Raw genomic sequence first — 121896 nt, forward strand, 5'->3', positions numbered from 1 at the left:
AAATGCCTGATTGTACTCTTGAAGGGTTAATCTCTAATTCAATAAAGTCTTCATTGGTACAGTTTTTATAGCTATAACATGGAGAAATCTATTAAAAATAACAGATTCACAAGGTAATCATAGCTAGCAATAACAAGCTCAAAGATAGTGTTTCTAAATACCATCTCCCACCAAAAGGAACCAGGTTTCCTTGGAGAAATGACTGATTCCAGAAACGGTTGGGATAGGGAAAACACAAAGTAGACTAGAACATCTTGTTCAAGAAAGGAAAGAAGTGCTTAAACAATGATACAGTCATATCGAAAGAATACTGGAGCTGGTTTGAAGGAGCTCCTGCTGCCACATCTTGGACAATTTGACCATCAACATGAATAGTGACAGAAATAGGTCATAGTACATTCAATGAAAAATAAATCCATGAGTCCATAGTAAAACTCAGAAGAAGGAGAAAAGGTGGCAGGGGTGGAGAAGAAAGAAGAGGAAAGAAAGCGGGGAAAGAAGAAGAAAGCTCAACTTTACAGAAGAACACCAGCTGTTATGAATTGAATTGTGTCCCACCTAAAGTCCATATGTTGAAGTCCTAATCCCAAAGTGACTGAATTTGGAGATGGGACCTAGAGGGAGGTAATTAAGGTTAAATGAGGTCATAAGGTTAGAGCTTTAATCCTATAAGACTAGTGTCCTTATAAGAAGAGGAAAAGACACCAAAGGGTTCTCTCCCTCTCCAAGCCACAGAGAAGAGGCCAGGGAGGACACATGAGAAGGCAGCTGCCTACAAGCCAGGAAGAGAGAATTCACCAGAAACAAACCCTGACAACACTTTGGTCTTGGGCTTCTAGCCTCCAGAACTGTGCAAAAATACATTTCTGTTGTCTAAGCCACCCGGTCTGCGGTGTTTTGTTATGGCAGCCTGAGGCAACTAACACACCAACTAATGAATGTCAAGAAAATGATAGAATTCGAAAATCACTATTTTCCACCCACAATGTAAAAATCATCAATGGATGCTAAAACCAATGGGTAAAAAACTATTAGTTTTAAAATATCGCCACACAGGTTAACTTTACAATGGGAAATTTAGGCATGACATCATCACCTTAACCAGGTGATCAAACTTAACATCACCAATAGTGGGACAACCTGATATGCACCTCTTGATGGCTCCAATAAGAAATATACATCCGCTATCCAGTATCCTTGCTAAGAATATTTAACCTGAATCTAATCATGAGAAAACAATCAAATAAAACCCAGAAAGGGAAACATTGGCAAGGCAATTACCTACATCTTCAAAATAAAGTCAGTATCATGAAAAGAAGAGACCACTTCTAGAGTAAAAGCCTCTAAATATTACCACCAAATAAAATTAATAAACCTTGATTAGATCTTGGGTCAACAAAACAGCTAAATAGACCTATTGGGTGTAATTGAGGAAATTTTAAAATGGGACTGTATATTAGATGACAAAATGGAATTAGTGTTAATTTTCTTAGGTGTGACTAGTATAGTTGTTATATAGGAGACTGTCCTTATTCTTTGACAATTCTTACTGAGGTATTCATGGGCGAACTGTTGTGATGTCTGCATTTCAAATGGTTCAGCGACAACGATACATATATACGTATGTAAATAGCAAAATAAAGAATGTATATTAGTAAAATGTTAACAGTTGATTAATGTAGATAAAGGGTATACAGCATTCAGTGTACTATTCTTTCAACTTTTCTGTGGTTTGGAATTTTTCAAAATATGCAGTTTACAAAATAAGAAATGTAAATGTATAAAATGTTAAACATTTTATGGCACGCAGCTCACCCTAACTGCTACTGACCACGTTCCTACCAAGACCAAACAGCACAACTTAATGATTAGAGAGCATGGACACTGGTTCCCAACAGACCTATGTTCAAAGCCTATTTCTCAGAACTTCCACAAGTAACAGTATCACCAAGCTTTAGCTTTCCGCGGTAAAATAAGAATAATATCTGACTGATAAGCAGTCAAGAAGATTAAATGAGGTAGATAAACTATCTGGCACACAGGAGGCAGCGACTATTATTGCTAGGCAGGATGAGGATAGGAATTGGAAGTTCTTTAGTCACCATTACATGCTTCCCGCTCTCTGGTAAGCTCTCTCCACTGAAACTATGACATCACTTACTAACAACAAGCGACTGCATTACATTATTAGTAACCATTTTTGTGGCAAGAATGTTGTGAACCAAATTAAAAGGCAAGGAGCATGTCTTAACTCTAATTTCCCTATCTCCCAAAGGACCTTGTACAATGTTATACGTGGTTAATATTTCATCCGTATGCTGTGATAGACCAGTCCTTCTCAACCCTGGTCGCACATTGGAATCACCCAGGGAGCTTTTTAAAAATTCTGATGCCTGGACTCCATCCCAAAATATTTTTATTTAGTTGGTCTGGGTAGGACCTTAGCCTGCAGATTTTTTTAAATTCCCAAGGTGACTGTAAAAGTGTCTGTTCTGTGTTTCTCCTTAGCGATATGGCACCAGCCATTGCTGCCAACTTTCTACCCCCTTTGGAGTAAGCTGGAGTGTCAGGTGTAGGTGGGTTTGTATTTTGACTTGTCAGCCTACTATGAGCAGTGCTTGTCCTTCTATCTCTTGAGAGAGGGTAGAAGCCTATTTCAGACAATTCGTAAGACTTTCATGTAGGCTGTATAGGGGAGGAAAACCATCTTTCCCCTCTACCCTTCTAAGTTCTTGACTGGACCCTTGTAACCAAAGACAGATTAACAAGAGAAAAGCATACAAGTTTATTTAATATACTTTTCACATGTCATGGGAACCTTCATAAGGAAGACCCAAAGAAATGGTTAAACCTGAGCATTTTTACATTAGGTTTCATTTAGAGTAGAAAGTCATGAGAAAATATGAGAGGACAAAGGGCATGAAGTAAGTGGAGTAAACAGGGAAACTTAGCAATGCCTGTTCATTCAGAATTTTCTCTGTGTCCCTGTGTCTTCAGACATAAGGAGGCTCCTTTCCTCCGGGTATAGTGAGGGCATCTCTCACATGAGGGTTTTATATCTGGTTCAGGGGAAGGTCAGAAAGTCCTTCTTGCACATGCTGTTTATCAAATTCCTTCAGCTTAAAATATTCTACATGCCAAAATACCATATTTGGGGGTAGTGTGTCCTGACCCGCATCTGTTGTTAACATGAAATGTGACATATTTGTGCTTCACTTTATCAAAATTTATAATTACACCTAATGCTGCTCTTTTTTCCGTTGATGAAAACTGTAAAGGTGACTTTTCCTAAACCAGAAGTTTGGGTGAAGTTTCACAGCAGAATAGTCATCCAAACAGCAGAAATGTAACCGTAACAGTACATTATTTGATAATTTGGACTTTCACAATTCAGAAAATATTTTCATTTGTTTCCTAGAGAAACTGAATCAGAAAGCAGACCACTTGAATGATAAAAGGAATGGAGAGGTGTGGGACCAGAAATCAGAATCAGCAAGTATCAGAATACGAGAATAAGAGCATGTTAGCACATTCATCTAGCCAGCTGCCCATGTTGAAGAACAAAGTCAAATAAAACTGTACCCAGGCATTGGTTGGAATGCTGAGTACGCCCCTTCCCACAATCCTCCAGCCACGATGGCCCCTGTGGCTATGGGTCTTAGCTACAACCCTGGTAATCTGACTCATCCAAGTACCATTTCCCTGCCCTTGGCTGTGCTCTTACAGACCTTGAACTGTTGGGAAAACACCTTGTGTCATTAATAAAGTATAAAAGGAAAGGACACTCACAGTGCATAGTAAGATACAATTACTAATGATGCTCTTGTTTCTTCAAAGGAACCAGGTCTAGACCACTTCCAAAAACTATCCAGTGCCCCACTGAATAGCCAGGTAACCATGGGCAAGTCACTTACCCTCTCAAAGCTCAAGTTTCCTTGTCTGTCAAACAGGGATAATAAAGTGCTTACTTTATAGGATTGTTATGAGGATTCAATGCATTCAAGAATTCATGTCAAATGCTTAACACTGTTCTTCATACACAGTATCATTGGTTAAATGGAAATTATTATTATACTATTCATATTGTAATAAATCCAAACCCAGCAGTTTCTTGTGTGAAAAAATAAAGATATGGAAACCCAAATTAACCCCTATTCCCATTAATTTATATACGAGAAAGCTTTGATATTTCCACAGACAGTAATCAACTGATTTATGCTTTGACAGTATCTTCAAACAAAATTTAGATATTTAAAATCATCATCCTTTAAAATAGAACCCAAAGACTTAATTACTTGTAGAAAAGATAGCTTCAAATTTTACAAACAAATTCCCATTTCTTTTAACCCTAAGACATGCCCTCCAAAAATAATAATAACGGCGATGTGATAATGGGACCATTTCCATTCATTGCCAGGACATTTCTAACTAACAGAAAGGCATTTGAGACTTTAAATTTTTAACTGAAAAGAATGATGCAAATGAGAGAAAAACCATGTTAGGAAAGACAACATGGAAGAACAATGCACTAAAGAGTGGGATACTGGAGGAGAAAAAGCAATATGACAGGCTTGATTGGAGAAGGAGAGAAAATTTAGTGATTACCTAGTGTACGGGAAGAAACAGCTTTTCCTGCATCCTTTCAGATTCTGAACATGGGGGCCTGTGAATTAAACAGAAAAAAAATACAGGTAACAGGAGAAAAGGTATACAAACTTTATTGATGTTAATATTTTACATGCATGGGGGCTTCACAGAAAAGTGAAAACTGAAAGAAGTATCCTCAGGGGAGGGGTCCTTATCTATCATTTTAACAAAGAATGATAAATTGTGGAGGAGTGACTAGACACAGAAAAGGGGGTTGGGGCTGCTAAGAGTGGTAAGTTGTGGGAAGGTGGCTGTTTAATCAGGTTTATTGTGAAGACCCATCTCAGTGCTGTTTCCCAGGTCTTCCTGGCATAGGAGAGGGGACACCTCTTCAAACGGAAATTTTTGTCACCCTTACAAAGGGAAATTTATGCCCTGTTTTTAGGCAGAAAGGGGGATGGTAGAGAACTTTTTCTGTGACTTTCTCAATTGCCTCAAAATAATCTTTATGCCAAAGATTATTTATGCATATTTATGCATAAATATGCATATTTATGCATAAATATGCATATTTATGCATAAATATGCATATTTGGGGGCGGTATATTCTGGACCCCTCTCTACAAAGCAACTAAGGACTCAAATTGAAGAGTTTCCAGAGGCAAGTTGTTCTGAATAACACAGATAGATAACATTATTTTACCACACATTTTGAAGTAGCCTAAAGGAGAAACAGTAGAAGTAGACTAGACAGGATATACTTAAAAAAGAAGTTAAAGACTTCTTAAGAGGAAGGTGGAAAGAAAAGGAATTGATTTTAGAAATGCTAAAAAAAAAAAAAGGCAAAACTAGACTGTTTCTAAAGTTTTTGGGGGGGGGAGTCAGGTTTTTATATTGTTCCTGTTATCTTTTTCTAGAGCTTTAAAAAGTTTGGGAAACATGTAATGGAATATCATAACCAACATAGATATAGATAGATAGACAGACAGATAGATAGATGGCATGTAAATGAATTTTACCTTTAGTAAACTCAACATGAGGTAAAACATCTCCTAAATTTAAGGATTCTAGTCCTTAACAAAGAAAGATTTATTACTGTCCTAAGGAACAATTCCCATAATGAGATAAAGTGCTGCTTTTAAGTCCAGGTACTACATGGGTCTTTGGCAAACTACTAAACCTCTGTAGGTCTCAATCATACTATGGATACAATAGACTAAATGGACCCCAAAGTCCCCTCCCTCATAAAATTCTGTTTCAGTATAAATGGATATGACTCTTCTCAAGATGTGACTCTTCCTTTTCCTTCAGTCACACTTTTTAATATTGAATACTTTCCCCATAAAAATAGTTGCGTTACTTATGATAGGATTAAACAAAACAAAACAAAAACACTTTCTTCTCAGTTCCTTTTATGGAACAAGATTACAGGTATTTTTGGGTTCCCCAAATCTCATAAAACCAAAATTCTGAATATTTTAAAATATATTGCTGTCTCAAAAAGTTGTAAAATTTTTAATCAAGTTTTAATAAATAAAGTTGGTTTGGAATTAAGTGTTCATATAGTTATTAAAATGGCATTTTGAAAAATTACAGAACACTTTTCAAATTTCATGTGCATCTGAGTATTAGCTCTCTAGACATTTACATAGATCACATATCTAAGAGTAAGGGACCAATGTCTCTCCCACAGAAACTTATCACAGAGAGAAGCTACAGTGCAGGGTTAATCAGAATTAAGCATGCTATTATTATAATTAACAATGTTGATAGATCCAAAATGATTCTTTAACCTTTATCTTTTTGCAAAGTTTCGAAAACCTGTATTTTTTTATCCTATATCTTGGAGTAAAAAGGTCTTGAAATTATACTCATGTATTAAAATTATAATCCTAAACATGCACAAGTTCTGGTTCCCAAAGCACATTTTCTGGTCCCTTCAGAGCCTGAAAATAACTCAGAGCACCAGCGACGTGGGCAACGCTGCCCACGATCACCTTTCATTTTTAAGCATGTTTTTTCCAGTTCAATTTCGCGACCCTTTCTTTTCATTCTAGTTATTGGGGGCCTTTTCTAAGTACCGCCAAATAGGAAATTACCACAAAGACAAGTGGAAGGAAAAAACATTTTTAAAATAACTTCACACACCGCCTGTAATCTTGGTAAATGCCTTCCTCTCAGAGTGTGCGGGCATTTCTGAGATTTCTGTCAAATCAGTCGTGCGGGCCCCCCACAGGGATCCGTGTTCCCTTTTCAGCTCAGTAATCAAACAGCTGTGACTGGTCCATGCCTGCCTTTGTCCACTTCTGACCTACATGTTCCTGTGAGGGACATCTTTGTCTCACTTTTCTTTGGTCACCGAGTTCATGTACCTCAATAGGCTAAGTCTCACAGTCCATTAACGAGAATTCTCAGCTCAGCCCTAGGCCACCCAGAATCCCTGGTTGTATGTTCTCGCTGAATGGCTTCACTGGTGGCCCATTCAAATGTGCTAATGTCAGAAAAAAGGGTTGAATGGGGCACCAATGTACACCATTGCCGAGGCAAAGTGACTGGGCTTCCAATAAAGCCTCCCCCGGGGTGATGTTAAGCAGAGTTATCAATGGTGCTGAGGCTGAGCCAGGAATAATGCTCCAATCATGCCATCAACAGGTGGCACAGATGCAGCCACTTCACTATGAAATCACAGCGCAAAGTTCACTGGCAATTCAATCCTCTCTCCAGCTTCCAACCTCCAGATAAAAGTGTAGTTAGGCCTCCTTCCCTTTCTGGTTCTGGGGCAAGCTCACAGAAGACATTCTGGGTGGGAGAGGAAATGGGTACTGTTTGTTTCCAATTGTTCTGAGGTTTACACCTTCGTTTGAGAAGCTTTCTTAAAGGCCTTTTATTTTCTCATAGATGTACAGAAGCAGATAAAGCATTGCTCAGGGATCACCCCCAAAGCACTAAAAGGGCATTTCAGCTCAGCAAAGGAATCTTTTGATTATGCAAAAAGATGCTACATTATGGTCTCATGGTGCTAATTCTCAGAACATCTTGAATTGCAACTAAATTTTGAAGGTATGATGACCAAACCAATTCTGCAGCCCTTCCTCCCCTAATCAGGGCAAATTGATAAGAGGGGAAAAAAAGTTGGAGTAGCTCCCAATTTTTCCTTGTAACTAGATATGTCTGAGAAGAAACATAAAGGGAACCAACAAGTCAGGATTTTCATAATTTTTTAAAATTCACTTGAAAACTCCCGGATTTCTGAATTATTCACAAATATACAGTATCCCCACACATTAACCAGAAGAATAGTCCAAAATTATAGTCCCACTATCACTCAAACTTGACACCAAGATGAACCAGTACCACTGTAACGGTGCCCAATAGAGTTAACAGAAACTGATAGCTATAGAAATTCTTGAGCTTGTCTTACAGAACAGCCGATATGGGAACAGCTTGTTAAAACCTCTTTGCTTATAAACTGCCTTCATGGATTAAGCTCGCTTTAGTTAGGTTGCTTTTCTTTCTTTTTTTTCTCTTTAATTGCATACCTTCTTATCTTCACACAGCTCAGTTGGTATACAGAAACTTGGAGTCAGCTCTTGTCCAGTGCAGGCCGGCTGGGGCAGGTTGGAACCACCGACGCTAAAACTGGGCCTGTGCAGGCGTCCTCCGACTGGCCTCGTGACGTCAGAGGACCAGGAAACTCCACCCTCCAATCACGCTCAGCGCCTCCGTTTTGACTACGCAGAAACACGTAACCCGGATGCACCTGTGCAGAACGCCAATTACCTCACCTTTTACCACGCCTAAGACCACCCTGCTCATCCCATAAATATCCCAGCCCCGCCTCCACCTTCCAGCAGTCAGATCTCAGCCTTGTTTTCCAGTCTCCTCGCTTGGCTGCCTTGTCAATAAACTCCTTCTCAGCTGTAAACCTCAGCATCTCAGCTTTTAATCTGGTGCCCGTGGGCCAGGTGGACCTAATAATGGTAACACCACTGCCTCCCAGATTCCTAATCCTTAAATACTTATGACAGTCTGCTGAGCCAGGTCATGATCAAGTCAACCTCAATCCTCCAGGAAGGCCCAACATTCTGTTTGGCCCCTCACTAGGAGTCAAACATATATAAAAACTACTTCAGTTCTTCAGCTCCCTCAAAACCATTTTTCCACTCCTAAAAAATGAATAGGATATCTCACCATCACATCTTTTCCCTAATTTTTTATAATGGACATGGATTATTTTTATACTTGGAAAAAGCTATTTTTTGAATAGTAAAGTTACTTAATCCTCAATCTTCTCTTCCTCAGAAGTGGAATTTTGTCCTCAATTCCCTAAGAAAACAAAATATTTGCATGACATGTTAGTAAGAGAAGCAACTGGCTGAGTTTTAGGAATGAAATACGAATTAGTCCATTAAGAAAAAATTTCCTGCCTTCTCTCTTCAAAATTTCCCTCCTTCTTAATCACACTTAACCCAAAGCTATTTAAGGTGTAAACTTAAATATTTTTAAAAATCTATGGCTTCTTGTCAGAACGGATGTCCATAGAGCCCACACTCCTTCAATTGGGATAGCCTTTGAGAGTACCTATTTAGATCTTGGTCCAGGACCACAACCATGTGATGCCATAGCTTTCCCATTTTGGTTCCTCTAGTATATTACCTAATAGAGGATGTAATGGTCCCTTTACAAAATAACAAATGTAAGTGAAAATTGGGTTGGGTTCATACCTGGCCAGCTGGCTGGCATTATTTCTCTCATCTTTATTCCTTACGTAGATCAGCTTAAGAAGTCAGAACCTTTACAGCATTTTTAAAAAGATGCCTCTGGATTTTACTTTCTTCACTGCCTCTAAAGAGGCTCCACAGAGTTGGGGCGACGGGCTTTCCGTCCTAGAACCATGGCCCAGTTTGTCCATAACCTCGCAGAGAAGGCCCCAGCGCTGGTCAGAACTGCTGTGACTTACTCGAAGCCTCGATTGGCCACATTTTGGCACTATGCCAAGGTTGAGCTTGTTCCTCCAACCCCTGCTGAGATCCCTACAGCTATTCAGAGCTTGAAAAAAATTATCAATAGTGCTCAAACTGGTAGCTTCAAACAGCTCACAGTTAAGGAAGCTCTACTGAATGGTTTGGTGGCCACTGAGGTGTGGATGTGGTTTTATGTTGGCGAGATCATAGGCAATCGTGGCATCATTGGCTATAATGTTTGAAGACCAATCATTGCTTTGTTATTTGGGTGTTCTTGGACCATGTGTGAGCAGACTGCTATTTGAATAAAATAAGACAATGTGTCAAAATCAGTATTTCACTGTCAAGCACTACATGGAAGGTCACAATTTCTCTTGATATTAAGTTGGGTTGTCTTTTGCTTTAATACATTAATACAGCTCTAAATGCATGTCTTTGCTTAGCCTGCAATTGGAAAGGATAGATATGAATATACCAACCTGGTGCATGTATATATGAGGATAGCATTTTACTTCGAAGGCTTGAAATAAATGATATTTAAGCTTAATTTTAGAAAAGTTGGGGAAAGGCTTTGAGAAAACAAGAACTTGTTCCAGTAGGAGAAAAATACCATGTGCCAAACATGGTATATACTAGTTAAATCACCTAGTATAAAGAATACAATTTGGACTGTTTTTATTTGCTAAAATCAGAGAAAGACCCCTTTGACAACAGCTGTGTCTGTAAATGTAGGGGTACTTTTTGTCAACTTGAATATAGCTTCCCCGAAAGAGACCAGCCGGGTGATTGTCTGTGTGTCTTTGTAACATCTTTAACACTAGGACAGAGAATGAAAGCAATGACCTATGTTTTTAATCTAATTTTGATATGTTATTAATCTCTTTTTTTTTTTTAAGGACCTATCTTTACAAAAATAAAATATCCTATAGATACTTAACAGGATTATAGTTTAGTATCATCCATGGGTCAAAATAGTATATTATGTCCTGAAATAAATACAAGTGATTGGTATCAGTCTGTCATCTTGAGCCACTTTATTGAGGATTTGGGAGCGACTTAATCATTCATTGGCTTTTCCTGGGGTTCTTACCATCTATGAATGTCTCGTTGGTATGTTTCTAAATCTGTTGTAACTCTCTTTGCAGCCACTGCACAACATGGAATACCAGCTGATGATAAGCAAAAGATGACTGCATATTGGAAAAGCATCATGGCTCACAATATAGTATTAATCCTTTAATAGTATTGAACCTTTATCCAGTCAATCCCAAATTTACCAACTGGTTTTGAACACTGCTGCTTTAGCCAATAAAGGGCACAGCTTTTCTTTGTGATAGGCAAGAACTCTCCAAGGAGAGACTGCTACTCTCTGAACTGTGAAGTAATGCCTAACTTACTACAGGTGGTCAAAACTGAAACTACCTCTTTTCAAAAAGCATTCAGTAACTTAAAATATGCATAGCGACAGACAGAAAAGACAGTACTACAATAATGGTGATTTTCATGAATTTTTCTATTGCATACGTGAGTGAGCAATGCAGTTAATTTTTTAAAAATTTAAAGGTATGAGATCAGCTAGCACTAGTAAGAACCTACAGAGGCCAAGTTGATTCATGATATGTAATGTGGTTTTATTTTAACTACATGGTCACACCAGAAAGTCCTCAAAATAAATGTTTACTACTCAAAAAAAAAAGAGGCTCCTCAGAATGCCTGGGAAGAATGGGCCAATCCCCAGCTGTCCCTTTGCTTACAATTCCTTCCCTCCTCCCCGTTGTCCCCTCCTCTGCTTCCCCTCCCCCAACTGTCCAAACTTTGCTTTTGAAGGCATCCTTGACTTCAGAGAAGTTAGACCATGTCTCGGATGTCTTTTCTTTCTCTAAGGCAGGCTAATAGAGATAATGGGCCCTGTGGGAGAGAGGAAGCCAAAGAGAGGGATTCCTTTGGACACTTAAGGGAATTATTGACAAGGCTCACCAGACTCGGGTTAACAAATGGAAAGCAGCTGAGTTCGTTCCACTAGACCCTTTACGCTCTCAAGGAAAGGCTGCAGGGTGGGGGAGGGGGGGTGGGGAGAGGGGCAAGTTGTTGTTTTGGGGGAGAGCAATTTTTTAAATTATCCTTAGGCCACTTATTGAAGACTCTAAATAAATGTTTCACATAATTGAGACTATTAATTAAGGCTACACCCAGGAACAACGGTTAGTGTTTTGCTCACTGGACAGAAATGGAACAGTGAAGGAATTCTGGTTAAGTGAGGAAAAGTCAATATCATTCATTTCATAAGTTAGAAAACCAAGTATTTAAATGTTGCTGCAGGACAAGTCAGAAAAAATTTAGCATAAATCCTTTCTTTATTTCCACGAGTCTACATTTTTCACTGGAGACAGACAAAGGACGTAGTTACTCTCCCAATCTCCCTAACTTCAGTAAAGAACTCTTTACAACATTCTTTTGATGTTAAAGCCTGGCCTTTTCTTGCATGTACTAGATATCATATGCAGGGACTTTAACATGGGAATGTATCTACCAAACCACCTCCTCAGAGCAAAATCTGCTTCCATTATTAACCTTTAGGCTGGAGCTCAGTGACGATTGTTCTTATTGGACCTTAACTCTAAAAATTCACTCAAACCTGCCACCTCCTTTCCAAAGAATGACTGAATTGAGGTTGCAATACAGAAACATTCCAAATAGGAATTAGACTTCACATTGGCTCTAATTCTTCCTCTATGGCTACATGGTAGCCAGATTGTTGTTGATACTGGTGAAGGCTGCATGCATTACCATCCTTCACATAAACAGCCCAATTCAGAAGTCAGAGGGATTAGATATTCATCCCAAAGTACAAAAATAGCCTAGATCAGATTTAAGGTGTTAATACAGTTACATAATGAACATTCTTCTGAGTGTTTTGTTATTGTTATTGTTGTTGTTACAAACAAGTGGTCTTTATATGGGAAAAAATTGTATTTCTTTTTTTACCTTTTTTTCCTTGTGACCCTAGAGCAGAATTAGCTTGGCCTTGTGTTGACTCTACTCCTAAGAGGCAAATCCCTTCATTGAAAGAAAATCTTCCTCCAAGAATCCCACGCTCAGCTGCTAAATTAAGAGAACTAGCCTAGAAAGATGCAAAGTAGGTATTTTAGTTCAATACAGCAAATTCCAAATATGCAAGTGGGTGGGTCTACATCACAGACCAGCAACATTCCATAGAAGATCTATTCCTCTATAAAATAACCTTTTTCCTTCCCGTTGACGAAGTTTCCAAACAAACATCCAGCTTTGTCTTCTACTCCTACTAATGCCATTTATGTTGTAAAATCACTTTTTTGCAAGATACAAAGTGTGTGATTTCTAAAAGCAAGTGTCAGATAAAGCAATTTATTGTATGTAGATTTTAATTGTCTCTCTAAATAAAGAAGAGTCAATTATGCCAACATCCCTAGCAAAACTACCACCTAGTGACATGCTGTATATTTGTCTACACTTCCAGAGCTGGCCATAAGCTGCAGATGCCATCTTTCTGGACTGCCTTTGAAGTTCTAATGTTTCTGTACTTCAAAGAGGTACCAAGACAATATTAGGAATGACGAGAGCGGGTCCTATTCCCCAATTCAGAAAATGTTAGACATATTTTATGAGCCTAAATGACTTTCTGTTTCATTGCCAAAATCTTCCTTCACCAAAGGATTAAAACTATCCAAAACACAGTAGATTGTACTAATTATGTAGTCTATTAAAGACTTTGAACATAAAATAATTAGCAAGGAAGTCTCTATCCCAACTGGTTAGTGAACACCTTTATTATTGATGTGGCAAAATAAATGGGAGGGTCTTTAACAAAATTATTTCAAATCTACTGTCACCTCCCTTTCTTGTAGCATTCTTAAAAGACTTCACCATCATCTAATGAGCCTTCTGTTCCCTTTAATTCCATTGGCAAGAGTTGCAAGCTCCTGGGTTAATTCTGTGTAATAAATCAACATTTCTAAATAAGATTTATATACTTATAAAATCAATATTTGTGATTTCACTGCTCAGTACAATTTTCTATATAAAAAGGCCAAATAAAGTTTTTAATCTTTTAATGGCTTAAAAAATAAGCGGAGACTGGCATCCAAACCTAAAAGAAAGCCAGCAACAGGTCTCATGAAAATCGTGCAGAGAGCCCATCAGACATTAAGTAAATACTTTGCTTCTGTTTTCCAGTCCCTTTTTGTCTGGTTACCACGGCAACCTGTTTTGTGGGGGTCACTTGGAATGTATAAGAATTTGCTGCAATTAGATGCATGCATCCTATTGGCCAGTATGAGTAGTAGTAAAACTAAAAAGAAATAAAAGAGAGGGAAAGGCCCTGATGAATGTGGACAAAGCCAACATGCACTTTGGGAACCAAAGAAAAAATTTGTAAGCCTAATTATCTTTCAGAGCTATTTTCAAAATTGCTCTTAATAAAAATGTCCATATCCTCTAGCCTGTGATTTCTCACCTTGTTGACCTTCCAAACTACTCTTTAGCTGTAACACATGTATTGTACTTGATTTTACTTTTGTTATTCTCTAATTGTTTTATGAATATGTCTTATGCCTTTATGAGATTACAAAAATCCTTCATGGTAGGACCACGTCTTAAACTTTTAAGGCAGTGTAGTAAAATGGAGAAACCATGGAAGTGGAATTAGATGTGATGGGTTGTGGTCTAGGTTCTGAAACCAATACATGTACAACATTTAGCCATGTCCCTTTAACTTCACTGAGTCTTGGTTTCTTTTATTTTTTTTTAAATTTATTTTATTGAAGTATAGTTGATTTCCAGTGTTGTGTTACTTTCTACTGTACAGCACAGTGATTCAGTTATATATATATATGCATTCTTTTTCACATTCTTTTCCATTATGGTTTATCACAGGATATTGAATATAGTTCCCTGTGCTATACAGTAGGACCTTGTTGTTTATCCATCCTATATATAATAGTTTACATCTGCTAATCCCTCAGTCTCTATATTATAAGATTCATGCCATTTAAAGGTGTTATAGATTATTTTCTACTGTCTACAGTGTTATGCCTATGATATACTATTTATTTCCTGAATTAAGTTTAACTGACTCAATATTTTATTTTAAAATTCTGCCCCAGGTAGCTCTAAATATATAGATAAAATAACTGCCTCTTCTCCAGTACTCAAGAGACACTATCTCTTTGTTATGGACTCTTAGACTGTAAATTTTAAATCCATGTTAGGATGGAGTGAAGGTGCCCTACTTCTAAGATGAAAAGAGGAAGGAGATTAGATGTCTCATTATATTCACAAAGAAAAATAACAGCATCAGTACATGCTCAGAACCTTGCTTAGCCTGACTCAAGAGAGGCAAAGCTGCATTACTGTTGTATCATCTAGATCCAGACATTCTGAATAACAGAGAAATTGTTTACTTAAAATAGCCTTGATGTGCGTTTTTTTTTGAAGCAGTATCTACTAAAGTTTAGACCTACCACTAGACATATCAAATGATTTCAAATCTCAGCTTGACTGTTTACAATCCAAAGATTATCTAAATTCTCCTCCACTCACTATGATCACTCCAGATGCTTTAAGCCCTTGTTCAGCCTGCTCAAGGAGGCTATCCATTCAGGCTTTATTTCAACACCTCCAATAGCAAGAAACTCACCGTGTCCCAAAGCCATTCATCCTATGTTCAAGCAGCTCAAATTGTTAGATAATTCTTCCTTATGTTAAAACCAAATCCCTCTTCCCTGTTATTCTATACATTGGTCCCAGGCTAGAATTGTTCTCATGACATTGTTTGAAATTCTTTTCCTCTGAGTACATATCAGTTTTCCAAAGCCTTCTTCCAGAGGCACCCAGAGCTACACACAATCCTCTAGGCTGACTGACGAATACAGTGTATATAATAGGAACATCACCTTCAGAGGTTAATTCAACAAGCATAATTTTGTGCCTGTTTGGGGCTATGTGCTAGAGATACAAACATAAATTAGACATCTCTGATTTCAGGGAGACAATTGTCTATAGGAAAAGCCAAGAATGTTAGCAAATATGTTCACCAGAAGGGATGAGGGCTAAGGTTGAGAATACAGTAGTGTTCCAAAAAAGTATGTTTTCAGTGCTCCCTGGAGAGTGGGAAAGGGCCAGGAAAAGTTTCATAGAAGAGATGTTACCAGGGAATCCAAAGAGAAAGAGCATTCTGGGAAGAAGCAATAGTATAAGCAAAAGCTCTGACATAAGACTCAACATGATAAAGTCAGGGAACTCCAAAAAGTTCATTATAATTGAAATGCTGGGTATGAAGCATGACAAGGCAAGAGCTCAGGTTGGAGTAGTAGGCGAGGGTCAAATGGTAGAGGACTGTGTATGCCATGCTAAGGCATCTGAACATTGTCCTCTGGTCTAGTGATCTCCAAACTGGGGTGCAGATACCAAAAAGGATGCACCAGATGATCCTCTGGGATAAAATATGAAACTTCCATTTTATTTGATTTTTACTTCAAGAACTAGTCAAATATTAAGCTTTACTAATATTTCATTCGTATTGATACCGGCACCCTCAATAGGTTTAAACGTCAAACTGTCACCTGTCACATACAGTGACGTGTAAGCAAAGCATCTTGAAGGAAAGATGGGAATCCCACAATGTGGAGACCTGGACAGTTGGCCATGACCATCTTTTTATTAAAAATGCTGCATATATTAGCTACTTTAAAGTAAATAACCCTCATAAAATAGAAAGGTGACTTTTAAAAGATCTCATCAAAGAAACCCCAAACTAAAAACTCTAATAGGATAAGCAAAATAAGAGCTAAGAAAGAGGGAGAAATGATCCTTCTACTCCTTGTATAATCTCTTTGTCAGGTAAAAATACTAATAATACATTCAGATCTGTTAAGTCATTGACTATATATATATATATATATATATATATATATATGAAAAAACTGTTTAAGATATGGATTTACATGTAGAATATGAAGACTTTACAAATTTTACTAAACTCGATAAAGTTTATAAGCCTCTTTTGCAGAGTTTTTACTCAATAGTAATAACTTTGGTTAAAAATACTTCTTTTCTTTCTGCCTTAGGAAACATGGTCAAAAGCATTCTGAAGGCCTATGGAGACAGCAGCAGATGATGCAGTGACCCCACCCACACACCTTAGGCACACGTTGTCCCTACTCCTGTGGACTACATTTTACAGTAACACCTGTATCCCTGTACCTGAGGGCTCTCTCTAGATCTGCAAATAGGTAGGCCAGAAGTACTGGATGATTAATGTCTAGCCGAAGACAGACAAGAGTCAGAGAGTATTTACTGTGCTTCAAGTGGAACAACTCAGAAAAATTCTGTACTGGCTCCTGAGCTCTCCATGGGAGTGAACCCGTTTCCCACAGCAGGAACTTGCTTGATAACACCTCCTTTATTGGATCATTCCCTCCTTTCTTTTCTCACTTCTGTCATTCCTTATTCATGCTTCCTGGGATCTCCTCCTCCCAAATAAGTTGCTAACACTCAAATTCTTGCCTCAAGATCAACTTCTTTGAGAACCCAACCTAAGACAGTGACTAATTAAAATGCATTAGATAGATAGATAGATAGACAAACAGAGCTAAATGTTTGAAGAAATAAGTACTAGAAAATTTGCTAAACAGTTGGATAAACTATAGATATTTCTAATATGTTTCTGCTCTTAATATTTATTAGAAGAACTTTTTTGCAAGCCAATAAAGTGAAATATAATGGAGAGCATATATTCTCATTAGTATTGACATCCTTTAAAAACACTATGTTGCTCTGTGAGCCCCAGCCTTTCCGAGGGAGCGGTGGTGTGTTCGCCATCTTAGGGAGAAGATGTTCTCGTCCGTGGCGCACTTGGCACGGGCGAACCCCTTCAACGCGCCCCACCTGCAGCTGGTGCAAGAGGGTCTCGCAGGTCCCCGCAGCAACCCCGCTGGGACCCCGGGCCCACCCCGCCGCTCCCGCAAGCTGGCAGCCGCCCCTGTGGAAGAATACAGTTGTGAATATGGCTCCGCGAAGTTTTACGCACTGTGTGGCTTTGGTGGGGTCTTAAGTTGTGGTCTGACACACACGGCTGTTGTTCCTCTGGATTTAGTGAAATGCCGTATGCAGGTGGACCCACAAAAGTACAAGGGCATATTTAATGGATTCTCAATTACACTCAAAGAAGATGGTGTTCGTGGTTTGGCCAAAGGATGGGCTCCGACTTTCATTGGCTACTCTATGCAAGGGCTCTGCAAATTTGGCTTTTATGAAGTCTTCAAAGTTTTGTATAGCAACATGCTTGGAGAGGAGAATGCCTATCTCTGGCGCACATCATTATATTTGGCTGCCTCTGCCAGCGCTGAATTCTTTGCTGACATCGCTCTGGCTCCTATGGAAGCTGCTAAGGTTCGAATTCAAACCAAACCAGGATATGCTAACACTTTGAGGGATGCAGCTCCCAAAATGTATAAGGAAGCGGGCTTAAAGGCATTCTACAAAGGGGTTGCTCCTCTCTGGATGAGACAGATACCATACACCATGATGAAGTTCGCCTGCTTTGAACGTACTGTTGAAGCATTGTACAAGTTTGTGATTCCCAAGCGCCGAAGTGAATGTTCAAAGCCAGAGCAGCTGGTTCACACATTTGTGGCAGGTTACATAGCTGGAGTCTTCTGTGCCATTGTTTCTCACCCTGCTGATTCTGTGGTGTCTGTGTTGAATAAAGAGAAGGGTAGCAGTGCGTCTCTGGTCCTCCAGAGACTTGGATTTAGAGGTGTATGGAAGGGACTCTTTGCCCGTATCATCATGATCGGCACTCTGACTGCATTGCAGTGGTTCATCTATGACTCCGTGAAGGTCTACTTCAGGCTCCCTCGCCCCCCTCCACCTGAGATGCCAGAATCTCTGAAGAAGAAGCTTGGGTACACTCAGTAGATGAAAGCAAATGTGGACTGAATCTGCTTGTTGATCAGTGTTGAGGAAAATGCAGAAGGAACTTTTATATATTTGACAGTATAGGTAATTGTCTATTCCTAATATAATTACTGTAGTACTCTTGCCAGAAGCAAGAGTTTCAAACTTACTGTTGAAATAAACCCAAATGTTCATTAAAAAAAAAAAAAAAAAAAAAAAAACACGATATTAAGGAAATACTGAGTATAAATACAAACTTGACTAAAAGAAAAAAAAAGATATCCTAAGATAAAGGGAAAAGGTTAGCACCATAGTAAAATTCATTACCTGCATCATTAAAGGCAAATTTGGGTGCAAAAATGGTGACTCCAGATGAACATTTTGCTGATGGCATTAATTTTACAAAAACAAAGCCTTTCAAATGTAGTCCATATCTTTATAATATTTTAAAATCACCTTTTAATGAGGTGAAAAAATATCATGCAAATCTGCGGTATTGCAGAAATTTGTTATCTCACAGCAAAGAACTTAAAAAGAACATTCATATATAAAATGAGTTGCATATTTTTCTTTTACAAATAGGCAAATGTCCAAAATTTTCTTACCTTTTCTATGATGAGAATAGATTGTCATTAGCATACTACCTAGAAGATTTTTTTAAGTAAATAAACACCAATCAAAATCCCAGCAAGTTATTTCATGGATATTGACAAACTAATTCTAAAGTTTTTATGGAGAGGCAAAAGACACAGAATAGCCAACACAATATTGAAGGAGAAGAACAGAGTTGAAGGACTGATGATACTCGCCTTCAAGACTTGCTATAAAACTACAGTAATCAAGACAGTGTGGTACAGGCAAAAGAATAAACAAATAGATCAGTGAACAATAGAGAACCCAGAAATAGACTCACATAAATATAGGCAACTGATCTTTGACAAAGGAGCAAAGGCAACACAATGGAGTAAAGACAATCTTTTAAACCAATTGTGCTGTAACAACTGGATATCTGAATGCAAAAAGAGTAACCTAGACACAGATCTATACCTTTCACAAAAATTAACTCAAAATAGATCATAGACCTAAATGTAAAACACAAAACTATAAAATTCCTAGAAGATAACAGGAGAAAACCTAGATGACTTTGGGTATGGTGATGCCTTTTCAGATACAACACCAGAGACATGATCCATGAAAGAAATAACTGATAAGGTGGACTTCTTTAAAATTTGAAACTTCTGCTCTGCAAAAAAAAAACAACATCAGAGAATGAGAACACAAGCCACAGACTGGGAGAAAATACTTACCAAAGACACCATCTGATAAAGGACTGTTATCCAAAATATACAAAGAACTTTTAAAACTCACCAAGAAGAAAACAAACAACTCGATTGAAAAATGGGCAAAAGATCTGAACACACACCTCACCAAAGAAGATATATAGATGGAAAATGAGCATATGAAAAGATGTTCCCCATCATATGTCATCACAAAATGCAAATTAAAACAACAATAAGATAACACTATACACCTATTAGAATGGCCAAAATTTGAAACACTGACAACACCAAATGCTGGCGAGAATGTGGGGGTAATAGGAACTCTCATTCATTGCTGGTGGGAAGGCAAAATGGTACAGCCACTTTGGAAGACAGTTTAGTGGTTTCTTATAAAACTAAACATCCTCTTACCATACAACCCAGCAATCATGCTCCTTGGTATTTACCCAAAGGAGTTGAAAAATTATGTCCACACAAAAATCTGCACAGGGATATTTACATCAGCTTTATTCATAATTGTCAAAACTTGGAACAACCAGAATGTCATTCAGTAGGTGAATATCCATTCACCAATACACGGTGGTACATCCAGACAATGGAATATTATTCATTGCTAAAAAGAAATGAGCTATCAAGTCATGAAAAGATACGGAGGAAACTTAAATGCATATTACAAAGTGAAAGAAGCCAAACTGAAAAAGCTACATACTGTATGATTCCAACTATATGACATTCTGGAAAAGATAAAACTATGGAGACAATAAAAAGATCAGTGGTTGCCCCGGGTGGAAGATGGGAGAGAGATTAATAGGCAGAACAAAGAGGATTTTTAGAGCAGTGAAAATACTCTGTATGATATTAGAATGATGGATATATATTATTATACATTTGTCAAAACCCATAGACTGTACAGCATCAAGAGGGAACCCTAAAGTAAACTATGGACTTTGGGGGATGATGATGTATCAGTGTAGGTTCGTTTTTGGTAAAAAGTGTACCATCTGGAGAATGATGTTGATAATGAAGGCGGCACGTGTAGAGGGTATATGGGGACTCTCTATACCTTCCTCTCAATTTTGTTATAAACCTAAAACTGCTGCAGAAAAATTCTTTAATAAATAGACTTAATCTGTCCTTTCAGAATAAAGATGAGAGTTTAACCATGAGTGAGAAAGCAACTGTTTTTCAAAAGAAACAGGCATGGACAGAGCATATTTGAAATGGCACTGTTTCCATTATTATGCAATTTCATCACCAAAAAACAATGTGAAAGTGTCGTTCTCACACCTGCACACTTAAAAGCACAAAGATGATTTTCTAACATTATCAAATTTTGTAAATAAAGGGTTTCAGTGGGGCTCTTTCTGTTAAAAAAAAATATTAAAATGTAATGCCTTTTAGTTAGTTCACAAGAACAACTGATTGAAATTATGGAAGATGGAAATGTATTACCTGAATTTCAGAAAAAAAGATTGGATAATTGTTGGATGAGATTGAAAAATAAAAACTGTGTTTTAATTATAGCCAATGATGCACTTCTATTTGTTTTTGAAGTATCCTGTGTATAGCCACTGCAGCAATCAAAAGCAAGTATCAAAATAAACTGAACTACGAATCACTATATCAAAACAATGTTAAGTCAAGTTTTTAAAAAGTAATGAAGCCTATTTAAATACATCACAAAAATAGATTAGATGTTCTATTAATGATTGATATTTTGAATGAGTTAAATTCTTATTGTACCTCATTGCTTTTAAATTTGTTTTGTGTATGTTTTATCTGTACAAAATAAATAAATATTTATATGTATATACATTTACATTTATATTGGATATGCATGCTCTAAATATTCTTTTTTTTAAAAAATTTTATAGAGTAACTCACAATCCACGTTTATAAAAGGTGAAAATAAAATCTATACTGACTAGCAAGAATGTATCATATTCTTTTTTTTTTTTTCACACACACACACACACACACACACACTGTATTTTATTTTTACAAGAGATAAATAGACTGACATCAAGCATTGTACATGGATGACCACATGGATAGGGCACATAGATAACAGGAAGACTGAATGAAAACCTATTGAAGGGTTTAGAGTTGGGAAATAACAAAATCAGATTTGAGTTTTAGAATGCATACTCTAGAAATGTGTAGATAGCTATGCAAGTTTGGAGACAGACAAGCTAGGAAACTATTTGACAGTTGAGTAGAGTAGTTAGGCAACGGAGAGGGATGAACAATGGCTAACATGAAAAAAAAAAAAACATGGAAAACCAAATGTATGTAAGGATCAGGGAAAGACCTGAAATAAGGACAACTGGACTCCTTAGTTTAGGGCATAAATAACTCCATTGGTAGTAAAGTACTTACCAAGACAGGACCTTCCAGACAGGAAATACCAGGAGAACAGCAGATTTAAGAGAGAAAGCTAATATACCTGCTGAATCTGAAATGCTATGAGAGATAAGTATTGATCTCAGAAGGCTGGGTTTACAGAGTTAAGAGTCAGCTTATAAGATTACACTTTATTACTTGATTAATACAGCCTAAAAATGATTGTTTTTCTTTATTTGGGGGAGGAGAAGGGTCAGTTACATCATACTGAGCTTAAAATTAACTGAACTCTTAAATCTTTTACATGTGGTACTGTTAAGTCATTTCTCTTATACTGTGTTTTTGCCATTGAGTCTTTGGATAAGAACAAGACTTTCTCCTGTGCTTAGCTCTCCTTGGATGGTGATCACTATCAAGCCCATCTGCCAGAGTCTCCAACTTTATTTCATCACTTGCTACCTTCAGTTAACTGAAAATTTTGTCATTTCATTTTGCCTCTCCTGGCTCTCAGGCACCCATTACTGAGTTGATTGGTTCATGGTATCCTAACATCATCGGTATCTGCAAGGCTACTAGTTTATTTTATTTTGTTGTTGTTGTGGGTTCTTCCCAGAACAGGGCTCGAACCGGTGTGCCCTGCATTGGCAGGCGGATTCTTAACCACTGCACCACCAGGTAAGTCCCTCCCCAATAGCTTTTTTAAAAATCTCAGTCCATATTGTACTGCATATGTGAAAGTTGCTAAGAGAGTATGTCTTAAAAATTCTCATCACAAGAAAAAAAATTCTGTAATTATATATGGTGACAGATGTTAAATAGACATATTGTGTTGATCATTTCACAATATATACAAATATCGAATCATTATGTTGTACATCTGAAACTAATACAATGTTGTGTACCAATCATACCTCAACAAAAAAAAATCTCAGTCCAGATTTTCATAATTTTCTAAATGAGATTGTGTATACGTTCCATGAGGCCATTTTACCTGCTAAATGCCATGTTTCAACTTGTCTTATAAGAGAGATTCAGGTAAGGTCCTACAAGATTCTCGGGAAAGATAACTAATGAGGTATTATTTGAACCTCAAGACTTTATCTAATAGCAGCTGTAAATGTAGGTTAAATATATTTAATTCATTTCTAACAAAGATGTATTCCTATCACACCATCATCTTCAGAGTTGGTCCCTCCAAAAATGATGAGTGAAAAAGAATGGAATGTATCATAAGGGCTGTAGAGGTAACCACAAATTATAATAAGACACCAAATAATATTATAAAAGGATGAAGAGCTCTGAAGCTGAAGTTAATTTAGTATGTCATCGTTAGTATTTAGTGCCTGATTTGTACCTGTTGAGATATCTTAACTATATGGTCATTTTGTTACTTTTCAAAAGCACTAAATTCCTGTTCAGTTGAAAACATTTCCAGAATAAACCTATTTGGTCATTTCATGGACATTATGCATTTGTTTATGAATCAATTATTGTAAATGACTGCATGTGCTTCTTTTCATTATGCAAATTCTGTGTATCATTACACTTTTTGCTTTTCTTGGCTGTATTTTAGTGTCTAGTAAGCTAGTGATATTGACAGTAAAACAAATATTTGGCACATATTTGGAGTGGATTATAACTCAGAATCAAATGTAAATGGTTTGTTGTGAAGACAGGAAAATACATGTTATTATCCATTGCTTGGGTAAAGAAATTTACTAAGAAAAATATATATAAAAAAAAAATTGAGCAGAGTTCAAGGTAACAGTTACAGAAAAACTGCCATATTAATAGGAATCAATAAACTCACCAGCTTTTTTCTCTCTCTACTTTCTGCCAGAGAGAGCATTGATAGGCAAAATGACAGAAATGGAGAAGGGGAGAAATGCATACGCTACACTTAAAGTGTATTCTACAAGATCATAGTTCATTTTTTAAGTGATGGTACTGTACTCTTTTCTCCTTCACAAGTTTTATTCACCACCTCCTGTGATAAAGTTTATTTATTATCCTCAACTACCACTTCCATACTCAGTCAAAAATAATAATAATTACATCAAGAAAATAGCAAGTGATACTACTGATTTTAGTGTTTTCATCCAGAAAGGTGTAAACTATTCATTAAACTTTTTCTGCCATAATCAATTTAATTAATAATTTGGATCATTTAATATTTCCATGAAGAACCACAATGTGACCATAAGGATAAAAAGAACTCATGTTAAAAGGAGAGGAGAGCAGCAGACATACAGCGATAAGAACAGAGCTGGTTAAAAGCACTAAAAGCAGAAATATTTACAGATCACTCTTCTTCAGCTTTTCCTAGAGCAACAAATCCAAACAGTGCTATGCCTTCTGTTGCTTTCTTTCACTTTACAGATGCTGAAAACTTTCAAGTTTCTATCTCCTAGAAGTGGGGTGGGAAAAAAAGCTGGTTATTATTCCTAAACCCATTGAAATTGCATTTGTGGCATCAAAATGGATTTTTTTTTTAAGCAGGATGTTGGATTGACAGTAAAGCAGCTGCTCTGCAGCAAACGAAAGCAAAAATTAATAAGAGACCTTAGCAAAAGAAAGACTATTGGTTTTGCACACCCAGAGCAAATTGGCTGGATTTAGAAGAGCACACTTTGATCTTTTCCAGACTAATTACTGCTCTGTGGTTTGACTGTTTTGTGCATTAGTTGCCCTTCATACAAAACCGAAACTGCTGTGGTACACAGCTGTAATACAAATGAAAATTTGACATTCAGTAAACAAAGCATGGTAAGGGTCATTCTTTTAGCACAATAACTGCGTAATACAATTTTAGAATGCCTTTTGTATACAAAAAATTACACATTTAAGGCAGTTTTGAACTCAGAGTAGGCAGTCAAGGCTGTTTGTAAAGGATAGAGAAATTGCTCCCAACTCTGATCTATAAATACAGATTGAAAACAGTTTATTTCAACATTGTACAAATGCTGAGGAATTTACATATTTACAGAAATAAATGTGTCCGTTTTTAGAAGGCGGTTTTTCATTTGTCTATAAGGTTAATTGGGAGCAGATTTCTTAAGTAGCTGTTTGCAGTGGCAATAATGGTGTTTATTCACGAGTACGATTCTAGATTTGCTTCTGGGAAAGATTTCAGGTTATTTTATAGAAATATATTTAGCTTATAAATGAGTTATCCTTCTAAAGGGCACGACTTTATGTCATTTGTATTTTTAATGTGTTTTTGACAGTCACTCTAACAAGCTGTATAATAAATTATCATCAAATGACTAAAACATAGATCAGATACATTGAAAGGCTTTTATATTATAATATGACTCAGTTTGTATTTAAACCAAGTTAACCTCCGGAGCTATACAAACGTTACCTAGTTCCTTCCAACACACACATTTGTGCAACTTCAAGTATACCTACGCTTAGTCAGAGAACTTACAATAATTCCACTATCTAATGCTGAAATCTTTCAAATATAGAGAAATATTTGATTAAAGAATTGATCTATCAAAAACATTTCTAGCTAGACAGAACCAAAAACGCCAACACTTTATGCTTTATTTCTACCTCAAACATTTGAAAAGAGGTGATTTAGAGAAGATTATGATATAGCTCATTCAATTAACTGTTCATTAGAAACTGAAAAAAATATTTATCCAGGATTGATTAATAACCAACAACCATAACCAAGACAGTATATCATGGGTGTGAAAGATTGGAAATACTGAATTCTTCCATTCAGCCATTTAAGAATACCACACATTAGATGTTGAGCAAGTTTTCTTTCAGTCATTATTTCTTTAATTGCTAGATGACTTATATAAATTTTATGACCTTCAGTGCCTCCCCTTTTTGTTTTCAAAATTTAGCTGGATACACCCTTCATATACACACAATGCTGTTTTCTAAGTGCCTGTTTCTGTCTGGTTCATTTACCTTTACCTCACAGAACAGCTCTCTTGGGGGTGGGGCTGTGTAGGTGGGGGTGGGTAGTTACCTATTCACAGCAAGAGACTTGAGAGTTCAGCACAATACATTTTCACAATATGTTTAGGCCAGGCCCAGAGCGCCCGCGCTAAGCACCACGTGGAAAGGTAGATAAATACATAGAGATAGAGCCATAGACCTCAGCCAAGTGGCTTGAAGAATAACAGAGAATCTATAATGCTTTCTGCTTCAGCAGCAATCAAACTCAACCTCTGCAAATTAATCAGCCTGCAAAACACCAAGAATGGAGAAAAGAGGATATTGATTCCTGGAGGAGTCACCTATATTTTATTTTCCCATTAAAAGTAATCACAGAATGCTATTCTAAAGTGTGAACATTTTCCCCCCAAAGTATAAAACAGACCAGTTCCTTTTTGCTATTTCAAAGATTATCTCAGAATGACTCCATGAAACACTGGTTTTAATTTTTATCTGGGGAGAAAACTGTCACGTATACCCATAAAGCATTATTTGCCATGCACTTTTTTTTCTTCAAGGGTGTTAAAAAAAATGGGGGGAAGGAGGTCCAAGAGGGAGGGGATATATGTATACGTATAGCTGATTCACTTTGTTGTACAGCAGAAACTAACACAACATTGTAAAGCAACTATACCCCAATTTAAAAAAAAAAAAGGATATTCATTTTTAACTTTTATCTAAAATAAAACAAATGACGACATTTTCAAAAAAAACGGGGGTGTTAGAGTCTTGGGGTTATAGTAATTTCTCTTTCCTATGACCATTAATTACTTAATGTCCCTTTCCATTTACTTTTTTTTTTTTAATATATCTTTATTGGAGTATAACTGCTTCACAATACTGCGCTAGCCTCTGTTGCACAACAAAGTGAATCAGCTATACATATACATATATCCCCATATCCCCTCCCTCTTGAGCCTCCCTCCCACCCTCCCTATCCCACCCCGCTAGGTGGTCACAAAGCACCAAGCTGACCTCCCTGTGCTATGCGGCTGCTCCCCGCTATCTATTTTACATTTGGTACTGTATATATGTCAATGCTACTCTTTTGTCCTAAGTCATGCCTTCAGGTTTGGAAACTATCTGCAAAGGAACAAGAAATTTAAAACTACTTTTATTTTTGCCTTTTCAAAATAAGTTCTCTGGTTAAACCACCAAATGAAAGACCCCCTTCTAACTTACCTTACTCATAACTTTAAAAGAAATATGTTCATTGAGTTAAAAATCTTTACAACAAAAATTGTAATTCTGAAAAATGAAAGTTAGGTTTTACTTAGCAGTGAAAGCTGTTTTCATGTTTTCATAATTATTCTGTAAAATAATAAAGAATTCTTTTATGTCCTATACAATCAATTACAGCCTTGTTATTGAAAGACTTTTTGAATTCTACCCCCCCCTGCAAACGGTTAATGTTCCAAGTTTGCGCTTCGGGGGTTGAGTCACAAGTTCTGTTTTAAATTAAACACCTAATTGAAAGAAAACCATTCATAAATAACAATGTGCATAAATTGGAATGAAATAATAGTAGCTCCACGTCTGTCCCCTTTTCCCACAAGGCTCTTAGAACATTTTTTTTGTCCCCAGGAAAAAACTGAAATTTGTCAATTAGCACAGTTGCAACCCAGACATCTTTGCTGAATATTCAAATTGGCCTCCACTGTCACTCACATGTTTGGGTGTAAAAGAATGGCAGCAACTGTGATCTGCCCCTAGAAACATTCCTTAAAGGAGGGTGTCCTCCTAGGCCATTCCGAGACTACTATCAATACCACCCTGCTTCCTTCTGGCAAGAACCTAACTCCATCCAGATCAAGAGAGGAAAAAAAACAAAAAACCTCTCAACCTTTGGGTGAAATGTGTGCTTTCAGCAACTCTCGTAAAAAAAAAAAAAAAATTCTCAACATATAATGGGGCTTTTAACTGCTCCCCAAACCATTCCTCATCTTCTTAAGGTTGGAGGTTACAGGGTACTTTTAAAAATGGATTTAACACTTGCTGATCACTGAGAAGATTAAAGGCAGAAACGGCCAAGACTGGATGGCAGGGCCCCTACCAAAGGCTTGACACCATCACTCTCTTAGCCTGCTTTTCACTTCTGTGCATTCAAACGCTTCTCAACTAGATTTGAAAATTTCAGAATTCATCAAGAGCCAGACCAGAAGATAGCATATTCCAAGCATTTCATCATCAAGTGAAGTTCGGTTATAGAGCTGATTGCCCTCTGACCTTAGGGAAGCTAGTTCGCATTTCTCTTCCCCATCCATAAAGGTGATAAAAGGTAGTTTTGTGGGATAAAGCTTGACAAGGGTGAATGAACGAAATTATGCCTTTAAATGGTTTGAAGTCAGGTACAATTTAAGTAAAAAACTAGTACTTTTCACACATTGTGATCTTACATCAAAGCAAGGGGAATGTAATCTGCTGCTTTTTCATCTGAACAAATCCAGTAGCAATCATGCTTATTAAATACTTGTACATAGTTCTGTGATAAAAGCTGTGCTGTCATCCAGGAGCTAGTTATCTCAAATGAGAGACTGTATGTGAAAATACTTTGTAAAGTGTTTAAAGTATAAAGTGTAAAAAATGTAAAGTACTACACTTGTAATAGTAATAATAGTAATAGTTATTCAGTGCTTACCCGGTACCAAGCAGTATGTTCTACAAGGGTTTATTTAACCCTCACAGCAACCTTGGGAGATAAATGCTTTTTATCACCATTTTAAAAATGATACACCCAAGACTGAGGGACACTGAGTCACTTGCCTATTCCACATAGCAAGAGGGAAAAACCAGGGAAAAAGCCATGATCTGTCCTATGTCCAAACCCCAGCACATCATACACCCCATACTATGTATGGGAGTTCTATGGCAATGATGTTTACCTTTTCCCCATATTAGAATTCAGTGGTTTCATCATGACTGACAATTTATACCTCTGAAAATGCAAATGTTGTTATGAGTTACAAAGTTGAAACATTGCATGTTTTGTTCATAAAAGACTTTTTCTAAATTAATAATGTACCCCAGAAGAAATTGCTTTTGTTCTCATTTTGTTTTTCATATGAGTACAATAAGTGCTAGAAACACAAACCAATCACATCATTACTTGTTAACAGTTAGATTTTTAAATATTTGGTGGTAACTATTATGGTACCAGAAAATATTGCTGACAGCAGCACTATAATCAAATGTCACTATGTAGTCAAATAAATATATAATTGCCAATTCTACACATGAATTTTCTAATCTGAAAATTTCCTGGCATGAAATAATGCCTCCAACAGTATTTTCCTAAGTCATTTTAGTTAAGAGTTTATAAGAATCATATTTTTCAAATATCCTTCCTATCGCTTCTGATTATGATAGCAACAAACTGTATTCCCACTTAACAACAGGAGAAACTGTGACAAAGAAAAGTTATAATAGATTGTGAAACAAAGTATTTTAGTTTCTTCTAAAAGTCAAGTACATCTAAAACTGGCCCAACCATTTAAGACTACTTCTAACTTTTAAAATATTTTACAAGAAAAAATCAATTCCAAGTACTCATTCACCACAATTTATATTTCAGAGTACTGCAATTAATTTTGGTACATGGTATATGAAAGAAAAGAGGACTAAAAGTTCATCTACAGTAATATAAATCTTGCTAAAATAGTGAATTGTGATAATTGGGAGTTTCATTACAATGCAGAGGAAATACCTTCTAATATCAAAATATTTTCCTTATTTTACCATTAGAGATCTATGAAAAGTTTGGGGAAACATTAGGAGATATGTTTTCAAGTAATTTGGTGTCAACTTTGCTAACAATGATCCAAATAAGTTTTTAGATTACTCTTTCAAGAAATTGCAGTATTTCATGCAAAATGGTATCCACTTTACTACTAAGGTAATTTTTTACTCACCATGAAATCAAAATCTATATTCCGCTCTTCCTTGCATGTCTCTTTAAAACCTCAAACCAGAGGAATGAGTCACATTTTACACCATTTTCTTTCTTAATCTTCTTCACTCTTCTATTCTGTTTCTAAAGGGATACTTAGTTTTAACTAGATTGCAATTTCATTTGAAAAGAATTGAACAGGGTTTCTAGAATGAATTAAAGATTACCCATTGAGAGTATTTTTGGCAGCTGCCTTTAAACATGCAAGGATCTGTAAACAATGGTACATCTAGATTTAATACAGATAATATTTGGTTCTTTGAGATAGAAACAGTATAATTATGATATTGGCAGGAAAAATATATAAGATGTACTTTTCACTTCTAACATCTCTTTGGATGAGCACAGTGTTCTTTGTAGAATTTTATTATACTGAGAATGATAAATACATTAGTGAATTTCTCATACAATGACAACAGAAACATCTGGTATTGTTTTTAATTCAAATAGTTAGATATACACAATATGATTTCATGTTACTTACAATGAGAGTATGAAACTCAAAGCATGTGGTAAAAATTATTTTTTTGACTTTTATTTATTTATTGTTTTATACAGCAGGTTCTTATTAGTCATCCATTTTATACACATCAGTGTATACATGTCAATCCCAATCTCCCAATTCATCACACCACCACCACCCCCTGCCTCCCATGGGAAAAAAAATGGAGCTGGAGGAATCAGACTCCCTAACTTCAGACTATACTACAAAGCTACAGTAATCAAGACAGTATGGTAATGGCACAAAAACAGAAATATAGATGAATGGAACAGGATAGAAAGCCCAGAGATAAACCCACACACCTATGGTCAACTAATCTATGACAAAGGAGGCAAGGATATACAACGGAGAAAAGACAGTCTCTTCAATAAGTGGTGCTGGGAAAACTGGACAGCTACATGTAAAAGAATGAAATTAGAACACTCCCTAATACCATAAACAAAAATAAACTCAAAATGGATTAGAGACCTAAATATAAGACTGGACACTATAAAACTCTTAGAGGAAAACATAGAAAGAACACTCTGACATAAATCACAGCAAGATCTTTTTTGATCCACCTCATAGAGTAATGGAAATAAAAACAAAAATAAACAAATGGGACCTAATGAAACTTCAAAGCTTTTGCAAAGCAAAGCAAACTACGAACAAGACGAAAAGAATGGGAGAAAATATTTGCAGACAAATCAACGGACAAAGGATTAATCTCCAAAATATATAAACAGCTCATGAAGCTCAATATTAAAAAAACAAACAAGCCAATCAAAACGTGGGCAGAAGACCTAAATAGACATTTCTCCAAAGAAGACATACAGATGGCCAAGAAGCACATGAAAAGCTGCTCAACATCACTAATTATTAAAGAAATGCAAATCAAAACTACAATACCTCACACCAGTTAGTATGGGCATCATCAGAAAATCTACAAACAACAAATGCTGGAGGGGTTGTGGAGGAAAGGGAACCCTCTTGCACTGTTGGTGGGAATGTCAATTGATAGAGCAACTATGGATAACAGTATGGAGGTTCCTTAAAAAACTAAAAATAGAATTACCATATGACCCAGCAATCCCACTACTGGGCATATACCCAGAGAAAACCATAATTCAAAAAGATACATGTACCCCAGTGTTCATTGCAACACTATTTACCATAGCCAGGTCATGGAAGCAACCTAAATGCCCATCGACAGATGAATGGATAAAGAAGATGTGGTACATATATACAATGGAATATTACTCCGCCACAAAAAGGAACGAAATTGGGTCATTTGTTGAGACGTGGATGGATCTAGAGACTGTTATACAGAGTGAAGTAAGTCAGAAAGAGAAAAACAAATATTGTATATTACCGCATATATGTGGAACCTAGAAAAACGGTACAGATGAACCGGTTTGCAGGGCAGAAATAGAGACACAGATGTAGAGAACAAATGTATGGACACCAAGGGGGGAAAGTGGCAGGGGTGGTGGTGGTGGTGGTGGTGGGATGAATTGGGAGATTGGGATTGGCATGTATACACTACTATGTATAAAATGGATATCTAATAAGAACCTGGTGTATAATAAAATAAATAAAATTCAAAAAAAGAAAATTTTCAATCAGAAAAACCACGCTAGCTCAAGGGTGAAAGAAAAATTAGAAGAGATTAGCAATAAGGAGACTGTATGAGGTTTCTATTGCTGTGTTACCACAAGTTACCACAGACTTAGCAGCTAAATGCAACACCCCTCACAGCAGCTAAATACAACACCCCTCACAGTTTCTGTAGGACCAAAGCTGAGCTGAGCTGAGTTCTCTGCTTTCATTCCTCATCAATTTGCAATCCAAGTGTCAGCTGGGTCATCAGAGGCTCAACTGGGGAAATCTCCACTTCCAAGCTCCCTCATATTGTCAGCAGAATTCACTTCCTTGCAGTATAGAACTGAGGGTTTTAGTTTCTTCCTGAAGGCCACCCTCAGCTCCTTAGGAGTCACTCAAAATTCTTTGCCACGTGGGCTTCTCCATGTGACCACTTATTTTGTGACAGCTTTATTTATTCAAAGACAGCAAGAGAGTTTCTCACCTCAGGGAGGGCCCAGACCAGCTTTTAAAGGTTTCACCTGATTAAGCCAGGCCCACTCAGGATAATCTTGATGATCTATTGATTTTTGAAGTCAACTGATTTGAGACCTTGAAAGGATATTTCAAGACTCCAGGTGAAAAGTATAAGATCCCAGACTAAGAGTCAAAAATATTTAAAAGATATACATACACCTTAAATATAATTTAACTTTTTATTAAACTTTAGTTTATTATCAGTTTGATCCTTTTTCTCTTATCTGTAGAACTGAACTCTAATAATTCCTAAAGTAAATTTTTTTTTAATATTTTGACCTTTAAAAGAAAAAGCCACAAATATTTCAATTATCTGGATCATTCTAGCCAAGAGCAAAAGTAAAACACAATATATAAATATCAGATTACCAAGCATTGAGTCCTATACCACAACTCACACATGAAAACTGTTAATTAGCTCATATTAACACCAATAGGGCATTTACTGGGTTGGCCAAAAAGTTCGTTCGGGAAAAACCCAAACGAACTTTTTGGCCAACCCAATATATTATATATATGTCATTTTATGACTTGAAAAATATGGTACAGAATATAATTGATAAAATTTATCTAGCATTTCTGTAGCCTTCTATCAAAACAATTGTTTAAATATATATATGTATGTGTGTATATATATATATATATATATATATAGGCTAGCTTGTTACTCATATTTGTATTGTTTTTAAAGGATAAAATAATTTAATGAGTATTGTGCAAAATGTTAACTTATATAACCTGAATTACAATTTTGGAAAAAAATGAAAACCAAACAAATTAAAAGGTGTCAGCTGAGCCAAAGGCATTGCAGTCAGGGCTGAAATACAGACATTTAAAAGCTACCTTAGAAAGTGACAAACCGCCTACTTTAACTGGCTCTAACTAGAAACATCAGCCATGTCTGCTCATTTTGAGCCATAAATATACATAATTGACTAAAGGGAAAGAAAAAGACTGGTAATGTCCATTGACGTCTATGTATCCACTACCCTGTTTCACCTTTAGAGACCTCCTTAATACTTGCATTTTTGAAATGCAACTAAAATGATCAATACAATTATTTTAGAGTCTATGTCGAGTACCATATAGTTTAGCTGAAATTAGATACAACCAGCAATTGAGGGAGACCAGTTGAGAATGGATGTAAAACACATTATAAAGATGTAGATTTCACTCATTTAGGACTGAAAAGCACTATTTAAGAAAGTTGTGGAATAATCTTTAAGTGAAGACTCTATCTCTGGACTAGTCTTTAATCCAAGAGGAGAACCAGGGGGGAAAAAACTCCCAAATTTTCAATCTTCTTCAAAGAGAAATTTCACGAGGAATCTCTGCTATCCAGAATTTCCAGAAATCCCAAGCACTTACTGTTCAGAAACGTGTTTCGCATCCTGAGCTTTGAAAAATGTCATGTTATTTGCTCCAAAGAAAACAAATTATTTCACAGAAAACAAATATGCAGTTTCCTCTCTCTGAGAGCCCCCTTTGTGTTTGAATGAAAATTTCATGGGATTGCCAGGAACCTAACCAGCTCAGATACCATGTCGATGTGCTTGCTTTTTAGATTTCTGGGACATGCCTGCTGCCTGCCGAGGACGTGAAAGGAGACAATTCAGAAGATAACGAGCCAATTTCAGATGTCTTCACATTCTGTCAAAGTGAACACTGGAAAGTGTTTATCACTATTATTTATATAACATTGAAAGAAAAAAGATTTTGAAATTTGTTGTTGGTCTAGAACACTTGACTAACACTCGACTAACACTCCATGGATAATAATCAGAAGGTAATTGCATAGTAACACTGCAGTATGTACATAGTATGCAGTAACACTGATTCCTAAAAGGAATCATTGAAAAAGAATGGCTTCATGAACTTTTGTGTCTCCCAAAGTAACATTTTACATATAAAATTTAGCTCAAAAATATATTCTAAGAATTTAGCCAAACCAAATACTAAAGAGAGGAGAGAGAGAGAGAGAGAGAGAGAGACAAGGGTGGGGGAAAGGAGAGAAAAATATCTAGAAGAGAGCAAGCTTCAGATAACCAGAAGAACCTGAAGACATCAGCGTAAGGATTTAGTCATGCATAGTAAATATGTATTTTTCTGGTAGACTAAGACAAGATAAAGGTTATAAAAATGTATATTTTTATATATAGAATTTTTCAGCACAATCACAACCCATTACTAGCTAAACAATGAAGAATGAATATAGCATTTTTAAAAATTTTTATTGAGGTAGAATTGACATACAATAAACAGATTATACATAAGTGTACAATTTGGCACGTTTTAACATATGTTTATAGCTATGCAATCACCACCACAATCTTTCATCATTCCTGTTTGTATTCCTGTCTCCTGTCCCTCCCCAGCACTCTCTCCCCCTCCTCTAGGCAACCATGGACCTGCATTGCATCACTTTAATTAATTTGCATTTCCTAGAATTTTACGTTAAGTGCTGCTATTGGTGTCTTGCTTCTTTCACTCAGCATAATTATTTTGAGGTTCACCTGTGTTGTTGTATGTATCATTCCTTTTTATTTCTGAGTAGTATTCCACTGCATAGATATAACACAATTTCTTTATTCACCTGTTGAGGGATATCTAGGTTATTTTCAGTTTTTGGCTGTTATAGATAAAGCTGCTAAGAACATCCCTGTGATGTACAAGTTTCTGTATAGAGATAAGCCTTCCTTTCTCTAGGAGCAAAATGACCAGGTCATATGGTAAGAGTATGTTTAACATTTTCAGAAACTAACAACTGCCAGTTGTTCTGATTTACATTCCCGTTTTGTGTGTAAGAAATCCTCCACATCATTATCAATTTTTGATATGGTCAGACTTTTTCGTTTTACCATTCTAAATTGTTTGGTGGTATTCATTAAGGTTTTAAATTTTCATTTCTTTAATGAATAATGATGTTGAGTATCTTTTAATGTCTGTGTTTCCGGATTTGTATTTCATTGACTTCATTGTTCCTGTTTTTTAATTTCATTGATTTCTACACTTCTCTTTATTATTTCTTTTCTCCTGTTTACAGTAGGTATCATCTGCTCTTCTTTTTCTAGTTTCCTAAGATGGAAGCTGAAATAATTTATTTGAAACTTTTCTTCTTTTCTAATATATGCACTTTAGTGTGATAAATGTCCCACTAAGTACTGCTTTAGTAGCAATATCCTATAAGTTTTGATGTGTTGTGTTTTCTTTTTAATTCAGTTCAAAATACTTTGTAATTTTTCTTTTGATTTTTTCTTTGTCCCATGGGCTATTTAGAATTTAGAAGTGTGTTCTTTAGTTTCCAAATATTTGGGAATTTTCAGCAATCTTTTTTTTATTGATTTCTAATTTAATTCCATAGTGACCAGAGAAAATGTGTTTTGATGATGTGAATACCTTTAAACTTACTGAGACATGTTCTGTGCCCCAAGATATGATCAATCTTGTTAAATGTTCTCTGTGCATGTGAAAAGAATGTGCATTCTGTGGTTGTTGGATAGTTTTCTTAAAATGTCAATTAGTTCTAGTTTGTTAATGGTATTTATTGTTCAAGTCTTTTATATCCTTGCTTATTTTCTGTCTAGTAGTCTATCAATTATTGAGAGAAAGATTTTAAAATTTCTGACTGTAATTGTGGATTTCTGTACTCTTTGATGTTTGTGTATTTTGAATTTTTGTTAGGTGCAAAAATGTTTTGGATTGTTGTGTCCTCCTGATGAATTGACTCATCATTACAAAATCGCATTCTTCATCCCTGTTGATAGTGATTGTTCTGAAAACTTTGTTTGCTATTAATAACCACTCCAGCTTTTATATGGTTAGTATTAGCATGGAATACCTTTTCCCATTTGGCACTTTTTAACCTATTTGTGTCTTTATATTTAAATTGTGTTTCTTATAAGCAACATATAATTGAGTTTTGCTTTTTTATTCCAATCTGGTAATCTGTGCCTTCTAATTAGGGTGTTCAAACCATTTACATTTCATGCCATCATTGGTATAGTTAGTTTAAAGTCTATCATATTAATATGTTTTCTGTATATCCCATCTGCTCTTTTTTCTTCTCTTTTTCTGCCTTCTTTTAGATTGAGTAAAATACATATATTTTTTGATGGGTATAGAATTCTAGATTAACAGATTTTTCCCTCAGTACTTGAAAGAGGTTGCTTGACTGTTTTCTCACTTGTGTTGTTTCAGATGAGAAATCTACTGTCATTTATTTATATTAATCTACTTATCTTTATGCCTCTGTATGTAACAGGTATGTGGTAGGCAGAAAAATCACTGATTTAGATGATGGATGAGATTGGGATTTTTGGGCTAATGAGATTTAGATGAATTTTTTAATTTTGTGTTGATGACATAATTGGAGCTCTTGGGATGAGGTGAATGTATTTTACATGTGGGACATATATAGTCATGGGACCCATGTATACTTAAGGTCCAGGAGATAGACTATGCTAGGCCTAATAATGACTCCCAGACATGTTCATGTTCTAATTCCTGGAACCTATGAATACGTTATATTACATCAAAGGGTAATTAAGGTTGCAGAGAGTAAAATAGGGAGATTACCCTAGATTATCTGGATGGATCCAATTTAATCACAAGAGTCTCTAAAAGTGAAAGAGAGAAGTAGAAGAGAGTAAGAAAAAGAAACATAATTGTGGAAGCAGAATCAAAGAGATGCTATTTGCTGGTTTTGAAGATGGTGGAAGAGGCCACGAGCCAAGAAATGTGGGTGACCTCTAGAAGCTAGAAGACACAAGGAAGCATTCTTTCTTAGAACTTCTAGAAAGGAAGGCAGCCCTGTTGATAACTGGATTTTAGCCCAGTGAGACTCATGTCAGACTGCTGACCACAGTACTGTAAGATAGCAAATTTGGGTTGTTTTAAGTCTCTAAGCTTGAGGTAATTTGTTACATCAGCTATAGGAAACTAATATAATATCCTTTTTATTTTCTGGCTGCCTTTAAGATTTTCTTTTTATCACTGGTTTGATAGATAGCATTTTTACATACGATACCCATATTCCCATTTTTCCCGCAGATAAGACATTAATAGAAAATGCAATTTTAAAAATGTTTGTGTGCTGTTAAAGCAAAAAGCAATAGCTTAGAAAAAGAGGAAGAGAAAATTGAACAATGTATGATTGTCTTACTTATACAAAATTTTCTATTGAAAGTTTACCTTAAAAAAAATTACTCCTATCTTAGTTAAATGCAGGTGATATCAACAACATTTTTAGAATGATTATACATTATGATCAAAGTCCTAAGACCTCAAAATAAAGAAAGAAAAAGAAGTATACATAAAGGCTCCTCCATGGGGGGAGCAGTGCTCAAAAATCAATAATATAAATGTTTCTATATGTACCACTGAAGGACATAAAGTAGGCTATTTTATCCTAATCTGGTCTATTAAATTCATTTCAAGAATAATGCTTTACAGTTCTAAGAGGGAAGTTTATAGCAATACAATCCTACCTCAAGAAACAAGAAACAGCTAAAATAAACAACCTAACCTTACACCTAAAGCAATTAGAGAAAGAAGAACAAAAAAAACCCACAGTTAGCAGAAGGAAAGAAATCATAAAGATCAGATCAGAAATAAATGCAAAAGAAAGGAAGGAAACAATAGCAAAGATCAATAAAACTAAAAGATGGTTCTTTGAGAAGGTTAACAAAATTGATAAACAATTAGCCAGACTCATCAAGAAAAAAAGGGAGAAGACTCAAATCAATAGAATTAGAAATGAAAAAGAAGAAGTAACAGCTGACACTGCAGAAATACAAAGGATCAAGAGAGATTACTACAAGCAATTACATGCCAATAAAAGGGACAACCTGGTAGAAATGGACACATTCTTAGAAAAGCACAATCTTCTAAGACTGAACCAGGAAGAAATAGAAAATATGAACAGACCAATCACAAGCACTGAAATTGAGACTGTGATTAAAAATATTCCAACAAACAAAAGCCCAGGACCAGATGACTTCACAGGCAAATTCTATCAAACATTTAGAGAAGAGCTAACACCTATCCTTCTCAAACTCTTCCAAAATATAGCAGAGGGAGGAACACTCCCAAACTCATTCTACAAGACCACCTTCACCCTGATACCAAAAGCAGACAAAGATGTCACAAAGAAAGAAAACTACAGGCTAATATCACTGATGAACATAGATGCAAAAATCCTCAACAAAATACTACCAAACAGAATCCAACAGCACATTAAAAGGATCATACACCATGATAAAGGGGGGTTTATCCCAGGAATGCAAGCATTCTTCAATATACATAAATCAATCAATGTGATAAACCATATAACAAATTGAAAGAGAAAAACCATATGATCATCTCAATAGATGCAGAAAAAGCTTTTGACAAAATTCAACACCCATTTATGATAAAAATCCTCCACAAAGTAGGCATAGAGGGAACTTACCTCAACATAATAAAGGCCATATATGACAAACCCACAGCAAACATCGTTCTCAATGGTGAAAAACTGAAACCATTTCCCCTAAGATCAGGAACAAAACAAGGTTGCCCACTCTCACCACTATTATTCAACATAGTTTTGGAAGTTTTAACCACAGCAATCAGAGAAGAAAAAGAAATAAAAGGAATCCAAATCAGAAAAGAAGAAGTAAAGCTGTCACTGTTTGCAGATGACATGATAATATACATAGAGGATCCTAAAAATGCTACTAGAAAACTACTAGAGCTAATCAATGCATTTGGTAAAGTTGCAAGATACAAAATTTTTTTTAATTTAATTTATTTATTTTTGGCTGTGTTGGGTTGTTTCTGCGCACGGGCTTCCTCTAGTTGTGGCAAGCGGGGCTACTTTTCATTGCGGTGCACGGGCTTCACATTGCGGTGGTCTCTCCTGTTGTGGAGCACCGGCTCTAGGCGCATAGGCTTCAGTAGTTGTGGCACACAGGTTCAGTAGTTGTGGCTCACGGGCTCAAGAGTGCAGGCTCAGTAGTTGTGGTACATGGGCCCAGTCGCTCTGCAGCATGTGGGATCTTCCCGGACCAGGGCTCGAACCCATGTCCCCCACATTGGCAGGCGCATTCTTAACCACTGTGCCACCAGGAAAGCCCAGAAATCTCTTGCATTCCTATACACTAATGATGAAAAATCTGAAAGAGAAATTAAGGAAACACTCCCATTTTACCATTGCAACAAAAAGAATAAAATACTTAGGAATAAACCTACCTAAGGAGACAAAAGACCTGTATGCAGAAAACTATAAGACACTGATGAAAGAAATTAAAGATGATACAAACAGATGGAGAGATATACCATGTTTGTGGACTTGAAGAATCAACATTGTGAAAATGACTATACTACCCAAAGCAATCTACAGATTCAATGCAATCCCTATCAAATTACCAATGGCATTTTTCACAGAACTAGAATAAAAATTTCACAATTTGTATGGAAACACCAAACACCAAAGACCCCAAATAGCCAAAGCAATCTTGAGAAAGAAAAACGGAGCTGGAGGAATCAGGCTCCCTGACTTCAAACTATACTACAAAGCTACAGTAACCATGACAGTATGGTACTGGCACAAAAACAGAAATATTGATCAATGCAACAGGATAGAAAGCCCAGAGATAAACCCACACACATATGCTCACCCTATTTTTGATAAAGGAGGCAAGAATATGCAATGGAGAAAAGACAACCTCTTCAAAAAGTGGTACTGGGAAAACTGGACAGCTACATGTAAAAGAATGAAATTAGAACACTCCCTAACACCATACACAAAAATAAACTCAAAACGGATTAAAGACCTAAATGTATGGTCAGACACTATAAAACTCTTAGAGGAAAACATAGGCAGAACACTCTTTGACATAAATCAGAGCAAGATCGTTTTTGACCCACTCCTAGAGAAATGGAAATAAAAACAAAAATAAACAAATGGGACCTAATGAAACTTAAAAGCTTTTGCACAGCAAAGGAAAACATACACAAGATGAAAAGACAACCCTCAGAATGGGAGAAAATATTTGCAAATGAAGCAACTGACAAAGGATTAATCTCCAAAATATACAAGCAGCTCATGCAGCTCAATATCAAAAAAACAAACAAGCCAATTCAAAAATGGGCAGAAGACCTAAATAGACATTTCTCCAAAGAAGATATACAGATTGCCAACAAACACATGAAAGGATGCTCAACATCACTAATCATTAGAGAAATGCAAATCAAAACTACAATGAGGTATCACCTCACACCAGTCAGAATGGCCATCATCAAAAAATCTATGAACAATAAATGCTGGAGAGGGTGTGTAGAAAAGGAACCCTCTTGCACTGTTGGTGGGAATGTCAATTGATACAGCCACTATGGAGAACAGTATGGAGGTTCCTCAAAAAACTAAAAATAGAACTACCATACGACCCAGCAATCCCACTACTGGGCATATACCCAGAGAAAACTATAATTCAAAAAGTATGTACCACATAATGTACCACAATGTTCATTGCAGCTCTATTTACAATAGCCAGGACATGGAAGCAACCTAAGTGTCCATCGACAGATGAATGGATAAAGAAGATGTGGCACATATATACAATGGAATATTACTCAGCCATAAAAGGAATGAAATTGAGTTATTTGTAGTGAGGTGGATGGACCTAGAGTCTGTCATACAGAGTGAAGTCAGAAAGAGAAAAACAAATAATGGATGCTAATACATATATATGGAATCTAAAAAAAAAAAAAAATGGTTCTGAAGAACCTAGGGGCAGGACAGGAATAAAGATGCAGATGTAGAGAATGGACTTGAGGACACGGGGAGGGGGAAGGGTCAGCTGGGACGAAGTGAGAGAGTGGCATGGACATATATACACTACCAAATGTAAAATAGATAGCTAGTGGGAAGCAGCCGCATAGCACAGGGAGATCAGCTCTGTGCTTTGTGTCCACCTACAGCGGTAGGATAGGGAGGGTGGGAGGGAGACGCAAGAGGGAGGAGATTTGGGGATATAAGTATATGTATAGCTGATTCACTTTGATATAAAGCAGAAACTAACACACCATTGTAAAGCAATTATACTCCAATAAAGATGTTAAAAAAAAATAATGCTACCTACTAATCCAACTAAATTCTATAGTCTATCAAGCTTAAAGAATTATACTGGGCTTTTAAAGCTCCTTTCTTCTGAGAAACTCAGACTGCTTTTTTTTTCTAATAAATTTATTTATTTATTTATTATTTATTTTTGGCTGCATTGGCTCTTCGTTGCTGCGCATGGGCTTCCCTAGTTGCACCGAACAGGGGCTACTCTTCGTTGCGGTGTGCGAGCTTCTCGTTGCGGTGGCTTCTTTTGTTGCAGAGCACGGTCTCTAGGCATGCAGACTTCAGTAATTGTGGCGCGTGGGCTCAGTAGTTGTGGCTCGCAGGCTCTAGAGCACAGGCTCAGTAGTTGTGGCACGTGGGCTTAGTTGCTCCGTGGCATGTGGGATCTTCCAGGACCAGGGCTCCAACCCATGTCCCCTGCATTGGCAGGCAGATTCTTAACCACTGCACCACCTGGGAAGTCACCTCAGACTGCTTTTATATGTAATGGCTTTAACTGTCACAATGATCCCAAAAATTTCATCAAAAGACAGTAAGTATTCCCAAATAAAGCCAATTCCCCACCCTACCCCCCAAATGTTAACATCTGCTGGAATTAGGCAAACTCCTTGTTTTGCAACTAAAGAAACCCTATGGATATTTTTTAAGTAAATAAGGTTTAAGGGTTAAGAGAGGGTATTCAGCTGTGTAGATATAAAACTGAAGTTTGGCAAAGGAAGTTCATAATTTTCAGGTAATTTAAGGTAAACTATTTCCACAAAAAACACACACAACTTTTTAAACTTTTAAAAACTCACATGTCATATGTGTTCATCTTCAAAAATTTAGAAGAAAAAGACAAGAATATGAACCCATAATCCCACTGTCCAGGATAACTTCTGTTAACATGTTGCTGTACACCTGTTGATCTGGGTATTTTCTGATTGCCCCTCTGGATCCATTCTCAATCCTGCCCACTCTGCTCTGTGCTGTATAGGTTGATCTACATGGACTGCATCAAAGGACCCCTTTGCAGTCGGACTTCTGGTTGAGTTCAATGAATGAAGGACACTAGTAAGAGAGTAGAGGGAGGAAGGAAAGAGAGGCCAAGATATTCATTTTCCAGCAACCACACTGTCGAGTTGCTATGGGAAGACTACATCCCTTCAGGAAAATTCACAAATCCTGTCAAAAGGCCATCTCCACCGAATATCCCCTTCCTCTGGCTCCTTCAGGCAGGCCTGGAGGTGGTAAGAACATCTCACCCTCCACACCCTTATCAGTTCCAGGTTCTGTACTATTGTTCATTGCTTCTCTATGTTCTGTCTACACTTTGTAAATAACCCCTATATTGAACTCTGCTCAAATTACTCAAATTCAGTGTGCCATCTGTGTCCTGCTGCTACCTTAACTAAAACCCCTGTCCAGATTTTTAGGTATCAATTATATACAAACACACACATACAAATACACATTCATGTTTTTATAAAATACCTGCATAATTCACCAGTGACTGTATAGCTCTATCAAAATCTATATGAATTACTATTATTCAAATTTTACATTGTTTCCATTTTTCTATTCTAAACATTGATGCAATAAATATCTATGTACTTGCATATATCTTGGCCCTTTATTATACTAGGATACATTCTTAGCAGCAGTATTTCTGGGACAAAGGGTATGTGCATATTTAAGGCTTTTGATATTACCAAATAGTCCATCATGCAGGCCGTAATGATATTCACCTGCCCATGCAGCATACAAGAAGCCCAAATGCCCATTATCTCACCCACTCACTAACACTCTACCAAAACATTCTTGCAGAAAGAAAATTAACCTCTTCAATTCTATTGTATTCATACCACTTAGTACTGTGCGATGAAGCTATACCCAAAGCCACCAAGTTGCTAGCTGGATAACAATTCAAACATCGGCTCTAAATTCTAATTTCAGAAATCATAAAATAGTGTTTTCTGACTTCTCCTCTTTTTCCTGCATGCCCTCCGCCACCCAGGTAAGTAGAGCCTTTTTTCTTTTAAATTTTATTGAAGTATAGTTGATTTACACTGTTGTGTTAATTTCTTCTGTACATTTCTTCTGTACATATATATATATATATATATATATATATATATATATACACATTCTTTTTCATATTCTTTTCCATTATGATTTGCCACAGGATATTGAATATAGTTCCCTGTGCTATACAGTAGGACCTCATTGTTTATCCATTCTATTGTATGTCTAATTGTTTGCCTAGAGCCTTTTAACCCATAATATAGAATGTGTAAAAATTTTCCATTGACTTGTTGGGAGTGCAAAAACCCATACTGATAAGTCCTAAACTAAAAACACTGGGTCAGATTTAATAAAATTCCTAGTTTCTTTTAGAGTTTAAAGCAAATTATCACACATGAAGATTGAAGTCAATCTTATCAAAATGAACTGAATCCTGGGGTTGTGGAAGACATCGGGAGTCAAGGGTTCCTGGGGGTCTGAGGATGGGGGAATATGTCTCTCTCCACTCACAGCCTACTGTCTAATGCAGGAAACAGAGCCAGGTGTGAACAACCCTAAAGGGGGCTTAAAACCAGTGCAATTGAAAAATAAATCTAAGAACAGCTTCCCTGAGGAAGAAAAAGGAAAACAAACCAACCTCTAGCTAAACAAGAAAAAGGAAGAAATATATACAGGAAGGCAGAAATGAAATGGGGGCTCTAACCATAGATATGGAAGGGTTTTTTCTTAACAAAATACTACCCACAACTGTATGTTAAAACTTTAAAAGTATGTATGAAATGCAGACTTTTCTAAGAAAATAAAAATGGCAGGCATCATTTAATCAGATCCACATCCACGGAAGAAACAGAAAATGTTGTCAAAGAAGGCCGAATAGACAACATATTAAGAGCACAGCCTTGGGGGGTTGCCTGGCTGCCCAGTGGTTAGGACTCCAAGCTCTCACTGCCGAGGGCCCGGGTTGGGAAACTGAAATCCAACAAGCCGTGTGGTGCGGCCAAAAAGAAGCACAGCCTTAGATCCCATTGTCCTGTTGTCCTTCTAACCCTGGGCGATACAACTCTCTGACTCCTCCAATTGTCCTCTGAGCTTTGCTGGAGAAAAGTCAAGTAGATGGAATCTACTATAGTTTTATGGTCATCAACCTCACATGGGCTCTCAGCACTGAAAAGAAAGTACAGAATTCTGTTTTCCTAGTTGTGTTACATTTCTGTTCTTTACATCTCTATAACATAGATAAAATCTTCTCTATTCTTCTCAGGCTTCTGAATTCTGCCCCCCACATACCCCTCTCCCCACAGCCCTGCAGAGTCCCTCAGCAGGCAATCTGAGACAGACTTCCATTACAAAAGCCATCAGAAGGACCCCCTCAAATTCCTGCCACCAGGATAATAACACAATCCTATCCATGGATGAATCTTTTCTTCCCTCCTGCTTCAGAGGAAGCAGTGACCTACCTCTTATGACTTCTCAGGTACCTTACTCTGTCCTGTATCTTCAAACTGCCTCTCTGTACTGGCTCCTTCCCCTCAGCCTTCCACATCTCACCTCCTACAAGGTCCTCCCTTTCTGCTCCCCTTCATTTCCTCATCTCCCTTCCGTTTCACAATTTACCACATTCTGGCCATTAGTCCCAACAAATTTCCCTTGCCAAATCCATCACTGACCTCTATGCTGTGCAATCACTCTTCAGTTCTTTGCCTGCTTGTCCCCTATTAATTTTTTTTATTGCAGTATAATTGCTTTACAATGTTGTGTTAGTTTCTGCTGTATAGTGAAGTGAGTCAGCTATATGTATACATATATCCCCTCCCTCTTGGAACCTCCCTCCCACACACTCCCATCCCACCCATCTAGGTCATCACAGAGCACCGAGCTGAGCTTCCTGTGCTTTATAGCATGTTCCCACTAGCTATCTGTTTTACTCATGGTAGTGTATATATGTCAATCCTAATCTCCCAACTCGTCTCACCCTCTCCTTCCCCCACTGTGTCCACATGTCCATTCTCTACATCTGTATCTCTATTCCTGCCCTGCAAATAGATTAATCTGTACCATTTTTCTAGATTCTACATATATGTGTTAATATTCAATATTTGTTTTTCTCTTTCTGGCTTACTTCACTCTGTATGACAGATTCTAGACCCATCCACTTCTCTACAAATGACCCAATTTCACCCCTTTTTATGGCTGAGTAATATTCCATTGTATATATGTACCACATCTTCTTTACCCATTCATCTGTCATCGGACATTTAGGTTTTTTCCATGTCCTGGCTATTGTAAATAGTGCTGCAATGAACATTGTGGTGCATGTCTCTTTTTGAATTACGGTTTGCTCAGGGTATATGCCCAGTAGTGGGATTGCTGGGTCATACGGTAGCTCTATTTTTAGTCTTTTAAGGAACCTCCATACTGTTCTCCATAGTGGCTGTATCAATTTACATTCCCACCAACAGTGCAAGAGGGTTCCCTTTTCTCCACACCATCTCCAGCATTTATTGTTTGTAGATTTTTTGATGATGGCCATTCTGACCTGTGTGACGTGATATCTCATTGTAGTTTTGATTTGAATTTCTCGAATAATTAGTGATGTTGAGCATCCTTAGAGAGATGTCTGTTTAGGTTTTCCACGCATTTATGATTGGGTTGTTTGGGGGTTTTTTGATATTGAGCTCCACGACCTGTTTATTTTGGAGATTAATCCTTTGTCTGTTGCTTTGTTTGCAAATATTTTCTCCCATTCTGTGGGTTGGCTTTTCATCTTGTTTATGGTTTCCTTTGCTGTGAAAAAGCTTTTATTTAGGTCCCATTTGTTTATTTTTGTTTTTATTTTCATTACTCTAGGAGGTGGGTCAGAAAGATCTTGCTGTGGTTTATGTCAAAGAGTGTTTCTTCCTATGTTTTCCTCTAAGAATTCTATAGTGTCCGGTCTTACATTTAGATCTTTAATCCATTTTGAGTTTATTTTTGTGTATGGTGTTAGGGAGTGTTCTAATTTCATTCATTTACATGTAGCTGTCCAGTTTTCCCAGCACCATTTATTGAAGAGGCTGTCTTTTCTCCATTGTATATTCTTGCCTCCTTTATCAAAAAAAAGGTGACCATATGTGCGTGGGTTTATCTCTGGGCTTTCTATTCTGTTCCATTGATCTATATTTGGTTTTGTGCCAGTACCATACTGTCTTGATTGCTGTAGCTTTGTAGTATAGTTTGAAGTCAGGGAGCCTGATTCCTCCAGCTCCGTTTTTCTTTCTCAAGATTGCTTTGGCTATTCGGGGTCTTTTGTGTCTCCATACAAATTGTAAAAATTTTTGTTCTAATTCTGTGCAGAATGCCATTGGTAATTTGATAGGGATTGCATTGGATCTGTAGATTGCTCTGGGTAGTATAGTCGTTTTCACAACATTGATTCTTCCAGTCCAAGAACATGGTATATTTCTCCATCTGTTTATGTCATCTTTGATTTCTTTCATCAGTGTTTTACAGTTTTCTGAGTACAGGTCTTTTGCCTCCTTAGGTAGGCTTATTACTAGGTATTTTATTCTTTCTTTTGCAGTGGTAAATGGGAGTGTTTTCTTAATTTCACTTTCAGATTTTTCATCATTAGTGTTTAGGAATGCAAGAGATTTCTGTGCATTAATTTTGTATCCTGCCACTTTACCAAATTCATTGATTAGCTCTAGTAGTTTTCTGGTAGCATCTTTAGGATTCTCTCTGTATAGTATCATGTCATCTGCAAACAGTGACAGCTTTACTTCTTCTTTTCCGATTTGGATTCCTTTTATTTCTTTTTCTTCTCTGGTTGCTGTGGCTAGGACTTCCAAAACTATGTTGAATAAGAGTGGTGAGAGTGGACATCCTTGTCTTGTTCCTGATCTTAGTGGAAATGCTTTCAGTTTTTCACCTTTGAGAATGATGTTGGCTGCGGGTTTGTCATATATGGCCTTTATTATGTTGAGGTAGGTTCCCTCTATGCCCATTTTCTGGAGAGTTTTTATCATAAATGGGTGTTGAATTTTGTCAAAAGATTTTTCTGCATCTATTGAGATGATCATATGATTTTTATTCCTTAATTTGTTAATATGTTGTATCACATTGATTGATTTGTGTATATTAAAGAATCCTTGCATTCCTGGGACAAATCCCACTTGATCATGGTATATGATCCTTTTAATGTGTTGTTGGATTCTATTTACTAGTATTTTCTTGAGGATTTTTGCGTCTATGTTCTTCAGTGATATTGGCCTGTAATTTTCTTTTTTTGTGATATCTTTGTCTGGTTTTGGTATCAGGGTGGTGGTGGCCTCGTAGAACGAATTTGGGAGTGTTTCTCTCTCTGCAATTTTTTGGAAGAGTTTGAGAAGTATAGGTGTTAGCTCTTCTCTAAATGTTTGGTAGAATCCACCTGTGAAGCCATCTGGTCCTGGACTTTTGTTTGTTGGAAGATTTTTAATCACAGTTGCAATTTCATTACTTGTGATAGGTCTGTTTATATTTTCTAATTCTTCTTGATTCAGTCTTGGAAATTGTACCTTTCCAAGAATTTGTCCATTTCTTCGAGGTTGTCCATTTTATTGGCATATAGTTGCTTGTAGTAGTCTCTTATAATCTTTTGTATTTCCACAGGGTCAGTTGTAATTTCTGCTTTTTCATTTCTAATTTTATTGATTTGCGTCTACTCCCTTTTTTTCTGAATGAGTCTGGCTAAAGGTTTATCAATTTTGTATATCTTCTCAAATAGCCAACTTTTAGTTTTATTGATCTTTGCTATTGTTTTCTTCGTTTCTATTTCATTTATTTCTGCTCTGATCTTTATGATTTCTTTCCTTCTACTGATTTTGGGTTTTCTTTGTTCTTCCTCTAGTTGCTTTAGGTGTAAGGTTAGATTGTTTGAGATTTTTCTTGTTTCTTGAGGTAGGATTGTATTGCTATAAACTTCCCTCTTAGAACTGCTTTTGCTGCATCCCATAGGTGTTGGGCCGTCCTATTTTCATTGTCATTTGTTTCTAGGTATTTTTTTATTTCCTCTTTGATTCCTTCAGTGATCTCTTGGTTATTTAGTAGCACAATGTTTAGCCTCCATGTGTTTGTGTTTTTTACAGTTTTTTTCCCGTAACTGATTTCTAATCTCATAGCGTTGTGGTCAGAAAACATGCTTGATATGATTTCAATTTTCTTAAATTTTTCAAGGCTTCATTTGTGACCCAAGATGTGATCTATCTTGGAGAATGTTCCATGTGCACTTGAGAAGAAATTGTATTCTGCCACTTTTGGGTGGAATGTCCTGTAAATAGCAATTAAATCTATCTGGTCTATTGTGCCATTTAAAGCTTGTGTTTCCTTATTTATTTTCTGTTTGGATGATCTGTCCATTGGTGTAAGTGGAGTGTTAAAGTCCCCCACTATTATTGTGTTACTGTCAATTTCCCCTTTTATGGTTGTTAGCATTTGCCTTATGTATTGAGGTGCTCCTATGTTGGATGCATAAATATTTACAATTGTTATATCTTCTTCTTGGATTCATCCCTTGATCATTATGTACTGTCCTTCCTTATCTCTTATAACAGTCTTCTTTTTAAAGTCTATTTTATCTGATATGAGTATTGCTACTCCAGCTTTCTTTTGATTTCCATTGGTATGGAATATCTTTGTCCATCCCCTCACTTTCGGTCTGTATGTGTCCCTAGGTCTGAAGTGGGTCTCTTGTAGACAGCATATATACAGCTCTTATTTTTTTATCCATTCAGCCAGTCTGTGTCTTTTGGTTGGGGCATTTAATCCATTTACATTTAAGGTAATTATCGATATGTATGTTACTATTACCATTTTCTTAATTATTTTAGGTTTGTTTTTGTGGTCTTCTTCTTCTCTTGTGTTTCCTGCCTAGAAAAGTTCCTTTAGCATTTGCTGTAAAGCTGGTTTGGCGGTGCTGAATTCTCTTAACTTTTGCTTGTCTGTAAAGCTTTTGATTTCTCCTTCAAATCTGAATGAGATCCTTGCTGGGTAGAGTAATCTTGGTTGTAGGTTTTTCCCTTTCATCACTTTAAATATGTCCTACCACTCCCTTCTGGCCTGCAGAGTTTCTGCTGCAAAATCAGTTGATAACCTTATGGGGATTCCCTTGTATGTAATTTTTTGCTTTTCCCTTGCTGCTTTTAATATTTTTTCTTTGAATTTAATTTTTGTTAGTTTGATTAATATGTGTCATGGTGTGTTTCTCCTAGGGTTTATCCTGTATGGGACTCTCAGTGCTTCCTGGACTTGGGTAGCTATTTCCTTTCCCATGTTAGGGAAGGTTTTGACTACAATCTCTTTGGATATTTTCTCAGACCCTTTCTTTTTCTCTTCTTCTTCTAAGACTCCTATAATTTGAATGTTGGTGTGTTTAGTGTTGTCCCAGAGGTCTCTGAGACCTCAATTCTTTTCATTTTTTTTTCTTTATTCTGCTCCTCTACAGTTATTTCCACCATTCTATCTTCCAGCTCACTTATTTGTTCTTCTGCCTCGGTTATTCTGCTACTGATTCCTTCTAGTGTATTTTTCATTTCAGTTATTGCGTTGTTCATCTCTGTTTGTTTATTCGTTAGTTCTTCTAGGTCTTTATTAAACATTTCTTGTATTTTCTCGATCCGTGCCTCCATGCTATTTCTGAGATTTTGGATCATCTTTATTATCATTACTCTGAATTCTTTTTCAGGTAGGTTGCCTATTTCCTCTTCTTTTATTTGGTCTTACAGGTTTTTACCTTGCTCCTTCAACTGTAACATATTTTTTTGTCATCTCTCTCTTTTTTTTTTTTTTTTTTTTTGATGGGTGGGATTGTGTTCCTGTCTTACTGGTTGTTTGGCCTGAGGCTTCCAGCACTGGAGTTTGTAGGCTGTTGGGTAGAGCCAGGTCTTTGTGCCAAGATGAGGTACTCTGGGAGATCTCACTCTGATTAATATTTCCTGGGATCTGAGGTTCTCTGTTAGTCCAGTGGTTCGGACTTGGTGTTCCCACCACAGAAGCTCAGGCCTGACCCCCAGCCCATGAACCAAGGTCCCACAAGCCACACAGGGCTGCAAAAAAGACAAAAAACAAAAAGAAAGGAGCAGAACAATAACCAAGAGTAAAAAATAAAATAAGATTAGAAAACTAACAGATATGTTAGAAAAAATAAAATATAAATGAAACAACAACCAGAAGGTAAAACAGAACCACAATAGCAAAAAAGAGGAAAAAGAAATGAAAAGGCCTTGGCTGTGAGGGCAGGGCTTAAGTGGGGGTGGGGCCTGTGCTTAGGACCCATGCAGCTGGAAAAGGTCCTGGGGGTGGGGGGCAGGGCTTAGGCTCAGCGTGGCCAGAGGGGCCACAGTGTGCCTCCAGCTTCAGAGCAGGGACAATCAGGCTGAGGACCCCAGCAGGCTCCCCATTCGCCTCTACTCTCCTTTCCCCCCTCCCTCCCACACCCCTACCTAGGACCCACGCAGCGGTGCAGGGGGCCTCGGAGGGCGGAGGACCAGTCCCAGGACCCCAGCACGCTCCCCGGGGCCCACGTGGGTGGGGGAAACACTAGTGGCATTTCCCCCCCCCCATCCTCCAATCCTGGAGGTTCCCTCCCTGTTCACCTCTCTTCTTCTTCCCCCCCCCCACGCCCCCAGGACCCATGCCACCAGAGGGGCCCTGGGGAGCAGAGAACCCAGCCCAGGACCCCAGCAGGTTTTCCAGGACCCAAGCGGGCAGGAGAAACACCAGCCACATTCCCCACCGATCCTCCAAACCCCTGAGGGTCCCTCCAGGCATGGGATCCCCTCCCCTGCCCTAGCCACCCCTCAGGGTGCCAGTCCCATCCCACCTCCTTCTCCCACCTTGCCCCCCCCAACGTCCTACCTGGTTGCTTGGGTGTTCCTCCCATCCCCTTGGGTGTCAAGGTCCCCCACCAGCATCTGGTAGGTGCCCTAGTTGTGGGAAGATGCAAACTCCACATCCTCCCACTCCACCATCTTGACTCCACCCCCCCAACAGTATTTGTTACTGTTGTCCATACCCTTCTCACCTACTGCCTAGTTAACCCAGTTATTTTCTACTTGATTAATATCTCTATGGCTTGAATTTCTACTTTGTACAATTTGTAATGATGTATTGGTGCAGTTATTTAATCAGTAGGACAAGGTGAAAGTTCAAATCCTGATAAAGTCTCCTCCCACCCCTGCACTCCAGTCCCCCAGTTTCCTTACCCAGAGGTCATGTCTGTAAGCCTGTGTGAGCCCGGAGCTGCCGAGGACTGTCCTTCCCACCATAAAAAAACTCTGCTTGCCAAAGAGTGAAGGCTGCACAGAAGGAACAGAGCTGAGAGATGGAGAGAGGCTGGTTCCTGGTGACACTGTTTGAATACATGGGTCTAATTGACTCAACCCCTGGACTTCTGTAGTAATGAAGAAGAATAAATTCCCTTTTTGGCAAAGCTAGCTTGAATTGTGTTTCTGTAATTTGCAACTGAAGCAGCCTTGTCTAATGCTGAAGGAATAGGTTGTAGAAATTTCTAGGACACAAAATTGATAGGGTTTCATGGTCACTTGGATGTGGAAAGTCAAAATTTCCATGCATAGATATAGGCCTTGATAGTGTTGAATAGGGTTCTAGGTCCAAGTCTGGCAAGAAGACATTTACATTTCACAAAGTTGCCATGTGTGATTGTGTGAGGAATGGTGAAGATCAGAAACAAGTTAAGGGTCCAAGAGCTGGTAATTTGGGTGGACAGTCAAAAATAATCCAGAGTCTAAGAATCAGACACTAGGGAGTCCACAGATTCTTGGTCTTGAGTAAGCCTCAGGTTGGGACACAGATAAGTTTAGCTAAGGGAATCTGAGCTATCAATTAGTACAAATTTTTTCTTAAATGAATGGTTTTATTGTTAAAAGAAAAAAATGATAAAGTAAAAAAATTATAGCAGTGTATTCAAGTCCAAGTGCTGGATGTGGAGATTTAAATAGTAATCATATTAAGAATAACATTCACTGTAAAAAGTAATCTTAGACTTTATTTAAACTACTTTATTTTAAAAAAAGAAAAAATTATGTGCAAGACCTAGTAATAAATGTTTTAAAAAATATGATTTTAACAAATGTGCAAAACCCAAATAAACTAACAGATCTCATTTTCTAATAATAGACTTACAAATGAAAGCTTAAAAACTTCCAAATTTAAAAAGTCACTTGGAAACAATTCAAATATTATTGACTGGGCCAAGGGGTGCCCAGAGTAGACATAATTTCTGGGTGTGTCTGTGAGGCCGTGTCCAAGTGAAATTGGCATTTGAATCCATAGACTCAGAAAAGCAGATGGACCTCCCCAATGTGGGTGGGCATCATCCAATCCCTTTAGGGCCTGAATAGAACAAAAAGGCAAAGGAAGAAGGAATTCCCCCCTTTTTACTTCCTGCCTGCCTGTTGACCTGAGACATCAGTCTTCTCCTGTCCTTGGACTAGGATTTACATCGTCCGTTCCCCTGGTTCTCAGGACTTTGGTCTTGGGCTGGAATTATACCACCGGCCTTCCTGGGTCTTCAGTTTGCAGACAACAGATCATGGGACTTTTCAGCTCCCATAGTTGCATGAGCCAATTCCTCATAGTAAATCTCTTCCTATATAAATCCTATTGGTTCTGTTTCTCTGGAGAACCCTGACTAATACACAGTTACATCAAAATATGTGGCAAAAGAGAGAATTGTTCACAGTGCCAAAAAATTTTTTTGCTAAAACTGTGGAATATGGTTTGTTCAATTATTTATAGTAAATCAACCAATAAATTTAAACTATAGCTTTAGTTTTATAAAATCTCATTAAATTATTGCAGTATTGAAGAAATTTTAGATGCTTATTGGTGGTTAACGTCTGGTATTGATTTTGTTCATAGTAACACTAATAGAGCATACATATGACTTGAAAATTAAGATTCAGAGTAATTTATCAGTAAATTATTAGTAAATAAGAAGAATATTATATCCTGGGGTGAATGTCAGAGTAGTGACATTCTTAAAAATGCAAAGGAAGCAGGATATCTCATCATATCTCTTTTTAATGTGCAGATCCGGGCCCAGCAAAATTCATACAGATCAGGGCAGAACACTGCACTGCTATAAACTTAACCAGGTGATAGCCCCAATCACAGTTGCTGTGCTATGATTTTGATGTGCTATGTTTAATGGAACAGATTGACAAACTCTGGCATATGGTATCCAGCTATTAATCTGGCAAATGCAGTCTTTTAAATCCTTATGAGGAAAAAAGATCAGAATCAAGTCACATTCATTTGCAACAGACATCCATACGCATTCATCGTCTTGTCCCGGGGTTACATTAATTCTCCTGCTCTCTGTTACAATATAGTCCAAAGGGACTTTTATTGTCTGGGCATTCCATGGAATAATATTATGCTGGTCAGTTATATTAATGACATTTTGTTAAACTACTTGGAGGGCTGGGGGATAGGGTGGGAGGGATGGAGGACAAGTAACCTAAATGCTGTGATAGGACTTCCCTGGTGGTGCAGTGGTTAAGAATCCACCTGCTAATGCAGGGGACATGGGTTTAATCCCTGGTCTGGGAAGATCCCACATGCTGCGAGGCAACTAAGCCAATGCACCACAACTACTGGGCCTGCGCTCTAGAGCCCGCGAGCCACAACTACTGAGTCCGAGCGGCACAGCTGCTGAAGCCCGCACACCTAGAGCCCGTGCTCCGCAACAAGAGAAGCCACCGCAATGAGAAGCCCATGCACCGCAACGAAGAGTAGCCCCCGCTCGCCACAACTAGAGAAAGCCCACACGCAGCAATGAAGACTCAACCCAGCTAGAAATAAAAAGTTAAAAATTTTTAAAATGAAGCCTGTTAAAAAACAAACCTTAGATAAATAAATGCTGTGATAAGAAAAATATGCATCAGAAAGTGGAAGAAGACCACACGATGATTCAAGGACCTGCCCCATAAACGAAGCTATACTGAGTAAGACTGGGTGGCCTGGGTCCTGCTGAAGCAATACCATCCAAGGAAAGAACAATTTACTGCACCTTGTACCACCTACTGCTAAGGAAAATGTACACCAAACAGTAGTCCTCTACAGATTTTGGAGACAGTGTGCATATTTGGGAATCCAACCCATTGGTCAGATGACTCCAAACACTGCCAGTTTTGAATGGCACCCAGAGTAAGACAGGGCTCTGCGGCAGATGTAGGCTGTGCTCCAAGCAGTCCTGCCACATAGGTTAGGATCCATCAAATCTTGTGAGCTACAGGTGTCTGTGGTAGATAAGGATGCTCTGCAGTCTCTGGCAAGTCTCACAGAGGAGAGCTGGGCTGCAGACCACCAGGGTTCAGGAAAAACAGCAGAGTTAGACATCATTTGTAAAGCAGCTTCTGACTTGCTACTGGCCCTTAGCAGAGACTGAGTACCTGACCATGAGACATCAAGGGACTATGTGACCAGAGCTGTTCATCACGAGTTGCATACAGGTGTACATAAGTTGGGGGTCAGGGAGGATTGAGCAGATTGAGAGGGCACAGATAAGTAACCCATACACGTTGCCCAGTCCTCCACTCACCTGCCTCTGTGAACCGACACCTCTCCTTCAGCTCACATCTGTGGTCCAGTAGAGGTTCCCTACAATTAATTGACAGGGGGAAAAAAATCAAGGCCTGGTTCACAGGTGAGATCCATGAACACGTTGGCACAAGTCAAAAATTCATCTGGAATTAATCATTTAAAATCTTTTTATTGTAAAGTAAAATGTGAACACAGAAAAAGCATACAATACGCATATACAACTCAAGAAATTATTATAAGGCAAACTTACCTTGGTCGAGAAGTAGAATCTTTCCAGCAGCTCCAGAAGCTTCTTCCATGTGTCCCATCCCAGTCACCACTCTTCTTCATCCCACATGAATAACGACCATTTAGCTTTTATAATAATCACTTCTTTGCTTTTTAAATATAGTTTTGTCAACACACTATCAGTTATTTGTGCCTAGTTTTAATAAAATTATATGTCTTTTAAGTATCTCTTATTCTATAAGTTCTCCCTCTATCCCTTTCATTTACTTACACTTTTTCAGTTGAAGAAACTGGGCCATTTGGCTGGAGAGTCCCCCACAAACTGGATTTTGCTGATTGCATATTCTTGGTCCAAAATTTTCTTCTGTTCTCTGAATTTCTGCAAATTGTCAGTTGCATCCAGAAACTGGATCAGACTCAGGTTCAAGACTATAAGAGGCATGTAATTTCTGATTATCTCTTTATTTTGTGATCTTAGCAGCCAATGATGTTTAATGCTTATAGCCATTCATTAGAAATTGCCAAATGGCAATATTCAAATTCTATTACTTTATTTTCATTTATTTGTTAGATTACCTTTATAATAATCTACTCTGTTGTTACCAAGTAGTGCAGTTCATATAGGAAAGGAAAGGTAAATGTTGGTGTCTTTCTCTTTATTCACCAGTTTTCAAGATAATGAATTGTTTCCTTATCATTCTCCAAAGGTTAAACACACACATGCACACACAAAATCATTATGAGCTTTTCAATTTAAACATTTTTATGGGCTTCAATCCATTGTAGTTATTATCATATTTGAGCTCAAATTGTCCCACTTTTATCACTAGGAGCCCTTTAAAGCCAGCCCCTGAATCCTTTTGATATGACTCTAGCAGTATTTGATAGTTTTCTTTCTCTCTGGTAATATAGGATGTTCTAGGCTTCTCTTGTTTATTTCTTGTCCAAGTCCTCGATTTGACCATTTCTCCCAAAAGCCCTGGTTTCTTTTAATGAGAAATTGTAATGAGAATTATACACTGTATCACAATCTAAGCACAAAGGATGCACCCTATTTCTGGATTGATCATTGTTTTTAGGCTGTTCAGTGGGCAGAACTAGCAAATATATGTGAAATATTTGTTGCATCCATATTGATAATTCCAATTCCACCTCAAGGTTTTATGTAACCTCTTTCCTATTATATCTCCTTTCTTCCAGATGAGAATTCTGGTTCTGGTTTTGTTACCACACACCACTTCGGTCTGAACCTTCTCTTTCCTTCATCTCTATTGTTTCCATGCCGTTCAGCTTTGATTATATTCCCAGAAGTTTCTCCTCAGTGGGATCCCTGACCCAAAAGGACTCCTGTCAGGTCTGTTTGGAGAGTTCATGGGCCAGGGCTTCTCCAGCTCCTTCAGTCCGTCTTCCTTCAGGGCCCTTGGGATTGGAGAGAGCAAAACCTCGGCAAGTGTCAGCTGCTCTCCTCAAAGTGGCCCACGTTGCTTTCCAGTGAATACCTGTTGGCTACTTTAAGGGTCTCCTCTTCCCTGTTGCTTCCTTCTTCCTCCTACACAGATGCTGTTTGTGTTTTGTGTCTGATGGTGGTTTGGCCTCACCTGCCTATAGTTTGGGGTCCGTAAGGAAACTTCTCCATTTAGTTTTGTCGTAAATGGAGTCCATGAGTTTTTAGTTTTGCTATCTAGTTCCTCTGACTGCTTTTATGTGGAGAATAAAAGACATTGCAAAACCATGCTGCTGTCATCACCATCTCTCCAGAATTTTCCATCTAAAATTAATTTTTGTATTAATGTAGAAGTTCAACTTCCATATTTTCCCATACGGGTAACTACTTTCTTTCCCACAGCCACTATTGAAAAGTGCACTCTCTTCATGGCTCTGCAATCCTCCCTCAGTCATGCTTTAAGCATCCATAGATGTCCAAGTGGGGGAGTGTGCTTCTGCACTCTCTGTTTCGTTCCACTGATCTCATCGTCTATTCCTGGGCTGATACCTCACGGTTTAATGACAACATCTTTATTAAAATTCTAGTATCTGGTGAGAAGATATCTCAACTTATTCCTCTTTGGAAGTGTTTTGGGTGCTATTGGCCTTTGTTCTTCCATATACATTTCCAAATCAAGTTTGTCAGGTTCCTTGAAAAACCCTGTTATTTTCTACATTTCATTTAAGTATTTAAAAATTTAAATGCCTCTTTCATACATTATAAGGGTAAATGTTGTTTCAAGATACTTTTGTTATAGGTGCGTGTGTGTGGTATGTGTGTGCATACACGTGTACGTATTAGGACATGTGTCCCTGTCAAAAGGAAAGCCACTGCCCTGGGTCATCCAGAAGGTTACCTTGGCACTGGCTCCCTCTCAGGCTTCCTCTTTTCCATTAGGTGTTGATGGCCTTCTTATCCCTTGCCAGACAGTCTGGGAGTTTTTAAATTGAGACAGGAAATCATAGGAAATAAAGAAATGTTAGTAATGTCTTTACTCTTAGGAAAACAGTTTGAAGACAGTCTAGCCTCTTGGGCCGCCAGTCTTGGAATTCTAACAGGGAAACCTCAAAGCGCCCTCTGCTGGCAGCCAGTATTAATCACCGCTAGAGTCAACAATTACAAATAATTACTAATGCAGACTTTATTTGTACATAACTACATTTTAAGCTCGTGATCACATATAGGGAGTTATATTTATATTTACTATTATGTTCTCCAACTGACAAAATGAATTCAAGCACATAAGCTAAAATAGCTCTAACTTATACAGAATCTACAGTTAAAAGACATTCTTTTTGACACAGATAGATCCTTAAAAATAATGTCCTTAAATACACACACACACACACAGAGCACAATTAGTGCCTCTCTCTGAGGGGTAAGGTTACAGGTATCTCACTAAGTTAGATATATTCTATAATGGAAGTGCAAAAAAGAGACATTTTTTTTCTTCACAAGTTTTCAAGTATTACAAACAAATCTAAATGCTACTTGAAAATGAAATGAACTAGCCATTTATAATTATTGAGAATAATTGTTAGTTAAAAATGACTATTTTAGAAATTTTCTATTATGAACAGTTATCAATATTTCAGGAATAAATGTATATGTCAGAAAGCTGTGCTTCTAACTTTACATTTTTCCCTGGTCAAAAATAAACACCCATGACTAACCTCTTTCATTCTTCATGTAAAATTTCTGACTGCCTAAGAGAGATGGCCATAAAAAAATGATAAAAATAAATTCTACGGAATTACGAAAATTAAAGTTGTATTTACTGTGGTTAATAAAGTCATTTATTAGTATACTACAATCTTAAAAAGAGTTGAATAGTTTAATATAGAGTTAATAAAATTAAGTGGAGAGATAAAATGATATCTTAAAATTCAGATCATCCTTATTAATAATTTCTAAACTGATAATTACTCCTGTGTCAGCATGGTATTGGAAGATATTTAAAATATCATCATTTATCTTGCTCAAAAAATTAACTATTTTGTGTATTTACCCACTAATACATACAGTACCTGTTTATTTTAACTTTAATCTAGAAAGATTATAGAAAGTCTATGCTTCCCAATTTTCAAAGCTCTAATAATCGTATGCCTATATACTGAGGTCACTAAAACATCACCCTAACTTTGGGTATAACTCAATGTACCAATGACAATGTTTATACCCTAAGAGAAGGAACTATGAAACAATCTACTTCTAGATCTTTATATAAAAGATCAGTGAAGTAATTCATTTTCCAGTGTGAATTAATATTTATTAATTTGCTATTTATAAATATCCTTTATTAAATTATCAGCTAGGCCATTCCTGATTAATAACAGTCTACAGATTCTATTGATTATAAGTAGATTATTGGGTAAAACACAACCATACAAAACTATTTTAAGAATGTTGAGGATAAAATTGGATAAGCGGGGAACAAAGCTTACAACAGGGTTATTGATTTAATAGACAAATTAAACTATTTACTGCCACATCCCTTCAGAGCACCTCGATCTGTACAAAAAGTTCTAATGTTTCCTTTTTTTAATTCCACACTCTGTTTCTGTAGTAACTCTAAAGCATATAATCCGTTGCAATGTTCCTAAGCCTTTTACATGGTGAATTCTTTTCAGTCAATAAACAGTAATAACAATATAATGCTTGTTTTGAACTTTATCTTCTTCCTGAATATCCCTTAATTAGTACGCAATAGAATTAAATGCGACTGCAGTCTCACTATACGATTTTGAATAATTAGAAGAAAAAATACAAATTCCAAACTAAGCACCTAAGTCTTGTAGGAATTTACTGCCACCTTCAGGTTTTAATCAAAATGCAATCATAGTACAGCTTTTACATTTCCAGGAGACAGTCCCTGGTTAATGTAGTTAAAATATTAACATTATTTTCTGGTTTGGGAAGCAAAGTGCTAAGTTAGACTGCAGTACAAATGTCTTTCATGAAATACCCTTTCACCTTGTCTTTCATGATTCTTCTACAATGCAATTGAAAATCAAAGCCTACAGTATTTTATCAGTCACTATACATACAGGGAGCTCCCAGAACACTGTCCAGAATATACCTAAGTATCTTCAGACTAAATCTAATTTAAAAAGCTCTTCAAGCAAAACAGTTTTAAAGGTTCCATGTGTCAATGCCCTCCAGCCAAAGACGAACAGGAACACATCTATAGTTAAAGAAGTTGGGTTTCTTGCTCACTGCAACGAGGGAGCGCACACACCATGGGGAGCTGTGGGTGTCTGAGAAAGAAGGTGTGAGAAAGGACTTAGAAGATTGGGACTTATAGTGGGAGATTTGGGGTTGTGTTCATGGAAGTGGGGCTTTGCTCTGGATGGGATATTGTCAGGAAGTGGGGGCACTTCTATGACTGGGCATTTTAATAAATCTTATTTATAAGGCAGGAGGAATGAAACAAGGCCAAAGCCATCATGGATAAAACAGCAGCAGCTGTTCATATTAGCCAAGATAGGGGAAGATTTCAGATTTTTGTGGTTGGCAGGCTGACCTTGGTTTTGTCTATACTTACACAAGATTATGAGGGGGAGCAGGGTCTTGGTTTTTCCGTCTCCCTTCATCGCGGGCACAGAGTGGCCTTGTTTGATGTTGATGTTCTATGAGATTGTTTATGCTCAACAGAACACAAAGGCAAGTGCCAGACAGTTCCCAGTTGTCAGGGACTGCTTTTCTTTCTCAGAGGAACGTTTGCAATTCTACCAATACCTTTAGTGTTATTCCTTGAATTTGTGCTGAAATCATAGAAGTTTATTGTGTTTGTTTAAGATGGAAATCAATAGAACTTGAAGCCCTGGTGTTCATGATAAATGTTGTAAGCTAAAAAAAAAAAAAAATTAGGAGGGTATTTATTAGAAGACTCATGTAACATGAGGAAGATTGGGTGCAGGAGGACTGTGGGTAAGCTGGAAGCAGGAAGTTAAATGCCAAGAACTAACTAACTGTCTCTCATCTCTTCAGCTCTCCATGTCATCTTTCTCCAAAGGGCAGGAAACTTAATTGCCTATTGCTTAATTGTCTTCCCAGTTACATTAAAAAAGGGAGACTGACTCTCTTTCTACAGATATAATTTGAAAGATCCCAGGGGAGGGTTCCGGCTGGGGTAGCCTGAGTTACAGACGCACCTAATTTAAACAACTGTGACCAAGAATGGCAGAGCATGAGAGAGATGGAGGCTCCCATTGGAACCACATGGTTGGGGAAGAAGCAGTTTCTGGAAAAAGTAGAACTGGAGTGCTGGGCAAAAGAACTGAAGTTCAGCTAGGAGTGAAAAAAATCAGTTCTGGGTTTTAGAAATAAAATACCTGCTATAGGCAGCACTCTTTACAATAGTCAAGACATGGAAGCAACCTAAATATCCATCAACAGATGACTGAATAAAGAAGATGTGGTACATATATACAATGGAATATTACTCAGCCATAAAAAAGAACAAAATAATGCCATTTGCAGCAACATGGACGGACCCAGAGAGTATCATACTAAGTGAAGTAAGTCAGACAGAGAAAGACAAATATCATATTTCACATATCATATGTGAAATCTTAAAAAAATGATACAAATGAACTCATTTACAAAACAGAAATAGACTCACAGACGTAGAAAACAAACTTATGGTTACCAAAGGGGAAAATGGGGGGAGAGGGATAAATTAGGAGTTTGGGATTAACAGATACACACTACTATGTATAAAATAAACAACAAGGACCTACTGTATAGCACAGAGAACACTCAGTATCTTGTAATAACCTGTAATGGAAAAGAATCTGAAAAAGTATATATATATATATATATATATATATTTAAAAAATTTTTAAAGGTGATTAATAAAAAGTCTTGACATTAAAAGAAAAAGAAAAGCACAGAAGAGTACATATAATACTCCTTTAATGTAAATAATGGGTCCTGCTTTGCCCTATTTTATTTACCTGGCAGAAAAACAACCAATATTAAGTCATGGAATCTTTTAAAGCTCAAAGTGAAGGGAGAAAAAGAGGAAGTCCAGAGAACTAGGAGAGGACACAGGAGGCATCTTTCAGGCAGTGGACAGGCCAGCATCCTCTCCTTCTTTGGTCTCCCTTCACCTCGGCAGCCTCGCAGAGAGTGGACTTGGGCCATGACCATGACTGGTGCTAAGAGCTCCCCTGAGCAGCCACACCAGGAGGAGGGAGAGGAGAGCTCTATAGGAGGGGAAGGGGAACGAGCAGACACAAGTCTTGGGCTCCCCTGACTATGAGAAGCCTGAAACCTCCCAACAGACCCTTGGGCATGAGGGACGGTACAGCTCAAGGGTGTGTAGGAAAGGCCCAAACCAATTTGGCCCTGACGTAGTGGGTACTGTTATTATTTATACGTATATAAGTATATTAATAAAATACGTATAGGTTAACACCATGGAGGGTAAGCTTCAAAGCAAAAACTGCTGTAGTGGTGAGGGAGTCGGGGGGGAAGAACTGGGAGATTGGGACAGACATATACACACTACTATGTATAAAATAGATAACTAGTAAGAACCTGCTGTATAGCACAGGGAACTCCACTTCACTGTACAGTAGAAACTAACACAACATTGCAAAACCACTATACCCCCCAAAAAAAAAAATTAAAAAAAAACTGCTGTAGCCAATGAATAATTTAAACAGTGCCTGAAGTTTTTTTTTAAATCGGCTTTCCTTAATAAGTGCAATTACCCATAAATGTACTTAAACATAATATACTGAAATCATAAATTTATCTTCAAAGAAGTGAAAACACTTTACTATCTTTGCCATTACCAATAACATTTTCATATTTGCTCAATAATAAGCGAAATATATTTCTTTCAACATCCCACTAATAGCAGGTATCATTTAGCCTCTGCCTGAGGATCTGGTTTTCTAAGCAGTTTAACATAAATTATAATCTTTACTAGCAGAGATGAAATGTTACCATGTGGCCTGCTTCTGGACTAGAATTATGGCACTTCTCTCTTCAAGAGAATGCGACAGTCTCCTGGCAAGTTCACCCACTTCAAACTTCTAGTAGATACAGCAAAATGGAAAAGGAAAGGAAAAATGAACTCTCAAGACTGTTACTACATAACTTTTCCCCTTGACCTTCTTTAATAAATTGTGTCTTTGAAAGAGAATATATTAACTTCAAGTTTAAGAGCAAAGAAATTTTAGACTTATAGTTGCTTTCTAGTTATAGATAGATTATAGATAGATAGAAAGAAGATAGATGATAGATAACGTATATAACATATACATTTTTCAGAAAGATTAGCAACTTGAGATAATCAACTAAGTTTAAGAACATTCAAAATATAAGTTCTGCCACAATCTTTTGCCTTGCATACTTTGCGGAAAAAACCCCCAGAAATTCCTAATATATGGTAAATTTATAAAGTAAGCATATCAGAATTCTGACATTTATGTTCATTTTGTTTCGAACATGAAAAATATTAAATAGTGACTTTCTGTTTATATACTAAACATAGTTCCTGGCACATGGCAGGCATTCGAATTACAAGTACTATTATCACTGGCTGCCCATGAGCCAGGGGCCACACTGGTCCAATAAACTGGGCAGAGTAGCAAAGTACGTAATATAGAAAGAACTTAGAGGGGGGCTGTGGACCAGGCCTGCACAGCGAGATCCTGGTCAGCAGAGAACCAGGAAAAAATAAAATCAAAAATAAGATACTAAAAATAGAGTTGCCATGATCCAGCAATCCCACTCCTGGGCATATATCCAGACAAAACTATAATTCAAAAAGATACACACACCCCTATGTTCACAGCAGCACTATTCACAATAGCCAAGGCATGGAAACAACCTAAATGTCCATCGACAGATGAATGGGTAAAGAAGATATGGTATATGTATACAATGGAATATTAACCATAAAAAAGAATGAAATAATGCCATTTGTAGCAATGTGGATGGACCTAGAGATTAATATACTAAGCGAAGTAAGTCAGAGAGGGAAAGACAGATACCATATGATATCACTTACACGTGAAAGAAATCTAAAATACGACACAAATGAACATATCTACAAACCAGAAACAGACTCACAGACACAGAAAACAGACTTGTGGTTGCCAAGGGGGAAGTGGGGCTGGGGAAGCATGGGTTCAGAGTTTGGGACTAGCAGGTGCAAACTATTATATATAGAATGGATAAACAACAAGGTCCTACTGTATAGTACAGGGAACTATATACAATATCCTGTGATAAACCATAATGGAAAAGAATATGAATAAGAATATATATATGTATAACAATCACTTTGCTGTACATCAGAAATTAACATGACATTGTAAATCAACTATCCTTCAATAAAATTTTTTTAAAAATAAGATTGTAACAATGTGTCCGGCACAATACCAGGAAGGGGCTATCTCACAAGAGGACAGGTGACTCCTTCACGTTTCGACAAAACCATTCTTGATTCCAAGTTTGCTTTCACGCAGATTTTCCTAGAAGGAAAAAATATGCCAAGTAGTTGACTTGAGGAGTCTGGTCTCCTTCTCAGTGAAAATTATTAAAGTGACACTCGGCTGTCACTTCAATCCACTGTGAGTGGGTCGGCCTAACTCCCCCAGAGCTGTCAACTCAGGCATGTTATTAGTTTGATAGAGCTGCCATAACAAAATACCACAGACTGGGTGGCTTAAACAACAGAAATGTTATTTTCTCACAGTTCTGGAGGTTAAAAGTCCAAGATTGAGGTGTTGGCAGGTTCGGTTTCTCCTGAAGCCTCTCTCCTTGGCTTGCAGTTTGGTGGACTTCTCACTGTCTTCACATGGTCTTTCCTCTGTGTTCACACATCTGCTGTCCAAATTTCTCTGTGTCCAAATTTCCTTTTATAAGGACATCAGTCAGACTGGATGAGGGCCCAACCTAACACCCATTTTAACTTAATCACCTCTTTAAATGCCCCATCTCCAAATACAGTCACATTCTGAGGTAATGGGTGTGATGGCTTCAAAATAAGAATTGGAGGGGCGTGGAGGAGACACAATTCAGCCCATAACAGGGCATAGGAATCAAGTTTAAGTTTCTGGGCCTATGGAGTAAGGGGCAAGACTCTGGGCCACAGTGACCAAGGACGGAAACCGCCTCAATTAATCCCACCTGACATACCAGGCACACTTCCTGTAGTTCATCCACGAAGACAATACAAGGAACATACGTTTTCCCTAACCTCATTCTGAGCTTTTGTGTTCTTTGAAAAATATTTTACCTTTCCTTACATTTAGCAATTAAAATCATTTATATTCCAACTTGGCAAGGGACTACACGAATCCTAACTAGTGTATTCATTCATCCTACAACCATTTTCCTTATCAATTCATTTTAGTTCAGTTTTAGTGTACTGGACTTACTGGATCCGAAAACAAACTCAGAAATAACCAACGCCCCTGTTCTTCTTTTTAAATAATTATCAAGTATTTAAGATTGTACATGGTTCTGTCAGTGGTGTTTGAGTTCTGAGTAACAATACACATATCAAAACAACTTTTACGTGAAGAAGTTCGCAATGAAAAGTACTCAGTGTCCAGTGAGAAGAAGGGACAGAATGAGGAATGTACATAAGTGTTTGCTAATAATTATTAGTGATGAATTGGATTAGTGATGATTGGATTCTTTTAATGGGAAATGTCGAGAAGGGATAGACCAAACATGAAATCCTGGAAGCTGTGACAGGAAAGGTCCATATATTGATACTAAGACAGAGTCTGATCATAAACAAAGTACCAGCAGCTGCTAGATCACATTTTGCAGATTCTAACAGTTCCCCTAAACTAGACCGTTTCTGACGAGAAGTCAAATGGCAAACTGCCAACAACGAAACATATTTTATAGTATTTCAATCATAGACAAGCATACACTTACCTGAATCAGTATCAATATTATGGAATAGTTACATATGATATAAACATTGAAGTTCTGAAAGTAAATGTACTAAATCATAGTCAGTTTTTAAAATAAAGACTTTCTACTTAAAATTTCAGAACTTACACAGTACATTTTTATTAAAGTTGAACATATATGCATATATTTAAATTAAATATAACTTAGCTGTCTTAAATATCTAAATATACCCCAATAGAGGTTGAATTGTGGTTTAGGGAAGTAGAAACATTTGTTCAACACTCCAACACTCCATATCTATTAATGTAAATTGTCTTAAATCCTTCTTAGAAGTAGACAGGTTATAAATAATAAAAGCGCACAAGTCATTCAAGACACTACGAATGACACGCAAACTCATTTTTATTATATACTAAATTTAAAAATCCAAATATTATTAAAAATGCTTATGAAACATTGTATACATAAGTACTGTCAAATACTATCAGATTATGACATTATGTACATTTGCTAAGGTTAATTAGAAACAGAACAACGTACATAACTGCTGATAATGAATTTCAGAAGTCAAATATTTTAACATTTGGCAACTGTGAAGTAGTGATCTGCACAGGAAGATGTTTGCAGAGGTAAAATAGTGAGAAAACAAATGGAAAAATGCAGATATTCCTGCCCTAAGTGTTAATAAGTAGATCTCTTCCTCATCCTCTTAAGTCTCCGTATAACAGAAGTTAAAGTGCACAAGACCACCAGGAATACCTGATTTGGTTGTACCCTAATATATACTACAGCCAATTGTGCTGCCATATTGAGGGTTTCAATTCCCTGTACTGTTCCTGAGGTTTTAGAAGTTAATTTTGAATGTGACTAGGGGAAGAGAGGCCAATACTTTCTAAATTGCACCAAGTGGCCTTAGTGTAGAAACACCAAAGATAAAAATATTAATTTGGGAATAGATTCAAGGAGATCATCCCTGTCTATTTTGCCCTAGGAATAAAATTAGGATACGAACCTAGTTTTACCACTGGAAAATGCTTACTAAAAATCTGCTTCAAAAAATCAGACATGTACAGCAAGCACCACAATACTGTCAGTTACTGTACACCACTTACATACTGCATCATAAATACCAGGCATATATACCTGCCCTCTAAAGGTTCACAAGAAATACAGGTAGAAGCATGTTATTACTTGACACTAATTTTACTAATCAACATGAAGTATAATTTGTAAAAATAGGTCACCTCCATACAATCAAGGAAAAGGAGAAGGAAAGCTGCTAGTCTACAAAAGTGCTCCTTTTAGCTTTCAAACCCAATAGCTTAATTTGGGGTAACACAAGATTGCAAAGTAAGGCCATCAGTTCTAAATAAGCTGATGATGCCATCTATACATACTCACGTATATATGTTTAAATTTCAATTCTGATTTAACACAAATGTACTATTACAAACCATTTATAGGAAACATTTTATCGGGCTTATTTACAAATACATGATCAGTGACAAAGATACTGAAAGTCAAGAAAACTGCAGATAAATGTAGCCATTGCTAACATAGTTCACTAAAGGTAAGACAGATTTACATAAAAACCAAACAAAAAAGTTTAGTAAGAAACCCCTACCATATATACCTATTGGTCACTGGGCCAAAAAGGCAAATAAATGTAATGATAATGATTAAACTTTTATCACTGTCTCTTTTAATAACATATCAACATGAGGTCTACTTAGAGTACTACCTACAAATACACAGTCTCTCATGATTCGATGAGACTATTAAGTTACTGAATACTTTTTTTTATTCCCATGGCACATCATACTTGGTAACACTAATAAGGTAGATTTAGATAACACTTAAATCATGATTACGAATGTTTAATTGAATATTTTCCTTTCTGTAGCTGTGAAATGTAAAGCTTAGATTTGCTTCCATCAGGCCTCTTAAACCAAACTTCATCATGGTTAATTGTTGTAATTACAGCACTAAAAAGAAAAAAAATATGAATGAATGAATTACAATATGCCTTCTCCACTCATTTTAGAGCACAAACTATAAAACCAAAATAGCTGGACTATAAGAGTAGATGCAGGTATGTAATTGTCATTTACCAGAATGCTATCAGCAGGGCATGCTGTCAAAAATATCACATTCAGCAACACTTAATAGATAATCTCCTTTCTTTTCTTAATAGAGTTGGTAAAACTTACTACTAGAACTATTAAAAGCACACTGTCCCTAACTCCATTCCTACCCCACCTCCAAAAGAAGAAAAAGTGGAGCTAACACCACTCCTTATGTAGTATTACACCTCCAGCTCATATCAGCCTTGGCAGTAGGAAATCTTTCAAATACCAAACTTAACTCCCAGTGTCAAGCATCTATGGTACTTGTACAGATTTTTTTTTTAACACTACTAATCTTTATATAGAAATCTTTCTAAAAATATATGTGTTTAATCCTCTTTTATGTTATTTCATCTCCTTTTTAACCACATTTATGCTAAGTAGTAGTAGTTAAATGTCTCAAAAGCAATAAGATAAAGCAAAGAATCCATGGGTATCATGTATAACTAGTAATTAATTAGCTCAATGAGCTTCTATGAGAAAAGTTACTATACACACTGCTCCTGAAATGAGTATTCTATACTAAACACAAACACTTTATTTACTACTGATGCCTAGAAAAAGATAGTTTCTTACTGTAGAAGGTTACTACTCTGAGATTTAAATCCTAAACTACTAAAGGAATTAAAGCAGCGATGGGCAATAATATTTTCCAAAGGCCACACCAGATAAAACTTAGAAGGCTCTATAAATAATTATATAAACTTTATTTAAGCCTAGACAGATTGAGTTTTTTAAAAGGCAATTTTCAGTTTTCAAGTTATACTTTAATTCCCACTACTCTAAGTTTTTGTTAATTTTCAATTCCTTTCCCATTCTAATTGAAGCAAATTTTTAATCTAAAATACTGTAATATACCCCAAAAAGTTAAGGATTAATAGAGCCACACTGTGGCAGCATACTGTCAAATTCATAACAGTCTGGTTTAAAGGTCATAATATTAGGATCATAGCAAGTCATCTATTATAAGAATTAATAAATGGGATCTCTTACCTGGCTAAATAATTCCAACATTTCCATTTGTGTTAATGCTTGTGTCCATGAACTTAATATGTAACTCTGGTGTATAAAATTAATACTGGTGTGTAAACATGCTAATCAAATCATATGTCAAGAGAAAAAAAGAATCCATAGGGAATTAATAATGTATTATGAATGCACTATGGAAGCAGCAAATATTTACTGACAACAATGTGGTAAACTCTAATACTGAGTAGACCTGAAATGATAAAGGCTTTTTACCTTGTAGGACATTCATCTTTTTTGTCAATACATATTGTCTGTCCACGTATATACCATTCACCATCATAATACAATCTTCCCTCTTCAGATCTAGCACTGTGCAGGTGTTTTTCCAGTTTCACAGGTGCTAAAGGGATCAGTTCAAAAACTGTTACATTAATAAGACATTGTCAGAAGAAAAGTGCAGAACATTAAATATTAACACCAACCCATGCATATATGTGAAAAAACACTAAAAATATTTCTTAGATAACAAACCTAAATCTAATAAAAACAAGAGAATTTCATTTCTTACATTTTTATATAATTCACTAAGTTTTTAATTTAGCTATTTAATAAAGCTAAACAATATACAATAAATCAATTAACTAGACAAGTGTAAGAAGGAGAAGCAGATACATTATCAATTACTAGTGCCAACTTCAAGTAAGATTTAAAATCTGAATTGTCATATTTCTACTGAAAATTATATTTTTCATATTTGCTCCCCTGCAGCTGACACTTCCAAAAAAGCAAAGTTTAATATATATTCCAAAAGTTCCCCAGGACTTTGATTCTAAAAAGCAAATGTCCTCAAGTAGAACTTCCATTTTGAAATCCTAGAAATGGTTTGAGATTCACCAGATAAACTCATGCAGAGAAAAAAAATGTTCTTTATAGAAGCACACTGTCAAAAGCATACCATGAAATACACACCTCTGCATCATTCAAATGTCACCACCTCAGAAAGGTCTTCCCCAACCACTCTACCCACTCCTCAGTTAATCTTCATTACAGCCTTATATTTCCTTCATAGCAATTATTACAATTTGTCAGTATCTGTTAGTTATCTATTTACATATACATTATTATTCTGCCTCCCCCCAAGGAAGTTCCAGGAGGTCCATCTGTTGCACCATTGTATTCCCAGAACCTCAAATAGTGCCTCCTATATAGAAGGTGTTCAATAAGTATTCACTCATTCATTCGTTCAACAAATGTTTTCTGAGAACTGCGACTAAAAGAGAGATGTTTCTGACCTTTGTGGAGCTTACGATTCTCTCAGGAGACAGGTAAACATGTAAACAATCAATAAAAAATTACAAATTGTGTTAAGTGCCATGAAGAAAACAAATAGTACACATGCTAAAGATAACATAACAGGGGTCGGGGAGGAGACCCACTCCACAGTGTAGTGAGACTCTTAAAGGAATCCATGACTCAAAAATGTTCAGAATATAGGTAGTTACCCTTCCACTTAATTCCCAAGGGAAGCAGTCTAGTACAATATTGCTAACAATTTCCTGACATCATATAAAGTTTAAGAGAATCCTTGGGTTAAATATAAAATAGAAATTGATCTCTTATAGATTATCTGTTGGGATATGACTCTTCGTATTTAAAACATATTTTATTTAAAATTCTAGCTTCATTGTTTTTAGGATGAGGAAATCTCATATATAGTGAAAGTAGGCAGAAACAGAGAAAGTTATCCTAGACAGTAATGCCCATCACTAATTTGGCAGTGATTTCAGACTTTCCAAAAAATTGTGAAAGTATAATCTGATATAAATTTTTCTAAGGCATATCAGAATGTGTAAATCTTAGTGGTGTGTAAATTTTCTTGATGAACCCCACTGCCAGCACTCTAATCTCTCGCCTAGAAAACACAGGCACAGAAGAAATTTTGCCCACAATTCCAGAGGATTCACAGGCTCCCTGAAGGCCATCCACGGACTCCTAAAACCTCCCCTACAGAACTACTGAACCCATAAAAAACACTAAGTACATACTTTTAAAATTACTGATCCATTATTAGCAATTGAAATGTAGTTGAAACACTAAAAGAAGAAATACATTCCATTCAGAAATCTTGAAACTTTTACATGAGGCAAAGACTCCAGAAAAATTCCTCATAATTCTGGGGATAGTGTTCACTGATGAAATGAAACCAGTGATAGGGGACTGACTTAAAAAGTCTCCATAGCGAAGATTTCTGAACTCAGACTAAATGACTTACGTTCTGTTTTCACTCTGTGTGGACCCAGTGTAGCCATTGCCTTAATTAAAAAAAAAAAAAAAGAAGAAGAAGAAAGATGTCTGAGTTCATAGGCAAAGTATATTTTAGTTTCTATTTAATATATACAACACAACTGATAAGCTCAATGACAAACACAGTGAAATAACGATCTTTAGCTGCTTCAATAAATTGGTAATGTCTAAGACCATAGGAATATATAAAAAGAATAACAATTTCTCCTAGAGGTGTTATCAATATCCGAAATAATCTCAAATTCTCAACTAAGAAGCTTCTGAAAATAGAAAAACTTAATAAGAAAACAAGTCTCCACTTTCAAACAAGCACAGAAAATCCTATAATGCTTGAATGTTTAAAGACAGGATGCAAGACATATAATAAGGGTTCAAATATTCACTTTCGTTTATTCAACAAATATTTATTGAGGGTCCTCCATGAGCCATTATCAGGCTAAGAACTAGGCACAGAATGGTAATTTATTATTATTTTAGGGTAACCTAAATAAATGCTTTTCTGCACTTTTGCATAAATTATTAATTACATTATCACAGGAAAAAACAGTCAAACAGCTGACATGCATCTCTTAAAATACTCTTGCAGGGACTTCGCTGGTGGCTCAGTGGTTAAGAATCCTCCTGCCAATGCAGGGGACACAGGTTTGAGCCCTAGTCCGGGAAGATCCCACATGCCGCGGAGCAACTAAGCCCGTGCACCACAACTACTGAGCCCGCATGCCACAACTACTGAAGCCTGTGCGCCTAGAGCCCATGCTCCGCAACAAGAGAAGCCACTTCAGTGAGAAGCCCGCGCACCGCAACTACTGAGCCCGCATGCCACAACTAGTGAAGCCTGTGCACCTAGAGCCCATGCTCCGCAACAAGAGAAGCCACTTCAGTGAGAAGCCCGCGCACCGCAACAAAGAGTAGCCCCCCGCTCGCCATAACTAGGGAAAGCCCACGCGCAGCAACGAGCACCCAACGCAGCCAAAAATAAATATAAACAAATAAATAAATAAATTTATTTTTAAAACTCTTGCAATCCACTATTATCTGTATTAGTATTAACTGTCTTAGAGAGACTGTTGCAAAGTAAAGCATATTTACAATAATATTTTGATGTATTAGTGAAAAATCATAGAATCTTAAAAAGTAGACTATAAAAAATATACTTGTATTCCATTGCTCTTTAATCATACCTTCCTTATTGTTGTCCAGTCTTCAAGAATATCAAGATCTTGTAGCATATAAACTATATACGGACGTTGAAAAGTCAAGGTCAATTCAGCTGTAAGAATTTAACATTTTGAATTATACTTCCAATCTTCTGTTTCTCAGAGAATGGAACAATGACTTCCGGACAAAAACCTTCAGCATGCTGAATTCTGACTTCAAATTATTCTTCAAAAAACTTAGTACCAGGATAAATATGTTCCAGTACTTCAGATGTTATAACCATATTCCCTTAGTCCTATGGTATCACTGATAGCAAGATACACCATCAACCTAATCACTGGTTTGAGGCGGGAGGGAAAAAGGCAGGAGCGAGGGGAGGGTACCAAAGGGAATGCCAAGATTGAATGCACATATTAATTTAATTTAAAGACACTCCAGTTTCAGAGACATTAAAAATGTTAAAAAGTACACATGAGAATTAAGCAATCATGCTACATACTAAACAGCTGCTTCATATCAAAGCCCTTGTGATCTACAAAGCCATATTAATTTTCAAAGTTGGGATCGTGACTAAATTTCTACTCCTTCCCCACTCCTCTTAATCTAAACTATACCCTTCTGCCTTCAATCGGTTTTATAAATCATCTTTTGCTTATTACAGGATCATGCAAATAAAGACAATGTATACTAACAAAAGTTACAAAGATATGCACAATGCAAAAATGTACATTAAAACAAAACAAAACAAAAAAAACCCAGAAAATTTGAAAAAGGATATCTGAAACCACAACTGGCTTCTTTTTGTCAGGACTGAAAGGGTCCTTCCTCTTTTTTCTTGACTGAAGCTCATCGTTCCACAACTCTGGCAAGTAAATAAAAATTAAGTATTAGCTGATTTCTGGAGATCAAAGGAGGAAAAAAAGACTATATAATTTCATAGTCGCAAAATTTCATTGTTGTCTGTTTATATACTGTATATATGTGTATACTCTACATATATATATGACTATATATAATTTCATGAGCAGTTATATATTTTGAATTTTCCTCTGCTTTTATTAGAGCAAAATTCAACTTGGCACTTAGTGACTAATAACTGATAAACATATGTCAGGCACTTTGTTAAATATACATCGCATGAATGGTCTCGACTAATCCTCAAAGCTACCTCTGAGGCAGATAGTCTCATTACTTCAATTATAGGAGGAGACTGATTTAGAAAAGCTAAAGTAACTGTCACCCATGGTCACTCAACTACAAGTAATGCAGCACTGGCATTAGAGCTCAGCTCGTCCTCTCTGCCTACTCCATACCAGAGAAATAGAATTTGTAACAAGTAAAATAATACATATGCAAGAACGATAGGATAACCCAGTAAATCTTCCATCCAGTGTAGAAATCCTTTCCACAGTACCTCTGAAAAAGCCACTTCACTTTGGACTGATCTAATTAGTAGTAAGTATTTCCTTTTTCTGAGACAAAAATCTGCCTCCCTGGAAAGTCCATCCATTTGTCCTAGTTTGTGTGGGACCAAAGAGAAAAGGGTTTTATTCCTTCTTCCACATGACAATCTTTCAAGGCTTAGAGGAAAGAACATGTACTATAGCTGTCTTCCAATACTATGCTTATGTTATAATAATATTCTTACTACTCTTGTAGTCTACTATCTTATCCCTATAGTTCCTGTCTCACTTCTATTTTGTTCCCTTTCATGTGCTCCATTTTCTACGTCTTTCTGAAGTGTGAGTCCAAATCAAAGCAACGATCACAATCATATCAAATTCTTTAGCAGTCTTGCCCCTTCCCCTCTCATTAGGACACTTCATTTACATAACATATGTATAGGAGACTACATACGGCAAGACACCTCAGTAAACCAAAGGTTTAGTGTCACTTAAACATGACAGTCACAGCATTCCCCTCACCTGAGGTAATATCAATGCTGTGCCTGTCCTCTTCAAGCCTTCTTATCTTCTCCTCTAGTTCACTCTGCACTGTATCATATAACAAAAGCTTTTCACTCTGAAAAAAAAAAAGCAGATCACACATAAGTAGAAAGAACAAATCGGTCTATCTTAACTAAGAGTACCAAATAACTCACTCTTAAAGTATGTTAACATATGGTGCTTTTGTTTAATTTCAACTTAAAAATTTTAATGATAAAATGTCAAATATATGAATAAACTAACACTAGAAAATATAGAATCTAAATATAGGGAGAACTATATACAATTAAATTGTTTAAGAACATCTAAATTTATATGTGATAAATAAAGAGGCAAATATTTACTTTATAAAAAAACTCATAGTAAGCTCCCATGGTCCCTTTTAAATATAAGCAGGTCTCACCTGTACCACAATGGAGACCTTGTCCTATAAAGTATATCATTATAAAATGGATCACTTTTTGTCATCAGAACAATTCCTCGTTAATATTGCAGAATCATATTAAAATAGACTAATATATCACCAGGAGAAAAATTCAAATCTAAATTTTATAATTATTTTAAACAATTCAATTATAGTCAAAATCCTAAAATTACAGATTAATTATATCCAAATCTTTCAACAAAACTATAGAAAGATTGAGTCACTTGCTAAGAGACAAGACTGTTCACTAGTAAATCAGACTAGAATCCAGGTCTACTAGTTCTAGCCCACTGTATCCCTTATTTTAAAAGCCATAGAATGCACATCAGTATAATATATAGATTTATTATATAAAAAGCTATGACAGATTCCCACCCACCCACCACAACGCTTATCTCTAGTAAGGATATTAGCCTATTGGGCCAGATATAGCTAGATATGACTGTCTCGTAGAGGTCACTGGAATGCAGTTAGTTATGATTTCTTGTGGATGGCATAAGCCATGCCCATTTTCAGCATTCCCAGTGTCAGTTATGAAGTCCTCTCTTTGGGGTTTGAAATTTAGAGTCTACACATGCTTGAAGGTTCTCCTGAGTGGTAGAGAAAAGATGGCTTTTGTCAAGTTGAAGCAATCCAGGAGCTACAGAGAAAGCAAAGCTGAAGAAGACTAAAACTAGATCTCATACGAAAAATTACCTCACTACATGCTACTCTCTATGCTTACTTCCTTTTACTTACCCCTCTGCCTTTGGTAAAGTCTTACAGATATTCTAGCCTTATCTACATTGTATTACAAGAATTGGGAAATGTTATGTAGCAGAGAAAAAGGGAGAGCAGGCTGTGGCCACAGTCAAGATCGTGTGACAGCTATAAATAGAGTCGGATTCTCCAACCAAAGATGACTCTGAATGCTAAGCAGGAGTGATAAAGCTTTTGTTTTTAAGAATATTTCAATTTTAAGAAAACTTTTAAGTAAAAATAAAAATTAATATTAAAAAAAAGAATATGGAAATTTAACTGCTGCATTCTCTTTACTTTCCATTGATAAATTTGCCCTAGGCCAAGCAGAAATTCTAAAATAAATCTACCAATCATTCTTTATAATTAAAAAAAAAGCCACAATGGGACTAAAATGTTTGAAGCTTTTAAGGCATCTCTAAAAATATAATAGGTATATTTTAAAGTATACAAATAGAAGTGCCTTGAATCTTTCCTCACTGTTATTTCTTTGATCTTCTCTCCCTTATCCCCAACCCCTCAACAACTTTCCCTGAGAAGGAAAGTCATAATGAAGCAGCTAAAAGACACCTAGAAAAGAAAGAGGCATCCAAACTCCCTTGCTTTGGTGCCTGTAGAGGCTTCTATAGTCAATAGATAACTTAGCTTTTTTAAAGTATTACTAATTATAATTACATGTTTGGCTTCAAAATCCCAAAACCCTCCAATCTCCACACCTATACTTAGTGAACCTGCTCACTGAGCCCTTTCGCAGGCTGACACCTATGCTCCTTCTCATCAGGGCAATGCCAGGGAGCCCCAGGAAAGTGGCTCCAAGGTTCCGTGTTTGTACTCGTCTCCCCCCTGGCCTGGGTTCAGAACCAACTCTCTTTTGGCAGTTCCCTGATTTAGGCATCTCACAGTTCCCAACCTGGAATAGAGTCCTCAGAGATTTTCCAAGACTAGCATTACCAGAGAGCAAACCATATTAAAAAGCTACAATCATTTTTTTTAAAAGTGGGATGCACTGGAATAAAATGATAAGCAGAACAGAATTTAAAAGCCAAGAAATAGACCCATTGGTTATGGGAAATTTTATGAAAAAGGTGACTTTTCAAATCATTTGGAAACCTGATGACAATAAATGACAACAGAAAAATAAGTTTAACTATATAGAGAAAAACTCAGGTTCTTTGCCTCATGTTATACAAAAAAATTAATGGACTAAAGAGTTAAATTTACAAAATGAAATCCAAAAGAACTAAAGGAAAGGGACTTCCCTGGTGGTCCAAGGGTAAAGAATCCGTCTTCTAATGCAGGGGACGCGGGTTCAAGCCCTGGTCGGGGAACTGAGATCCCACATGCCACGGGGCAACTAAGCCCACAGGCCACAACGACTTAGCTCCCGTGCCTCAACGAGAGAGCCTGCCTGCCGCAAACTACAGAGCCCACGCACTCTGGAACCCGTGCACCACAACTATAGAGAAAAGACCCACCCGCCACAAGAGAGAAGCCCGTACGCTGCAATGAAGAGCCCGCGCAGCACAACAAAAGATTCCGCGTGCCTCAATGAAGATCCCGTGTGCCGCAACTAAGGCCTGACGCAGCCAAAAAATAAACAAAGAAAGAAAGAAAAAAAATCAACTTCAAAAGAACTAAAGGAAAGATGGTGACTCTTTATTTTATGTTGGGGTGAAAGAAGTCTTTCAAAGCACAAAAATTAGAAGGACAAGTTATTTTTTTTTAAACTATGCACACAGAAATTAAAAACACATTAAAAAGCAAACAAAAGTAAGAGGAAGGCAATAAAAAAATATTTACAACATGACAAAGGCCTAATAACCATAAGATGGAATTAAACAAGCATGGATAAATCAGTAAGAAAAATCTAAATACTATCCATACTCACTGCCAAAATCGGCCAAAAAGAGAGACAGAAAAACACAACTGCAAATTAAAATGTGCATTATGTGATATTATTTTTCACTTGGCAAAGTTGTTTCATTCTTTTCAAGTATCATAAACAATGCCAACTGATACTGAGAATATAAACCAACTCAACAATTTGGAAAGTAATTTAGAAACAAGTATTGAGGACTTTACTGATTGTATCCTTTGATCTAGTAATTACACTGAGGATGCCATCCTAAGGAAATAACAACCTCGACCAATGCTGTATGGAAAAGGATGCTCACAACAGCAATACTTGTAATGCCTAAAACTAGGAACAAAGTAAAATCCAATAATAGAGTATTGGCTACATAAATTATTGTACATCCATACTACTACCCTGCAGACACCAAAAATTCATAATTCAAAAAGTAGGGAGAAACTGCTAGAGTAAGATTACAAATGAACCCAGATCATAAACTCTCTCTTCCCTAAGACATAATGAAATAAACAAAAATATGTACAAAATAAATCAACAAACCACACTTGTAGTTATCAAACAAAGGAAGGGGCACAATGTCATGCCATAATCTCTGAACGTGGTGACTAAACTGAGACAGAACCCCAGGACCCGCATTATGTACACTACACACATGTGTGCACTTCATAAAGAAAGAATATGAGAGAAGGGGGAATATTCTGAAAAGTCTGAGTTATACTTCCAAATCTAGAAAGAAATGAAGGAGGGTCTGGATGGGGGAAAATACATGAAAAGCCCTAGAGAGAGAAAGCCCTCTTCATGGTAGGCTCACCAGTGAGAAGAAAACTTCCACAGCTCAGCAGCTGACAAGCTCTGCACACAGGCAGATTGTATTGACTCACTCTTAAATATGAATGATGGCCAAAGGTGACGAGTTATTTGTGAAAAGCATCAAAATGAAAGACATAGAGACAAACAAACAATAAAGAAGTATAAAGAAACAGACATAAGTCAAGACACAGAAAAAAATTTCAAAGCAACTACATTTAATACCCATAGAGGAAAGCGATTACACCCGTAAGGAAAGAACAGGAGTTAGAAAAAATATTTAAAAATGAGTAATCAGAGGGCATAAGTGCTCTTGGAAATTAAATACATAATAGAAATAAAATATTTAGTAAAAGGAGTGGATGAGAAAGTTGAATACGCTCTTAAAAAGAATAAAATAAGAATGAAGGGAGGGAGGGGTAGGGACTTCCCTGGTGGCGCAGTGGTTAGGAATCCGCCTGCCAATGCAGGGGACACAGGTTCAAGCCCTGGTCTGGGAAGATCCCACATGCCGTGGAGCAACTAAGCCCATGTGCCACAACTACTGAGCTCACATGCCACAACTACTGAAGCCTGCGCACCTAGAGCCCGTGCTCCGCAACAAGATAAGCCACCACAATGAGCAGCTCGTGCACTGCAACGAAGAGTAGCCCCCACTCGCCTCAACTAGAGAAAGCCCACACACAGCAACGAAGATCCAATGTAGCCAAAAATAAATAAATTTTTTTAAAAAAATGAAGGGAGGGAGGGGTGGAGGGAGGGAGGTACAATAAAAATATATAAGATCTACATAATATGTAATAATTATATGAAATAAGAGAAAATTCAAAGATCAATCTTGGAGGTCCTGCAGCCAACCAATAAGAGTTTCAAAAAGAGAAAACAGAAAATAATGGAGAAGAACAATATAAGAAACTTCCCAGAACTAAAGATATGAGTTTCCTGATTTAAAGGTTCCTTTGAGTATCCATAACGAATGAAAAGAGACACACAGCAAGGCACATCATCTTGCTGTTCCGCAGCATCAAGGATAAAGAAAAATAGGTATTCAGGAAGAAAACAGGTCATGAACAAAGGATCAGGAATCAAAATGATAAGAGGCTTCTCATAAGCAATACTGGAAGCTAGAAGACAATGGAAAAATGCCTTCAAAATTCTGAGGAAACATGATTACTTACCATCTAGAATTCCGTACTCTGAATTGTGAGTTAAGATGTTTTTGGACATGAAAGATGTAGGGGTTTTAAAACATGTCCAATAAATGTTTGACATGCCTCCCTTCAAAAGGTAGAGTCTAATTCCTCTCCCCTTGAATGTGGGTAGGACTTAGTGACTCATCTCTAATGAACAGAATATGGCAGAAATCTAAGTTATTAAAAATCCTGTCACTTCTGTCTTGCTCTTGCGACCCGTTCACTCTGGGAGAAGCCAGTCACCAGGTCATGGGGGCCCTCAGTCAGCCTGTGGAGAGGCCCATGGGACTAAGGCTTCCAACCAACAACCAGCAACAGCTTGCCAGCCTTGGAAGTCAGTCACTTGGGAAGCAGATCCTACAGCCCCCCCTCAAGCCTTCAGACAACTGCTTCCCTGGCCGACCTCTTCACTGCAACTTCATGTGATTCCCTGAGCCTGAACCACCCAGCTAAGTTGCTCCCCAATTCCTGACAATAGAGACTGCGAAATAATAAATGTTGATTATTGTTTTAAGCGACTAAATTTTGGAGTAATTTATTACAAAGCAATAGGTAACCAATACAAGAGGTCTCAAACAACTAACTTCTGTACACTTTTTCCCAAGAAGCTCCTCTATGAAACTGAAAAAAGAAAACAAGATCTAGCAGGAAAGATGTAAAGGGAATTTCCAGGGTGATGGTAAAGAGATACCCCTGTAGACAGAGATGCAGCTGGCCTAGAAAGCATCTGAAGGATGTAGCAGGAAGGAACAGGTGGACAAGGTGTCCAGGAGTGGAGAAGTTGCTCCCAGGAGGGAGGACTCCAGAAGGAAATGGGTCTCATGGATTACCTGATGCATTGGATCACATGGAAAATGGCATTGGGGGTTTTCATAAATCTGCTGGAGTCTCTGGGAAGAAATGGTAAATAAGAGAAAACTAACAAACAATAAATGAAGCAATTAATCCCAAGGTTAAAAAAATAGTTGCACAAAAAGGGAAGTTTAACCAAAGTGTAACTCCTGGATCAGTAAACAATATTTATAGTTACAGTAAAACAAAAATTGTGACACAACAATATTAGAAGAATGAGATGAGGGGAACTATTATGGAATCCTCAGCTTCCATAATAGGAAACCAAAAGGTAATATCTGAAACTGATATTATTTAGAAATATGAGGGTAAACTCCAGAAGCAGTAGATAAAAGATTTTGATAGACAATTGCTGCTGGGATGTAAAATATGGAGATGGCAGAGGGACTGCTGTTTTTCATTACAAGCCTGTGGCTTCAGAAATATGTACACACATTACCCAGTAAAAACTGATTTTTAAAAGGGTATTTAGGGAGGGGGAATTGGATGAAGACAATCAAAAGGTACAAACTTCCAGTTATAAGATAAACAAGTACTAGGGATGTGATGTACAACATGATTAATATAATGAACACTGCTGTATGTTATATATGAAAGCTGTTAAGAGAGCAAATCCTAAGAGTTCTCATCTCGAGGAAAAATATTTTTTTCTCTTTCTTTAATTTTGTATCTATATGAGATGATGAATGTCCATTAAACTTATTATGATGATCATTTCACGATGTATGTAAATTAAATCATTATGCTGTACACTTTAAACTTACACATTGCTATATGTCAATTATATCTCAATAAAACTACAAGAAAAATTTTTAATTTTTCAAAATAAAAAATAAAACACAAAATGACCCCCCCCAAAAAAAACAAAGTATTTAGAGCCATAAGGAAATGCTCATGAAATGCTGCTTATAAAAACGTTATGATACAAAATAGTATACATAGAGTCATATTAGCTATGTGAAAAACAATTATACAAACACACATACTTATTAACAGTAATTACCTCTGCTTGGTAGATTATGGTTGCTTTTATTTTCTTCTTTAGACTTATTTCTCAAGTTTTCTCAATAGACAGTTATTAATGTTACAATCAGAAACAAAAAATAATTAAATGAATAGACAATCAAAAAATCAGAGCTCTGAAGAGCTCTCACCAATCTTCTCAAGAACTGGAATCCTAACCCTGAACCCTAAGGGCCTGGCTGAGACCTTGCTACCACCTGCTGTCACATCTGAAAACTCATTTGCAGCTCTGTGGGGAGGCTTAAATGAGATAACCTAAATAAAGCATCTCCATCCATCTTAGTGCCTGGCACATTGTAGTATTCTATAAATATGATTTTCTCCCTTAATTTGACACAAACCATCTGCTGCCTGATTGTCTCTGTGGTTTTGGGCACACTCTCTATGTGCATACCTGTGTGAACCTGTCTAGTCTCTGGTCCCGGCCCCTCTTTTCTATCTGCTGCTAATCAAACTTTTATTCTGACAACTGTCAGTGTGTCTCCCTTCTTCCTGCTTCCCTTGCCTCTCAGGTTATTTCTATATGAGTCAAATGTAGAACTAAGGAACAAGCAGATACAAAGCCCTGAACAACAAGTTCAGATTTAATGGTAAACTGCATGAATGACTGAATGACTAGAAAGATCAAAGGATTTCAATCCTGTTCTGCTGCTTATTAATTGTGTGACCCTCAAGCAAACTATTTAACCTCTCTGAGCCTTAGTTAACCCATTCATAAAAATCAAGATAATTCCTATGCTATAAAGTTGTTATAAGTATTAAAATGAGAGAATGAATGTAAAACACATAACACTCTAAATGTAAGTTCCCATTCACCCTTTATTTCCTATCTAAAATGCCCTTGAACTACTCGTATTTTCAGATTAATTATATAATTAAACAGAGTAAATAATATTAATTATATATTAAACATACAAAACAGCAAGCCATAACTAAACCACAAGATATTTAGGTAAATATTTAGCATCTCTATGGAGGAGGGAGGACTTTCAAAGCTGAAAAATGATGGAAGAGAAAGAATATCAATATAATTGTCTAAGTAAAAAACATTACTTGAAGATATCTTATTGACTTTTATTTATGGCAATATAGTAGACTAGCTATCCACAAAAAACATAACAAAATAAAACTCCCACCACACCTAGACAGACATTCTAGATAAAATACCACAAAACTCTTTTTTAAAGGTATAGCTAATCCCTTAAGAAAATAAGAGACTATCCCCAAGGACCAAATATAAACAAGGAGCTAGAAACCAGCATGCTAACCTGATATTAAAGTTGGGGTTTCCCAAAATATAGCAGAGGGAGGCACACTCCTAAACTCATTCTACGAGGCCACCATCACCCTGATACCAAAACCAGACAAAGATGTCACAAAGAAAGAAAACTACAGGACAATATCATTGATGAACATAGATGCAAAAATCCTCAACAAAATACTACCAAACAGAATCCAACAGCACATTAAAAGGATCATACACCATGATCAAGGGGGGTTTATCCCAGGAATGCAAGGATTCTTCAAGATACGCAAATCAATCAATGTGATACACCACATTAACAAATTGAAGGAGAAAAACCATATGATCATCTTAATAGATGCAGAGAAAGCTTTCGACAAAATTCAACACCCATTTATGATAAAAACCCTCCAGAAAGTAGGCATAGAGGGAACTTTCCGCAACATAATAAAGGCCATATATGACAAACCCACAGCCAACATCGTCCTCAATGGTGAAAAACTGAAACCATTTCCACTAAGATCAGGAACAAGACAAGGCTGCCCACTCTCACCACTATTATTCAACATAGTTTTGGAAGTTTTAGTCACAGCAATCAGAGAAGAAAAAGAAATAAAAGGAATCCAAATCAGAAAAGAAGAAGTAAAGCTGTCACTGTTTGCAGATGACATGATACTATACATAGAGAATCCTAAAGATGCTACCAGAAAACTACTAGAGCTAATCAATGAATTTGGTAAAGTAGCAGGATACAAAATTAATGCACAGAAATCTCTTCCATTCCTATACACTAATGATGAAAAATCTGAAAGTGAAATTAAGAAAACACTCTCATTTACCACTGCAACAAAAAGAATAAAATATCTAGGAATAAACCTACCTAAGGAGACAAAATACCTGTATGCAGAAAATTATAAGACACTGATGAAAGAAATTAAAGATGATACAAATAGATGGAGAGATATACCATGTTCTTGGATTAGATGAATCAACATCGTGAAAATGTCTCCACTACCCAAAGCAATCTACAGATTCAATGCAATCCCTATCAAACTAATACCAGAATTTTTCACAGAACTAGAACAAAAAAATTCACAATTTGTATGGAAACACAAAAGACCCCGAATAGCCAAAGCAATCTTGAGAACGAAAAACAGAGCTGGAGGAATCAGGCTCCCTGACTTCAGACTATATTACAAAGCTACAGTAATCAAGAGTATGGTACTAGCACAAAAACAGAAATATAGATCAGTGGAACAGGATAGAAAACCCAGAGATAAACCATGCACATATGGTCACCTTATCTTTGATAAAGGAGGCAAGAATATACAGTGGAGAAAAGACAGCCTCTTCAGTAAGTGGTGCTGGGAAAACTGGACAGGTACATGTAAAAGTATGAAATTAGAACACTCCCTAACACCATACACAAAAATAAACTCAAAATGGATTAAAGACCTAAATGTAAGGCTAGACACTATCAAAGTCTTAGAGGAAAACATAGGCAGAACACTCTATGACATAAATCACAGCAAGATCCTTTCTGACCCACGTCATAGAGAAATGGAAATAAAAATAAAAATAAACAAATGGGACCTAATGAAACTTAAAAGCTTTTGCACAGCAAAGGAAACCATAAACAAGATGAAAAGACAACCCTCAGAATGGGAGAAAATATTTGCAAATGAAGCAACTGACAAAGGATTAATCTCCAAAATTTACAAGCAGCTCATGCAGCTCAATATCAAAAAAACAAACAACCCAATCCAAAAATGGGCAGAAGACCTAAATACACATTTCTCCAAAGAAGATATACAGATTGCCAACAAACACATGAAAGAATGCTTAACATCATTAATCATTAGAGAAATGCAAATCAAAACTACAATGAGATATCATCTCACACTAGTCAGAATGGCCATCATCAAAAAATCTACAAACAATAAATTCTGGAGAGGGTGTGGAGAAAAGGGAACACTCTTGCACTGTTGGTGGGAATGTAAATTGATACAGCCACTATGGAGAACAGTATGGAGGTTCCTTAAAAAACTAAAAATAGAACTGCCATATGACCCAGCAATCCCACTACTGGGCATATACCCTGAGAAAACCATAATTCAACAAGAGTCATATACCAAAATGTTCATTGCAGCTCTATTTACAATAGCCAGGACATGGAAGCAACCTAAGTGTCTATCAACAGATGAATGGATAAAGAAGATGTGGCACATATATACAATGGAATATTACTCAGGCATAAAAAAAAAAGAAATTGAGTTATTTGTAGTGAGGTGGATGGACCTAGAGTCTGTCATACAGAGTGAAGTAAGTCAGAAAGAGAAAAACAAATACCGTACGCTAACACATATATATGGAATCTAAGAAAAAAAAAAAGGTCATGAAGAACCTAGGGGTAAGATGGGAATAAAGACACAAACCTACTAGAGAATGGACTTGAGGATATGGAGAGGGGGAAGGGTAAGCTGTGAAAAAGTGAGAGAGTGGCATGGACATACATACACTACCAAACGTAAAATAGATAGCTAGTGGGAAGCAGCCGCATAGCACAGGGAGATTAGCTCGGTGCTTTGTGACCACCTAGAGGGGTGGGATAGGGAGGGTGGGAGGGAGGTAGACGCAAGAGGGAAGAGATATGGGGACATATGTATATGTATAACTGATTCACTTTGTTATAAAGCAGAAACTAACACACCATTGTAAAGCAATTATACTCCAATAAAGATGTTAAAAAATAAAAAAATAAAGCTGGGGTTTCCTTGAGTGTATTTGCTGGTTATTGAACAGAGAGGCATGACTTTTAGTGGCTATTTGGTTAAAAGAGAAAGATCTTGGGGGGAACTGGGATCCCTGCATGGTCCTGAAGGGTTACTATCTTTAGTGAAAAGGGCGACTGAAAAAATCCACCTGAGGGAAATCTGTCTCAGCCTAGGCAATAAGTGGGGAAAAAAGTTTTCCCTGAAAATATGTCATCTTGGGCCTGATTTCTACATCTTTGGGATTCAAATATAGACCCTGCATCTTCCAGAAAATCCAAAGCCAAAAGGCAGTCATGTGCTGCTGGCATACCAGGATGCCTGGCTGAAACAACTCAGCAGAAATAAAAGCAAATACTATTTGAAGAGCTACAGCCTCTGTCCAGGGCTCACAGAATTACTACCAATAAAACCTCCAGAATCATGAAATAAGGAAATAAGGTGTGAGGTTTGGCAGAAATAAAAAAACAGAATTAGGCTCTGAAGAATGTCAGATAATGACTTATTGAATAAAAATATGAATTAATTATTGCAATATGAAAAACCGAATAAGGCCTTACAGATGACTAATCACAGTTCCAGAAGACAGAAGGAAAGAAAATGGAAGACAGACAATACCAGAAAAGTTAACAGCTGAGGAATTTCCAGAATTAACAGAGAACAAATTCTGAGATTCGGAAAGCACAACAAATCCAAGTCAGGAGAGAAAAATAATCTCTATGGAGACACACAGTAGAGAAATTGAAGAACAGCAAAGAGAAGAGCTTTTGCAGCCAGTGAAGGGAAGGAAAAAAGTTATCTACAAATGACTGTAGCCTTCTAGCACAGACTATGGAAAGTAAGATCCTAAAAACGTTAACAGGAAATATCTGTCATCCTGGAATGTTATAACCCCCTAAACTGTCCTTCCACAATTTTTACAAATAAAGCTATTTTTGAACAAATAAAAACTGAGCTTACCACTAACAGACTCTCAGTGAAGGAATGCCTAGGATGTTCTTCAAGAAGCAGAAAACAGATCTGCAAGGAAGGGTTGCAACTCGAAAACAGTGAACAAGAAACTAGTAAAATGTGGATAAACCTAAAAAGAACTAAATTTACGAGATCAAAATAACGTCTCATCTAAAGTATGAAAAACAAGAAGGAACTAAAATAGTAAACAACTATACCTTGTAATTTGAGAGGGAGTAACTGGAGTTAGAGTTCTAAGGTCCTTTATAGGAGTTCTAAGGAGGAGGACAGAGTTATTAATATTTAGATTCTACTAATGTAGGTATGCATGCTAAAAATTTAAGGTAATCATTAAAATATAGAAATGGAAGGTATGGAGGTAATCATTAAAATAGAAATAGAGGGTATAACTTTATGATGTAATTTTAAAACTCAATAAATCACACATACCTCCCAAAAAAGGTCAGGAAAGAATAAAAAAGGATAAAGCAGAACAAACTGAAAACACAAAATAGGCTGGAATTAAATATCAAAATAATCACCATCAATATAATTAGACTAAATTTATCAGTTAAAAGACAGAGATTGTTAAAAGAGATTTTATTTTAAATCAAGGCTTATGCTATTTACGAGTAATACACCCAAAATACAAGGCCAGAAAAAAGTGAGAAGAAAAAAAAAAGGGTGAAAAAACCTTTTAGCAGGAAAATTCCAAGCCAAATAAAACTAGGGTAGCTGTTTTAACTATCAGACAAAATAGACTTTAAGGCAAAAATCACTGTTACAGAGATAGAAGGGTACAAAAAAAAAGGATAAAATGTTACATTTATTAAAAATATAAAAATTCTAAAATATGTGAGTCTGCTAATACAGACTCTCTCTCTCTCTCTCTCTATATATATATATAAAGCAAAAACTGATTGAATGAAAGAGATATGGAAAATTAAAAATCCCATTTACAAGAGTATCAAAAATAATAGAATACTTAGGAATAATCTAAAGTGAAAGACCTGTATACTGACAACGTAAAATGTTGATGAAAGAAATTAAAGAAAACACAAATAAGTGGAAAGCCCATGTTTATGGATTGAAAAACTTAATATTGTTATTAAGACTTAATATTGTTATTAAGATATAATATTGTTATTAAGACTTAATATTGTTAAAATGTCCATACTACCCAAAGCAATTTACAAATTCAATGTAACCTCTATCAAAATCCCAATGACTTTTTTTTTACAGAAATAGAAAAAACAATCTTAAAATTCATATGGAAACACAAAGGACCCCAAAGACCCAAAACAATCTTAAGAGAGAAGAACAAAGCTGGAGGCCTCACATTTCCTAATTTTAAAATATATTACAAAGCTATTGTAATTTAAAAAATACAGTACTGGCATAAACATTTAGACAAATGGAACAGAATAAAGAGCCGTGAAATAAATCCATGCATACATGGTCAACTGAACTTCAATAACGGTACCAATACTACATAATGGGGAAAGGACAGATCTTCAACAAATGGTGTTGGGAAAACTGGAAAACCACATGCAAAAGAATAAAACTTGACCCTTATCTTACATCATACACAAAAATCAACTCAAAATGGATTAAAGATTTAAATGTAGGACCTGAAACTGTAAAACCACTAGAAGAAAATAAGGAGGATAAGCTTTACGACATTGGTCTTGGCAATGATTTATTGGATATGACACCAAAAGCACAAACAAGACAACAAAAACAAAAAGATAAGTGGGACTATATCAAAAAAAAAAAAAAAAAAAAAGCTTCTGCACAGCAAAGAAACAACTAGAGTGAAAAAGCAACCTAACAGAATGGGAGAAAATATTTGCAAATCATGTATCTAATAGCGGGTTAATATCCAAAATATGTAAGGAACTCGATTTAAAAAATGGGCAAAGGATTTGAATAGACATTTCTGCAAAAAAAACACACAACTGGCTGATAGGTACGTGAAAAGATGCTCAACATTACTAATCATAAGAAAATGCAAATCAAAATGACAATGAGATATCACTGAATACCTGTTAGGATGCCTATACTCAAAAAACAAAAGATAATAAGTGTTCGTGAGGATATGGAAAAATTGGAACCCTTATGCACAGTTCGTGGGAATGTAAAATGGTGTGCTCACTGTGAAAAACAGTATGGAGGTTCCCCAAAAACACTAAAAACAGAACTACCATATGGTCCAGCAATCCTACTTCTGAGTATATACCTAAAATAACTGAAATCAGGGTCTTGAAGAGATATTTGCACTCCTGTGTTCATTGCAGCATTATTCACAATAACCAAAATGTGAAAGACAACCTAAATGTACACTGAAGGATGAATGGATAAAGAAAATGTGATATATACACACAATGAAGTATTATTCATTCTTTAAAAAAAAGAAGGAAACCCTGCCATATGCTACAACATGGATGAACCTTGAGGACATTATGCTAAGTGAAATAAGCCAGTCACTTAAGGACAAAGATTGCATGATACCAATTATATGAGATATATAAACTAGTCAAACACATAGAAGCAGAGAGTAGAATGGTGGTTGCCAGGGGCTACGGGGAAGGGGAAACAGGGAGTTGCTGTTCAACGGGTATAAAGTTTCAGTTATCTGTGATGGTTAAGTTCTAGAGATCTGCTGTACAACAATGTGCCTAGAGCTAACAATACTATATTACACATTAAAATTTGTTAAGAAGGTAGATCTCATGTTAAGTGTTCTTACCCCAATTTAAAAAAGAAAGAAAGAAAGAGAGAGAGAGGGTTGGGGGTTGGGAAGGAAGAAAGGGGGGAAGGAAGAAAGGGGGGAAGGAAGAAGGGAAGAAGGAAGGAAAGAAGGAAGGGAGGACAGAAGACAGAGGAAAAAAGGAAAAAAATAAAACAAAACAAAGAAAAAGATGAAAGAAATTCCATGGGAGATAAGTTTCAACTGGGTGCTCTGGAATCATGAGCATTCAGTGTCTCTGGGACTGTACAATCCTTTTTGACCAAAGGAACCTGAGACAGTGGACATGCATTGTGAGGCATCTCATCATTAGCACCTTTGGCCTCCAGATTTCAAATTATGAATGACTTTACTATATTGAAAAGAATAGTATGTGAATTTTCTTAGGAAATGAAAGAAAACTAATATCAAAAAGAAAATAAAAGAAATAAATACAAGGAGGTATTAACAAATCCACCATCACAGAGAGAAATTCTGCTCACCTCCCTCAGTAATTGAAAGATGAAGCAGACAAAAAAAAAAGAGTGAGGAAACAATGCACATACTTATATAAATAAATAAATGAATAAATTGAAAGTGTTATGAGGAATGAGATATTTGCAGTTTCAAAGTACTTCTCCACTAAATACTTACTAATCACAATGAGAAAAAGTAAGTATACTTAGAAAAACCTAGAAGACATCACTTAAACCAAGTGATCAGAGTGTACATAACCTATCATGGTACATATCAAAATTGTGCACTGCCTGTTAGAATTCAATGAGAAGAACACAGCAACATTGCTGTGATACTCCTACCAAAGATACAAAACCTGGTTCTAATCATGAAGAAACAGCAGACCAACTCAAAACTGAGGAACATTCTATAATATAACTGGCCTGAAATTTTCAAAAATGTAAAGATCATTAAAAAAACCAAGGGAAGACTGAGGTATTGTTCCACATTGAAGGAGACTGAAAAGACAGGACAATTAAATGCAATGAGAAAGATAACATGTGATTCTGAACTGGATCTCTTTGCTATAAAGACTGCTATAGGGAAAACTGCTAAAACTTAAATGGAGTCTGAAGATTAGATGGTAGTAACAATATCAACGTACATTTCCTGATTTTGATGATTTTAGTGTGGTTATGTAAGAGAACATCCCTCATTTGTTTGAAATATTCATTACAGTATTCAGGGGTTATGGAGCATCATGTTGCCAACTCATTCTCAGGTTCACCAAAAAAGCTCTTTTGTACCTTCTTGCAACCCTACTATGAGATTGTTCTCAAAAATGCAGCATAAAGACAAGATGTACTAAGCACTAATGTAACGGAAGATTGTAATGTTAAATATATACTTCTATAGAAGAGGAAAATATGGAATATTCCTAACTTATTTTATGAATCTTGGAATCAAAGACAGTATAAGAATTAAAAATTAAATCTCACTTATTAACATAGAAATGAAGCTTGTAAACAAAATATCATCAAAATGAATCTGGTAATGCACAAGAAAAATAATCATTCCAGGAATCAAAGGACAGTTTAACATTAGAAAACACATTAATAATTTAAGTGCAAAAAATATGACTAATTCAACAGACGCAAAGTATTTAATAAAGTCTAACAATATTTATGGAAAATTCTTAGAAAAAAAGAAATAAGTTCCCTTAACTTGATAAAAAGAGTATTTATTAAAACCAAACAGCAAGGGGCTTCCCTGGTGGCGCAGTGGTTGAGAATCTGCCTGCCAATGCAGGGGACACGGGTTCGAGCCCTGGTCTGGGAAGATCCCACATGCCGTGGAGCAACTAGGCCCGTGAGCCACAATTACTGAGCCTGCGCGTCTGGAGCCTGTGCTCCGCAACAAGAGAGGCCGCGATAGTGAGAGGCCCGCGCACCACGATGAAGAGTGGCCCCCGCTTGCCGCAACTAGAGAAAGCCCTCGCACAGAAACGAAGACCCAACACAGCCATAAATAAATAAATAAATAAATAAATAAATAAATAAATAAATAAATAAAACTTAAAAAAAAAAAAAAACCAAACAGCAAGTATCATACTAATTGGGAAACCATTAGAAGCATTCCCTTAAAATCAAGAACACAATAACGACCGGTTTTCACTGCTTCTATTCCAACATGTACTAGAGGTTCTATCAGTGCCATTAAGACAAGTAAAACAAATAAGAAAAGATCAGAGGACTTCCCTGGTGGCGCAGTGGTTAAGAATCTGCCTGCCATTGCAGGGGACATGGGTTTGATCCCTGGTCCAGGAAGACCCCAGACCCAGAGCAACTAAGCCCGTGTGCCACAACTACTGACCCTGCGCTCTAGAGCCCGAGAGCCACAACTACTGCACCCACCGTGCTGCAACTACTGAAGCCTGCGTGCCTATAGCCCGTGCTCCACAACAAGAGAGGCCACCACAATGAGAAGCCCGCACACCACAACAAAGAGTAGCCCCCACTTGCCGCAACTAGCGAAAGCCCGCGCGCAACAACGAAGACCCAACACAGCCAAAAATAAATAAAATTAAAAAAAAAAAAAGAGAGATCAGAAAGGAAGAAAAAAGAAAAAAGTTGCCATTATTCACAAATGACATTATTATCTACATGGACAATCTAAGAATCTGTAATTAAATTATTAAAATTAAGAGAGGTAGATAAGATTGGATATAATATCAATATACAAAATTACTTTTCTATGCAGCAGCAGAAAATAAAAAAGCAATTTTTTAAAAGTTTTTACTAAAAAACAAAAAAAAATTAACAATAACAACTGTAAGAAGGAAAAGAGCAAGATAAAATTATTAGGGTATTGAGTGACTAAGACTTACTAGACTGAAAGCTGTAAAAAATGATACTGTGATACTGGTGCAGAAAGAGCCAAACAGACCAATGGAACAAAGGAAAAAAAGCTAAAAACAAGCCAGCACATATGTGGATATTTTCTATAAAAAAGAGACGGGATTGCTGATTAGTGGAAAACAATGAAGAATATAATAAAGAGAGTTGAGAATTACCTATCCATATGCAAAAAAGTAAAATTAGAGCCATACTTTAACCACACATAAAAATTAATTAAAGGCAGTTTAGCAATCTAACTGTTAAAAAGCAAAATTTCAACTTTTAAAAGAAAATACATCATTTTACCTCAAAGTGGGGAAGACACAAAAAGCATCTATCATAAAGGAAAGATGATAAATTCAACTACATTAAAATGTAAAATTTTGTTCATAAGGTCATCAGAAAAAGTGAAAAGATATTCCATTGTCTGGGTAAAAATATTTGCAAAGCATATAACCAGCAATGCATTTGTATCCAGAATATATAAAGAACTTCTACAGTCAATGAGGAAAAGACTAAAAGCCCAAAGTAAAGGCAAAAGCTATGAACAGGCACTTCTTAGGAAAGAAAATCCAAGCAGCCAGTAAACACCAAAAGATGTTTCACCTCAATTATAACCAAGAAAATGAAACAAGCTCCATCATTTTTATACCTATATACTCTTAGTATTTTAATGATTTATAAAGATATGGTACATTAAAGTAAGATAAGAATCATCATAGAACGCGTCCTCTTATTTTCACTAGTATACTTATGATCTTATCTAGGTTTTATGAAAAGTTATCTGCAAAATCAGCACTATGTTTTCAAACATTATTCAAAATAAATGGAACATACAGAATTTATTTTTTCCCCATAGAGAATTTTGCCCTAAGATGTGGAAACAGATCTAGAAATTGAGAAATTAATATAGCCCAACTTTCTAACTGTACTACTGGATATACATTTTTTGAGCCTTGAATATTATACTAATTATACTATTTTCAGTGATGCCAGATGACATAATCATTACAAAGTCTTTTTAAGGTAACAGTTGAAAAACTTCTAAAATTATATCACTTAGCTCTCTCCTATGGTCCTTTCTTTGTGTCCTATTTCCAATACAGCTTCCAGTGCAACTGTATTTAAAAAAAAAAAAAAAAGTACAAGTGCTGAGCTAAAGTACTACTTAATTTTGTTTCATTTAGTTTATTTACTATTTTAGCTGCTGTACTCATAAGAAGAGTTGAAGAGTTGAAATCAGCTTAAAAGTTAAGCAAAATAACAGTACCTCACAATGCTGGCGAGAAGCTTGAATTTCACATTCATATTTGTTCTTTACAGATTCTAAGCAGAGCTCTCTATAGATTCCTGCAACCAAACACAATTACTCTGATTATGTTAGCAATAAGGAGTTTCAATATCACTTCCCTACACGAATTCTGTCCTATTTTATAAGATGAATCAAGAAGAAATTGGCAAGTGAGTCTAACTTTACCTTTAAAAACTAAAAATAAAAGGCTCAGTTAAAATATATATCAAAGAAGACTAGAAAACTAAGAGTTTAAGTGCTAGAAAAAAACTACACTGCAATTTTTAGTTCTTACCCATTTTTCTAAAGAATACTCCTAAATGTTTGATAGAGAATGATTAAAATGAAAATAAAACTCTTCACCTATGAAAAACAATCTCTTGGGATTCATAAGGGAAACAGAGTCAATAAGCTCTGGTTTCTTAATCATATATACTCAAAGTAACAACTGGATACCATAACCATCAAAACCACTAGTTTTTAACTATTATTTATTTTCAGAGTCCAAAGTTTCCAAGAGGATTAAATGTAGAAACTAATATAACAAAATTTATAAACTGATATGAGGTTTGCGTGCTCCTAACAGGGCTTTACCTAGAGAATGGATGCTCAAGTGAGTTTAACTTAGAGGTACCAAGACAACAGCATAAAATAGGCACCATGGTCATGCAAACATGCCATCACAAAAATGGCAAACAAAGAGGTCTAGATGTATATGCTTAACTCTATGCCATAGTTGCCCCTAGAAATGTAATTCTGTTTCTTGTATAGAAAAGGCAAGGGACAGATATCTGGAACTATGCCATCAGCAACACATTCACACACACTACTTTTTGTACAATCAAAAAGTAAAGGAGGCTGCCGAGTAGAAAAGTGAATAATTGACTGAAGTAATATTTCCTAAACATCCACTAAGTCTCACTTAGTGCTTTTAGAATGTCCAGGAAAATTAAGGACATGTTTACTTTTAAGGGTGTGCTAAGCCAATATGCAAAGACAGCAGATTAAGCATCATGTCATCTACATACTTAATATTAAGCACTCAAGAATAAAATTTGGTTTAAGGTGGATTTAGTCCAAAAAGAACCTATTATCAACAATGCCTTAGGTATTACATAACAGGTACATGAGGATCAATTAGTGTCCCTCAAAAAGAAAACAATCAGCATCTCCAGTAATTAAATTTCAGTTTTTAGTTTGACTATGAAAAATCATTAAGTGACCTTCAAATAGATATACCCCTTGTTATGCGTGGTAGGACACAATTCTGAGGCCAGATCCCAGTTACAAACAGAAGACTGAAATTTAACCACACAAATATAGTACATCTTCATTTATTCATAGCCACAAATGAGTCACCAAACTTATCAAAATAAAAAACTCATGACTAAATTGTAGGTTTGAAGGCTAATTCCCTGTTCTTTAACATCCTGATCAAACATTTAAAAAATGTTTTTACAAATAAAAAATCCTTATCACTCTTACAGATGAAAAATACTAAGAGGACTTAAATTGAACCTTAATAGGAAATTAAACTGCGATAGAAACAGTATCTCTTAATGAAAGTATCATGGTTTCTAATTGTTTCACATGTGGAAGTACCCTCTCAACAACACTGTGAGCAATTTGAGGGCTTTTTTTCTTTTTTCAAGCCCCTACAGTAGCAGAGAAAAGCATGAGGCATTTAATAAATAACTGTGGGCTGACTGACAGTGAAATACTCTGGTCAATGTAAATACAGTTGTACTTCCATTAACAACAACCGCTCACTTGATAAACACCTTTAAAGTCTATTGAAGAGTTCATATTCTACTATATGGAAAAGATGTTTCACTTTCCTACCTGCTACCTTTGTACGAATTTGCATATTTTCTTGTAAAGTTGCCAGTGGTTCCAAATATTCTGGTGCTTTTCCAGCTATGACTTCTTGTAGTTTTGCATCCACCTGACTTAATCGTTCTTTATAAAGTCTTAACAAAGCAAAAATTAAGATATTAATTTTAAAAGCCCAACAAAGGCTAACAATTTACCACTTCTATACATTCTCTTCTTAATATCATTCATATTCTAATAGCCTACCAAATGTATTTTTGCCTTGATCTCAAGTGAAGAGAAGAACACAGTTACATTACTTGACTTTATGCACATAATCACAAAGAAATGTCTTTCTATTTTTTAGATATATCACTCTTTAATGGTTAACTTACAATACAAAAAATACAACTGAAATAACCACTTTTGGTCACTCTAGATGTTTTTGTTTTAACTGCAGAATAAATCAATTCTAAGAGACACTGAGTTTAAAAAAAAATCATTTTGAATAATTTAGATACAGGCATTACTAGCTGTCAAAAATAAATAATTCCCTGTCTCCTCTCCAAGTTTCCTGAAAAGCAGTCAGTATTACAATATTCAGCCTACTTGATTTTTAAAAGAACAAAGAGGAAGTAGAGTGATGAAGGTAAAACCAATGGCTAGAGAACTTGTGATCTGGCATACTCAGTTCTTCTAGACTGCAAATGAAGAAGCTATAACAATATGAGTTGCTCAACAGATGGGGAAGTGAAAAGTGGGGCAAGGAATCCCTGTTGCTCTATTTATGAGTCCACATACAAATACTCCTAATTTACCAGCTGTCATCCCAATACCTTTAGCTTGATTATCAAAGACAGTATGTGAGACAACTCAATGTTTATTTTTAGCAATAATCCTGCAGGACAGAACTAACTCTTTTTTAACAGGAAAATGTTTAAATTGTCATTCTTTATGAAAGGCACTTCTAACCCTGGTTTTGTGGCATTTCAAGGATATCCTAAAATTTCAAAGCAGACAAACAATTTAAGATTATTTTGTAAAATTTTTTTGGCCATTTATTACTCATCATAGGTGAAGAATATGTCATATACATCACAAGGATGGCATCTAGTAACTTCCAAAAGAAACCACTGCTTATGCTTGTAGGTGTTAGTATAAATAGCAGTTGGCTATTGAAAACATGATGCTACCTGGCTTTCATATAAAATTCCACTCTTTCCTCTTGAAAATATAAACTAATACAATTAAGGCAACTAATATTAATTGTCTATTATTGGTCATTATAATTAGCATAGAGATTTATACAATGATTCTAAAGGAATAAAGCAAATTTGAGTGTTAATACAATAACTATTCTTTTTTTTAAACAAAAAGGGAAAAATTATCTGAATTAACTGTCAAAATAATACATTATCACATCTGGGTTAAATTTTTCTAAAACTCAACATACAATGTGTAAAGTCAGAAAAGTACAACATGATACTTATAGTTTTTGAACTTATAAATACAACTTTAGGCAAAATGCTAAAAATCTGATAAAAAAGATGACTGTCCCTGAAAAACATCAAACTCATACAAAATATTGATAAGGTATCCTGAATAGGTGAACATCTTGAATGAAGAGGATATGTGAATTAACAATATTCTATTAGCTCACTTTTAAAAGAATAGATTCCTCAAAATCAGTGTAATTTCTACAGCCTTGGAATCCAAGTATAAACTCATCAAAGGCAAGGATCATGAGTCCCTCAGCAGCAACCACAATACTATTCACAGAATAGAAGCTCAATTAATGTTTGTTGGATGTTGAACACTGAAATGAATGGAAACTTGGATGGCACAAGTTCCTCTATCTTTTTAAGGAGGTGGAAGAACTCACCTTCCACCACTTTACAAACTGCAAATTGTGGATTTTCTACCTTAGGAAAGGACTGCTACTGTGCCCTGTAGTAGCAGAACAGGCAAAGCAGGATATTTATTACTATTACTATTATTTTTATTATATTACCCACCTCTTCCAAAGAGGATTTGAGACAGCTTACAGAGATACACAGTATGACAAGATAAAAATAAAAAACAAGCAATGGGGCAAGACAAAAAAATAATTATAAACCTGGTGCCAAGATTTTTCTTTTCTAAAACGTATTTCTAGATTCCAATTCCTTGAGAAAGAATCCTATTAAATAGTGGTAATGGGTCTACTTTTAACACTTTCAGAAATGAATAAAGCTGGTAGGGGGAACTGGCTGGTGGTCATAGTGAGCCATGAGAAAGTAAAAATCAAGACAATTGCCTGCCCCAAGGTGAACAAGATTAGACAAAATTACTCACTAGGCGCAAAGTTCTCCTACGTAATATATTATACTAGAGCTTTACAACAATTTTCATTTCTTGGATAACCATAAAAGGCACTTTAAAAGCTCAATAGGTATATCTTAAATAATTGTTTAAGAATTATTCATTCACGGATTACTTGTGCTAAAATACAAAAATACAAATTTGCTTCCTCTTTTCCAGAATGATCCCAAATGAACTGAATGAACTCTCCATGTTGCCCAAATAATGGATTCCTGGGGATCCAAACTATTTTCATTTCAAATTAATAATATAAATCTTTAGAATAAGAAAATATCATGTTTCCTAAAGCCAAAATTTTAAACCTCGGATTATTTTGGATTGCTTATATTAATTTGTTGCACTAGCATGGAACGTTATCTATATATTCATGTCTGATACCAATGAAAGTTAAGACCAGAAATGGCATAAATCCAGCAGGATTCATATGGTAACCACATCTGTCTTATTTAAGTCTGGCAATTCCAGATATTAAATGGGCTTTCATCTCTTCTTTGGGCCTCTCTAGGGAAGAAGTAGGAGAAAAGGAATAAGCAGCAAAATCACGAAGGATTCATAAACTGAAGAGCCAGCTTCTGAATAAGTTAAGGTGTCTATAGTCTCAGAAGTTTCTCACTTCCATTTACAATTCCTAAAATGTAGCATGTCCCATAACCTCGCCAGCAAGTTCCAAACTGAAAGCTCACCTTTAAGATTTTTTTTAATCCTCATCTGCATCTATTCTGTTCTCTCAAATCACTGGGGCCCATTCTTGCGTTACCAACTTTACATAAGAGTTCTGGCATTACAAGGAGGGGGAAAAAAATAGTATCTAATAAACACACACTACATGCCAGGCAAATGGCTGAGAATTTTACATATTGCTCATTCAATCTTTACAGTAGATAATAAAGAATCTCTTATCATACCTTTGAAATCTGTCAAGAAAGCCTGGATTCAGAGCCTATGCTCTTTCTATTCCACTACAGTTCCTCCAAAGTAATGTGCCTTAGTGGAAGGGACACCATAGCACTTTCTGCACTAGGAGGCAGAAAGCCTGGCTTAATTTATCACTTTCTGAAGAACGATGAACAAATCACTTAACCTCTCTGACCATCAATCTTCTCACGTGTAAATTAGAGATAAGACTATCTCCCAACCTTACAGAGAAGCAAACTAAATAATGCATGTGAAAACACATAATGTATATATTACCCAATGTTAAGATATAAACAAAAATCACTATGCCATCTTTGGGAAATATCTCTCTTATTCTCACAATTTTAAAATGCTATCTTTATCCAATTATTTAACAAAGGAATGAATGAAGCAGATTAAAATCAAGGGTGCAACAACCCAGGAAAACATTTTCTTTACCAACCCCACATAAAAATCTTATTATATCCCCCCAAAAAACAGCCTCAAAACCCTTGATTAGTTAATGAGGTCTTCAGCAGGCAAACAACAGTCGAAGCCTTTTTCAGATCAGTTGGTCCCATAAAATACGAAAAGGAAAATAGTCTAGAGTGAATATAATTTCTCTCATGCTAGTGTACACGTGACAAGGTTGAGATTCGGTGACAATGACCTTCTAAAGTCACTACTTACTGATCCTTGAGATCGGTAAACTGTTTTTCAAGATTGGACATTTCATCTAAACATTCCATTCTTCTTCTTTCACAGTCTTCATCATCCATTTCTGTTAGTAAAAGGCAAATATCAAAGATAAAATTAATTTTATGTTCCAAATATATCTGAATGTTAACTCAAATGGTAAAAAAAAAAAGAAAAAACTGAAATATGAAGTTAGATATGCAAGGCCTATATTCAGCCTTAAAATACATATTTACCAAAAATAATTTCCACTTTAGATTTTAACCTAAAATACAGATGAATTAAAACTATAACAGTCTCTAGACCTTCTTATTTTTATTCATTTTTAAATCATTTTAAAGGGCTGACATTAAAGTGTGACTATGAAGTAATTAACCCACTTTTGGTCTGTTTTCCACCAAATCACGAAAACTTAAGCACCAAGATGTTTATGTCCTTTAAAGGTTAATATTGCTCAAAAACACTTACGGAATTCTTCTTTCAGCACTGCTCACATAGATGATTTGCCAGTCAAATAAAAAAGAAGACTAATCTCATTATGTTTACCACAGAATATCTTGGTCTCCTACTCTTATATTCCCATTGATCCCTCTCCCCAAATTACTGTCAGTCAGTGAGAAAGAGGAAAATGAGAAAAACAAGCAAACTTTTCAAGGAAAGCAACTGTTAGTTACCAGCTCTGTCCTATATTTCATATTTTCTATTTTTACATCACATACAGTTGACAACATCAGAATAACTGAAGCTCAAAATGATGTGCATATTGATCATCATCAAATAAAGGTCAAACTATGAGAAAGAGTTAAATTATATTCAGTTATCTGTGAATAGTGAGGAAGCATACAATTTTTTTTTAACTTTTCTGAAACAGATTAAAATTATTTCTGGCTCCTAATAGCTTATTCCTTGGCTATTTAAACGTGGTCCCTCAAGATGACTCACTCCCCAATATCTCTGGATAGTTTTTCTGTAGCCTTAGGACTGGCCCAGTGCCAAGGCTAGAGAAGAATAAAACTGTGGAAGTTTAACATGCAAGACATATGGTAGAAAAGAAATGCTTTCACAACATGCAAAACTGCAAAATTGATTTAAATAATTTCTTTGCACTTAAAAAATTTGACTTGTAGTTCAAATTATTATTACATTTTTCACAAATTAAGTTGTTCATTACTTTCTGGGATAGAATAAAAAACAGTGAAAAATCACAAGGGTCAACATAAAAATTAGAGAGGCAGAATTTTAGTAAATAGATGTCATTTTGTGAGATCCTAGCTCCCATAAAAATTAAAATTAAAAAAAAAAACAAAGAACACTTGAAGATAAAATGTGTTACAGATCTAGGAAATGTATTCACATATAGTATAGACGTTCTTTCTCTGTATTCCTCACTTTTGAAATCTCACCTATTTTCATGACTAGGCAGATGACTTCCAAATTATGCTTCCCATACCAGGCAGGTCCCAACGCCACATTTCCACCTGTCAGTTGGGCACTCTGACTTAAATATACCATCAGGACCTCAAAAACAACATGTCTGTAATACTCTATCTTCCACCTTCATCTCAAATCTTTTACTTTTCTATTTCTGTTCATGCTACCACCATTCTCCTTGTATCTGGGTTTTTCTTCTTACCTTGACTCTTAAAACTTGTAGTCATCAATCCCACTTTCTGCTTTTTTTGAAATCTTTCACATCTATATCTTTTCCTTTTCTAGCTCAAATCCTTCTCCCAACCAAACTGGTTTTCTCACTTTTTTGAATAAGCCTTAAGCTCTGGCCTTTGCACTTTTTCTTATATTCCTCCTTCTATAGCAGGGGTCCCCAACCCTCGGGCCATAGACTGGTACCACATTAGGAACCGGTCCCCACAGCAGGAGGTGAGCAGTGAGCAAGCAAAACTTCATCTGTATTTACAACCCCTCCCCATCACTCGCATTACCGCCTGAGCTCCACCTCCTGTCAGATCAGCGGCAGCATTAGATTCTCATAGGAGCTCGAACCCTACTGTGAACTGCGCATGCAAGGGATCTAGGTTGCGTGCTCCTTATGAGAATCTAATGCCTGATGATCTGAGGTGGAGCTGAGGCGGTGATGCTAGCGCTGGGGAGCGGCTGCGAATACAGATTATCATTAGCAGATAAGTTTGCACAGAGACCATAATAAATCAATTGCTTGCAGACTCATATCAAAACCCTGTCAGTGGGACTTCCCTGGTGGCACAGTGGTTAAGAACCCACCTGTCAATGCAGGGGACATGGACTCTATCCCTGGTCCAGGAAGATCCCACATGCTGCAGAGCAACTAAGCCCATGCGCCACAACTACTGAGCCTGCACGCCACAACTACTGAGCCCACACACCGCAACTACTGAAGCCCGCGTGCTCTAGGGCCCGCATGCCACAACTACTGAGCCTGAGTGCTGCAACTACTGAAGCCCGCACGCCTGGAGCCCATGCTCAGCAACAAGAGAAGCCACCGCAATAAGAAGCCCGTGCACTGCAATGAAGAATAGCCCCCATTTGCCGCAACTAGAGAAAGCCTGCGTGCAGCAACGAAGACCCAACACAGCCAAAAAATAAGTAAAATTTAAAAATTTTTTTTAAAAAACCCTATCAGTGAGTGGCAAGTGACAATTAAGCTGCATCTGATGGCAGGCTTTATAGTGGCAAGTGAGTTGATGTACTTCAATTGTACAGCTGCATCTTGTGGCAGGCTTTAAGTCAGAATCCGACACTTATTTTAGTCCGTGCATGGCCCACCCATTATTTTATTTACCACTTCCGTCCGTGCCTCTTTCCCGCACTGTGCACTTGTCTCAGTCACAGTTTTGGTATGCCCACAAGCTAACCTTAGCCAAAGTGAGTAAAAACAAATATCGCTGGAGAGCTTCTTTGAAAAGGGGGAAAGACCCAATGATGAGACAGCAGAAGACTCTAAGACTACCAACAAAAAGAAAGCTGGGTTTAAAAAAAATACCAAGAGTCCTACTTAAATTACAGGTTCGTTGCAACAGGTGATTCACATTTTCCAAGCCCACTTTGTATAATATGTGGCGACCGGCTATCCAACGAAGCCATAAAACCTTCAAAACTGCTTCGCCACATGGACACCAAGCACCCTGCATTAAAAGACAAGCCTTTGGAGTTTTTCAAAAGAAAAAAACGTGAACACAAAGAACAGAAGCAATTACTTACTGAAGGCCACCACTTCATCAAATGTGCCTGCACTGAAAGCATCATTCTTAGTGGCTAAACGCATTGCTAAAGCTAAGAAGCCTTTTACTATTGGTGAAGAGTTGATCTTGCCTGCTGCTAAGGACGTTTGTCGTGAACTTTTAGGAGAGGATGCAGTTCAAAAGGTGGCATGTGTTCCTCTTTCAGCTAGCACCATAACTAGATGAATTGATGAAATAGCACAGGATATCAAGGCACAATTGTTAGAGAGGATTAATGAGTCACGGTGGTACACAATCCAGGTTGATGAATCTACCAATATTGACAACAGGGCAACAATGCGTGTTTTTGTGCGATATATTTTTCAGGAGGATGTGCATGAGGGTATGTTATGTGCACTTTTGTTGCCAACCAACACCACAGCTGCAGCACTATTCAAGTTTTTGAATGATTACATAACAGGAAAACTGAATTGGTCATTTTGTGCCAGTATACACATGGACGGAGCGGCCGCCATGACTGGACGGCTTTCTGGTTTCACTACTCGGGTCAAAGAGGTCGCTTCTGAATGTGAGTCTACGCACTGTGTCATCCATAGAGAAATGCTGACTAGCCAAAAAATGTCACCTGAACTAAACAACATTTTTCAGGATATGATTAAAATTATCAACCACATTAAAGTACATGTCCTTAACTCATGTCTGTTCACTCAGCTCTGTGAGGAGATGGACACACGTCTTCTCTTATACACAGAAGTGAGATGGCTTTCTAAAGGTAGATCACTGGCCAGAGTTTTTGAGTTATGAGAGCCGCTCCAGAGATTTCTTTAATCAAAACATTCACCAATGGCAGCACATTTCAGTGACACAGAATGGATCACAAAACTTACTTACTTGTGTGACATATTCAACCTGCTCAACAAACTCAATCTGTCACTTCAGGGGAGAACGACAACTGTGTTCAAGTTGGCAGATAAAGTGGCTGCATTCAAAGCCAAACTGGAATTATGGGGGCGACGAGTGAACAATGGGATTTCTGACATGTTTCAAACATTAGCAGAGATTTTGAAAGAGACTGAACCAGGGCCTTCTTTCTCCCAGCTGGTGCATGATCACCTATCTCAGCTTTCTAAAGAGTTGAGCATTACTTCCCAACCACAAAAGACCCCCAAACTGGGAAGAAATGGATCCGCGACCCATTTGTGAATAAGCCAGGTGAAATCGACTTTGTCCATGCTAGAAGAGGATCAACTGCTTGAGATCGCAAATGACGGTGGCCTTAAAAGTATGTTTGAGACAACTTCAAATCTCCATACAGTCTGGATTAAAGTCAAGGCGGAATATCCTGAAATTGCCACAAAAGCACTGAAAAGCCTGCTTCCATTTCCAACATCCTATCTTCATGAAGCAGGGTTTTCTGCAGTGACAGAAGCCAAAACGAGATCACAGAGTAGACTGGACATAAGCAACACACTTCTGGTGTCACTGTCTCCCATCACCACCAGATGGGACCATCTAGTTGCAGGAAAACAAGCTCAGGGCTCCCAGTGACTCTGCATTATGGTGAGTTGCATAATTATTTCACTGTATGTTACAATGTAATAATAATAGAAATAAAGTGCACAATAAATGTAATGCGCTTGAATCATCCCTAAACCATCCCCCCCTCCCCGGTCCGTGGAAAAATTATCTTCCACGAAACTAGTCCCTGGTTCCAAAAAGGTTGGGGACCGCTGTTCTATACAAACACCTGAACATTACCACTCCAATCCAAATTCTACCCATTCTTCGAGGTAATTTAGTTAACCCCACCTTCTTCATCTAGCCTTTGCTGACCACCCTATACTGAAAAGATTTCCTCTGCTCAATTCCTACAGTATTGTTTATAGTTAAGCATTTGTTTGGCAATTTAATCAAGTGGTGACCTATGACAGCTCTTTAATTGCAGTTAGATTATAACTATTTATAGCTCACAATGAGTAGAACCCAGTACTGCACAAGGAAGTCACTCAGAAATAATTATTTTGGGGTGGTTGATTTATTGACTGAAATTACATACTTCCATGGAGGTTTCCTTTGAAAGGGAAACCTGAAAAGAGGGTGTCAGAGTGCTGACAGACTGTCATCAACCTGTCATCAATCCTTGCTTCACATGGCCAAAATCAAGACAAGACAAAGAAATACGTCTCATCTTCATCATATGGATAAAAGGAAAAGAATCCAGGTAATCACAAATTCCATTTTTTAAAAAATAACCATTACTAAAAGTTTGCAAAAATTCACTTGTGGTGTTAACCTGCCCTCCTCTACCTCACCCCACCTCCCCCCCCAAAACCCGAAAAAACAAAAAACAAACCTAAAATAGCCCAAAGTTAGAAAAGATTGCAAGAAAGAAAGGATTTGGAGAATTTTAAAGTTGCCAAAAATCAGCCAATTTATAAGCATATGAAGATCCCCAACCACCCCTGATGTTAGGCTCTTCTTAGTCTTGACAAGTGCAGAGAGATGCTGTAAACGGTCCAGCTCCCACGTCAGCCCCTCGAAAGAGCACTAATATCAAGTGCTGACTGACACGCTGACTTGGAAGCTGAGATTAATAAATTCTAAACCAGCCAAGAGCCAATACAAATCTACCCTCGGCTCCGACAACCCACCCACGTTGACAAGTAAGGGTTGCAAAGGTGCAAAATAAGAAGTCGGTGGTCTGGGGAGAGGAGGCATTTGCAGGGTCTCCCAGACAAGATGCGGCACATTCCTCGCTCCGGATAGCCCCGGGCACTACCCGGAGGTCCCAAGGGCGGGGCGGACCGCGAGCAGGACCGCGCAGCGTACGGGAGCTGGGCGAGTCCAGGCCCGCGCCCTGCCCCGCCCCGCCCCGCCAACCGGGACCCGCCAGGAGCCGGGCAGCGCCCAGCGAACAGTCCGGGTGCCACGGAGAGCTGGGAGCCAGTCTCCGCCCCTTCCCTCTCTCCCCTCCCCGCTCTCCCAGCAGGACGCAGCTGCCCGGCGTGTGGAGAGCGGCCTGTCGCTAGCCTGGCGCGAGGACTCGGGGTCCCAGCCCGCTGGGTCGCGTACCTGAGCTATCTCCATCCTCGGAGACCGACGAGCTCTCGGTGTCCTCGTCCTCGGAGCTGCTCCCCTCGTTTTCGGCGTAGTCCACCTCCATCTCATCGTGATGGTTCGTCTCCTTCTTATCCCCTCGGGAATGGACTGGCATTTTCCAGCCGCGCCGTCGCTTCCCACTCCCGGCGCCCAGCCCGGCCACCGCCGCTTCAGTGAAGGGCGCGCCGAACGCCCCGACCCACCCGGCGGCCGAGCTTTTGCTGAACCCCCTCGGCTCCTCCCCGCCCCCGCCGGAGCCTCACAACCTAACCCACAGGGTTTGCGGTGGGAGCTCTGCCATTGGTGGAGGCAGTCCTCCGAGCCTGGGGCTGGGGCTTGTCCTGCTCGGATCCGGTTGGTTGCCGGTAATTACGGCGCGGCCTCGCGGTATGTGTCGGGAGTTGTAGTCCTTACTGCTCAGACCTGCAGGGGCCGCCGGCTTCCAAGCTTCAACAGTCCTGATCACTTCTCCCCTCTGGACTTCAAGTCCCACAAGGCACGAAAGCTGCCAGAGTCGATCGCAGTTTATAAACTAAACAGAAACAGATTGTGAGAATTTGGTCTGTATTTATTCTTTTCCCGCCAAGTAATTGTCTGAGCTCCCAGGCCATCCAAGATGTTTCTGTCAGACGAAAAGGTCTTTTGCCTGAGGTTTTTTCCTCCTCTTTGAGGATACGGGAACTGGAGAAATGTCTCTTTACCTAAGCACTTTTATTACCACTAATAAACTATTATTTAATTAATTTCTGCAGGCAACTTGCACTTTCTATGTTGCACAAAAGTCTTTAAATTGTTCTTGAAACTTTTGCAATCCATAATATGGAAGGAAAGGAAGTTTTATCTTGGCACTTTTCTCTAGTATGTTTTGCATTATTTTTTACCATTTGCAGCCTGAAAATGCGACCAATCTTAACTTCAGTTTTCAAAGAAAAATACATATTTGACTTAATGAAATGTTATATTTTCTCAATGGTAGGGATGGTAGACAAGGAAAACTCATTAAATATAATCATAATAACATACTAATTGACCACTTTTACTCTGTATCAGGTACCCTGGTAAGTTCTTTAAATGAGTTATATTGAGTTAAATTCTCAATTTAATAGCCCTGAGATAGGTGCTATTATTATACCCATTTTACAGATGAGGAAACTTTACTTGCAGACAAACCTAAAAGTGGTATTTTATCAATTATAAAGACAGGGCTTCTTCCTGAAGTGGCAATTTGCTATTGAAAGAGATTTCATAGAATATTGTGGGTTGTACAGCATTTCTCAAACACAAGGCCCAAAGACATTTGACAGAGAATGGTAAGAGTATCCAAGCATAAATGCATTAAAGTTAGATTTGGAATTTAATGACAGAAAACATTTCAAGGGCTATCCATCTCTTGGCTTAAATCCAAATTACGGGGCTTTTATTATCTAGTATCAGCCTACTTGTCAGCTTACTCTTCTTACTGTAGTCTCCAAAACTGCACTCCTCAATTGATAAACACACAAATTGTTTCCCATTTCAATGTTTTTGCATATCCTATTCTCTCTGCAACCCTCTTCCACTCCTTTTTTTCAAAGCCACTTTCTTGACAACATTCATCACCAGCAGCACCTCCACCATTCAGTACACACTCCTGTTCCTTCAGGCTGCTACTATACTTTCTACTTTGCAACTTTGTACTTGTTTCTGTCACACTGTATTGTGAATTGTTTAGCAGATGCATCTCACCTATTGGATTGTGAATTCCTTGAGAACAGGGACTGTCTTAGTCTGGGATGCAATTTCAGAGGCAAGCATGTGAGTACATGCACGTACATTATGTGAGTGGTGTGGACTAAAGCGGGGCAGCTGCTTTTAGCTCCAGCCAATCGTTGCTACATCAGAATTCTGGCCTAGATGTCAGACCTTCCAGTTTTCAAGAGAAACTGGAAATTTAGATCTCTGTGAAATAACCAGATTTGTAAACATTATCTCAAGTGCATTTTTTTTTTTTTGCTGTTGTTTTGGTTTGGTTTGGTTTATTAAACTCCAGACCAAACAAAAACAGCTGTGGGTAAAATCCCTGGCCTCTGTTAATCTCTGTGATATCAGCAGCTAGCAGAGTATGTGCTAAATAGTAACAGTCGCTTAGATTTCTGGTCACTTTATGTGCCAAGCACTGTTACCTGCTTTAAGTACATTAATTCATTTAATCCTTGTAACAACTCTATGAAGTAGATATAATTGTGCCTTCCATTTTGTAGATGTGGAAACTGAAGCTCAGAGCAGTTAGGTTACTTGGCCAAGGCCACACAGCTAATAAATAGCAGATTTAAGATTTGAATTTGAGTAGTCTGACATCAGAGCCTGCACTCAACTACCAGTATACAGTGCCCCTGTAACAGGTGCTTTCTCTGTTTCTGCTGTTTAAAGAAAAACAGAAGGAAGTTGGAGACGAGGCATAGATTCTAGCCCTGGTTCTGCTAGTAATCAGACAATTCAATTTGGCAAATCACACAATCTCTGGTCAGTTGTAAAATGAGAAGTTTGTATTAACATTATCTTTAAGTTCTCTTCCGGGGCTTCCCTGGTGGCGCAGTGGTTAAGAATCCGCCTGCCAATGCAGGGGACACAAGTTCTAGCCATGGTCCTGGAAGATCCCACATGCCATGGAGCAACTAAGCCTGTGTGCCACAACTACTGAGCCCACACGCCACAACTACTGAAGCCCACCTGCTCTAGGGCCTGCATGCCGCAACTACTGAGCCTGCAAGCCACAACTACTGAAGCCCGCATGCCACAACTACTGAAGACGGCGCGCCTAGAGCCCATGCTCCACAACAAGAGAAGCCACCACAATGAGAAGCCCGCACACCACAACAAAGAGTAACCCCCGCTCGCCTCAACTAAAGAAAGCCCGCATGCAGCAACAAAGACCCAATGCAGCCATAAATAAATAAATAAATAAATAAATAAATAAATAAAATAAGTTATCTTCCAGCTCTAAAATTCCTGTCATCATTATATTTATGTTTAAGGCAGACAAAATAATGGAAGATTATACAATTAGAGTTGCATGATGGTGTTTTGCTTAAAAGGATAATTTCTCTCTCCTCTCCCCAAACAGATTTTAGAAAAGATGCCTAGGGAGTGTAAGAGGAACCATAAGGGGAAAAAAATGAATAAGGCTGGAAAAGAATATTGTCAATTTAGAAAGTACAAATTAATGTGAAGAAAACCATGAACACAGAATGAAGTTTCCTCAATCGAGGCATATTAATAGATAGGAATGATGCCTTCCATTTATGTAGCACTTTACATTTCATGTAGGGCTTACACAATCATTAGATACATTTTAAATCTCACTTTTCATTAATCCATTCATACGCACTCATTTATCGAAAGCCTTCTAAAACTCATGGACGGTCATCAGCAAAATCTATTATATCATCACCTTCTTCTCTGAAATGTTCCCTTAACTTTCTTGTTCTAAAGGGAACATGGCTCTCCCCTAGGACTCTGCTTCCTTTGCACCCCTACTCCCACTGAGCCTTGTCATGGAGTAGGTATGCTCCATGTCCCCCTTGTTCCTTCTAGATGATCATTCCCCCCCAAAGACCCCCAGTTTGTCATCAGCATTTACCACATAGTATCTCTACTTGTGGCTGTCATGTACATACCGCCCAGACTCACTCCCCCTCATTTTTTGAAGATTTTAGCTCTTGGTTCATTCTCTCCCACGGTATGCCTATCATAATCCTTGGCATTTCAGTATTCATGTAAATAATCCTATACCACTCCATTTCCTACTTGGTTTGCTCTGGTACAGAGTAGAGATAAAATAATTCTGGCTTTTTCTTTCTAGTGTTCCTCCCATACCTTCTTTGGGGTAATGTTTTTTCAATCTGTCTTATTAAATATTTTAATATTACATGATAATTTAAACACATAGAAAGGTATTCAGATAATTATATATATATAACACAGTATTGCTCTCTAAGCTTTGTCAAATCTTAGAATTTTACCACATTTGCTCCAGACCCCTCTTCAGTCCCAGTTTTCTCCTTCCCTCTCCAGAGTAACCATTATTCTGACTTCAGTGTTTTTGATTGCCATGCATGTGTACGTACCATTTTTGTATATTATGTATCCATAAATAATAGAAAGGATTGTGTAACATGTTTTAAAGTGGTCTCATACACTACATATCACGCTACAACTTCCTTTTTCCTCAACAGTTTTTTAATATGTATTTATTTATTTATTTGGCTGCACTGGGTCTTAGTTGCAGCACACGGGATCTTTAGTTGCGGCATGCAGGATCTAGTTCCCTGACCAGGGGTCGAATCCAGGTCCCCTGCGTTGGGAGTGCGGAGTCTTAACCACTGGACCACCAGTCCCTCAGCAATGTTTCTGAGATGTATCTATTATGATACAGGTAGCTCTAACCCAGTTATTTTAACCTGCTCTAAGGTAGTTCCTTGAGTACATATATTCCATTGAATGAATATTAAAAACTTTACTCACTTACCTGTTAATGGACAGTTAGGTTACTTCCAATTTTTTCATTATTAAAAGCAGTTGCCTCAATGAATATTCTTGTATTTATCTTTTGGGGCATGTGTGTGAGGATTTCTCTAGGTCAGTGGTCTCCAAAGTGGGGCATGTGAATCCAGGGAGTATATCCTAAGGAACAGGAAGAAAAGATTAAAATTTCTGTGTATATAATTTTCAATTTCCTCTTTGTCTGGAATAAAGTAGATATAGGAAGGAAGCTATACGCCCATTTTTTTACTCTGATTTACACTCATTATATTCCTTGTGCTTGCTTGTTTTTAATCAGCAGATCCTACCCCTAAAGGGATGCAAACTTAATTCCAACCACTACCACGTGGTGGAGCTGAGACATCAGCTATACATCCACAAACCTTGCTGCTGATTGACCCAGGCCAGATGCTGATAACTTGAAAAACAAACGCAGGAGACCAGAGGCAGCGACTAATGGCTAATATTCAAATCAGCGTAAACATTTTAATCATTCAAACTAAATCTAGGTCTTTAGAGATCTACATTGACAACTAAATGAGACCAATTTATTATCAATGATATGAGACCATGATTTCAATTGCTTAAGAATGAAACCATCTAAAGGTGCTTGAAATAGCCTGTTGACTGGTACAGGGCCCAACCTTGTATTAATTGTCTATTTGCAGAAATTAGTTCTTGGATTAGTTCAACTATAAATTTGATAACATTCCTATTAGCATATTTATATTATTATTATTATTATTATTCCACTATCTCATAGCTCAAATTATCATGTGCTTTTCTGTAGTCAATATCTGATTTTTTTTTTTTTTTTAGTAGAGAAATTTTCCTTTTCTCTTAAGATTTTTCTCAAGGGCAAGTATTTTATATGCAGTTTTATTTTTAATGTGTATTTTTCCTCTTCAGATAATTTTTCTGTATAGTTAAAGTGGGTATCTTTTAGCCTCCTCAGTATCTATCCCCTTTTTGAAGCAATAGTTCCTTGATTTTCCCTTCGAGAGCCCCCTCTGCTCCATTCATCCCATATGGTTCAGGTGACCAATCAGAATATTATATTCTCCTGGTTCAGGGATGGACATGTGGACCAACCTAGGCCATGATGGGCATTGCCAGAACTTTTATTGGCTCTATCAGGAAGAAGTTTCCGTCTTTTGAAATTAAAAGTTCTATTAAGCCTATGAGCCTAGCTTTACTAGGGCCATTTCTCCCTCCATATATGACTGGGGGAAACAGGGAGGCAGGCATGGGAACCAACAGAAAGGAAAAGCAAAGCTAAAATAGAAGATTCCTGATGACATTATTTAAGCACCTGCATCCACGTGTGGTCAATGTTAATCCTTAGACTTTCAGTTACATGAACCAATGAATTCCTTTTCTTTGTGGAGTCTTAACCACTGGACCTCCAGGGAAGTCCCTGAATTCCTCTTCTTATTGAAGCGGTGTTGATTGGTTATTTGTTACTTTTCGGTTGAAAGAGTTCTGACTACAACAGACAGTTAATTTTCTTTTCTTTAAAATGTGTGTGTTTTTTAAATGGAAGCAGTGAATGAAATATTTTTAAATCTCCCGTCATAATTTCTTATCTATTCTTGTCAAAAGTCCCCTCTCATATTCACTTCTATATTAACTATAATATTTATTGAATATATATATGTCAGGTACTGTGGTTTCAAGAGATTCATCGATGAACAAAACAGATACAGCCTCTGCTTGCACAGAGCTTAGAGAAAAGTAAAGAGATAAATATTAAAAAGTTAACTATACAAATTAAGGTATGCTCTCTGCTGGTGTTATGAGAGTATAACACAGAGACCTGTGGCAGTGGGTGTCAGGTAAGACCTCTCCAAAGTAGTAATATTTCAGCTAATACCTGAGAGATAGGTTGGAATTAGCCCATCTAGAAGGAAGGGAAGGGGGAATATTATAAACTGAGGGAACGGCATATGTAAAAGTCCTGATGTAGAAAAGAGCTTTCTCATGTTCATGTTTGAGGAATTAAGAGATCACTATGGACAGTCAGCATTTAAGGGTGAAAGGGGTACAAAGTGAGGTTGGTAAGTTAGGGAAAGGTCACATCTCACAGGGCCTGGTAGATTACAGTAAGGATATATGATTTTTATTTATTTTTTGATCCTAAATGCAGTGGGTTGCCCTTAGGAAGTTTATAGGACAGGATTATACGATTAGACTAGTGGTAAGATTACATTAATTTAAGATCAGATCTTTAGAAAAAAAAGATTAGACTAGTGGTAAGATTACATTAATTTAAGATCAGATCACTGGTTATTGGAAAATGGACTGGATAGGAACAAGGGAAAGGAATAAGTCAATCAGATGTTGAGGTAAGATAATGGTGGCTTGGACAGGAGTAGAGGCTGTGTGGAGAAAAGAAATGGACAAATTTGAGATAGTGGGAGATAAAAATCAACAAAACTTAATAATGGATTAAATATGGGGCATGAGAAAGAGGATATACAACATAGTTTACTTAACTCCCTTCTCTTTGAATTTGATTTATTTCCTTATGCTAATAAATAATGTCAGCAGCCTTTGCGTCGACAAATCTCATGAAAAATATATTTCACTCAAGAAGTTCTATACTCACTGTATATTATTTTCAGCGCTCTGTCCTTAACCAATCATAAAATTTCTTCCAGTGCTTCTTTTTTTTCTTCCAGTTTCATTGAGATATACTTGACAGCACTGCAAATGTTTAAGGTATACATCATAATGATTTGATTTACAAGAAGTGATGATCACAATAAGTTTAGGGAACATCCATCATCTCATATAGGTATAAAATTAAAGAAATAGAAAAATATATTTTTCCTTGCGATGAGAACTCTTTAGAATTTACACTCAACTTTCACACATAACATACAGCAGTGTTAATTATATTTATCGTGTTGTGTATTACATTCCTAGTTCTTCTAATGCTTCTTGACTTGTGTGTGAATGTTACCTGTTTTCTCTAAAAATTCAATCATAATCTGTGAAATTAAACGGAAAGAAATTACAAAATGTATCGACATTGGAACCGATGATGCAAAAGCAATGATAGGTAAAATGGTTGGCACAATAGCATGAAGGCAGTGGTACCAAACCATACTAATATTCATTGTATTCTTCATTGCCAGTTTCACTTACGAATGTCCTTGATGAAGCAGGAAAAATTACTCTTTATGAGATCCCAAGCACTGAGTACATCTTTTTAATATTTTCTGTGGCAAAACCTACATACTGAAGTACAATGGTGGTCTTCAGGAAAAGCACTTGTGCAATTGAGTTGTGAGCTAACCTAGCAACTTGATTCAAGGAATGGCATTTTTACTTGAAAGAGCTGACAGACTATAGTTATTCAGACTTGGTTATTTGGCAAATATTTTCACAAAAAATCAAATAAACAAAGTAAGCCTGTCACTTTTAGTAAAACAAGTGACAGTATTTGTTACCAAAGATAAAACTCAAGCTTCCAAATGATAATTACGAATTTGGAAAACTTTTATTCACCATAGTGTCATGACAACTTTTTAATACTTAAAGGATTTTCTGATGTATATGCTTTTTAAAATACTTATATTGTTTAATGAAATGTATTAACATTTGGAATATCTGTATATCAGTGAACAATTATTTTCCAAATGGCAAATGTATAATGTTACAAAATTATGCATGGGTAAAAGATCCATTTAAAGTGCAAGATTTTAATGTAAAGAATACAAAAAGTTTACCGATATGCTTTCATAATCCACATTACAACTAATCTTTAAGAAAGTACCAATCGTTGAGTTTTAGTTTAGGTTAGTTTTAGCATAGTGACCACAATTATCTGAAAAAAAATATTAAAATATTCCCCTTTTTGGGACTTCCCTGGTGGTCCAGCGGTTAAGACTCCGCACTCCCGATGCAGGGGGCCCGGGTTTGATCCCTGGTCCAGGAACTAGATCCTGCATGCCGCGACTAAAAAAAAGAAAAAAGATCCCGCATGCCGCAATGAAGATCCCGCGTGCCACAACTAAGACCCTGAGCAGCCAAATAAATAAATAAATGAATAAGAGTGCAATAGAGTTTAAAAAAAAAAAAAATCCCCTTTCTCCACTGTAAAGTTACTCCCCCTGCCCCTTCCATACTGTACTCTTTGGAAGAAACTCGTTACGTGCAGACCACACCTAAGAAGTGGGGAGTTATTCTCCGTCTCCTTGGGTATCTACATAAATTCTTTGGAATTCTTTTTGCATGGGAGATTTGTCTCTTCTCCCTCATTTATTTTTTATTCAGTCATTATTTATATCAGTATGGACTCATGGATGTTTATTTTATATTTTGTGTTATAATCTAATACTACTTTATTTATTTTGTTGTTCACATTGTCTCAACTTTGACCATTTGGTGCTCTTTCAGTTGATGTACTCCTATAATCTGTGCGTGTGTGTGTATATGTGTGTGTGTGTAGCATTTCCTTATTTCTGTCACTACAAAATGTTCCAGGCTCATCTTGTATATGAGACCTAGAATCAGCTCCAGGCCTAGAACCAGACAGTATTCCAAAGAGCCTTGTTTCTTTTTTTTTTTTTTTTAATTGGAAAATGGTATTAAAAAACCAACATCTGGGTGTTAGGTGTGCTTGCTGCTACTAGGGTGTCATTGCTTCTAAGCCCTCTCAGCTGATGAGCAAGGAAATATAAATGTGTTTACTAATCCATCTATATTCCTGTCTATAAATATTTATATATGTAACTATCTGTATCTATTTTTTTTTTATTTTTATTTATTTATTTATTTATTTATTTATTTTTGGCTGTGTTGGGTCTTCGTTTCTGTGCGAGGGCTTTCTCTAGTTGTGGCAAGTGGGGGCCACTCTTCATCACGGTGCACAGGCCTCTCATTATCGCGGCCTCTCTTGTTGCGGAGCACAGGCTCCAGACGCGCAGGCTCAGTAATTATGGCTCACGGGCCTAGTTGCTCCGCGGCATGTGGGATCTTCCCAGACCAGGGCTCGAACCCGTGTCCCCTGCATTGGCAGGCAGATTCTCAACCACTGCGCCACCAGGGAAGCCTGTATCTATATTAAGCTAAACATGAGTTCCTGATGATGCCTCCAACTCAAATCCACTACCACATGGATGATTCTACCTTCCTCCCTGGGCTTATCTGAAAAATTCCCACTCCAACAAGAAGAAGCTTGGGTCCCGCCATCGGCCATCCACTTACATAATTATTTAATTCCAATATACATGTATACCAGTATCAAAACTCTTAAGCCATACCCCCATGGGAAAAAGACTTAATCAACTAGAGTACAGTGTTTACGTACATTTTCTTTAGTCTTCAGTCTTACAGATTCCTCTCATTTTCAAATGAGTATGTTTTCCCTACCTTTTTCAGTGAAGCTGTTGCATACATTGTAATACGGTTACTTTGTCACATTCTGTGTTCCAACCTGGGATCCTCTGACCTTCTAACTGATTTTTTAAATTTGCATATATTACAGTTCATTCTATGTTCTATAAGGTTCTATGAGTACTGATAAATGCATAGAGTCAAGTATCCACAATTACAATATCATATAGGATTATTTCACCACCCTAAAAAATCCCCAGTGCTTCACCTATTCACCCCTCTTTCCTCTTCTCCAAGCCTCTGGCAACCACTGATTTTTACTGTTGCTATAATATTGCCTTTTCTAGAATGTCATATAATTAAAATCATAAAGTATGTGGCCTTTTCAGACTGGCTTCTTTCACTTAGTAATAAGCACTTAAGATTCATTCCTGTGTTTTCATGGCTTGATTTTTTTTCGTTGATGAATAGTATCCCATGGGTGTAACACAGTTTTTTTATTCACTCACCTATTAAAGGACATCTTGGTTCTTCCAATTTTTGGAGTTATGAATAAAGATAATACAAATATTTGTGTGCAAATTTTGGTGAGGTCATATTTTCAAACCAATTGGGTAAATATCTTGGCGTGTAATTGCTGGATCATATTGTAAGAATATGTTTAACTTTATAAGAAACTGCCAATCTGTCTTCCAAAGCAGCCTGTACCGTTTTATAGTCCCACCAGCAATGAATAAGAGCTCCTGTGCTCTGCATTCCCACCAGCATTTGATGCAGCATTTGTTTTGAATTTTTGGTCATTCTAATATGTGTGCAATAGTATCTTACTGTTGTTTTAATTTGTAATTCCCTAATGATAAATGATATTGAGGATCTTTTCATATGCTTATTTGCCATCTGTATATCTTCTTTGGTAAGGTGTCTATCCAGTCTTTTGCCCATTTTTTAATTGGGTCACTTGTTTTCTTGAGAGTTCTCTGTATTGGGTTGGCCAAAAGTTTCCTTCAGTTTTTAGGTAAAAACAAAAGACACATTTTTCATTTTCACCAAGAACTTTATTGAACAACATATTCACCCTTTTGTTCCACTACCTTCTGCCATTTTTCAGGCAACTTCATAATTCCATCTTCCCAAAACTTTTTATCTTTTTGAGCAAAGAACTGTTCCATGTGCCTTTTACAGTCTTCCAGGGAATTGAAATGTTTTCCATTAAGAGAATTTTGTAAAGAGCTAAATAAATGGAAATCCAAAGGTGCAATGTCTGGTGAATACAGCATATGAATCAGAACTTCCCAGCCAAGCTGTAACAGTTTTTGCCTGGTCATCAAAGAAACATGTGGTCTTCCATTATCCTGATGGAAGATTATGCATTTTCTGTTGAATAATTCTGGAGGCTTTTCGTCAAGGGCTGCTTTCAGTTGGTCTCATTGGGAGCAGTACTTGTTGGAATTAATCGTTTGGTTTTCCAGAAGGAGCTCATAATAGAGGACTCTCTTCCAATCCCAATATATACAACATCACCTTCTATGGATGAAGACCGGCCTTTGGTGTGGTTGGTGGTGGTTCATTTCGCTTGCCCCATGATCTCTTCTGTTCCACATTATTGTACAGTATCCACTTTTCATCACCCGTCACATTTTGTTTTAAAAACGGAACGTTTTCGTTATGTTTCAGTAGAGACTTGCATGTGGAAATACGGTCAAGAAGGTTTTTCTTGCTTAACTTATGTGGGACCCAAACATCAAAGTGATGAACATAACCAAGCTGGTGCAAATGATTTTCCACGCTTGATTTGGATATTTTGGGTATAACGGCTATCTCCTGCATGGTATAACATTGATTGTTCTCAGTTAATGTCTCAGTTTGATCACTATGAACTTCAACTGTTCTAACCGACCCTGGAGCATCATCCAGCGAGAAATCTCCAGCATGAAACTTCACAGACCACTTTTGACACGTTCGATCAGTCACAGCACCTTATCCATACACTGAACAAATCTTTTTTGTGTTTCAGTTGCTTTTTTACCTTTCTCAAAAGGCATAGTATGCCAGAAATGTTGTTTTTTTCTTCCATCTTCAATATTATAATGACTACACAAAAATTCACCAATTTTGATAAGTTTTTTTTAAATGCACACTGATATGACAGCTGTCACAATACAATCTAACAAAATTGTTTCGAATGAAGTTAAAGACAACTAAGTGCTGCTAGAGCCATCTTGCAGAAAAAAACAAACGATAATTTTGGCCAACCCAACATGTTTTAAACAAGTCCTTTTTCAGATATGTGTTTTGCAAAGATTTTCTGTAAGTCTATGGCTTATCTTGCGATTCTCTTAACCGTGTCTTTCCCACAGCAGAAACTTTAATTTTAATAAAATCTAACATCAATTTTTTTCTGTCATGGGTTATGCTTTTGGTGCTATACCTAAAAACTCATCACCAAATGAAAGCTCACCTAGATTTTCTGTTTTCTTTTAGTAGTTTTACAGTTTTGCACTTTACTTTTATGTATCCTCCGTTTTGAGTTAACTTTTGTGAAAGGTGTAAGGTCTGTGTCTAGGCTTATTTTTTTGCATGTGGATGTCACTTGTTTCAGCACATTTGTTGAAAAGATTATTTTTTCTCCATTGAATTGCCTTTGCTCCTTTGTCAAATGCCAGTTGACTATATTTGTGTGGTCTATTTCTGGGCTCCGTATTCTGTTCCATTGATTGCTGTGTCTATTCTTTCACCAGTACCACACTCTCTTGATTACTATAGCTGTATAGTGAGTTTTGAAATCAGGTTGTAGCAACTTTATTCTTTTTCAGTGTTGTGCTCTCTATTCTGGATCTTTTGCCTTTCCACATAAACTTTAATTTTTTATTATTTATTTATCTGGCCACACTGCACGGCATGCGGGATCTTAGTTCCCCGACCAGGGATTGAACCCACGCCCCCTGCAATGGAAGCTCAGAATCTTAACCACTCGACCACCAGGGAAGTCCCTCCACATAAATTTTAGAATCAGTGTGTTGATACCTACAAAATACCTTCCTGGAATTTTGATTTGTATTGTGTTCACTCTATAGATCAAGTTGGGAAGAACTGACATCTTTAAAAAATTGAATGCTCCGTTCCATGAACATGAAATATCTCTCCACTTATTTATATAGTTGATTTCTTTCATCCGGATTTTGTAGTTTCCTCAGATTTAATTTTTAATAATGTAATAAATTAGCAAAAGCTCTTTGGGGTTCCTCAATAATTTTGATCCTGAGACAAAGAGCTTTGAGAACTGCTGGTCTCTCTCTTGATCACTTCTTTTGGTTCTTAATTTTCTAACTGCTAACTTCATTTCCTTGCCATTCATGTCTCATTAGGATTCAATTGGTAAGCATTCTCCTGTTACTATTGCAACACAGTTGGAATTTCAACCTTCTCATTCACAAGTAATGAAACTAAAACAGATACCATGTCTAAAGTACTGGAAGTAAATGTACAGCTTTTATAATAAAATGTAATCAGCTAATAATGACTGCACACAGTGATTTCCCTCCAAAGAGTATGGTATGGAAAAGCCAAAAACAAAACAAAACAAAACAAAACACTTTACATTAAAGAAACCTGACAATACTTCGGTCAGGTGATCTAGGTCAACATCAACAGTGGAGGTCAGGATGATAGCATGTACCATTGATATGATGTGATGAAAATGGTACTTTACCTCTGTGATCTTCCTCCCCCAAACCCAAAACCTTACTCTAATCATGAGAAAAACATCTGACAAATTTCAGTAGAAGGGCATCCTTCAATAAACCTGACCAGTATTCCTCAAAACTCTTAAGGTCATCAAAACCAAGGAAAATATGAGAAATTATCACAGCCAAAGGGAGCCTAAGGAGAAATAATAACTAAATGTAATAAGGTATCCTGGATAAGATCATGGAACAGAAAAACGACATTAGATAAAAATAAAACTATAGAATTTAATTAATAATAACATATCATTACTGGTTTTTTAAATGTAATAAATATACCATACTAATATAAGATGTTAATAACAGGGGAAACTGCAGCAGTTGGGCAAATGGGCACTCTCCATACTACTGGCCCAATTTTCCTGTACGTTTTAAATTGTTTTGAAAAATAAGTCTGTTCAGTAAAAAGATCAGTGGTTGCCAGGGGTTAGAGGGAGGGATGAATAGGTGGAGCACAAAGGATATTTAGGGATATGAAAATACTCTGTATGATACTATAATAGTGGACACATGTCACTATACATTTGTCCAAACCCATAAAATGGGTATCACCAAAAGCAAACCCTAATGTAAACTATGGTTTTTGGGTGAAAATGATATGTCAATGTAGGTTCACCAACTGTAACAAAGGTACCACTCTTGTGGGGAATGTTGCTAAATGGGGGAGGCTGTGCATGTGTGGGGGGAGAGAGCCTATAGGAAATCTCTGCATCTTCCTCTCACTGTGAACCTAAAACCAAACTACAGAAATAAAGTCTATTTTAAAAATCTATTAGTTTTTAAAAATCTCTTAAATTTGAATAAACCTGACTTTATAATAAATAGTAATGTAACACTCACATTTGGGAGATTGATGATGACCTATTTTTCTTGGGATGTTCATGATTTTAAACTTAAGTTTGAATTCTAGTTTTCACAAGCAATATTTCAAAGAGAATTTTCTGAGTTTTTCTTTTCGAAATAAATATGTCTCCAGTGGGAAAATCTTATGCTTTTATAGAGAAAATCAGGCAGTGGTCTGGGCATGCTATCTCTAAATTACATGAATACCACTATGTTTTGCAATAGTGTTTCCTTTTTTCCTCAGGTATGCCAGCCATATAATTGTTATTAATGATATGTTACAATTTTTATTTTCTAAAATTATTTCATTCATTTACTAAACATTTACTGAGTGCCTTGCAAGAGAAAGGGAGGGGAACTGACACTCATTCTTCCATACAACAGATATTTATTGAGGGCTTTTTTTTTTTCCTAAATAAATTTATTTATTTATTTATTTATTTTTGGCTGCATTGGGTCTTCGTTGTTGCGTGTGAGCTTTCTCTAGTTGTGGTGAGCGGGGGCTACTCTTCATTGTGGTGCGTGGGCTTCGCATTGCAGTGCTTGTTGCAGAGCACAGGCTCTAGGTGCACAGGCTTCAGTAGTTGTGGCACACAGGCTCAATACTTGTGGCACACGGGCTTAGTTGCTCCGTGGCATGTGGGATCTTCCCGGACCAGGGCTCGAACCCGTGTCCCCTGCACTGGCAGGCGGATTCTTAACCACTGCACCACCACGGAAGCACTACTGAGGACGTTTTGTACAGGGTATTTTGCAAGAAGATGGGATACAGGATAGTGGGAGAGCAAATTTTTAAACAATTACACAAATTGCTCCATTAAACTTCTATGAAGGGAGTTTCCACAGCGGGAGCTACTTCAAGTAGGCAGCCCTGAGAGAGCACTGTGGTGTTGAGACCATCGAAACACAGTACACATGACTCAAGGCAGCTGTGTGACTGACAGTGTCTTGGTGCTCCGGCCCAGTGTCAGGCCTGAGCCTCTGAGGTGGGAGAGCTGAGTTCAGGACATTGGACCACCAGAGACCTCCTGGCCTCACGTAATAGCAGTCAGCGAGAGCTCTCCCAGAGATCTCTGTCTCAATGCTAAGACCCAGTTCCACCCAACGGCCAGCAAGCTCCAGTGCTGGACGCCCCATGCCAAACAACTTTCAAGACAGGAACACAACCCCACCCATTAGCAGAGAGGCTGCCTAAAATCATACTAAGTTCACAGACACCCAAAAACACACCAATGGACACAGCCCTGCCCACCAGAAAGACAAAATCCAGCCCCACCCACCAGAACACAGGCAGCAGTCCCCTACACCAGGAAGCCTACACAAGCCACTGAACAAACCTTGCCCACTGGGGGCAGACACCAAAAACAACAGGAAGTACAAACCTGCAGCCTGCGAAAAGAAGACCCCAAACACAGTAAGTAAGTTAAGCAAAATGAAAAGATAGAGCAATATGCAGCAGATGAAGGAAGGTAAAAACCCACCACACCAAACAAATGAAGATGAAACAGGCAGTCTACCTGAAAAAGAATTAAGAATAATAATAATAAAGATATCTAAAATCTTGGAAAAAGAGTGGAGAAAACACAAGAAACGTTTAACAGGGACTTAGAAGAACTAAAGAGCAAACAAACAATGATAAACAACACAATAAATGAAATTAAAAATTCTCTAGAAGGAATCAATAGCAGAATAACTGAGACAGAAGAACGGATAAGAGACCTGGAAGATAAAATAGTGGAAATAATACTGCAGAGCAGAAAAAAGAAAAAAGAATGCAAAGAATTAAGGACAGTCTCAGAGACCTCTGGGACAACATTAAACACACCAACATTCGAATTATAGGGGTCCAAGAAGAGGAAAAGAAAAAGAAAGGATCTGAGAAAATATTGGAAGAGATTATAGTTGAAAACTTCCCTAATATAGGAAAGGAAATAGTCAATCAAGTCCAGGAAGCACAGAGAGTCCCATACAGGATAAATCTAAGGAGAAACACGCCAAGACACATATCAATCAAACTATCAAAAATTAAATACAAAGAAAAAATATTAAAAGCAGCAAGGGAAAAGCAACAAATAACATACAAGGGAATCCCCATAAGGTTAACAGCTGAACTTTCAGCAGAAACTCTGCAAGCCAGAAAGGAGTGACAGGACATATTTAAAGTGATGAAAGGGAAAAACCTACAACCAAGATTACTCTACCCAGCAAGGATTTCATTCAGATTCGACAGAGAAATTGAAACGTTTACAGATA

General features: G+C 37.0%; 1 protein-coding gene and 2 pseudogenes across 4 annotated transcripts; 2 read left to right on the top strand and 1 right to left on the bottom strand.

Moving 5' to 3' along the window:
- Positions 1–9430: 9430 nt before the first annotated feature.
- LOC309656118 (ATP synthase subunit g, mitochondrial pseudogene) lies at positions 9431–9880 on the top strand (annotated as a pseudogene). The gene has a single exon. The product of its transcript is annotated as an ATP synthase subunit g, mitochondrial pseudogene (transcript).
- Positions 9881–17376: 7496 nt separating this feature from the next.
- LOC309656066 (solute carrier family 25 member 3 pseudogene) lies at positions 17377–18670 on the top strand (annotated as a pseudogene). The gene has a single exon. The product of its transcript is annotated as a solute carrier family 25 member 3 pseudogene (transcript).
- A 47623-nt stretch (positions 18671–66293) lies between these two features.
- Positions 66294–120280, bottom strand: BRMS1L (BRMS1 like transcriptional repressor). 2 transcript variants are annotated; one of them, XM_082452217.1, is made up of 11 exons: positions 114774–120280; positions 105167–114458; positions 98913–99003; positions 94998–95125; positions 93135–93214; positions 74392–74488; positions 73245–73328; positions 72490–72554; positions 71277–71316; positions 69278–69425; positions 66294–67894 (listed from the first exon to the last, which is right to left on the bottom strand). In XM_082452217.1, the coding sequence occupies exons 2-11, from the start codon at positions 105306–105308 to the stop codon at positions 67777–67779; spliced, it is 993 nt and encodes a 330-aa protein (XP_082308343.1). In that variant the 5' UTR covers positions 105309–114458; positions 114774–120280; the 3' UTR covers positions 66294–67776. The 2 variants fall into 2 exon arrangements, with proteins under 2 accessions (XP_082308343.1, XP_082308344.1); XM_082452218.1 differs by lacking the exon at positions 114774–120280 and having other exon boundaries at positions 69278–69404; positions 105167–109493.
- Positions 120281–121896: the final 1616 nt, after the last annotated feature.

Source organism: Balaenoptera physalus (assembly GCF_965194825.1).
Source record: "Balaenoptera physalus genome assembly, chromosome: 2".
In the NCBI taxonomy this organism is placed as follows: domain Eukaryota; kingdom Metazoa; phylum Chordata; class Mammalia; order Artiodactyla; family Balaenopteridae; genus Balaenoptera; species Balaenoptera physalus.

What these genes read in the sequence shown, in the direction of transcription:
- BRMS1L (XM_082452217.1), bottom strand. Translation starts at nt 105,308, where the DNA reads ATGCCAGTCCATTCCCGAGGGGATAAGAAGGAGACGAACCATCACGAT. An exon ending in AATTCGTACAAAGGTAGCAG is followed by an intron (nt 93,215 to 94,997) that starts GTAGGAAAGTGA and finishes GTTTGGTTGCAG; the next exon opens with GAATCTATAGAGAGCTCTGC. An exon ending in ACTGGACAACAATAAGGAAG is followed by an intron (nt 71,317 to 72,489) that starts GTATGATTAAAG and finishes TTTTTAATTAAG; the next exon opens with GCAATGGCTACACTGGGTCC.